Genomic DNA, 144179 nt, shown 5'->3' with positions numbered 1-144179 from the left:
TATTGTGTTACAACATGGAATCAAAATGGGTTTAATTAGGAGTTTTTGCCACTGATCAACACAAAAAAAGTCTATAATGTCAAAGTGAAAAATAAAATCTACAAATCTGTTCTAAATTAATTACAAAACAGAAAATAATTGATTGCATAAGTATTCACCCCCTTGAGTCAATATTTGGTAGAGGCACCTTTGGCAGCAATTACAGCCATGAGTCTATTTGGATAAGTCTCTACCAGCTTTGCACATCTGGACACTGCAATTTTTGCCCATTCTTCTTTGCAAAATTGCTCAAGCTCCGTCAAGTTGGATGGGGACCTTTGGTGAACAGCAAATTTCAACTCTTTCCACATATTCTCAATTGGATTGAGGTCCGGGCTTTGACTGGGCCACTCCAGGACATTGACCTTTTTGTTTTTAAGCTACTCCAGTGTGGCTTTGGCTGTATGTTTGGGGTCATTGTCCTGCTGGAAGATGAATCTTCGCCCAAGTCCCAGGTCTCTTGCAGACTTCAGCAGGTTTTCCTCAAGGATTTCTCTGTACTTTGCTGCATCCATGTTGCCCTCTATCTTCACAAGCTTTCCAGGCCCTGACGCAGAGAAGCATCCCCATAGCACGATGCTGCCACCACCATGCTTCACGGTAGGGATGGTGTTCTCAGGATGATGTGCAGTGTTAGGCTTGCGCCAAAAAGCTCTATTTTGGTCTCATCAGACCATAGAATCTTCTTCCACTTGGTCTCAGAGTCTCCCACATGCCTTCTGGCAAACTCTAGCTGAGATTTGATATGAGTTTTTTTCAACAATGGCTTTCTTTTTGCCACTCTCCCATAAAGGCCAGTTTTGTGAAGCACCCGGGCTATTGTTGCCATATGCACAGTGTCTTCCAGCTCAGCCGTGGAAGACTGTAACTCCTTTAGAGTTGCCATAGGCCTCTTGGTGGCCTCCCTGACTAGTGCCCTTCTCGCCCGGATACTCAGTTTTTGAGGACGGCCTGTTCTAGACAGATTCACAGTTGTGCCATATTCTCTCCATTTCTTAACCCTTTGTGGTCCTATGTCGGACCTGGTCCGACATTGCAATTATTCCTATCCGGTCCAATGTCGGACCCTGTCCGACATCATCAAAAAGACGCAAAAAACGGGTTTCTAGTCGTTTTTTCTCCGGAAAAAGCAGAGAAAACCATCCAATGGCCGAGTGGGAGCGACAGGAGCCGAGACAAGCCGAAAAAAAATTAAGAAAAAGGGCGTATCTCATGAATAGTCATACTTGCCCCTGGCATCAGATAGGGGCGGCCATAAGGAAACAAGCTGGCTGATACTGCATCAGCGCTCAGAGAATATCACAGACATTTGCAAAGCTTTTTTGAGATGTTATAGTAATAAAATAATGATGGACCGGATAGGAATAATTGCAATGTCGAACCAGGTCCGACATAGGACCACAAAGGGATAAAAGGCACTGCATATCAATAGGACACTCAGTACTGCATTTCCAGCCCTGCCCCACTTCCTGTTCACTGTATTTTTCACATATCTCTTCATAGTAGTGCATACTGATAAATCATCTCCTCATCACTCGTTTTATCCCTAAACTCCTCAGTTACTATAACATCTCAAAAAGCTTGGCAAATGTCTGTGATATTCTTTGAGCGCTGGATGCGAAAGCAGCTATCTTGTTTGTTCATGGCCGTGTTATGTCTGTGGTGAAGGGACTATGTGTATTGCTGAGAGGCGCCTCCTTTTTTTTCGGCTTCTCTCGGCTTCTATCGGTCTCATTTGGCCATTGAAACGTTTTCTCTGCTTTTTAAGGAGAACAAACAACTAGAGACCTGTGCTTGATGTTTTTTTGATGATGTCGGACAGGGCCCGACATCAGACCGGAAAGGAATAATTGTAATGTCGGACCTGGTCCAACATAGGACTGCAAAGGGTTAAAGAACCTGTAGCTTCAAATTGACATTTTCCTGCACCCTGCTTTCATGATGCTTGCCATCATTTTGAGTGCTTCATATTGCGATTATTCAAACAGTGTGTTTTTAGTTTTTGATAAGTATGTGTTAAGGTGGTCTGACGACTTCAGGAGCTGCTATTGATTTCTAGTTGCCTGCCAATGTATGTTATATCAGCCAATGTGTCTTTATACGAGTAACCACCAGCGCCATCTAGTGCACAGCAGTGTATTGCCAGCAAAAACTAAAGGAAATGTGTTTGCAAAGTGCCAGATCACTAGATGGTGCTGATTCTTACTTCTATAAAAACCCATTGGCTGATCTAGCGTATGTTACATATAAGGATGGCAGGTGAACAGAAGTGAAGAGCAGCTCTGAACATGGGTGATAGGCTCGTTACATTTGTATTACACCCAGTAATTGTAATAGAAGCAACTTGAATTATCATAAAAATGTTAAGGCAGTAAAAACAAAACACAACAAAACAACTAAGATGTACTATACTTCAAAGGAATAATTAGGATTAGGATGGTATTTCATTTGTTATCACAGTATGATCCCATGATTTTTCACTGTTTCTGCACTCACGGATATTTGACAGTCACCAGCATATTTGACCTTTGGAACTGTCTTTGAGCAAGCCGGAGCAAATTGGAATTTGTGTAATAAGGTCAGTATAAAAATGAACACTAGGATGTGCAGAGTCAACCATTCTTTAGACACAATTGAAGGCATTACACATATGGCCAGTTGTAAGTCTAAGAGAAATATTCAGGAAAAAGATTTTTTACCCTTTAACACGATCATACTGAAGTGGACTTCTAGGACCGCGATCATGTAAACACGATAAAAAAGCTCTTCATTTTGATGACTTACAGGGTCACCGTACTTTGCAGTACAGGCTTGAAACACACATCACTGGATAGGGCAGGGACTGACGTTCACATCCTGATAGTTTTTGTTTTTGGGTGTGATGTCACTGAGAGGGGCCTTTAGGGTCTAAAGGGTGGAGAAAGTTTTGGCAGCACAGAGAGAAAAGACATCACAGCCTGCTTCAGAGAAACTCATAAGAAAGTTAAGAAAGACTTGGAAAAACACTGTAAATCTGATTTATTTGAAATAGTTACAGTTTAATAGAACATTTATTCTATCTCATGCGTTTTAATATATATATTTTTACAACATTTATAAATATCAAGAAACGAGTGGATATAAGCAGATACTATTTCTTAAGTTATCAGGTATGTTTTTTTCTTCCTTATTACTGGTAATAATGGAATGAATAACTATTATTTTATTTATAAATATTTACTTTGAGAAAATAATCGAGAGTCGTGTCCATTATTGCTTATAAAGACCCTGAGAATAAAATTGTATTATGTCATTGCAATCACTCAGGTGAAACAATGTCTTGTAATTTGCCCAAACAGCAATATTTTTCAACAAAACTTTCAGGAAGTATTGTAGGTCCCTTCATTCTACACATTTTCATACATGTATCCCTAAGCAGAATGAAACGGTATGGTTTCTGAAGTACTTTATAATGTTCCCCAGAGTGTTCTGAAAAAAAGGACAAGATGCTACTGTAAAAAATAGATTTTTAGTGATTTTTTATAGGAAAAGAGTCAAATACAGTCAAAAAAACGCCTGGTCCTGGGGGAGCATCTCACTAAAAAATGATCGGTCCTGAAAGGGTTAACTGTCATAAATTGTTATTGACTTGTTATGTAGACTGGAAATAAAAATCATTAATATCAACTCACAGGATACAAGAAGCAGCGGAGAAGGAAATCGTTCCCATGAAGCTTTTCATGAGTGCAAATAATTAACCCATCTTGCCTAAATAATCAATAAACAGAAACACTTAAAAGCCAAGTTTCCTGTCCAAATGAATGCAGCAGATTCATGAGTCAATACAGTAAGAATACAACGAGCAAGCTTCTAAATATTTACCATACTTTGGTAGGTTTCTCTTAACCTGTTTGCAATTCACAAGAAAAATGAATCAGTTCCACAGCTGGATGATATTGAGTTCTGTATTTATTTCTTTTAAATTGTCACTGTAGAAGATAGCTATGCTATCATGTCAACACAAGTAGACAAAACATGTCCACTTTATTTAGTTTTAACCCCAATTATTATACCTCAGAGTTCTCCCCAATTTAGCATGTCCAATCACACTCCATCACCACAGCAACTCTCCACAACAGGTCAGGAGAGCCGAACGTCAGTTTGAGCTCACCAGGCGCTTGGCCAGTAGAGGGCACAGTGACTCAGGGCCTGTCCATTTCGTATCCCTAACCCGCAGGAGCGCCAGAGCCGTTTCCACAGCCTGTGGAAAAACCCAAGACAAGTATCCTAGGACATGCACATGTGCTCCCAGACTGTATGTCTAACCCTGTACACCACATGGTCATCATTTTACCAGCTGAGCCACTCAAGGACCCTTGATATTAGTTTCGTATTGCCTAATTTATGCAGTATGACATAAATAAACAATAGGATAATTCTAATGTGTAAGTATATCTGGCATGGGATACATTTCTGTTATCCCACTCGTGAGATAACATGAGTGGAATAATGTTATTTTTTCCAAAATGTATATTTTATAGATAATTCCAAAGGCTAGGAGGCTGTGTGGTCCAGTGGTTAAAGAAAAGGGCTTGTAATCAGGAGGTCCCCGGTTCAAATCCCACCTCAGATCCCCGGTTCAAATCCCACCTCAGCCACTGACTCATTGTGTGACCCTGAGCAAGTCACTTAACCTCCTTGTGCTCCATCTTTCGGGTGAGACGTAGTCTCTGTAAGTCACCTTGGATAAAGGCGTCTGCTAAATAAACAAATAATAATAATTGTGTAGCCAGTGCTACACAAGCAAATTACCGGGAATAGCTTTCTAGTCTGATGGTTAGCTAAACAACTGCATTAGTAATGAGTTGAAATTGTTAATGTGCACTGACAAATGCATTCCATTTCTACTCTGTGCTTGTACATTAAATCAGTGATATGACAATTTGGTAAAATTGCTGTTAGGCTATGTTGAATGTAAATTGCACAAAAAAAATAATATGTACAAGTCAGATGTACAGTAAAACTATGAAGGAGCAGTGTACACCTGAGCTGTCAAAACTAAAAGCCATTCTGACAACCAACATTCTCTTATAGAGTCAAAAAGTCTCTGTAAGTCGCCTTGGATAAAGGCGTCTGCTAAATAAACAAATAATTAAAAAAAATAAAATAATTAAAAAAATGGCAAACAAACGAAATAATGTGAACCTTACAGACTGAAACCTTAAATAGGTTACTGGAACTAAAAAGACAACTAATCGTGTCCAGAGTGTCTAACCTGGTCTTTGCTGGGGATTCAAGAGGGCTGTTGCATTGGCTCTGGTGACAGGTCAAACAAATGCCCTGTGGTCTGAAAATGAAGAGGATTTGGTGACCACTATAATGAAGCCACCTAATCCTCCCACCCACCACCCATTAATTCCATTCCTGTCTCCGGCTCATCTCATTAACAATTCAGTCCCGGGTCCTGGGTTTGGTTTTGTATCACCTGCATCTCAATGACAATGAATCCAATCGACCTGAATAGTAAAATCAGAAAAAAGTTCATTGAATTGTAATCACTTTCACCCTGACCCCAGAGCCCCACCATACACTGTCCTATCTGCTAACAACCAAGCTCAGTCATAAAATATTGGGACCGCCGTGAGACTTTAAATAGCCAACTACCGTCAGATTTTTTTCAACTCCACAAACATTTTAACTGACCCTGACTGAGTGCTGTTACCGGTTGCTAGGGCAACCACTTCTTCCCATCTTCTGCTAACATCTTATTGGTTGGCCTTTTGTTGTGCATATCTGTACCTTCAGTTTACGCAAAAATAAGATTTCATAGGAAAAGACAAGGCTACCAGACAAAAAAAGAATATATTTACTAGTGTTTCCACCCTTACTGACGAAGACGGACACAAATAGCAAGACTGCGGTGACATGCTATGTTTATAGAGTCCAATTACTGTTGATAGCAGCAGATATTACTTCAGGTATGTATACAGTTTACTCAAATTCAAAGTTGTATCTTGTTTGATATCTTCGTTATACCGTGTAGCTGCTATAAAATATAGCCTAGACCGGTAGCTCGCCAGCATCTGCTCTTCGAAATCCTGGGTGTGAAGAGGCAGTTGATTTGGTCATGGGATTGGAGGACGCCAACAAAACTATATTTCTCTGGAGTTTTTGTACTTACTTAACACCTAGTAAAGAACTTCGCTTTGGGGGGATTGATACAATGATGATTAATGATGGCCCTTATGACATACCTGATGATGTCATACATGAACCTCCCAAGTCGATCACCTTGGCAGGGGCCCGGAGTGGGCAGACCCCAATTAGTACTAATCTTGGACTACTCAATGTTAATTTAGGCAAGGTAATCCAATATAAGAGCTAATCAGGGTCTGTACAATTAGCTGATAGAATGTGGAAAAATGTTATTAGCAGTGTTAACATTAACTCTACCTGTATTTTAAAATTGTTATCTCTGCAACAAAAATCCTGACACCTAAAATATTATGAGAAGTGGTTATGAAGAAAGTTGTAATTGCCGGCGAGTTAATGTGTAGTCATTAGCTTGTGAGATTACAGAGGAGAATTTCATCTAGCTAAAAATATGAAATATATTCAATTATTATGGATCCCATTAACCCTTATGTAAATTAATATAATTGGATTTCATTTTTTGTTTATGTGGAAGGAAGCTAATGAGAACTAAAATTACTTTCAGTGTTGATTTCTCAAAAAGTTTTAGACTTTTTAAAATTATTAAGAAATTAAAAATGATTTAAGAATTTTTTTTTTAAGAAATTAAAAATGCAAAAACGTCTAATGAATGAGTGTATTGTAACGTTCAGCCCATATATTTAATTCAAGTTAATTAATAAATACATTGGTCTTTGTACAAAACCCAAAAGGTATATTACAAATTACATTTCTAATGAGATTAATGTTAATTGTAATTTTATAGGAGTAATTGGATATGCAAATTAGAATAATTAAAATATATTTATATTCAATGCAATGCATTAGGTGAATCATTAAAAGAGGTAGGTCTAGTAAATGGAATTCAGAAACCCTTACCTGAAATCTATTCTACAATTTGCAGTTAAAAAAGTTTTAAACTTGAATTTTCCCCTAATTAGTGACTAATTAGAGCTTACCAGTAGGGTGCAACAGTCGAAATAGGTCTATTTCTTTTGATGTTTTGTACACTGTGAAAAACATGAACTAGATCAAAATGAAACATTATCCAGGACACAATATATTGGACTTTATGCTGGGCTGAATTGAGACTTTCAGGTATCAATATACATTTCTTAATGACCTTTATTAAACCTTATTTAGCTTAATTTAAAGTGATTGTAGCTGACATTTTCCATGTCATGCACATCCATTCACTTTATTGAACTCAAATGTGTAGTTTTGAAAGGAATGTATGTTTTAAAGCATGCTATCTGGAACAACACAGTGCTTTCTGATAGTCTTGCACTTCCGTGGTAATTTCACCTAGACAGTAAAATTTCACCTTTCAACAGCTTCTTTGTTGTTAGTAACCAACCAGCTACACCCCTAATGACTGTTATTCTGTACAGCCATGAAGATGCTTGACCTCAAAAACACTGACAAGAAGTGCAGGTGTAACAGATTCCCTAGCAGGGAAAGCAAGCAAACTGATAACTTTATTTTGCCTTGTGTAGTACCAGAAGTCATTCTTTAAAATGTAAATACCTGACTACAGTATGACATATCTTTCAGTACTGCATATTTCTATTCTATACAGGAACATTATCTACTGTGCACATTGTTTCTAACACACTGTTTCATTTAAAACTGCTGTACCTAAGACAAAACCTGAACATCATTAATCTGCATGAAACATGCTGCAGTCAAGGCAGAGGTGTTGAAGATTGGTAGTCTCTAGTTTTTGCTGCTTGGATCCACATAGAAAAATATATGTTTAAAATAATTTGAGGGTAATTATGAGAGGATGATTATTTTTTTTTAAATACTAAAAGAAACTGGAATTCAATGTTATGATGAGTGCAAAGCAGACACCTGCATGTCAAAGATGTTTTGCTCTAGGATTCTGAGAAGAAGCAAGGAGCTGTTATGCTTTGCAGCGAATATAAGTTCAAATAAACTGAAAACAACAGGGGGATACCAAGATAGAAAAAATCAGGTAGGGAAATTTGAATGAGATTTCCCCTTGAAATTTAAGTTGTAGTTTTGTTACTAAATATGTATTTCTCTTGTTCAAAAAATAAGTTTTTGTATTTTAGGAATGGAGACCAGCAATGGTCTTTCCATATCTTCCCGTACACCCTCATTGATCAATTGTCAAGGTTTAGAGCTTGCCTTGGGAAGACATGGTCTGGTGCTCAATACTGAAGGGATGAGTGCCATCACCTTGGTTAGCTAAAGGACTTTTTATTGAAGCCTGATGTTAATCAATAGCCTCCTCAGGAGTCAGAGGCAGTAAATGTTAGTGAAATGATTGTAGTGTGAATGAGTGTCCCCATCACACACTCAATTTCCCACCCTCCCATCCTAGGTGCCCATCTTATCAGTTTCAAATCCAGCAGGTCAGTATTTGGAATAGGGATTCTTATGACATTCTAAACGCTGAGTACTATCAATCCAACTAATTGTGGAATGTACATTTAGAAATGTCTGCTAATTGAACAATGTTCTGCATAATATCGTAGGGTCCTTCATTTGCGATGTTTATTTTTGAGGAGAGTACAAAGTAACGTTATAAATCATTCACCTTTTAGAGTATGTGTTATTGAACTGCATGGGGTTCTTTATTGACACATTGTGAAACCTGTTCATTGTCAGGTTTCACCATTCAATGTGATAACAGGCAGATATATCCAATAGGAAAGAAAGCGAGCTGGGTGGAACACATCTAGCAACTTTCAAGTTTAACCCATGCGTCTTCTTTTAATGTCATGTAATATTATCTTGCATGTAGAATATTTAAAAAGTTCATAACTTCAGTGTTACAAATACAGACAGACTGTTTTCTTCGGTGTCCCTCAATTCTCCTACATGTAATTCCGGCATGGTGAATGTAAGACACAACTGACTCCCAGCTTGTCTCTGTGTTAGGCTGTGCTTCAGCTGATCACAAACAACAAAGAAACAGTATCAGAAGCAGCAGGTTTTAATGATGTTTCAGGGAAGTCGGCTCAAAATACATATGTTACTCTAAAGGGTGAGTGCTGTATGAAAGGTGAGTGCTGTACTGTATGAAAGGTGAGTTCTGTACTGTATGAAAGGTGAGTGCTGTACTGTATGAAAGGTGAGTGCTGTACTGTATGAAAGGTGAGTGCTGTATTGTATGAAAGGTGAGTGCTGTATTGTATGAAATCTGAGTGCTGTATTGTATGAAAGGTGAGTGCTGTATTGTATGAAAGGTGAGTGCTGTACTGTATGAAAGGTGAGTGCTGTACTGTATGAAAGGTGAGTGGTGTATTGTATGAAAGGTGAGTGCTGTACTGTATGAAAGGTGAGTGCTGTACTGTATGAAAGGTGAGTGCTGTACTGTATGAAAGGTGAGTGCTGTACTGTATGAAATGTGATGCTGTACTGTATGAAAAGTGAGTGCTGTACTGTATGAAAGGTGAGTGCTGTACTGTATGAAAGGTGAGTGCTGTACTGTATGAAAGGTGAGTGCTGAATTGTATGAAAGGTGAGTGCTGTACTGTATGAAAGGTGAGTGCTGTACTGTATGAAAGGTGAGTGTTGTACTGTATGAAAGGTGAGTGCTGTACTGTATGAAAGGTGAGTGCTGTACTATATGAAAGGTGAGTGCTGTACTGTATGAAAGGTGAGTGCTGTACTGTATGAAAGGTGAGTGCTGTACTGTATGAAAGGTGATTGCTGTACTGTATGAAAGGTGAGTGCTGTACTGTATGAAAGGTGATTGCTGTACTGTATGAAAGGTGAGTGCTGTACTGTATGAAAGGTGAGTGCTGTATGGCCATAATATGTGTACTCCTCAAAAGAATTGAAAACAAAGAACCCTAATAATACCCAACACTGTCCATCATCGCTAAAATGTTTGCAATTTAATTCTGATTCTCCAGAGAAAAATTGATAAAAAAAATAGGAGACAGGGTTCGTAGTTCTTTGATTAGGGAATATATTAAATCTGTAGCTCCAAACATAACTCAGATAAAATGTATAAGAAACATATCAGTTAAGGAAGTTCCTAGATTTTAAGGCTGGCTTTTTAACATTTAGGAAGTCTACTTAATATCACAACCTTGACATAATGTGCTACAGACTCTACAAGATGCTGGAACGTCTCTCAAGGGATGTTAACAAACAAATGTGGCGTTCAAGCTCACCCCAAGCATGCTGTAATGGAATGAGAAGGGGAGGGATCATGATGACCATGGAAAATACCTCAAGTATCTGTCTTGCTCCTCAGAGCATTCCTGCACAGTCCTGGCTGCTGGATGAGTGCTTGAACCACTTTTATGCTTGAATGTTTTTCTAATAGCAGAGGTAAGAAACATATTCCTCCTTCACGGCTATCCCAACCAAAGCTAGTGTCAGTAAATTAATAGATTTTAAGATTAACCTTGAGTCTATTAAGTTTATTCACACACAGGCCGTGTGGATGATGGGAGTTTCATGTGTCGTGTTGTCAGGGTCAGCCTGGTTTATTAAGACTGAGACACAAATGCTCTTTCGGTGTCAAGAACGGCCCCCAGATTACAGAGCTCTCTAACTGTACTCTGATAGCTTTTATTGATTCTTGCTGTTTGTTGGGTTTCACCCTGAGCTGATAGTTTCACAGAAATTCAATGGAAATCCTAATGTAGAAAACCCATAGCAACAGGAATGTGCAGCACACTCAATATACTTCAACAGGCTAAAGCAATTGATTGGGCAGTTGTCCTTTGTCTACTGGCAATCACAATTGTAGATTAAAAAAATAATTCCATAAATTGTAAAGCTATGCAAAGTTTCAGGCAGAAAATATGATGATTTGATTGACAGGGAAATGCAACCATCATTCATTGGACTAAGGAGATAACTAAATGCATGTCAACCTTCAATCAGTGTCAGTTTCCAATAGTAATCAAGCCAGGTAAATTACACCTACCTCTGGTACCGTCACTACCGTGTGCTTTGAGTTTACCTCCTCCTACACAACCTCCACCTCATTTTTGGCTTCACCAGGGGGTACCCCAGCAGGGCATAGGCTGATAAATGAACCCTTAGTGGGGTACCAGATATCATTCTTTCAAAATTAAAAATAAATATCTCAGTTTGCATGGTTTACTTTCAGTTAGTTAGTTACAGTTTCACTTCCAGAAATGTGCTGCTGTTCCAGGCATGCTTGCGTTGGCGTCAGCAGGAACAGCTCCTCCTGTGTTTAATCCAGGCTCTGCTGCAGGTGTTGCTATGTGACTCTTCAAGTGCGCAGTAATCTGTCACAGTTGTTCATTTACACAAGAACTCACTTACTAGTTCGGCTGAGGGGCTGTCTCTAATTCCATCAACTAATTTGTGGCTTAAACAATGTACTCTCCGAACCCTATTTGCATTGTCTCGGCCAAGTCCCTTGTGAAAACACACTCTCGAGTGACATTCAGTCCCACTTGCCGTTCTGAGCATTCCAATGTTTAACCCATTTTGTACACACTTGTTTATTTTTCATTCAAGAGAGCTTACTTCTGATTCAAATACAGTAGAATGATGTTATAACATCTTTATTCATAAATGAATTGTAAAACATACATGCCTTCACACAGGTATGAGCTGTGGGCTATTTAGCATTGAGTTTTTGTTTGTTAGAAGCCTATAATTGAGAGCCGCTGGTATGTCATACTGCAGGGCAGTCCCTAGACCGTAATTGTAAAATATGTCTTTTAGTTTACAAATTATCTTGAGTGTCTTCATGCTTTTAATTATTTACAACACAGACATATACAGGTTCTTTATGTTATACTAATAATACACAATTATTTATATTGTAGGGAGTAGCTCCACAGGCAGCAACGATCTACTTTTTTATTATTATTAAGTCAGTCATTGCCTTCAATACAGTGAAAAGCATCTTGAAGAATACTGAAGCCCATTGCTGTTGATATAGTTGCTACCCTACTGTTTCCCATGGTTCTCTTAATGCTGATTCCAGTATTATCCATGTGCTTGCAGCACACACTGTTTTTATACATTGTGAGTTTGTTTCCATAATGGAGGAGGGAACAAAACGTGGAGAACTGAAGATTGTATTGCAAATAGTTCCTCCAGAACGCATGTAAAACCATGCATTTAAAACTCTTACCCACTGCTTAGTAAAAGATCTAGGAGGGTAACCATTTGTGAGGACACATGGGCTTTCCTAGTTTAATATGTATAAATGTTATTTACTCACCACAAGTGAATTCCCACTTCTATTCACGTCAATTAACCTGAACAGGTGGAGTTATATGAACAGACTGTTTTGCTAGAGGTGCTAGATACATACCTAGGGATGTTTGATTTGAATTTGAACACTTATCTACCTTTGCATTTAAACCATTGCTATGTTTATAGCTATCATATATGCAGATCAGTAGCCCATACTCCCTGACTGGGGTATTTGAATCAAGCTATTCCACCACTGCTGTTGACATGTGCACAGAATTGTCATGGGATTCCAGAAATAAGGTCTCTTTGTACTGAAGGTTGATTCTGATAACTATAGCAACCAGTGAGAGGAGAGGAACTGGAGCTGACCACCAGACACATTGGAGTCTGCTGTGAGCTGAACAACCTGATTCACACAGAAAAATATATCCTGTCGGCAGCATTGCATACAAACAGTTACACAACGCTGGATCTCCCAACAGTGAGTTGCACATGTCTTGTGTTAATACTGTTTCATAGCTGCTTTTGCAACACATGCAATTGCATTGAGCTTACCCAGCTTACAGTCAATAAGGAAGCCTTCCGAGAAGCTCAAGAGAAGATAGGCTTCTGAGGCTGCGACTGTACATAAAGAAAAATGAAATGCAGAAACATGCAAGAAGATTTTCATTTAGCGATTATGTTCATTCATGGAGGGACATTGCTATTGTTGGTAGCATTTGAAATGTCTCCTTTGATTGTGTTTCATATTGGTTAAAGATAAGTAGCTTTCTAATTCCATTTTCCCCATAGCTTTGTATGCTGTTTCCAGACATTCTGAGTGGCTCTTATTGCAATTACTCAGATGCTTGATAAGTCTGTGTTAAAGTGCTTTGACTTTTGCTCTTCACTTCTAGTTTCCTGACGTGTGTAGAATTAAGAGCCAGCGCCATCTAGTGTACTGCCACTTGGGACGAAGCTTTAAATAGTTTTGCTGGCAATACACTGCAGTGCTCTAGGTGGTGCTGGTGCTTAGTAATATAAATACACTTTGGCTGCTCTATGGCAGAAGAGCAGCTCCTGAACTCAGTCTTAACACTTGTTGTTCAACACAGTTTTGTTTAATTACAATAAGAACCACTCCGAATGATTGCAAACCTTGTAAGGAAAGTAAATCAGAATGATCTGAAGTTACTTTATAAAAAACGAAATCCAGTTCCAAATGGTAGCAAGTGCACCCCACAGCAGTGTTTCGATACTGGGACACTTCTGTACAGTTCATTTAATGTTGTTCTGCAGGGTTAGCCAATGCAGGGTTAAAGAGCTATGCAACTGAATCAGTTGGCCAGCTGGCATTCCTTCACTGTATTTCTGTCTTTCAAGTTTGAACTGAGACTCCAGTTGGTGCCCATATCCCAGTAAAACCACTGTTATCCAAACAGCCCCCTGGTAACATGTCCTGTTGTGTGCTGTGCTCTTCTGCCCTTCTGTCATAGAAGCTCTCCGTCTCTGGTATTTACTGTGCAGCGCAGTGCTGTTTGTTATATATTTACAGGTAAAGGGATTGAATTTTATCTTTTTACAAGGTTTCTTGAGTTGGAGTGTTTCACAGTTGTAATTCGATTATCCAGAATATTCAACTAACACCCCCTGCTCCCAATGAGTTCTGATAATATAGCTTTTCCTGTATAGTGAAACCCTAATGTAGTGTTCAGTGCAGGTTCACACAGGCGCTTAGTCAAAACGCTCCTGTATGATGGGGTGTTCTTGCTGTTAGGAACCGGTGCGTTATTAGTTCAGAATGCTGTAAATACATTTCTTACTGAATTAAAAATAACAGGGCAGTTGTTTTGTCTTCGGTTTCTCGTGCAGTTAGAATGTCACACAGAAAATAAGCTCTGCTGTACAGTTCTGGAGTTTATAGGCAGGCAGTATAGTTAGCTGAAGCACAATGTGTCCCAGCTGGTGCTGTACTGCTTCCCCCTACAGAAATACCACAGTGCCCCCTGCTGCTAACATTACAAAACACAAGCTAGGATTAAAACTGAATAAGCATGTTTATATGCTTGCCTGGATGTTTACAAAGCTATTTATATCAATTTGCGCTATTGTTAAGTAACACATCACCCTTAATTGTAAATGACTATTTAAACTTAAACAGATTGCTAGAAAATAGGGTTTAGCAAATGACGTTAATGAATGTAATACTATACATGTAAAACCATGCATCTCCCTGCAGACATCAGAATGCAAGAAAAAATGTAATTTGTGCATAAATAGTGGAAGGGAAAAACAATCATCATTGGCTTTATAAATGTGATTTAAATGTGTTTGTTTAAAACACAGACAGTTCTTGGTAATCATCTCAAATAAATACATTTTAATTAGAACGTTTTTAAGTTGTTTGGGATTCTTCTTGCACTATTCATAGACAGGAATTACAGTTTAATTAATTTATGGGAAGGCAAGTTGCTGCCTCTGACTTTCTTTCTTACCAGAACACAACCAATGCCCCTGAATGTTGTTAGTATGGTATATTATAGGGGGCGCTGTACTGCATGAGGAGATGTTAAACCGAGGGTCAGTCTGCTTTGCATCTCAGTGGATCTGTCCTGCCTAAATATCCTCTAACAAGTATTATAAGTCACACTTAAACTTTGCTTTGCCTGACACAGCAAAGAGTGTGCAAGAAATACACTCTCAATATGATTAAACAAAGCCACCAAACACATATAAACATACACAATATGCAACTTGACTGCTATATGTTGTAAGATTTTTAAGTTAAAGAATTTGTGTAGGATATCTGTCATACAACAATCCAGCTTACATACCACAATCCAGCTTACAACATTAAAAAAATAAACAACTGCAATTTCTGACATTTTATTAGCATATCCACAACATAGTTGACTAATATCAAACTAATATCATAGTTTGACTAATAGTATGCCTTGGAGGATATACTAATAAAAACATCCTTACAAGGAGGCGGTTCGAAGCAGTCGCCAGGGGCTCCACAGAGGAAGGCACTCCTGTGGGAGGGCAGTGTTAGTGTTACTCACCACAAGCTTGATTCAAATACCCCAGTCACTGATCTGCATATATGAGAGCTATAAAATTGTGATATTCATGCATATGACAAAATCCAATAAACACAACACAAATGTGAACTATGTTCTTATGTAAAACAGCTGTTGGTTTGCTTGAACTGTATCTACAGTCAAATTGGCAGCAGTGAGTTTCTAACTTAATTGACATGGTATCTGGAACGACGCCTGATTAAAGAAACCTCTGTTTGCAAACTCTGTTTTCAGTTTGTATTGCACTTGCTTGGTCAGATTGTCCCAGCCCCTTCAATGGCTTCTTTCCTGTGATTAACCAACCAGCTGCTTCTCTTATTGATATGCTTCAACCTAGAAGACACTGCTGAGGTAAAATGACCTAGGAAGTGAGAATTTTCCTTAATCTGAAGTATTACCAGGTATGTTTTAAATTGAAAAATGTATGTTTCCTGTAACATGTGTTTCTTTCAAAAATGTAAATTTGAAACATATGTAGCTAATGGAAGTGCAAAACAGTTCAGATGTATGACCTTATTTTGCTGGCTACAAGACTGCAGAGCAACTGGGTACAGCCGCAGTTAGGCTGGAGCCAGATGAGTTTTACGGGTTGGTTTCAAATAAATTCAGACTGGCTCCCATTTGAACCTGCTTTTCCCAGGTCTGCTACCGAAAGCATGCGGAAAAAGCCCATTGAGAAAGATGACCTTAATTGTTGTAAGTTAGGATGGATAAGAATTTCTTTAACTTTCAGTGGGCTGAACAGAATTTTTTTTTTTTTTTAATAAATTTAGTCGCTGCCAATTATTTGTATAATTTTCTCCCAATTTGATATATCCAATTATTTTTAGGCTCAGCTCACCGCTACCACCTCTGTGCTGACTCAGGGAGAGCGAAGACGAACACACGCTGTCCTCCGAAGTGTGTGCTGTCAGCCGACCGCTTGTTTTCACGCAGCAGACTCACCATGCAGCCACCCAAGAGCTACAGCGTCGGAGGACAACAAAGCTCTCAGGCAGCTTACAGGCAAGCCTGCTGGCACCCAGCCAGACTACAGGGGTCGCTGGTGCGCAATGAGCCGAGGACACCCTGGCCGACCTAAACCCTCACCCCCCTGGCGACGCTCGGCCAATTGAGCGCAGCCCCCTGGGAGCTCCCGTCCACGGTAGGCAGTGGAATAGCCTGGATTCAAACTTGAACGTGGAGTGCTTTTACTGGATGTGCCACTCGGGAGCCTCAGAATTTTGGTTGAAATAAACACACACACGCATACACACTGAGACACATAGCCGTACACACACACATAAGAACATAAGAAAGGTTACAAAGAACATAAGAAAGGTTGCTCGTTTGGTTTTTAGTAGCTTATTAATCCCAGAATCTCATCAAGCAGCTCCCACAATTCTCTGTGTAAAAAAGTGCCTCCTATTTTCTGTTCTGAATGCCCCTTTATCTAATCTCCATGTGTGACCCCTGGTCCTTGTTTCTTTTTTCAGGTCAAAAAAGTCCTCTGGGTCGACATTGTCAATACCAATAGAATTTTGAATGCTTGAATCAGATCGCTGCATAGTCTTCTTTGTTCAAGACTGAATAGATTCAATTATTTTAGCCTGTCTATATATGACATGCCTTTTAAACCAGGAATAATTCTGGTCGCTCTTCTTTGCACTCTTTCTAGAGCAGCAATATACTTTTTGTAGCAAGGTGACCAGAACAGAACACAATATTCTAGATGAGGTCTTACTTATGCATTGTAAAGTTTTAACATTACTTCCCTTGATTTAAATTTAATACTTAACTTTATATATCCAAGCATTTTGTTGGCCTTTTTTTATAGCTTCCCCACATTGCCTAAATGAAGACATTTCTGAGTCAACATAAACTCCTAGATCTTTTTCATAGATTTCTTCTTCAATTTCAGTATCTCCCATATGGTATTTATAATGGAAATTTGTATTGCCTGTGTGCAGTACCTTACACTTTTCTATATTAAATGTCATTTTCCATGAGTCTGCCCAGTTCTGAATGCTGTCTAGATCATTTTGAATGACCTCTGCTGGTGCACTGGTTACCTCACTCCATTTTGAGGTTTCTCCTCTAATCAGTACTTTCTGTTTTCTTATTTTCTACATGTTAACCACTCCCTAATCCATGTGCATGCATTTCCTTGAATCTACTGCGTTCAGTTTGAGGATTAATCTTTTATGCGGGACTTTGTCAAAAGCTTTCTGGAAATCTTAATAAGTCATATGCTTTGCAATTATCCATTGTCGATGTTTCATCCTCAAAAAAATCAAGCTGGTTAGTTAGACACGATCTCCCTTTCCTAAAACCATGCTGACTGTCTCCCAGGTTACTGTTACCATATAGGTAATTTTCCATTTTGGATCTCATTATAGTTTCCATAAGTTTCCATATAATAGAAGTCAGGCTTATTGGTCTGTAGTTACCTGGCTCGGTTTTATCTCCCTTTTTTTGGATCGGTATTACGTTTGCAATTCTCCAGTCTGTCGGTACAAACCCTCAAGAGACTGTTGCATAAGCTTAGTTAGCAGTTTGTAAATAACTTCTTTCATTTCTTTGAGTACTATTGGGAGGATCTCACCCGCCCAGGGGATTTATTTATTTTAAGAGCTCCTAGTCCCTTTAACACTTCTGCCTCTGTTATGCTAAAGTTATTTAAAACTGGATAGGAACAGGTCTACATGTGGAGCATGTTGTCTGTATCCTCCTTTGTCAAAACTTGTGAAAAGTAATCATTTAATATATTTGCTATTTTTTTCTCTTCATTTATGATGCATTGACACACACACACACACACACACACACACACACACACACTTTGACCTGTAGATCAACTTTTGTATTGTGGTTTGTGGAACGTGGCCTGTAAACTTTGGAGTGTTTCTATCAGGAGCAGTAACCTGAAGACCACAGACAGGTATATAATGCCCCCCCCCCCCCCCCCCCCAACATGCAGTAGGGACTGCCTAATTTACCTGAAGTCATTTGTACCTCCTAAACTCTTCTATATTACCCTTGTGAACAAAATAAAATACATATTTTCAGTTTAAGTGGTTCAGCTTAATCTGCAGATGAATGTTGAACAGATACAAAAATTCACAGAATTTCTACTTTTGTGTCTGTTTTCCTCTGTGCAAAACTATCCTCAAAAACTATCATTCCACTTGTCTCCCTTTTGCTCTTTTCTTTCTGAAACAAATGATGCTCCCTGGATCCTCTTGCATTGCCTGTAACCCACACTTACCCAGTCAACATCTGCTTGGTAATGACTTCCATATAGCTTACCAAAGTAGGCTCTTTTGAAAAAAGTGCAAGGTTTCATTTGGTTCAGATTTTATACAAACTGCATGCACTTCTTACCCTGAATAAACAGATTAGCCAGCCTTGTTTATTTAACACTAAAACAAATGTGGCCATGCAAACCCTTACATGCTGCGTTCTCTCGCAGTTTCAATCTGAACGGAGGAGTATTCTGTTATCACAATGAGATCAGTTATTTTAATTATAGAACAGTAAGGATTATAGAAGAAAAAAACATCCTGATAAAATTAACGCCGGTGTGTATAATTCAGTTCTTGTCATGCAGATCAGTAAATTTAATCTGATCTTTTCATTTCAAATCGTTAGGTTCATACTTCCATTTTCCTTTCCCATGACGAACAGTTATATTGTTTATGTTTGCTAATTTAAATTAACCACAGTTTATGAAAAAAGCTCCTTAATATACAACAGCGTCACACCTCCACACAGAGGACATTTTAAAAAAAAGTAGGGGGCCATGTAGGAAGCATGGGAGGCTAGGGGCCCCTGGTGGCAGTGCCCTGCTTCCATTATCAGTAGCTCACTCATGGCTGGTATTCCTCTTATATCCTGGAAGCCATGACAATACTACTCCCTTGATCCTCAAGCAATCAATGACCCATTTGAAAGGTTTGGACAATGTCCTTGGAAAGACACCTGCTAAATAAACATAGCAGCCACATGGGCAGCTGTGATTGATGCAGCACTGGTTACTGCTTTAATGGTGTCACGCTGCCTTCGGTGTTTTACTTCATCAGCAGATACTGTCACCTCCAGACTGGAGTGTCCCACAAGACTGTGCTGTGTCCCTGATCATGTACAATGCTCTTGGTTCCCATAGGCCAGATTACCTGTCATGTTGGCCACTGTTTTAATCTCTTCTCTGGTGACCCTTAGCTGTACCTAACAGTAACTACGGTGACATCCTCTCTGGACATGATCATAAGAACATAAGAACATAAGAACATAAGAAAGTTTACAAACGAGAGGAGGCCATTCAGCCCATCTTGCTCGTTTGGTTGTTAGTAGCTTATTGATCCCAGAATCTCATCAAGCAGCTTCTTGAAGGATCCCAGGGTGTCAGCTTCAACAACATTACTGGGGAGTTGGTTCCAGACCCTCACAATTCTCTGTGTAAAAAAGTGCCTCCTATTTTCTGTTCTGAATGCCCCTTTATCTAATCTCCATTTATGACCCCTGGTCCTTTTTTCTTTTTTCAAGTCAAAGAAGTCCCCCGGGTTGACATTGTCTATACCTTTTAGGATTTTGAATGTTTGAATCAGATCGCCGCGTAGTCTTCTTTGTTCAAGACTGAATAGATTCAATTCTTTTAGCCTGTCTGCATACGACATGCCTTTTAAACCTGGGATAATTCTGGTTGCTCTTCTTTGCACTCTTTCTAGAGCAGCAATATCCTTTTTGTAACGAGGTGACCAGAACTGAACACAATATTCTAGGTGAGGTCTTACTAATGCATTGTAGAGTTTTAACATTACTTCCCTTGATTTAAATTCAACACTTCTCACAATATATCCAAGCATCTTGTTAGCCTTTTTTATAGCTTCCCCACATTGTCTAGATGAAGACATTTCTGAGTCAACATAAACTCCTAGGTCTTTTTCATAGTTCCCTTCTTCAATTTCACTATCTCCCATATGATATTTATAATGCACATTTTTATTGCCCGCATGCAATACTTTACACTTTTCTCTATTAAATTTCATTTGCCATGTGTCTGCCCAATTTTGAATGCTGTCTAGATCATTTTGAATGACCTTTGCTGCTTCAACAGTGTCTGCCACTCCTCCTATTTTTGTGTCGTCTGCAAATTTAACGAGTTTGCTTACTATATCAGAGTCTAAATCATTAATGTAGATTAGGAATAGCAGAGGACCTAATACTGATCCCTGTGGTACACCACTGGTTACCTCACTCCATTTCGAGGTTTCTCCTCTAATCAGTACTTTCTGTTTTCTACCTGTTAACCACTCCCTAATCCATGTGCATGCATTTCCTTGAATCCCTACTGCGTTCAGTTTGAGAATTAATCTTTTATGCGGGACTTTGTCAAATGCTTTCTGGAAATCTAAATAAACCATGTCGTATGCTTTGCAGTTATCCATTTTCAATGTTGCATCCTCAAAAAAGTCAAGTAGGTTAGTTAGACATGATCTCCCTTTCCTAAAACCATGCTGGCTGTCTCCCAGGATATTGTTACCATATAAGTAATTTTCCATTTTGGATCTTATTATAGTTTCCATAAGTTTACATATAATAGAAGTCAGGCTTATTGGTCTGTAGTTACCTGGTTCGGTTTTGTCTCCCTTTTTGTGGATTGGTATTACATTTGCTATTTTCCAGTCTGTTGGTACAACCCCTGTGTCAAGAGACTGTTGCATGATCTTGGTTAGCGGTTTGTAAATAACTTCTTTCATTTCTTTGAGTACTATTGGGAGGATCTCATCCGGCCCAGGGGATTTGTTTATTTTAAGAGCTCCTAGTCCCTTTAACACTTCTGCCTCTGTTATGCTAAAGTTATTTAAAACTGGATAGGAACAGGTCGACATGTGGGGCATGTTGTCCGTGTCCTCCTTTGTAAAAACCTGTGAAAAGTAATCATTTAATATATTTGCTATTTTTTTTTCTTCATCTATGATTTTGCCATTTGTGTCTCTTAGAAATTTAACCTCCTCTTTGAATGTTCTCTTGCTGTTATAATATTGGAAAAACATTTTGGAATTGGTTTTAGCCCCCTTAGCAATATTGATTTCTATCTCTCTCTTGGCCTTTCTAACTTCCTTTTTGACTTGTGTTTGCAGTTCCAAGTACTCTTTCTGTGTGCTTTGTTTTTGGTCCCTTTTAAACGCTCTGTAAAGTGCCTTTTTTCGCTGAATATTTTTTTTAATTGATCTATTAAATCATTTTGGCCATTTTGTTTTAGATTTAGATTTGTCTACTTTTGGGATGTAATTGTTTTGTGCCTCTAGTACTACATTTTTAAAAAACAGCCACCCTTTTTCTGTGGATGTTTTCTCTATTTTACTCCAATCTACTTCTGTTAGTCTCTGTTTCATACCTTCGTAGTTTGCTTTTCTAAAATTGTAAACTTTAGCTTTAGTCATTACTTTTGGGGTTTTAAAAAATATTTCAAATGAGACCATGTTGTGGTCTGAGTTTGCCAATGGCTCTCTGACCTCTGTTTTAGTTATTCTGTCTTCATTATTTGAAAAGACTAAGTCAAGGCATGCCTCCCCTCTAGTCGGTGCCTTGACAAATTCCGTTAGGAAGCAGTCATTTGTCATTTCCACCATTTCAATTTCGTCCGTCGTGCCCCCCATTGGGTTTTCCCATTTTATACAGGGGAAGTTGAAATCCCCCATTAGTATGGCTTCTCCTTTTCTACACGCATTTCGAATGTCATTGTATAACAGATTATTTTGCTCAGCGTCTGAATTTGGCGGTCTATAGCATGCTCCTATTATTATGCCCTTTGAATTTGTGTCCATTATTCTGACCCATATTGATTCTGCATTGTTTTCTTTGTCCTGATTTAACACCTGGGCTTCAAGGCTATTTCTTATGTATAGCGCTACCCCTCCGCCTCTTCTGTCCTGCCTGTCTTTCCTATACAGTGTGTACCCACTAATATTATATTCGTCTCCATCACTCTCAGACAACCAAGTTTCTGTAACACCTATCACATCGTAGTTGCTTGTTAGTGCTGTAGCTTCAAGTTCTAACATTTTGTTTCTGAGACTTCTAGCATTAAGATAAATACATTTAATAGTGGTCTTACCTGAGTTGTTGCTCTTGTTTTGATGTAGTCTCCCTTCTGTTTTTTTGTTTTCTCCCCCCTTCCTTTCTAGTTTAAATGCTTCTGTACCGCCTGAAGGACCCTTTCTCCGAGTAGATTGGTTCCCTTTCTGTTTAAGTGCAGTCCGTCCCACCTGTATAGATAGTCCTTGTTGTAGAATGTGCTCCAATATTCAAGAAAGGTGAAGCCTTCCTGTGTGCACCACGATTTCAGCCATGCATTTTGATTTTGAGCCATGTGGTATTTGATACATTCTATGTTTCTTAAAATAGACATATGTCTATTTTTCCCCATACCTTGTTTCTCCCACTGAACACAAATACAACTTTGTGAAGTTTATGTCAGCAAGTGTTTTTTTTTTTTTTTTTTTGCTTCTAAAAAAGCCTCTTTGAATTCTTCTTTATTGGTTGTTTCACACTTCTTGTCATACTTTGGTTGGATTTCCATGTCTTTGTGTATTTTTCTGTAAATTACTGCACTTCCAATGCCTTCAGATAGGAAAGCATTAGGATGTAGGAAGACGTAAACTACTGTAAAGTTGTTGCACGTGCCTATGTATGAACATGAACAATACAAAGATTTGCCATAAAGCATTCCATTGGCATTGTAGCATTAAATACATATCAGTGTTGTAATTGTATTGTGTATTGTAGCTCAATGGAATGTGAAGAGCAGCTTGGTGGTTCTCTGTGAAAGGGTTAATAGTGGACCCCTGGAATGTGAATACACCTGGTTGATAATGGGCAGTCAATCAGTGGTCGTATGAATACAGGTGTATTGTAACAGAGTCTTCTGGAAAACGAAGCCTGTGGAATTATTCGTTTTCTGCTCTTTATAAAAGTTAAAGGCACTTTTTCTGGAGACCGGGTGTTTTGGGACCACTGTTTCCTGGTTTGTAAACAAAGGAACTGTATAGTTTGTTTTGTTCATTTGAAGAGTCAAGTCTGGCAACTTTATGAGGACCTCTACTTAATATTGGGTTGAGCCACAGTTTGCCAAACATGGCATAAACTGCAGGTGCTGAAAGGTGCCCCGAGGGTACACCAGGAGGACATGCCGCACACCAGAGTGATGCCAAATCCACTCAGGTAGAGGGGTTCTAGCAGAGTATAGTTACCAATTCACAGTTTTCTTTTGACTGTGTTCCTTTTTCCCACTTTTACATAAGATAATTTAAAAAATCTAAATAAAAGCACCATGTATCGTTAACATATATTGTCTACAGAGAGGGCAAATTAAGAAAAAAAAAACATTCAAATAAAATGTATACAACATTTAGTTCGGATTTAGCTTGCAGGCAGTTTGATGCAATATATTCAAGGACATTTTACCTTTTAAAATACAGGAATGCATAATGTTTTCAAAATACATAAGCATCCAGTAACGCTTTTTACAAAAGTTCCCTATTTTTAGTGCTTTGGCACATTTACTCATAAATGGAAATGAGGAGTCTTGTGAAGAGATCACTTACCTTGGTGCCTTTATATTAAAAAAACCAGACAATTCTTAAGACAACATCTTGTGATTTATAGCAGCAATAGCACTAATCATCGCTCCAACCCTCTCTCTGTAAAAGAAGAAGCAATAAGCCTTTATAACCTTCCTAGCAGTAATGTTCTCCAATACCAACATACAGACAAAATCACTTAGGCTGGCTCCATCCCAGTGCCATACATCTTGTTGTGTGTCCTTTCCATCCTCAGCATACAGAATGAAGCAAAAGCGTTAAATCTGAATTGCCTTCCTAGAGGTACTGTCTGGCTGAAGTACCGGGCAGTGTATTTATTAGTTTCTAGTCTCCCTGTTTTAAAAAAAAAAACAATTGTTAATACATTTTAACCCCTGTATCTCACTTGCCACTCTGTATATTAAACTGTGTGTTGTTTTTCTGCTGTTTACCTATTCAGCCCACTCGCTGTGTGTTTGTGTGTGTGTGTGTGTGTGTGTGTGTGCACATGTATGTGTGCATGTGTGTGTGTGTGTTAATATGTGCGTGCATGCGTTCTATTACAAGATTTTTGTAAGAGAAAAGTGGGAAAAATTTAATTTAAAATGTTTTGGGGAATAAATGTGATTATATCGTCTATGGACCACTAACAATTTTGTGGCCACTGACTTCACACATTTAGTGAGGAGTAGAGAAAGTGTTCTGCATTTAGAAGTCAAACAACCTAGCAGAAACAAATGGAACTGACTAGCACTCCACCCCCCTCCCCTGAAATCAACAGCCTTTCTACTTCCAAAGACTTTGGAGCTGAAGGCCAGTTTAGAGTGTCAAGGGTATTGATTCTACTCAGCAGAGTGCTATGATAATTGCACGCTTCATTTTGCAGTGGAAGATGTATGATGGCAAGAGGGAGAATTATGAGCAGCAGGTCACTTAATTATGACCTGATGCAAATCCCTGGAGTTACCCAATCATTGCTTCAATTACAGCATTTGAAACACTTGTTCTGCTAGCCCAGCGATGCAAATGCACTTCCACATGACATTGGCCGTCTTTGTGACTAAACAACATGAATTTACAAGTTGTGTATATCAGACCACCCAAGAGACCCGCATTTAATTGACATTAAACCTGCAGAGCCATGACAATCATTGTACAATATAAAATGTATATGTAAGATCACTGGGGGATGTGAAAACGGAAGTGTGCCATCAGTTACATATCATTGTACACATGCACTCCATTCATTGATGGGTTCTTAATTGAAGTTGCAAATTATATCCTTTTAAATTAACCAGGTCAGATTAATCATTATCCTATGGTATACTGTGTGACGGTGGACCTCAAGACACACATACAGGTAGTGAACAAAAAAATGGAAACACCTGGGTAAATGAGGGACCAAGTATATTGAAAGCAAGGGCTTCCACACAGGTGTGGCTCATGCGTTAATTAAGTAAATAACATCCCAGCATGCTTAGGGTCATGTATAAAAATGCTGGACAGGCTTGGTTTGCCTATAATTACGGCTAGCATGGCTGCAAGAGGAGACCTCAGTGACTTTGAAAGAGGGGTGATTGTTGGGGCGCGTTTGGCAGGAGCTTCAGTGACCAAGACAGCTCAACTTGCTGATGTTTCACGAGCAACGGTGTCTAAGGTGATGTTGGCATGGAACTCCGAGGGAAAGACATCATCAGCAAAGGGCAACAGTGGGCAGAAGCGCATACTCCAGGATCGTGATATCTGTGCATTTATTAGAAGTGTAAGGCAAAACAGGCGAGCAACTGCAGATCAATTGACTGCAAATTTCAACCTGGGGCGCGAGCAGCCAGTTTCATCAAAAACGGTCCGCCAAGAACTCCACAGAGCTGGATACCATAGTGGCCCAGCGCCCTATTAAGTGACTTTACATTGGTGTTTCCATTTTTTTGTTCACTACCTGTAAATTGCAAGGTCCACTCATTGTTACTGTGAATAAAGGGCACTTTGAGTCAAAAGCAAGTGTGTGACTTTGATAATAAGGTCCTTCTAAGTTGATTAAATTCTGGGGAGGTGTTTTCTTTTTTGTGGTTTATGGGAATTAAGCAAATATAGAGAAAGAAAATCTGTGTAACTCGTATCCCACACGTGAGGCAGTGTCTGAAGTTTGAAAAACAATTCTCCACAATGTGGGGTGACTTAGACAAAAAACTTATTTTAAGCTGACTTGATGATTATTCTTTATGCAGAAAAATACTGTGCTAAAAATAATAAGTATTAATATTGTTGCTTGTGTATTAATCCTAGTCCTAAAACTTGCCATGATTGCAATGGGTGCTGTATGAACTCAGTACTCAGCACACCCATAAGAAATGGATAGATTATTTAAAATCTTTTGCCTGTTATTTTAAAAGGGGACAATTATTTATTCAGATATAACAAGATATTTTGTAAACATGGGGTTATTTGTCAATCAATGTCCCAGCCCCAGCTGAAAATGATTCCTTGAAAATGGATAACATTGTGGAGTATTGCTGCTCTTTAGAGACATCTTGCTCATGAAAATAATTCTCCCATGTCTGATGTGCGGACGGGGATCTGCTCAGATTAGATATTTAGGGGATGTCACAAGCTTGACCTTCCTCCCCCTTGCTATTGAGTGCAGACACTTAGACTCACACCATGAATAACTAGTTTAGTCAGCTTCACTTAGTCTCACAACATGGATAACTAGTTTAGTCAGCTTCACTTAGACTCACAACATGAATAACTACTTTAGTCAGCTTCACTTAGTCTCACAACATGGATAACTAGTTTAGTCAGCTTCACTTAGACTCACACCATGAATAACTAGTTTAGTCAGCTTCACTTAGTCTCACAACATGGATAACTAGTTTAGTCAGCTTCACTTAGATTCACAACATGGATAACTAGTTTAGTCAGCTTCACTTAGACTCACACCATGAATAACTAGTTTAGTCAGCTTCACTTAGTCTCACAACATGGATAACTAGTTTAGTCAGCTTCACTTAGTCTCACAACATGGATAACTAGTTTAGTCAGCTTCACTTAGATTCACAACATGGATAACTAGTTTAGTCAGCTTCACTTAGACTCACACCATGAATAACTAGTTTAGTCAGCTTCACTTAGTCTCACAACATCGGTAACTAGTTTAGTCAGCTTCACTTAGACTTACACCATGAATAACTAGTTTAGTCAGCTTCACTTAGATTCACAACATGGACAACTAGTTTAGTCAGCTTCACTTAGACTCACACCATGAATAACTAGTTTAGTCAGCTTCACTTAGACTCACACCATGAATAACTAGTTTAGTCAGCTTCACTTAGACTCACAACATGAATAACTAGTTTAGTCAGCTTCACTTAGACTCACAACATGAATAACTAGTTTAGTCAGCTTCACTTAGACTCACAACATGAATAACTAGTTTAGTCAGCTTCACTTAGACTCACAACATGAATAACTAGTTTAGTCAGCTTCACTTAGACTCACAACATGAATAACTAGTTTAGTCAGCTTCACTTAGACTCACAACATGGATAACTACTTTAGTCAGCTTCACTTAGACTCACAACATCGATAACTAGTTTAGTCAGCTTCACTTAGACTCACACCATGAATAACTAGTTTAGTCAGCTTCACTTAGACTCACAACATGGATAACTAGTTTAGTCAGCTTCACTTAGACTCACAACATGGATAACTAGTTTAGTCAGCTTCACTTAGACTCACAACATGGATAACTACTTTAGTCAGCTTCACTTAGACTCACAACATGGATAACTAGTCTAGCCAGCTTCACTTAGACCCAAAACATGGATAACATTTTTATTTTTCAGCTATCTTTAGGCCTTTTTTGCAGAAAAAAATGAATAAGTAACTTTTATACATTGTTGTAATTGTAAATGGTAAAATTGTGTATTTTTACACCTTCTTATCATTGTCTGTCACCATGGTAACACCCCCTCTCCCCTTCCAGTGATGACACAATACTTGAATGTCCCCCTAGTAAGTAGTCTGAGTGGTAGGGGTGTGTGACACAGATCGAATGGTGCTTGGTGTTAGATCTCCCTCTCGACCTGTGAGGGCGCTGTGTAATGGGAACAGAGTACCCTTAACTAAATGGCACGACAATTTATTCCGTATGTTAGGTCGAAGTAGGAAAGGGGCGCAGCTACAGTATCCAAACTCAGTGACCCAGACAGTAAACGGTGTGGCATCCGAGGATTGGAGGAGCGGATGTGCTCTTTAACCTAGGGCTCATGAGTGAGGATATAAATAGGGGACTTAGCGTGCGTGATCTGTTCCTTGGTAAATGGTTAGTGTTGAAAACCTACAAGGAGTCTGTGTGCTGTATCGTGAACCGTGAGTTTTGTCTTGTGTTTGTTAGTGTTTTGTTAACTGTCGTCTGTGTTTTAATAGACTATCATTTGCACGATCCGGAGCTGTAGCGAAAACCTGCATAAACCCGGATGTCACTTTCACCCCTGCATTTCACGGAGAACTGTATACACCACTTGCACGTATTCACTATCACTAAGAACAGTGTTTGTGTTTTGTGTTTAGTATTGGCGTGTAAAACTGGACTTTTGGTTACGGGTCTAACCTGGGGAATTACAAATACCGAGTGATACACGCCGCTGTATCACTCCAACATTTTTATTTACAGGTGTTTGCCATAAGGCTCTGGACATTGTTAATTAAATCAATAAACACCCTTGCACCTGGAAATCATTGTCTGTCTGTTTTGTATCTGCACTGCACTCACCTGTATTCACTTACCACTTTGCCACAGGGTGTCACAGTTCACTGCACGCTATGGTACGCATCACAACATGCAGGTCAGGATACTATAGGTATCACCATACATGTGATGGTCCTGATGGGCTGTATGATGCATAATAGGATCAATCATTTAATAATTAATTATTTTGTTAAAAGACATACCTTAAATGAGAGTATATATTCATACCACCTGTAAAACACACTTATTCATTCAAGAACCACTGGGAACTACAATGAACTACTGTATGTTGTGCTTTTAAACTTGCATCACTATTAGTAGGAACGTTTGGGACAGTTCAGGCTTTTCAACTCACATTGCAGTGCATTCTGGTACATTTTACCTGTCTCAGGTACCTTTCACAGCAGTACTGCTGTTACCAGAATGCATTGGGGTGTGAGCTGAAAAGCCTGAACTGTCTCAAACTGTCCTAGTGTACATGGAGTCATATGGTAACCCTAATGACATTACAAATAATAAGTATCTCTATCACGATACAATATATAATGAAAAGAAAGTATCATGATTCATAAATACACGATTCATAGTGAGTAATGGAGTAAAAACAAACGCTCTGCCCCCAAACAGCAAAAGCCAGCATGGCTGATGCAAAATCTCAGCAGGACTCGGTATACAGATTTCTTCCCATAGTGTTGCCTTTAATAAACTAAACTAGTAGTACTAGAGTTAGTGACATTGCATTGGTTTTGTTTTCAGTATTGATTTATCATACATCACTATTAAACACTTACCAATGCTACATTTAGAAACGATAAGTATTCAATGACAAACATTTTGACTAGAAATCTTTCTCAGTGGCACAATGTCTGTCATTCAATGTATTTCGTTTATTTTAGTATTTCTAAATTCAATATTGATTTAGCATGGCAATACAAATACAAAGACATTCCTGTCTTGCCTGGCCATGCTGCTTCGTTCATTGACCTTTCCTATTTGTTACTCTCGACATGTTTCACATAAACCCTCCTCAGAATAGGAGCTGCTGCTTTCAAACTAGCCTGTTCCAGCGATGGGGCTCCCCTGGCTAATTAGGACTGTATTGTTTCAGTAGAGTAATCCCTCATTACAGGTCCTAATGTCTTCCAGGTGTCCTATTCCCAAGCAGGAAGCTCAAATGGACCTAAAGCACATGCATGACCTTTTCCTTTATAGTCCCCCAAACACTGATTAGAGATTTAAAACAGAGAAGACAGAGGAAGACAAATTACCACCAACTGACTCATATGAATGATTGCACCACTGGTTTGAGACTTCAGACATGTCCCATTGTCGCTACAATCCCCGGATCTCAATCCAGTTCAGCATGTATTCGTCATCGCTAATTATACAGAATGAAGCAACAGGCTATGGCTAGGTTTATAATTTATGTAAGCATATAGCTGAGGCTAACACCTGTTTCTATGGTCTTCTACCATAGATTTCTATCATTTTCTACATATCTGTAAAACTGGCGATACATTTCTTACATTTTCTGCAGATTTCTATAATTATCCATAGAGTTCTTGTTTTTTGTGTAATGTTATCAATATCCACCAGAGGGAGCTAGTGATTCAGCAGCTGATGCATGTTTTCTGATACAATACAGGAAATACAAGCTGCAGGGATTCTTGAATCACAGACAAGTTTTGCACTCGTCCAAAATGATATAGCTTCTTATAGTATACTGTAGTAGTGCTTCTAACGTGACAGAGTTGAAGTTGAGGTAAAAATGGTCGAATATGTTGACTTGTCACCACTTTAAATCCATGTTAATAAATCATGTGTTTGATTATGCCTGGTGCTCTATTGTTTCGTAACGCTGTCTGTGCACTATATTTTAAAACTGTTTATTCATGTTTTCAAATGTAATTTATATATTAATGGATTGAAAATTCAACCCCACCCCCATCTCTCTGAAACTGCACTCCCGTGTCTCTGAAACTGCACTCCCGTGTCTCTGAAACTACACCCCGTCTCTCTGAAACTGCACCCCCGTCTCTCTGAAACTGCACTCCCGTGTCTCTGAAACTGCACTCCCGTCTCTCTGAAATTGCACCCCGTCTCTCTGAAACTGCACTCCTGTGTCTCTGGAACTGCACCCCGTCTCTCTGAAACTGCACCCCCGTCTCTCTGAAACTGCACCCCCGTCTCTGTGGAACTGCACCCCCGTCTCTCTGAAACTGCACTCCCGTGTCTCTGAAACTGCACCCCGTCTCTCTGAAACTGCACTCCCGTGTCTCTGAAACTGCACTCCCGTATCTCTGAAACTGCACCCCGTCTCTCTGAAACTGCACCCCCGTCTCTGTGAAACTGCACCCCGTCTCTCTGAAACTGCACCCCCGTCTCTGTGAAACTGCACCCCCGTCTCTCTGAAACTGCACTCCCGTGTCTCTGAAACTGCACTCCCGTGTCTCTGAAACTGCACCCCCGTCTCTCTGAAACTGCACTCCTGTGTCTCTGAAACTGCACCCCGTCTCTCTGAAACTGCACCCCCGTCTCTGTGAAACTGCACCCCCGTCTCTCTGAAACTGCACCCCCGTCTCTGTGAAACTGCACCCCGTCTCTCTGAAACTGCACCCCCGTCTCTGTGAAACTGCACTCCCGTGCATCTGAAACTGCACCCCCGTCTCTCTGAAACTGCACTCCCGTGTCTCTGAAACTGCACTCCGTCTCTCTGAAACTGCACCCCCGTCTCTGTGAAACTGCACCCCCGTCTCTCTGAAACTGCACTCCCGTGTCTCTGAAACTGCACTCCCGTATCTCTGAAACTGCACCCCCATCTCTCTGAAACTGCACTCCTGTGTCACTGAAACTGCACCCCCGTCTCTCTGAAACTGCACCCCCGTCTCTGTGAAACTGCACCCCGTCTCTCTGAAACTGCACTCCCGTCTCTCTGAAACTGCACTCCCGTGCGTTTGAAACTGCACCCCCGTCTCTCTGAAACTGCACTCCCGTGTCTCTGAAACTGCACTCCGTCTCTCTGAAACTGCACCCCCGTCTCTGTGAAACTGCACCCCCGTCTCTGTGAAACTGCACCCCTGTCTCTGTGAAACTGCACCCCGTCTCTGTGAAACTGCACCCCCGTCTCTGTGAAACTGCACCCCCGTCTCTCTGAAATTGCACTCCCGTCTCTCCGAAACTGCACCCCCGTCTCTCCGAAACTGCACCCCCGTCTCTCTGAAACTGCACTCCCGTGTCTCTGAAACTACACTCCTGTCTCTCTGAAACTGCACCCCCGTCTCTCTGAAACTGCACCCCGTCTCTCTGAAACTGCACCCCGTCTCTCTGAAACTGCACTCCCGTCTCTCTGAAACTGCACCCCCGTATCTCTGAAACGGCACTCTTCACAATCACACACTAGTGTATTTGAGGAAATGATCGTGTTTAGAGATGGCACAATAGTATTTCATTAAAAATGCACTTTGGTGGGGGAGTCCCGAGTGGCGTATCCAGTAAAGGTTACTCTCTATAGTCTGGACGTCCCGAGTTCGTGTCCAGGCTATTCCACAGCCGACTGTGGACGGTAGCCCCCTAGGGGCGGCGCACAATTGGCCGAGCGTCGCCCAGGGGGAGGGAGGGTTAGGTCGACCAGGGTGTCTTCGGCTCACCGCGTACCAGCGACCCCTGTAGTCTGGCCAGGCGCCTGCGGGCTTGCCTGTAAGCTGCCCGAGAGCTGCGTTGTCCTCCACGCTGTAGCTCTTGGGTGGCTGCATGGTGAGTCCGCAGTGTGAAAAAAAGCAGTCGGCTGACGGCACACGCTTTGGAGGACAGTGTGTGTTCGTCTTCGCCCTCCCGAGTCAGCGCAGGGGTGGTAGCGGTGATCTGAGCTTAAAAAAACAATTTGCCATTCTAAATTGGGAGAAAATAATAAAAAATAATTGGCAACGACTAAATTAAAAAAAAAAATGCACTTTGGTTTGGAGTAAGGATTCCACTTGTATATTTCAAATGGATTTCAATGATTCGGTGCGCTTACCTCTTGCCAATCATCCAATAATCCAATTACAATTACAATAATCCACTAGACTGCCAGAATCAATTTTAGTTGTTCTAAACCATGTGTGGATATTTTGTATTCAGGTATCTAACATTACTGGAGTGTATATACCCCAATATAGAACAATGGATATTGACAACTGAAAATCAAAAAGGGTGAAACACTTGACATTGTTCCATATATCTGGACAGCCGCTTCTCCAATGGTAATGAAAACTGGTATCAACATTATTGGGAGTATTCTGGGGATACATAGGGGTCTGTGCATGTCTGTCTGTAGCTGCAGAGCATTGATATCCCTTATACAATAAGAGACACCCTGCACACATGCATTTATATTGGAACCTGTCAAGTGGAATCGATAATACAATTAGAGACTGTTTAGTGAAATGACCAGGACTACCTGAAAGTAATCAAGCGGAGAACGTTCTTTTAAACCCGCACATAGGAGCTCTATAGGGAATGGAAGATTCCAGGAGTTGTTTTGATTGCTGGAACCCTTTTAACATTGACTGAGCGAACGATTGGCCTTCCAAAATGTCACCAGATTTTCTTCAAAGCGGCTATGTTTAGATAAACGTTGCATTCCCCCCCATCTAAATCCTCCAAAGACATTGAAGAGTCATCAAATCTGCTGACAGAGTCTCTAAACTGGCAACATATGAGGAAATACATCAGGAGTACTTGTGTTTGGTTTACTTAGATGGCTACATGTATACCATTAATTATTTTCTGTGTCTAGACAAAAGCAGCTGTGCTTTAAATCTCTGGTTAAAGAAAGAATAAATCCCCCATTAGGACAATGCTGGAATCAAAAACACAAATCGCATGAGTAATGTTGAAGAGTGGGAGCTTTGATGTGGCAGATCGGGAGATAAATATGTACAACTTAAAAGATGATCAAGCCAAATCCCCAGCAAGAATAGTTATGTGGTTTGTAATCTGTTAACAATGTTCTATTGCTGTGTGTCCATCGCTACCAGGAAAAGTGTTCAAAGGCATGTGTTGGAGCAAATTTCTAATGCTAGACAAGCACAGTCATTCTACCAGAATGTTACAGTCTAGGTGGTGGAGACAGAGGGCTGCTTCACCATCCTCTCATGTCTCTGGGCTTGAATGTAGAACAAAAAAAACTTCATAGCCATAGTTCTCATATATCAGCCAAAACAGATTTGAATAACTGTTATAATAATAATTGACAAAGGCTACACAAAGTAGACATTGAGCATGTTTTAATTTTATTTAGAGTGCCAGTTTCTAACAACCTTTTTTGTCCAGTTATGGCACCTCAACATCTCCCCACAACAGCTCAGGAGAACTGAATGTCATGTGGCATCCTCTGATCCCGCCACCAGGTTGACAGCCTCTTCACAGCCAGGAGCGCCACAGTGGATGTTGGCGAGCTACCCACCCCTGAGGGCCAGCCCTGCAGGTGTCCACTTAGCTGTAGCACATTGTGACATTAAAACCTGTGGGAGTGCCAGAGCTAATGCAACGCTCCCTGTGGAATCCCCAGTGAATACCAGCAACCTGGCACAGCCCGCATGTGAACCTGCACTCCCCTGACTGCATGACTCACCTGCACACCACACAGGCATGCCTTTATCAGGTAAGCATTGCTATTGTGTATTCTGTTTTTTCTTTTCTTTTCATTGATTTCTTCACAATGAGTTTACATTTTGTGCACAGGGTCTGTTATTATATGGCAGCGTTGATATCGTTGGCAGCATTGTTATGTAAAACTGGAAACCTGTTGATCCAGTTGGGATGAAACTTTGTATTAACATGATTTACCATAAGTTATGAAGAATGATATATTTACTGTGCATATATGGGAGTGTCTATATGGCCATACATTAGTCTGTCTGTATGTCACACCTTCATGTTTACATGCATATCGAGAAAACACACAGTCAACCCGCATGCTGTAAATCAGTCATTTGAATTTAATTTACCATGGTACCATTTTCTGTCCTCTCTTTTATTTACTTTATTCAATCTGTACATACCATTGATATGTCATGTTCATCAACTGTTTCAGCATATCGATCGCTCTAATTAGGAATATACAGCTGTGACAGGGGGTGAATGTTACCGACATGGTTACTGTTTCAGCATATCGATAGCTCTAATTAGGAATATACAGCTGTGACAGGGGGTGAATGTTACTGACATGTTACTTTTTTCCTTTTGTTTATCAGGTAGGTGGTAGTTGTAGAATAGTACTGCCTTACTAGAGAAGCCAAAATAGAAAACTGGGGGCTGCACAATGCAGCTGAGATGATCTAATGAATACACTGTTTACCAGCGCAAAGATATAACCATTGCAAATACTTTGAGCATGATTCAGTAAGCACAGTGGGGCATGTCTACACGCAGACTGGGTGTTATGCAATTCAATCACTTTGATATATGCGGTGGATCATAGTACTCATAGTATGGGAAAAGGACCAAGTCAGCTCTTCTTCGAATTACACATGCTGTTTCTGTGTCTGTTTAATTCATGCTTTCCTCTCATCTTTAATTTACAAGGAAAACCAGCATTGAATAAACACAAGCAAGAGGAAAGGCATGAGTATGCTGTCTGTCTAAATGTAACGCTCCTGAGACATTGCAGAGGCACGCGTCTGTCTAAATGTAACGCTCCTGAGACACTGCAGAGGCACGCGCCTGTCTAAATGTAACGCTCCTGAGACACTGCAGAGGCACGCGTTTGTCTAAATGTAACGCCCCTGAGACACTGCAGAGGCACGCGTCTGTCTAAATGTAACACTCCTGAGACACTGCAGAGGCACGCGTCTGTCTAAATGTAACGCTCCTGAGACACTGCAGAGGCACGCGCCTGTCTAAATGTAACGCTCCTGAGACACTGCAGAGGCACGCGTCTGTCTAAATGTAACGCTCCTGAGACACTGCAGAGGCACGCGTCTGTCTAAATGTAACGCTCCTGAGACACTGCAGAGGCACGCGTCTGTCTAAATGTAACACTCCTGAGACACTACAGAGGCACGTGCCTGTCTGTCCTTCTGGAAATAGGTCACAACTCCTCACTTTAAAACTCCTCAGGTCAGCGGTCCTGTGACGTCGGCTGACATACACGTGGAATACTGCAACACTACAACAGCAGTTCAGGAACAAATCCATTACAATCTACTGTTCTGTTCTCTCAATGTCTGCTTTTGTGCCAGTTTGATACACATGTATTGTCATGTCATTTTATTATACATGTTGGAGTTTAAGTGTATTGCTCAGCCCTGAGCAATACACAGATGTGCCCCTGGCCAAAGGTTTGTTTGAACATTCTTGCATACATTCATCTATTTTTTTTTAAAATTATTATTATTATATTATCTTAGTTTTTCTAATTTTACATTTAAACTGTTTTTTCTTTAAATTCCAATGTCATTCATGTTTTTGTTTTAGGCTCTTAATTGTTCTGATTTTAAAGCTACATTTTGCATCTATTTTTTTCTGTTTTATCAAATTCTGTAATTGTTTTAAATTTACTGGTTTAATTGTTCATATTGTGTTTGTGTGTCTGTGTGTGTGTGTGAAGTGCTTTGGGATCCTTGTGATGAAAGGCACTGTAGAAATGTGAATTGTTGATGTTGTGGTATCTGAATCTAGATAACAGTGACCTACTTTTCTATGGGTTTGGTGATAATAATACAGCAGCTATATCTTTAGCCAAATCTGGGGACACTTTCATTGGGCATTTGTTACATATTAAATAATATCAGAATAGTGAGCTCTAAGTTTGTGATGGGATGTCAGAACTTCATTGGCTTGGTTTCCATACAGTTTAGAAACTCCAAATTCTCTCCAAAGGTTTTTTTGCACGGAACATGTCCAAAAGCCATAACTTATGTTCCCAGACATCAGCATTGAAGTGACATAACCTCACACAACTTTCTACTAGGACTTATGGCTGTACCAAGCAACTGAGTAGACTTTATATTAATGTGACACAGATGTCTGAAATGTCTTTGTATCAGATTGAATCAGGTGGCTTGTGTCACATATTTTGTATCAGATGGAAACAGACCATTAAGATGAGCTATGCTGTTTAATTATTTTTATTTAACTATCTATCATTCAAATGATAGTATAGACTGCTGTGTACGATGCCTATTCATTTGCTCCCTATTCAAGATCAGCACATCCAGTGGATATCATCCTATATGCTGCAGCACTCTATACAATATCCTATAGCCTTTCAAATTGCATTGTGTGGCAATGTGCTCCGCCCCTGTGTGCGTTTCTGTGTTGTATGTTATGTGTGGTGTGTAAATGTTGGTGTAAAGAGATGGTACACGGGATATAAATGGGTGTGTGCAGCACGAGTTGTTTAAATTGTATATTTGTATTTAGGCACGAGGATGGCACATCACATCACGTGCATTTAAAGTATTAGTATGTGAACATGGGAAAGTGCACTTTAATTAATTCACGTGCAGTTGTACCGAGATTCCAATTGAATGATTGACTAGCAATCGAGTCTCGGTACAACTGCATAAAAGCAGCAGGTTTTCACTCACTCGGGGTTGGGTGTTCGAGAGTGGAGAACGGGTGAGAGAGGAGTAAAAAGTAAGAACGTAAATATAAGTGTTCTTACTCACCGTGTTTGTCTGTTCGTTTGTTTGTTTACTGTTTAGTCTGTTTTGTTTATATATTTATTTTGGCATAAGTGCCGTGTCCTGTGTTTTGTGTTCAAACCTTTTATTTTCTGTTCTGTTTAATTATTAAATGCTGAGCGCAATCACGTGCTCAGCTTCATCAAAACCCCAAGTCTGTGTGTGTTACTTCCTGTTTCTGGTCTGACTTCACCCACTCCGGCCGTCTTTGTGACACGTGGTGTCAGAGTGGGATTTGAACCCACGCCTCCACTCGGAGACCAGAAAAGTACAGTACAGTGAGTACAGTGTGTTTTTTTGAAGAAATGGAGGGAGGAAAGAGCCTAGAGAGGAAGCAACAGCAACACCCATCCTGCAGGCCAGTGACAGAGGAGGTGATCGACTGGCTGCTGGATCGGGAGAAGCAAGGGGGCCCCAGAGTAACATCAGCGCAGCAGTTGCAGGCGGTGTTAAAAAGGTGCCCCGCACCGCTACTAGCAAGGCTGTTGTCCTCTCTAGCGCCCAAAGGGGAGGAGCCAGAACGTCCTACGCCTGAGTGGGAGGAGCCCGAACGTCCTACGCCTGAGTGGGGGGAGCCCGAACGTCCTACGCCTGAGTGGGAGGAACCCGAACGTCCTACGCCTGAGTGGGGGGAGCCCGAATGTCCTACGCCTGAGTGGGAGGAACCCGAACGTCCTACGCCTGAGTGGGGGGAGCCCGAACGTCCTACGCCTGAGTGGGAGGAACCCGAACGTCCTACGCCTGAGTGGGGGGAGCCCGAACGTTCTAAGCCCAAGAGGGGGGAGTCGGTGCGTCCACAGCCCAAGAGGGAGGAGTCGGTGCGTCCACAGCCCAAAAGGGAGGAGTCGGTGCGTCCACAGCCCAAAGAGGGGGGAGTCGGTGCGTCCATAGCCCAAGAGGAGGAAGTCTGTGCTTCCACAGCCCCAGGACCCAAGCTGCCAGCAGAGGGAGAATGCCTCTGCCTCCGCCTCCACCACCACTAGGAGCAGAGGAGCAGGAGCTGCCTCTGCCTCCGCCACTGCCAGGAGCAGAATAGCAGGAGCTGTCTCTGCTTCCCGCACTTCCACTACAGGGAGTACGGTGGCCGGAGCCCCAGAAAGGGGAGCTACCGGCTACAAAGACAGGGGGAGAGGTCAGGAGACCACTTTCCTCAGCAACAGTTTCGCTGCAGGAGTTCTTGTGGCCGGAGCCCCACAGGAGGGAGCTACCGGCTACGAAGAAAGGGGGAGAGGTCAGGAGACCAGCATCCCCCGCAGCAATTTCGCTGCAGGAGTGGACCAGCATGCTGTCAGCCATGCCACTACCGGCAGGGGTGCTGACAGCATTGCCAGCCATAGGCCCACTGAAGCCTCCCTTCCCAGCCCGAGACTTTGTCCTGGACTGCTGGGTTTTTAAGGGGGGAGGTGGCTGTTGAGGCCATGTGTGCTGCGCACAAAGGGGGGGTATATGTGGCAATGTGCTCCGCCCCTGTGTGCGTTTCTATGTTGTATGTTACGTGTTGTGTGTAAATGTTGGTGTATAGAGATGGCTGCACAGGATATAAATGGGTTTGTGCAGCACGAGTTATTTAAATTGTATATTTGTATTTAGGCACGAGGATGTCACATCACATCACGTGCATTTAAAGTATTAGTATGTGAACATGGGAAAGTGCACTTTAATTAATTCACGTGCAGTTGTACCGAGATTCCAATTGAATGATTGACTAGCAATCGAGTCTCGGTACAACTGCATAAAAGCAGCAGGTTTTCACTCACTCGGGGTTGGGTGTTCGAGAGTGGAGAACGGGTGAGAGAGGAGTAAAAAGTAAGAACGTAAATACAAGTGTTCTTACTCACCGTGTTTGTCTGTTCGTTTGTCTGTTTACTGTTTAGTCCATTTTGTTTATATATTTATTTTGGCATAAGTGCCGTGTCCTGTGTTTTGTGTTCAAACCTTTTATTTTCTGTTCTGTTTAATTATTAAATGCTGAGCGCGATCACGCGCACAGCTTCATCAAAACCCCAAGTCTCTGTGTGTTACTTCCTGTTTCTGGTCTGACGCCACCCACTCCGGCCGTCTTTGTGACACATTGCTAGTTAAACAAGCTTATTCACACTCCTGTTAATATCACCACTTTTTATCACCATGTAGAAATGTCCTTATGGACCATGTAGAATTGACAGTATATACCGGGAGTCAATGGGGACACGGTCCTGATAATATCCCTTTGTTTATTATGCCCCTCCAGTTAATAGCTAATATCTGTACAATATTGAAATGTTCAGAATATAAAATACTGTTGCAATGAACGTCATTGTGATCCATGCAAAACAGGCTTATGTGTTATATCAGCACTTGTGTGTTTTAATTCTCATTTTATTGCTAAACTCCTGTGTAACAGACTTTGTATTTTGTCTGGTTACTAATCTCGGTGTTAGTATATTTCACTTTCACTTTGTCTGCATCTGCAATGCTGTGTAGCTGCTCAGCCCAGCACTGAAGAAAGCAGACACTGTAATTGAGTGCAGAACAGAGAGTAAGTGTGGGAGGAAGTTAAGGGGGGAGCCAGGTTCTTATAGAACAGCACTGTATCTCTGTGAAGACAAGGAAATACAGGAGTTAAAGGCACATGAGCCAGCTTGGTTTTTATAGTTGACAATGAAGTTAATAAAGTCTTACTTGTTTTATTCTCCTTTGAAGTCACAGGAAATCACAATCAATGTCCTGACCTTGTCTTACACTACACAAATACACAAGATGCTAGTCCAGGTTCCAGATCATATACTTTATAGTATGTAGCAATGTTTAGAAGTGGGACAAAAAAGAGCAGCTGTATTTAGATAGGCATAATCAACATTAAGTGGTGAATCAGTGAGACTGTGCTCTGTTTTGGAGGGATTTAAAAATGTAAATCAGTTATACATTTTGTGTACATCCCAAAAAAAAAAATACCTCCTATTATACTATATATATATATATATATATATATATATATATATATATATATATATATATATATATATATAGTAGCCTTTTCTTTGCAACATTCAAATTCAATATAAAAGAAGATAAGAAAAGTAGCAGTGCCAGACTTTTAAATCCTGATGTTTCAAACAAATCATTTTAACAATGATGTCATTATCCAAATACCGAAAAGACAAGCGTGCTTGCATACACAAAGTTTTGTGTGATATTAATTATAAAATCACATTCAGCAATAAAATTAGCTTAAGCGGGTTGAAAAGACAGAGAGAGTTTGGCTGCGTAAGCACATCATAACCAGTGAGGGTTGCAGCTGGAGCTTTTTGGCTGACCAGTCGATTTGACAGGCAGTTTGGCTGTGTATTGATTTATACTCATGAATATGCATTTGACTTCTATTAATGTGAAAAAGGATGACATGCATTTTTATTTGCGGCAAAGCAACGTGTAAAAGAGCCCAAATAAATAATTATTAGTATGATTTTAACCGAGGCCCGTGCCTCGGTGCCTCATAGCTGTCTACGGCCTTCATACGATATCCACAGTTGAATTGGAAAAGGAATCAATTTAAAGATGAAAGTATTTAGGAATGCACTGGGACTGAACTGTTCCTGCAGTCACATGGTCATCCATGTATTCATTCAATATCATATAACAGTGCCCAAATAAGGCTTTTAAAAGTGACCTTTGCCTTGTAGTTTTTAATTAGTGCCACACTTTTGCAGGGGGCCATGTGTTTCCCATACAGAACGTCCTTCAATTGAAATCATTTCCTTTACCATTTACCCTGCTCCAGTTTTTCAATGGGTTTTAATGGTCAAGATTGAGACCAGGGACACTAATTATTATAATTAGCTAGGATGGTATTGCTCATTGTAATATTAAGAGCTAGAAAACTGCTTTGTTTATTTTTACTGGTTTTAAAATATATTTTCTTGCTTCTATGTTATTCTTTACTTCATTGTATTATTTAATTTGAGATATGCATATGTCTCAAATACAACACATAGGTGAATAATTGCTTCCTCGTTCTTTAAAATAACTCCATGTGTTCAAACTTCAATAGCATAGAGTAGATCATGTGACCTACAGCACCGGTACTGGGACACACCTGTATTATTCCATTGTTGAAATATTTAAAATGGATTTGACGTAAACATTCTAAGAATTCTAGCACAATTTTAAAAAAAAGAACTATTCTAGCACAATAAAAGGTAATTCTAGCATTATAAAATATAATTCTAGCATAATAAAAGAGAATTCTAAATATAATAGAATTCTAGCATAATAAAAGAGAATTCTAGCATAATAAAAGAGAATTCTAGCATAATAAAAGGGAATTCTAGCATAATAAAAGAGAATTCTAGCAAATAAAAGACAATTCAGCCAGTGACAATATTGTTAACAGTAACAGAACATTGTTAAAATTTTATGACGTGATTTTAAAACCTTTATTGGTAAGTTGTTTTTTTTTTGTTTTGTTTTTTTGATTGATTTTATAGAGGATGTACTGTGTCTTTTTTCATGTGGGAAAAGTTGTTGTTTTTACATAAATGGTCACGTTTATATCAAGACAACCTTTTAACAAAGCACTTTAGAAACAGAAAGTTAATTCTTAAAGAAAAACCCATAATCTACAAAGCATGTATCAGATGGTATCAGGCTGTTTACAATTCTGAACAGATAGAATTCCAATGAGATATTAGCAATGTATTTACATTCCGTCCCCTTCACGACAATTACCCTTTTAAAGCAAAATGATTCTGGTCTATGTGTCCAGGTTTCGTCTGAACGCTCTTAATTGTCAAGTGGTTGTGCTGGTTCACTGAAGGCTGTGCTTTGCGATTCACGTCCAGTTTTTCAAACGCCTCTTCCTTTAAAGGAAAAAATAACATTAAGGATTATGATGACGGGAAACCTTTGAACCCCCTCTGAGTGTGGTGTGAAAAAATGTGAATCAAAAATTCTTTCACTGTCTTATCATTTAATCCCACATGGGTGATGTCACGACTTTCACAGACTGGGTGTTACCAGATAATGAAAAAGAGAGGAAAAAAACAGAAAGGTTCCTATTGGGTGGAACAAGTTTGTATCTGTTTCCGATTGGCTGGCGGAGTTCCGTGAGGAATCCCACCCTCACATTAAAGCGAGCATTCTGAGGTTAGCTACAGCTTGCAAACAAGATATTGACAGTGTAGGGCTGACTAATAAAACTTAAAATAATAATCATAGTAAAACTAAAAGATAAGAGATTTCAAAGAGATACATCTGGAAATATCTGTTATGGATCTCAGCGCTGGAATGCAAAAGGTAAGTTTAATTTTTGTTTCACGAAGTACACCTTGGTTGATCGTTGACACCGACCTTTGTACAGCAATCCTAAATTACATTCGCATGCGTTCATAAATGTTTTTTTTTTTAATTATCAATTTTGTATGGAAGCCCATTTCCGCCACCAATAAAAAAAAAGAAAAAAAGAAATACATTTTAAATTTCCATTATAAGGTTGACATACTGTCTCATTATTTTGATTTAATATCTCGTTATTTCGACTTACTATCTCGTTATTTCGACTTACTAAGTTTCTAACGAGATAGTAATTCGAAATAACGAGATCCTAAGTCAAAATAGTGAGATAGTATGTCACTGTGAGCACAACATAAACTAGCAACCGCTGCAAAGCATATGAACCTTTATAAAAGTGTATCATGAAAGCACAGCGCAGTGAAAGCACGGTGAAGCACAGGTAAGTATTGGAAAGACCAGAGAGCTACGGTAAACCCTACAGAAAACACGGCAAAATATAAAGCTGTGATAAATACACAGTATAGCCATGGGAAAAACTGGAAAATTACCCAAATAATTTCCAGGGAAAGCAGGCGCTTTATTTGTTTAACTATCTTAGCAGCGTGTCTGTCGGAGTCAAATCCCACTGAAGACATCAATATATATATATATATACAGTACAAAAGCAGCCAACAGTATCAAAGGAAGTTTAATTCATTCACTATAAAGCAATGCAAATATGTCTAGTGTACTGGGCAGGCTAGACTGCGCCACGTGACTTAATGTTAATGCATTGTACACAAGTGCCGACAGCAGCACCTTCAAGATTTGAAATAAGCATCATTTATAAATAAGAATATTAAAATAATATGCGTTTTAACACTTGTTACCAACACCGGGGATTTTACATGTAAAAGATAAAGCTTTCGCACAGTCGTTTCGCAATGCAGAGCTCTTGTGCAGGTGTATTGAGTCTGTACCGTGCACATGTATCATGTGTTTCATCTAGTCAAATGTCTTTTCCTGTCTCATAGGAATCCCTGCCTCAGCTGCTAGTGTAGGCTACAGTTAGATTACATAAATAAAACGACTCGTTGTTAATGTAAGTGTTTAATAACTGTTATTGTAGTCCTACTGTATTCAAATATGAAACGTGTTGCCCAGTAGTGCCAACTTAATTAGGCTATTCTAAATGCCCTCGTTATTTTGTAATCCATACAGAACACTCACTAGTGCTACATTTAGAAATACTACAATGATTAATCATTTCAATGACAGGTGTTTCTTCCAGACATTAAGAAAGACGTCTAGTTTAAACATTTGCCATTGAATTTATTTTAATAAAAGATAGTAAAGGTTATTTTGTAAACAACCCTTTGCTACAGTACTGTGTTGAGGATGTATAACTGTATTACTTACAACACAGAAAATGCATTGGTACACTTTGCAAATGGCTAGATCCCAAATTGGCTTGTGGAGCCTATCTGCACAATAGTCCCTTTGTATATGGGGTACGGTACAGCATCTAGAACAGTCACACCATACAGATCAAGTGCCTCCAATTACATGATAATGATGTCTTAATAGTTCAATTGTTTATACACCACTGAGATCTGTTTAGCATATGCCTCTCCTAACATAAACTCTCGTCAGAAGAGCTGTAACACTCTCAAACCCAAACCACATACGCACATTTGATCCAATAGAGCCCTAATTAGGGGTTTTAAATATGAAGCATCGAATTATGGAACCCTTTGATTCTATTCAGAACTCTGGTTTCATATGAAACCCATTAGTGTATATAGAACCCTCTGTTCAGCATATAAGAAGGGTTCTTTATAGGACACACCATGTGGGTTTCTATAGAACACCCAGGAGCTCTTTTTATCTCAGTGTGTGAGGAATGTTATGCAACGTTTTGTACACCTAAAGTTATTAACACCACTTTTAATAACTAACCCTTTATGTTGTACTCGGCTTTTGAAGGTAGATGAAATAATACATGTGCACAGTATATTGATCCTGTAGAGGGACTCAGTTCAGTGACAGCCAGTGCCAGGACTTAACATCTCAACTGATATTACTGTACTGTTTTTGTAATAAAGTAGCCTATGCTAATAAGAAATTAGATGGACTGGAAATCCTGACAGATCCTTAACAGTGACTGCTTGATTCCTCCTAGGAGATTTCGAATTTACATGACAGATATTTCCTCTCTGACAATAGCCCTTCTTATGCCTAAATAACCTTATAGAGCTTTGTCATTGGCTCAGGCACTTGCTTTCTGATTTGTTTTTAATCAAAAGATCAGTAGAAAGATCATCCAGATGCAATATTGTATTTGTCTTACAACACAGCTCATTTTTATACAGTCAACCTTGGTTAACTCGACATCCCACAGGGATGCCATTTAGTTGACTCATCCGAGGTGTCGAGTTAACCACGGGTGAGCCATGGCATTGACATGCATATAAGTAACAGAACTTACACGTTTACAGTATTACAGTATTTACAAGTTTATTTTTAGTTAAATGTCCTTATGAAGACAGTTGAAAAATTAACAGATGTACATTATACATCATTAACATGCAGCCATAATGGCCATGAATAGACATACATTTTGAGGGGCATTGCGGCGATTGAAAAGTTAACAAATGTACATTATACATCATTAACTTGGTCAGCAAAAACAATAGTAAACAACTTAGTTTCACTCAGAAATCAAGCATTGTCGATTGTTTCGCATGCAGAAACACGCTTTGAATAACCTGAGCTTTAAAGTCAATTGAACGAGAACTCATTTTTCCCTTATTGTGCACTGACACTGTAACCAGCTGTACTTGGTCGTTGCGAATGAATGAATGAACGATCCATTTCCAGTCAGAGGTCAGTCACATGAAACAACGGTGTCGAGTTATCCACTAGTCTTTAATAGCCTTTATCCCTTCGGTACCTTTATATAACTGTTGAGTTATGAGTAAAGCGTGGTGTAGAATTAATAAATGAAAAGAAACAGGATGCATATATTTTATATGGAGAAAATCCGGGACCAAGACTGTCTGTCGAATTAAGCGAAGGTGTCAAGTTATCCGCCAGTCAAGTTAACCGAGGTTGTCTAGAGAGAGAGAGAGAGAGAGAGAGAGAGAGAGAGAGAGAGAGAGAGAGAGAGAGAGAGAGAGAGAGAGAGAGAGGTTTTTATAAGGTTATACAGTTTGTAAAACCTTTAGAAAGCAGCTTGGTATGGAGGGAGATTATCAGAACATGTGTTGTTTAGATTCACTTCATATCATTTTCTGTTTCATTCATCACATCCAGTTGACTTTAAGCTGAGAAGTTTATAGCACCCTCTGTGGCCTCAACAGAGCTCTCAGAACCATGTCAAATTACATCTGGTTCCCCACAAGGTGTCAAATTAACCTGCTCTCCTGCTACACTGCATCAGTAAGAAAAAACACAGAGAGCAAATATGGCATTTCTTATATCCACTGCGCCAAATCCAATTGTTGCTACCATATTCAACTGCTTAAAATACAACAACTTGTTAAGACGCTAAAGTGATATTAAAACAGTAACTTATGTTACTAGTCACTTGTTTGTTGCTTCATTCTGTTAGGTAATCTATGCAGTCGATGACTGGAATGAATTTAGCAGAGAATATATATTTGAGATATTTGCAGGTGTTGTGTAGAGAATTGGTGACCACACCTTTGTGTCCATTTTCAATATAGGAAATAGCATGCTGCAGCTTGCATGCTCAGTGTTAGTGGAGTCCGAGAGCATGTAACACAGCCAGCTCTTATGTTTTTACTGTACATGTAACCATTTATTTCAGTAAAAAACAAGTTTCAGTTTCAGTGAGTTGGTTCTGTTAGTTTGATATGAATACACCACAGTAAACACAGTATCATATTGTAGATATTTCCAAACCATTCTTATCACACTCTGAAAGCTAAGTTTAATGAATGGCAGTTTTTCTGCTGCAATCAAGCAACCTGCAGTACATTTAATTTTGATTCTCTAAATGTTTCCTTTGTCTTTTTTTTTTTTCAGACGTTCAATTCCTAATTACAGTCCCAAGTATGGTCAGTTTGAGAAATAAACTCAGTTTTCCCAGCAGCAGCTGACTGCTTTAGTACAAAACTCACATTACATTTACTGTTTTTATTTTGGTAAAATCTTAAATTACCGTGCCTGCTTTCTTTGGCTGAAGTCAAGAGATATTATCAGCTCATCATGTAACTAGCCCAATTAAATCATTCTCCGATTCTTGAAGGCAATGTAACCGAATATATCTGGGATAGATGCATCTGCTAAAGAAGATATAACAAACGATAAAACTCAGAACTTTATGTAGGCACCCTACGATTTGAGTGGCGAAAGACAACATTGGTTTATTGGAGTACACAAAGAAAACATTTTCCAGCTTGATACTGTTTCACTTTTTTAAAATATTTTGGACCTTTTGCTGCCTTTCAGCCCTTCATTATAATTATTTTCTTTATGTTAAGTTTCCACTTAACTGGGGTTATCGTATTCTGCTGGTGTTAATACAGCATCTGGACTGCCAGGCATTTGTGTTTGGTCAGATTGTTATCATCCCTATCGTGCTTAATTTAAAAACGTATGCTGGCTTTGCATATGCAGACCGATGTCGTAGCGCATTCAGAAATATTGACAAGTGTGTGTTTGGAACTGGTGCAACGTAACCACGTAAATCATGTTACTGTTTGGATGCAAACACTTCCTAATACAGGCATGTTGCTGTAGCTGAAAGGGCACTGCAGCCATAATGGCCATGAATAGACATACATTTTAAGGGGCATTGCGGCGATTGATAAGGGCACCCATGGCAATTGCCGCATGGTCACCGTTAATTTCGAGCCCTGCATCTGTTATGGTAACTTTGATAATTTATTCCTGTACTAAGTTACTTCTCAAATCTGCCCGGGTAGGGAGGGCTTAGGTCGGCAGGGGAACCCACGGCTCACCGCGCATCAGCGACCCCTGTGGCCGATAGGGCGCCTGTGGCTCTGCAGCGGAGCCGCCAGATCTGTGTTGTCCTCCGGCACTATAGGTCTGGTGGCATTGCTGTGGATCTGCAGTGCGAAAAATGACGGCTTGGCAGGAGCACGTTTCGGAGGACGCGTATCCCAGCCTCCGTTTCCCGAGTCGGCGGGGGGGTTGCGAGCGGTGAGCCGGGGATACAGATAATAATTGGGCATGCTAAATTGGGGTGAAAACCGGGGTAAAATAATTGGCGACGACTAAATTAAAAAAAAAAAAAAAAAACATTTGCAGCCGCTCCTCCAATCCGCAGCTGCCATATCATTTCCCTTCCGGGTTGATGAGTTAATGCATCGAAGCTCCCCTTTTTTTTTTTTTTTTTTTTTTTTGTTTGTGTCTGTGGCTGGAGCAAGGTGCTAATGGTCAGGGGTTTGAAGATTCATCAAAGGAGAATGAAATGCTTGAGGGAGAAGGGACAAGGGCCTCGCATTGATCAGTACTTCTTACAAAGTCAGTCAAGTCAGTCGAATGAAATCCAACAACAGGAAGCACAAGCCCGGAGTTAAGTGGCCAAGAGCGAGTGAGAAAACTGTGTGGGACACAGTAAACATGGGTCTCTGTTTTTAGTTTGAAAGGTTAAGTGGAACAGTTGAAAAGAAGCTGGATACTCAATCTGTTACAAAGGTGTCATAAAAGATAAGCTTGCAACATTGCGCAGAGGTGAGCGCCTACGTAAATGCTACAAAAAGAGGGAGTGTGCGAGAACTAACTTGAAAAGCAGTGGCAGCAGTGTGGAGTAGTGGGTAGGGCTCTGGACTCTTGACCAGAGGGTCGTGGGTTCAATCCTAGGTGGGGGACACTGCTGCTGTACCCTTGAGAAAGGTACTTTACCTAGATTGCTCCAGTAAAAACCCAACTGTATAAATGGGTAATTGTACGTAAAAATAATGTGAAAAAAAAAAAATAAAATAATAAAAAATAATGTAATTCTATGTAAAAATAATGTGACAGTTATAAGTCGCCCTGGATAAGGGCGTCTGCTAAGAAATAAATAATAATAACTTTTATAAAGACCCATTCAAATTTGTAAAGAAATTATTCATCAGTGAGACAAATGGCACACTTAAAGCATCTACGTCTGAGCTGGAGAGATATTTGGAGGAAACACATACAGATTCAAAAAGGCAGGAGTCTATGTCAATTCCTTCAGACATCCCACCTATCAATCCACCAAAATACCAAATGGAGGACTGTGCACCTAAGTGGAAAGAAGTAGAGCAAGCTGTGAAAAAGCAAGTGTGTCATCATCTCCAGGGCCTAATGGAGTTCCATACAGAGTGTACAAGAGTGCTTCAGGAGTTCTATGAATCCCGTGGAAATTGATGAAAGTGGCATGGGAAAAACAGGTTGTGCCAAGCAGGTGGAGTCTTTATACCAAAAGTAAAAGATTCTACAAGCATCAGTCAGTTTCGCCCTATTTCCCTGTTAATGTGAAAGGCAAGATTTTCTTCAGCATTATTGCTCAGAGATTGTCAACTTTTAAAGAACTGCTTCATTGACACTTCATTACAAAAGGCCGTCATTCCAGGTTTCCCAGGTTGCTTAGAACACATCAGTGTGATCTTGCAGCAAATTCAATCAGCTGAAAAGGAGAGGAAGGAGCTCCATGTGACATTCCTGGATTTGGCTAATGCATATGGTTCAGTGCCACATGAACTTCTTTGGGCAGCATTTGATTTTTTCAATGTACCGATGACAATAACAAATTTAGTGAAAGCCTACTTTGGAGATTTGCTCTCAGACTTGGTCTCAGTTCAGCTCCTCCTACATGGCACAAGGCAGCCCCAGCTCAACGGAGGAAGCTGGTAGTCAACGAGGTGCAAAAGCAGGAGGAGAGGATGAGGTGCATAAAGGCAGTTTCCCAGGCCAAGCAGGGAGAATGGATGAGATGGGAGAGTGTGGAACAATGCAAGATCAGCTGGCAAGACCTATGGACAATGGTACAGAGCAGGATCAGTTTCCTCATCAGGTCAACATATGATGTTCTCCCATCACCACAGAACCTAAACCTCTGGGTAGGAGAGAATCCCTCATGTCCTTTGTGTTCATCACCTGCAACATTAAGGCACATTTTGACGGGATGTAAGGTGGGTCTTAGCCAAGGACAGTTTACTTGGCGCCATGACCAGGTGCTGCGATGTTTGGCCTTAGCATTGGAAGACACGCGTAACATGACCAATAAATTGCCACCAGTTCCATCAAAACATTACACACCATCAGCACGCCTTGTTCACCTGGTAGAGTTAACAGTGCCATGGGAGGATGCTGTAGATGAGGTGTATGAGAGGAAGAAACTGTTGTATGCTCAACTTGCTGCTGAAGTGGAACAGCGAGAATGGAGAGTCCGGGTTTACTCAGTGGAGGTCAGTTGTCGAGGATTTGTGGCACACTCTACAACCCAGTTTCTCAGAGACATCAGATACAGTGGCCAAGAGTTGCGTCGCACAATGAATAACTAATGTGAAGCAGCAGAGAGGAGCAGCAACTGGCTGTGGTTGAGACTGAAAGATTCTGGTTGGGGATCTCAAGCACAATAGAAAGAAAGAAATGCTGATGTATGGGTAAGTAAGCTGGGTTGAGTTGAGTGGGGGACGGAAGGGGGTGATGCTGGGACGCCAGAATCACCGTCGAGTCCTCTTGAGGTGTCGTGGGCTAGTCGACGAAACACAGAGAATGGAAGGTGCCCACTTGAAGACCCCAGAGATATACCCTACTTAGCTCAATCCAGATGGTTGTCATGCTGATGCGCTGGGGAGGCAAAATAAGCTGATCCCTGGAGCCAGCATTACACTTCAGCCTTCAACACCAGGCAGAAGAATATCTACATCCTGGATGGAGACACAGATGAATCACATTAGTTTACTGTAAAGCTACGTCTTAGTTGGTGCTTATCTTGGCGAGAGCTGAGTTCAAATGAAGTTTTAACATCTACTCTCATGTAATGGAAATCTTGAGGGAGGCAGATTTCAGGTCAGAATTGTAGTGCACTCGCTTACAGAGCTGCCGAACCTTTCAAAAAGCTCCCCACAGTAAAAGCACAGCAAAGTGTAAAACATGGCAAACCATGGTATACCATGGTAAATGAACAGTATAAGCATGGGAATGGCATGGAAACTTTCCATGCTAATTTAACATGGTAAACCTATAAGGGTAACTGTAGCCAGTGCCATGTCACCTCTCCTTGAACCCATATTCACAAATTAATTGAAAAGTTGTGAAGTTAAAAACACTCCATTATACTCCACTCCACTTGCTCCTTAGAGGATTTGTGGGTGTGGCTGCTGTGAAACTGAAATGTGTGCTATGGGAGTTCGGTAGGGTCGCCAGGGTAATCACTAGGTGTGACTGACATGCACACAGGTCTGTGTCTGAACTGGGCGAGGACAATGTGAGGGGCACACGGAAAAATCAAATCACCTCATCTAAAATATCCAGGCCGTCTCTTGGGCTTCATCATGAATTCATACATTGTTGCAGAGCAGGGAGATCCCAGCCAAGAATGTGCTGCACTGGGCTGGATTAACAGCAGTTATTCTTCCTGTCATATCGGAGGCTGGAAGCTGGCAAGCGGATCAAAATAGATTCCTGCATTTCAACGCCTCCCTTTCCTCAATAATATACAATACTGTTCTGTATTGGACAGGAAAACAACAAGTCTGCGCACTAAAAGTTCAGATAATGTACACTCTTTTAAAATGTCACAGAAGTTGTATTATGCACACACATGCTATACAGTTCATGGACAACCCATTTTTTATTGCATTATTAAAATAACATATAGGTTAATACATCATTTGCGTACTGTAGTCCGTCTCTCATTGTATAAGAGATATTATCTCGTGCAGTTTGGACGAGAGGAACCCAATGCTAAGCTTATCAAACTGTGCTATAATAAGAGACAACTTACACTGTACACACACAACTTATAATAAATAACAGCGATAAAGACTGAGCTCAAGAACTTCTATTAAACATAAAGAAGTTTTTAACTTTAGAATTGTGCCATGTGTTCTGTGCACTAGAGGACATCTGTACACAAATATAATACAAAGGAGAAAAACGCGCCACCCATACAAGTATCTTATTACAAATTAATGTTTATATATATTTTTTAAATTGCTCATACAAATTGATTCCATTCATTTGTAAAGAAATTGTCAGAAGACTGGCTAAATCCAGTAAACACACGCAGGGTGTGTATTTCTTTGTCGAGGGTCGAGGGATGAGGCTCCAGTACACACAAAGTCAATATGTGTTCAATCTTTAAACTGGTAAAAAGATTCTGAAAGTGTATGAAGCTCCAAGCAAGCTCAACTCATTTTGTAGAGCTGACGGAGTAGTCCGCAACCAGAGAGAATTCTTTTAGAATTATTTGTTTATCCCAGCAGACACCTTTATCCAAGGCAACTTACAGAGACTAGGGTGTGTATGCATCAGGTGCAGAGTCACTTACAACTACCCAAAAGTGACTTGCTCAGAGTCACACAATGAGTCAGTATGGCTGAACTGGGATTTGAACCAGGGACCTTCTGGTTACAAGCCATTTTCTTTAACCACTGGACCACACAGCCTCCTGTTAGGAAGCTATCCTGCCAGATCACACATACCCTAGCGTGGACACAGCTTTCAACCACGTGCTGCAGAACTGACACTGACACCAACCACCATGTGAAGAGAAACAGAACAGTGCCATTTCTAACATGTCTGTGATACTTACCAGGAGAATGTAGGGTTATTGCTTTTTTAGTTCTGGTCATCATACACTTCATACAGTACAAGAACACGGTTTATCTACAGTCTGTGGTGTAAAGATCTTTTCAGTGTCATTGTTTTACATGGTTGAGATCTGTACAGTATAGACTGGGGCTTTAAGTATTTTGAAATGTAACTTCATAATAGTCTCTAAATTTACATTAGGAACTTGTGGCAAAGTGCCCCGCCCCTGTGTGCATTTGTGTGTTCTGTGTATGTATGTATGCGTGCGTATGTTAATGTTGGTGTATAGATTGGTACATGGGATATAAACGGGTCTGTGTTTCACGTGTATTTAAAAAGTGTAGATTTGTATTTAGGCACGAGGAGGGCACAAATCACTTCACGTGCTGGTTAAATGTAATATGTGAGCACGGGGTTGCACAGAATTAATTCACGTGCTGGGATTCAAGTGAATAATTAATTAGTAATTGAATCCCAGCACAACAGTATAAATAGGCAGATTTTTAGTCACTCGTAGTTAGGTGTTCGGTGAGTGGAGAACGGGAGAGAGAGAGAGGAGTTAAAATAAATAAGAACGTAAATATTAGTGTTATCTGCTCACCGTGTTTTGTTCGTCTGTCTGTGCACTGTCTAGTCCGTTTTGTTCGTCTGTTTATTTTGGCGTGTAGTGCCGTGTCCTGTTTTGTATTCCGTTGTTTTCAAACCTTTTATTTGTTAATAAACGCTGAGTGCAGCCATTGCACTCAGCTCATCACAACCACTGTCTGTGTCTGTGTATTCCTTTCTGGTCTGACGCCACCCACTCTGGCCGTCTTTGTGACACGTGGTGTCAGAAGTGGGATAGCCGCGCCTCCAAGCGTCAGACCAGGAGGGGTTTTGTTTAAAAAAAAAAAAAAAAAAAAAAAAGAAAAAATATATATATATAATGGCAGAAGACGCCATCAAAGTGCGGGACTGGATGCTGGAAAATGCTGGGCTGGAGTCCCAGTCTATACCAGTAGTCGTCCGGTTCCTGCAGTTTATGGATAGGGAGCGATGGGAGGCATATGCGAGGGAACAGACCCTAAGCACCTGGGAGGAAGGTGTGGGGTTGGTCCTCAGCTACCTGGAGGCAGTTATAAGTGGAACAACAGCCCAGGTAGCAGGTCCACCAGCAGAGGAAGAATGCCTGCTGGTTTTGCCTCCACAGCCCGAGCGGGAGGAGCCTGAGCGTCCACAGCCCAAATGGGAGGAGCCTGAGCGTCCACAGCCCAAACGGGAGGAGCCTGAGCGTCCACAGCCCAAGCGGAAGGAGCCTGAACGTCCTACGCCTGAGTGGAAGGAGCCCGAACATCCTACGCCTGAGTGGGAGGAGCCCGAACGTCCTACGCCTGAGTGGGAGGAGCCCGAACGTCCTACGCCTGAGTGGGAGGAGCCCGAACGTCCTACGCCTGAGTGGGAGGATCCCGAACGTCCTACGCCTGAGTGGGGGGAGCCCGAACGTCCACAGCCCAAGAGGGGGGAGTCGGTGCGTCCACAGCGCAAAAGGGAGGAGTCGGTGCATCCACAGCCCAAAAGGGAGGAGTCGGTGCGTCCACAGCCCAAAAGGGAGGAGTCGGTGCGTCCACAGCCCAAAGGGAGGCAAGTCGGGGCTTCCACAGCTCTGGGACCCAAGCCACCAGCAGAGGGAAAATGCCTGCTGGTTCAGCCCCAAGAGCCGGAAGGGGAGGAGTTACAGGCCCAACCCCCTGAAAATTTTTTTGGGGGAGAGGGGCAGGAGGCTGGTGTCCCCCAGCAGCCTCTATTCATGCTGCTGAAGGCAGCACGGCGCGCACCAGCCCAGCCGCCACAGCGGAGGGAGCCAGCGCCGCCAGGAGCAGAGGAGCTGCCTCTGCCTCCGCCACCTCCACCGGCAGGAACAGAGCAGCAGGAGCTGCCTCTGTCTCCGCCACCTCCACCGGAAGGAACAGAGCAGCAGGAGCTGCCTCTGTCTCCGCCACCTCCACCGGAAGGAGCAGAGGAGCAGGAGCTGCCACTGCCTCCGCCACCTCCACCGCTTTCTCCAATAGGAGCAGAGGAGCAGGAGCTGCCTCTGCCTCCACCACCACCAGGAGCAGAGGAGCAGGAGCTGCCTCTGCCTCCGCCACCTCCACCGCTTCCTCCACTAGGAGCAGAGGAGCAGGAGCTGCCTCTGCCTCCACCACCACCAGGAGCAGAGGAGCAGGAGCTGCCACTGCCTCCGCCACCTCCACCGCTTTCTCCAATAGGAGCAGAGGAGCAGGAGCTGCCTCTGCCTCCACCACCACCAGGAGCAGAGGAGCAGGAGCTGCCTCTGCCTCCGCCACCTCCACCGCTTCCTCCACTAGGAGCAGAGGAGCTGGAGCTGCCTCTGCTTCCGCCACCGCCCGGAGCAGAGGAGCAGGAGCTGCCTCTGCTGCCCGTACCTCCACAGGGAGTACGGTGGCCGGAGCCCCAGAAAGGGGAGCTGCCGGCCACGAAGAAGGGGGACGAGGTCTGGAGACCACTTTCCCCAGCAGCAGTTTCGCTGCAGGAGTTCTTGTGGCCGGAGCCCCACAGGAGGGAGTTGCCGGCTACGAAGAAGGGGGAGGTTGGGGGACCACCTGCCCCCGCAGCTTTTTCGCTGCAGGACGGGACCAGTATGCTGTCAGCCGTGCCACTACCGGCAGGGGAGCTGACAGCATTTCCAGACATGGGCCCACTGAAGCCTCCCTTCCCAGCCCGAGACTTTGGCCTGGACTGCTGGGTATTTAGGGGGGAGGTGGCCGTTGAGGCCATGTGTGCTGCGCACAAGGGGGGGTATATGTGGCAAAGTGCCCCGCCCCTGTGTGCATTTGTGTGTTCTGTGTATGTATGTATGCGTGCGTATGTTAATGTTGGTGTATAGATTGGTACACGGGATATAAACGGGTCTGTGTTTCACGTGTATTTAAAAAGTGTAGATTTGTATTTAGGCACGAGGAGGGCACAAATCACTTCACGTGCTGGTTAAATGTAATATGTGAGCACGGGGTTGCACAGAATTAATTCACGTACTGGGATTCAAGTGAATAATTAATTAGTAATTGAATCCCAGCACAACAGTATAAATAGGCACATTTTTAGTCACTCGTAGTTAGGTGTTCGGTGAGTGGAGAACGGGAGAGAGAGAGAGGAGTTAAAATAAATAAGAACGTAAATATTAGTGTTATCTGCTCACCGTGTTTTGTTCGTCTGTCTGTGCACTGTCTAGTCCGTTTTGTTCGTCTGTTTATTTTGGCGTGTAGTGCCGTGTCCTGTTTTGTATTCCGTTGTTTTCAAACCTTTTATTTGTTAATAAACGCTGAGTGCAGCCATTGCACTCAGCTCATCACAACCACTGTCTGTGTCTGTGTATTCCTTTCTGGTCTGACGCCACCCACTCTGGCCGTCTTTGTGACAGAACTCAATAGAAAAGATCAACCATCTTAATGAGAACGTCCATTCCTTACCATACTTCACACAGCAATGACATTTATTTCTTACAAATGGCTGGAGCCTGGGACTGGCAAAATGAGAATGAAAACTCCCGAGGGTTTAACCCTTTGCGGTCCATTGTCGGACTGGGTCCGACATTGCAATTATTCCTCACAGGTCCTTTGTCGGACTGGGTCCGACATCATTATAGCAACGCAATAAACGGGTGTTTAGTCGTTTTTTCTCCGGAAAAAGCCGAGAAAACCATTCAATTGCCGAGTGGTAGCGACAGGAGCCGAGACAAGTCGGAAAAAAAAAAAAAAAAAAAAAAAGGCGTATTTCATGAATAGTCATACATGGTATCAGGTATCAGATAATGGGCGTCCATAATAAACAAGCTGGCTAAGTGCGTCAGCGCACTGAGACTATCATGGACATTTGCAGAGCTTTTTTCAGATGTTATAGTAATAAAATAATGACTTGGATCGCATTATTGAGGAGTTTGGTGATAAAACGAGTGATCTGGAGATGACCGATCGGTATGTACGACTATTATTATTATTATTATTTATTTCTTACACAGCTGAACGCTATAGCAAACAAAAGGCTGGGGAGGGGCTGGAGATGCCTAGTGTGTGCTTTGTTGATATGCAGGGCCATTTAAACCCGTTTGACTGTGAAAAAAAATACTTTTAAACAGCGCGTATAAAATTAACTGCGCGTGTGAAAATTAATTAGACCTGGCGTGCCTGACGCGCGATTAATAAATGGACCGCAAAGGGTTAAGAGAACTTGCATTGCCCTGTTCGGTTCCAGTTTTTCACCTTTCAAACATGACTGATGCTTTGAAATCCGCCCTAGTGTGATGAGGTTGAGCTCCCTGCAGCCTGCTGGGGACCCCCACATTCTGTACAGCAGGGCTGCTTGTGATGAGGTTGAGCTCCCTGCAGTCTGCTGGGGACCCTCACATTCTGTACAGCAGGGCTGCTTGTGATGAGGTTGAGCTCCCTGCAGTCTGCTGGGGACCCCCACATTCTGTACAGCAGGGCTGCTTGTGATGAGGTTGAGCTCCCTGCAGTCTGCTGGGGACCCTCACATTCTGTACAGCAGGGCTGCTTGTGATGAGGTTGAGCTCCCTGCAGTCTGCTGGGGACCCTCACATTCTGTACAGCAGGGCTGCTTGTGATGAGGTTGAGCTTCCTGCAGCCTGCTGGGGACCCTCACATTCTGTACAGCAGGGCTGCTTGTGATGAGGTTGAGCTCCCTGCAGTCTGCTGGGGACCCTCACATTCTGTACAGCAGGGCTGCTTGTGATGAGGTTGAGCTCCCTGCAGTCTGCTGGGGACCCTCACATTCTGTACAGCAGGGCTGCTTGTGATGAGGTTGAGCTCCCTGCAGTCTGCTGGGGACCCCCACATTCTGTACAGCAGGGCTGCTTGTGATGAGGTTGAGCTCCCTGCAGTCTGCTGGGGACCCTCACATTCTGTACAGCAGGGCTGCTTGTGATGAGGTTGAGCTTCCTGCAGCCTGCTGGGGACCCTCACATTCTGTACAGCAGGGCTGCTTGTGATGAGGTTGAGCTCCCTGCAGTCTGCTGGGGACCCTCACATTCTGTACAGCAGGGCTGCTTGTGATGAGGTTGAGCTCCCTGCAGTCTGCTGGGGACTCTCACATTCTGTACAGCAGGGCTGCTTGTGATGAGGTTGAGCTCCCTGCAGCCTGCTGGGGACCCCCACATTCTGTACAGCAGGGCTGCTTGTGATGAGGTTGAGCTCCCTGCAGTCTGCTGGGGACCCTCACATTCTGTACAGCAGGGCTGCTTGTGATGAGGTTGAGCTCCCTGCAGTCTGCTGGGGACCCTCACATTCTGTACAGCAGGGCTGCTTGTGATGAGGTTGAGCTCCCTGCAGTCTGCTGGGGACTCTCACATTCTGTACAGCAGGGCTGCTTGTGATTAGGCTGCACTCCCTGCAGCCTGCTGGGGACCCTCACATTCTGCTACTGTCTTTGTGTTCATACTTGTTAACTTTTTTATGGAAAAGCAAAATGGCAGAAACAGAAGTACAGTACATGGAGATGGACACACTGGAAGGCACTAGCTGAAATGTTTGCCTCTTTGACATAGTCTCTAATAGTTTTAGCTTTCCTGTTGAGCGTTTTGAAGTTATGGATGATATTCTGATATATAACAAGGGGTGCATCTCTGCTATTCACTTTCTTAGGGACAAGACAGGTACAGTTTGGATAACAAAGGGGAAGCAGCTTTTTGGTTAATGACAGAAAGTCAGCCATTGAAAGGGTGGGGACACATTCACCTTCCAGCTGAAATGACCAAGCAAGTGTAACACTAACTGAAGGCATAGCTTTCAAATAGAGGTGTCTTTAACCAAGTGTATCACCAATACAGCATGACGTTTTTAAATTAAAATACATGTTTAACCCTTTATGGTCCTATGTCGGACCAGGTCTGACATTACAATTTTTCCTTTCCAGTCCGATGTCATCATCAAAAAAGCGTCATACACAGGTCCCTAGTCGTTTTTTCTCCGGAAAAAGCAGAGAAAAGCTTTCAATGGCCGAGAGATCCCGATAGAAACTGAGAGAAGCTGAAAAAAACAGAGGCGGATCTGAGCAGTACGAATATCCCCTTCACCACAGACATAACACGGACATAAACAAACAAGATAGCTGCTTCCGCATCCAGCGCTCAAAGAAAATCACAGACATTTGCCAAGCTTTTTGAGATAGCAATATTGAGGAGTTTGGTGATAAATCAAGTGATCAGGAGATGATTTATCAGTATGCACTACTATGAAGAGATATGTTATAAATACAGCAAACAAGGAGTGGGGCAGGGCTGGAGATGCAGTACTGAGTGTCCTTTTGATATGAAGTGCCTTTTAAACCTGTTTTACTGTGAATAAAATTACCTTTAAACAGCGTGTGTAAAATAAACAGCTCATGTGAAAATAAATTAGACCTGACGCGCCTGACAGGTGCTGAATAAATGGACCACAAAGGGTTAATATAATGTTTTGTTTTTTTTTTAAACTGTGAGACCAAGAATAGAATGAAATGCACATCAGGTAATATCTTTACAGAAGTGCCATCGAGTGAGCTGCCACTTTGGATCAATTTCCTTGTTGTGTAGTGTTATTCTTTTTTCAGTATTACCATGTGAACATACTGTGCAGTAGTGAAGACAGTTGGTGGATCAGGTTGCGGGGTGGGAATAGTTTCATTTTAGTCTGCACAATAAATCCTGTTGCAAAGCTACTTGTCATCTGTATCTGTCAAGAAAGCACTTGACCATTATCCCCTCGCACTTTAGTTAATCCAGTCATTGCCCTTGTGGAATATAAATGGAACATGCCTTGTTGATGCACAGCATGTTGATGAGTATAGTGGGTGTGCTGGGTAGAGTGGGTATACTGGGTAGACTGGCCTGTAGCGTTATTTCTCTATAAGAGCCACTTACTGTATGATGTGGTTTTACAGTGTTATATAAGCAAGCAATAACACATGAGGGTCTGTGGCAAAGTGGTTGATTGGGTACAGGTGCAGGAGTGATGCAGTGCGTAATTAAGCAGGCAGAGAGGTTTGTAATCCAGTTTGGAAAAAGGTTTATTATATTTCCAGGTCTGGTGACCAAATAATAATCCCCGGCAATACACAACAATGTGTAGAGCACGGAATAAATAACAACGGGGTTGCAGTCCCAAATAATAAACACAAATATCCGCCCCACAATATACTAACACGGTCACCAGTCCTGGGTGCGTGCAGTAGTGCTCGTGGTGGGTGATACAGGTTTATAAGTGACAGTAGTGCAGTGCTGTTCTGGGTTTTGTGCTGGCCCTTGGCGACATCTCCGGAACATGTTAGCGGTCTAATAATAACAAACGACAATTATAGACAAACAAAACACGATACGTTTTATCACTGGGTCTCTCACAGGTCCGCAGCCGCCCCTCCATCCGCGACACATCGTTTCCCTTCCGGGTCGATGAGTTAATGCACCGGAGTTCCGCCCCCTTTCTAGCTGGCCGACTTCCCTTGAACCCTGGGAAAGAACTGTCGGGCCAACCCATCCAAGGTACTCTGTTCTCGCTGCTTAGCGCCCTCACAGGTCGGGAGGGAGATTTTCTACCAAGAATCATTGTATTTCTGTCACAGGGTCCTTCAGTTATTATGGTACAGTTAAACTCTTTTTAAACATGGGGACAATAAGCAGAGTTGACTATCGGGTTCACCAATAACCTGGCAAAAGAAGCATTAAAACACAGAAGAATTGTTGAGACAACAAATCGACTTGTTTTGCTGTGGAACTAGAAATATAGTACTAGATATTGCACTTATTATTCAGTAGTAATTAAGGTAATCTACAATACTGTTCATGTACAACACATTTTAATAATGAAATACTGTAAATATACTGTATGCTGTACTGTGCAGCGTTATACAGTACAACAGCAACTGACTTGCATGTACAATATCTAATCTTATGCTTTTACTTGTGATATTACTTGAGGTTGAAATCAGTTGGATGACTGATAAATATGATTGATATTAATCGTGATAATAGCCAAAGTGATATTATCAGGTCCTCATTGACTCCCATTATACCCCGGGAGAGTCACTATGCAATGAAAGTTGCCCAGCAGATTGACCGGGATTGTTCTGTTCTCACTGAAGCCCCCTTCACAGTGGCATGAGGAATGTGATAAGCCGTCTATTAAGTATAAACACAGTGCGTCGCTGGACGTATCCAGACTGAACTTGTCATCACACAGCACTCATGCTTATCTCGCAGAGCCCTGTACAGAAGTTAGCTTTGAGCTGTACACATGATGGAAGCCCTTCTGTCACGGTCAACCGGCTAGGACGTGTTATTGATATGTTTTGTATTACAGTATTTGTATTGTCCCTGACGTACAATAGACTAGACCTTTAAACACCACAGTAGATGGCTGGCACTTTTATCAGTCGCTGTCAGCACTGCAGTGTATTTATACATCTGGTTTATTTTCAGGCACAGTAGCTGTTAGCTACAGCATCCATGGGGATTTCTGTTTCATCAGTGCAAATTAAGTGGTACGGAATTATCCTCTTATCTGTCTTCAGTTGTTGACTGAAATTCTGGTAACTAACAAATCATACACACCTATAAAGACAGTGATTAAAAAATAAATAAAAAATAAATAAATAATAACGTGTGCCACATTATCATTGAATCCTGCATTGTATGACATTATACGGTTACAACCACAACCGAGCTGTTTTGAAAATGAAAGCCCATTTCCAGCACGGTACCGCTACATTTAAAAGATTAATGCAACATGTTATAGTAACTGTCATTTCCTGTGTCACCATTTTAAAACACTCAAACTGAAGGACTTGTGAATGGGAAGTTTGTTTTTAAAAAAACTTTATCACGGTTCATTGGATAGAAAGAGGGTTACTTGTATTTACTGTCAAAATGAGTTCCAGTATCACAGAAGTGCATCTAGTCTGCTGTACCACCTGCGTGCTAAACGTGCTTTCACTTTGCAAAATACACTTTCTTGCAGTTCTTCTGCTACAGACAACAACAATACAACAGCAAATTAATCGCATCAGTTTCGACAGAGTACTCTTCGAAATTCAGGATCACTGCAAAGCCATGAATCAAGCTAAGTACGATGCTATAACCAACGCTGTTGCAAACTTGATAGCTACCGACTGCAGACTCATTAACATAGTAGCTTTGTTTTATTTCAATAACCACGTATATTTTTAACAGTACTATTTACAGTTATGGAAGATATAACCGTTACTTAGTGAAGCAGCTGGTGATTGGCCAGCATGTGGGCGTGTCCCAGCTGAGCATCTCGCAATAAAAGGGTCCTGCTGACAGGCCATGAATCAAGAACCAAGACCGCCCACGCTACCCGGACAAGACCGCCCACGCTACCCGGACGAGACCTCCCACGCTACCCGGACGAGACCGCCCACGCTACCCGGACGAGACCGCCCACGCTACCCGGACGAGACCGCCCACGCTACCCGGACAATACCGCCCACGCTACCCGGACGAGACCGCCCACGCTACCCGGACGAGACCGCCCACGCTACCCGGACGAGACCGCCCACGCTACCCGGACGAGACCGCCCACGCTACCCGGACAAGATCGCCCACGCTACCCGGACAATACCGCCCACGCTACCCAGACAAGACCGCCCACGCTACCCGGACAATACCGCCCACGCTACCCAGACAAGACCGCCCACGCTACCCAGACAAGACTGCCCACGCTACCCAGACAAGACTGCCCACGCTACCCAGACAAGACCGCCCACGCTGCCCAGACAAGACCGTCCAACTCCTCTAATTACTGTGTGTCTAACCGGGATCAGAACTGTATATTCGCCCATGCTCTGCTATCACTGGTACTGTCACACCTCCTGTGTCTCTCCTGTCTGTCCCCCCTATCACATCTGCATAACTCACATAGAAAGAGACCTCTAGCAGTGTTTTATATGAAGCATCTTCATGAAGCATTAATAGGAGGGGCTTGTAAGGTAAGTGTAATGATTTTTGGCAAGAGCAAAGCAGTATAAAAAGCAGTAGTATTAAAGCAGCAGAAATATGCACATGGCTCACTGGTTAAACTTTAAGAATACCCATTTGAAAGTTCTCTAGTATGCGATAAACCTCACAGATCGTCTCAGCTGGGCGTTCCAGACAGAGTGCTCGCTGTCTTATCATATTCCCCAAACTCCCACTTAACATACTGACGAGTGATGTAAAGTCAAAACTCAATGTGGTTCATGAATGGGGTTTGGTTGGGACATGTCGTGGCGAAACTCAGTCACGCCAAGCAGTTAAAACATTGTGGTTTTGTTTTGTTGACTTAATTGGATGTTTTTCTGATCCCATCCAGGTACACCTCAGTTCCTAAGAATATTATTGAAGGATCTCCTACCCAATGAAAATCCCGTTTCCTTGCTGATTTAAGAGACCTTTCCATGGCCTCGGAACAGGCTCTCTTGATTTCTCCTTTTGTTTCCTTTTTTGGCAACAGTCCACAGCAGCAGGCCCATGGACCACACAAGTCTATGGCACAATTCCTGGTAGACGATACACAGTGCGATCGCCTCGCTGCTGTGCTGCATGTCTCTGAAAGAAGTTCCTTTTTGTTTCATTGTTCCAGATGTCTGTGGCGCCGGAGTCAGCAGGAAGAGGTGTGCCTTGTTTGAGATGTAAAGGGATCTGCACTGGATTCCAGCCACATTCTTGGAGGTAATGTATCCTCCCTGAAAGCGACTCTTATTTTTTTTCTAATGCTTTTCTCATTTAGTCAAACTGAAGCCAGCGGCCCTATTGCTGCCCAGACAGTTTTAACCTTTTCATGGATAAAACTGATGCATAGTGCACAGTTATTAAGTTACATGAGGAGCAACCTGCAATGGAGATCTTAACTTGTTCTTTTTGTTCTTTAGGGTCCTCCTTCAAAACATGGGGACCCCTATGCGCTGACCGTGTTCATCAGTCTGCCGTCTGTATGCCCATCTGTCTGTCACGCGCTACATGGCGATCACAATAACTGCCTCAATCTTCAGCACACTTTTCTCATGCACTCTGAGCCTCCTGCAGACGTTTCAGATTGCATTTCTCTATAATCTGATTTTATACGAATATTTTTAAACATTTCTGGTGCTGTGTGATTATTACGACATTATGAGGACGTGCACTGGTTTACATTCACTTGGTTTCATTTTCTGTTTCCGTCATCACATCCTGGTGACTTTTTTTTAAAACTCAGAATTTTATAGCACCCTCTGTGGCCTCAATAGTGCTGTGCGAATCATGTCTGACAACACACATGTATAGCAGAGTGTCCCCATGCAACACTGCCCCTAGCTGATGTAAGGAATACCAGGTTCTAGCAGTATTTCTTACATCCACTAGGGGCAGAGTGTTGCAGGGGGACAGTTTAATGTTTACTCTGTGGTGTTCCAGATTCATTTAGGAGCTCTAGTCTCTAATTTCCTAGACCTGGTACCTAATCATGTCATGTGTTGTAATTAGATCTCTCTCCAGTGGTCTAGCTGCAATATAACCATCGGAACTACAGCAAAGGTACCAGGATGCAGCAGTTTATCCATAGCTAATACAAGCCAATAATGGGGATTTTAAAGTTTGGGTGAGCACTGTACCTGAATTAACTTTAAAAATAAAAGGTAAGGACCAAAAGATTATCAGCTGAAAAATGAGGGGAGTGATAATGTTAATAAAGCTGTGTCACACTGCGAGTGGTGCATGAGGGGAGTGATAATGTTAATAAAGCTGTGTCACGCTGCAAGTGGTGCATGAGGGGAGTGATAATGTTAATAAAGCTGTGTCACGCTGCAAGTGGTGCATGAGGGGAGTGATAATGTTAATAAAGCTGTGTCACGCTGCGAGTGGTGCATGAGGGGAGTGATAATGTTAATAAAGCTATGTCATGCTACGTACCAACAAATAATAAGGCAACCCTTTACCAGCAATGGTATTGGGTGCAAAACGCGACGGGTTTCGTCCCCAAATAATAATACAAACAATCACAATTGTTCTGTTATTTCCTGTTTGTGCACGGAAAAGCGCTCAGTGTCCTTCTGTGTTTTTATTGGGCTCTGCAGTGCAGTAGTGCTCTGGGTAATAAGGCTGGCTCCGTGGCTGCAGCTCCCTGGTTCTCACTCTTCTGTGAACACACAAATAAAACAAACAAACAAAAGCGCTCGGGTTCAGTTAGTACATCAGCAGTAAGGGGCCGTGCTCACGTAGATGCGTCCTCTTTGTACTACCAGACCAGCCCATCGCCATGGTGACTCCAATCCATGTTTACCTCGCAGCTGATCACAATGGAGTCGCTCAAGGTACTTGCAGCTACGCACTTCCCCCAAGATGGCCGACTTCCGGTCGGTTTGCCCGTCTAGGGGAAAGCTCACCACCAACCTTACAGAGCGCCCTTTCTGGTCGGGAGGAAGATTTGCAGTTCAAATACCTTCTCGCTCTGTCACAAGCTAATAAAGCTTGTCCAGATTCTGTCTGATACAGTGTTAGGTCACAATTGTACAAGCTGTGATCTTTACAGTTCTCCAACTTTCTAAGTGGGTGACATCCAGGAGCTTTCCAAAACATAGAACCAACCCATGCAAAAATGTTCAGAATTTAAAATGTATTACAAAGAGTTACAGTGTGCGTGTATGTATACATACACTCCCCTCCCATAAGGACCCTGAACAGAGAATAATCAGGTTTGTGCAGTGGTGAAGATTCAGTGTGATGCCAGTCCAAGAATGAAGTACAAACCTTCCACCCAGCCACTCTGCATTGCTACTAAATGGACAACAGTGCCACTGTCCTTGTGGGCTGTCTGGCTTATTAAAATATGTTGCTTGTATTTGAAGATTATTTTATTATTATTATTTATTTCTTAGCAGACGCCCTTATCCAGGGCGACTTACAATTGTTACAAGATATCACATTATACATTATTTCACATTATACAGATATCACATTATTTTTACATACAATTACCCATTTATACAGTTGGGTTTTTACTGGAGCAATCTAGGTAAAGTACCTTGCTCAAGGGTACAGCAGCAGTGTCCCCCACTGGGGATTGAACCCACAACCCTCCGGTCAAGAGTCCAGAGCCCTAACCACTACTCCATACTGCTGCATCTAGTCTGAGATTTTAAGATGAGGGTGTAAGAAACCATCCAGCCTATTCACTGACTACTTCAGGTTCCCTGACAAAACAGACTGACTATTATCAATTTACAAATGCTGGAACAAATACCATCACAGAATTCTTGTAGCATTAAACTTAACCTTAACCTTTTCATTGCCAGGCTAAAAAGATATTGTCAAAATGTCATATTGTTGTATTATAATTATGAAGCATTTTGCATCCTCGTACTGCAACATTAAGTTATTGACATGACATTACAGAAATCATGTTTTCATATTGTCTGCTATAACATGTGTTTATTTTAAAACTCCTCATTTGAGACCTATGTAGCTATGGAAAGTGTTAAAGGGCTAAGATTAATGGAATTATTTTGTTAGCTACAGCTAATTTAACAAGGTAGAATAATACATGCGGTGACAAAGGGAATATATTTATGACCTGATATATTAAGACCTCTAACAAGTACAATTAGGTGTAATTAGGAAGAGTGTGATTCACCCGGTCATTTTAATGAATGCAGATACATTCCAAAACGATCTCTGTTGTATAAAGGTCAGTCTCACATCCCTACCCATGTTAAAATAGCAAATGACTAAAGACCTTGTTGTGTGTTGATGCCAGGTGCCCTACAAAAGTCCTTTGGCGTGAGATCCTCTCAGACCCTTGGAGCTGGGCTGCTATAATGCCATGGGCTTTGATGCCATCCTCTCTGTCTGCACACAGGAAGCTATGCCAGGTATGCCGCTGCTGCCCGGGGGATCACGACCTGTACTCAGACGCCGAGGACGATCGGAAAATTGGCCGCTTACTGACGGACTCCAAGAACTCCAGCCTGACGGCGCGGGTGAAGGGCGGGGATGGGGAACGGATTTACAAGAGGAACCGGATGATCATCACAAACCCCATTGTGTCCAGGAAAGATCCCACCTTCGATACCATAACCTACGAGTGGGCCCCCCCAGGACTGACTCAGAAACTGGTAAGAGTCACAGCCTCCAGTTTCAGATGATGAGGAGCGAGTCGCAGATCTTCATTATTGCCTGCTGGGGATGATCGTTAAGAGTTGAGAGCCGTAGGTAATAGTGTGTGTGATTTGTGTTTCGTTTGGTATTGAAAATACAGGGGCTAATGTAATGGGGCAAATGGGACCAAAGCATACCTATACCTTTCCACGGTATACAGGGCCACCTTAAAAAGAGGGAACACCCTCAGTTGTTATCCATTAGCAGATATAGTGGAGGCCGGTGTACCTACATACAGCATTTCATGTTTGCATATAAAGTATCTAGATAACGTCCAGTTGTCACGAATCTTGCTTCTGTCCACCCCACTGTCTGTATGTCATACTTAAATTTTTAAATATAGCTAAAGAACTGCTTATCCAATTATAATGAACTTTTCTGTAGCACAAGTTACCTGGGGGTGTGTGGAGGCACGTTGTATGCCTGTATTTAAACATGATCTTTTTCATGCTACTTATGGCTCTAATTAGAATGTACAGCCGTGGCTGGGGCTGTATGTTTCTGACATGCTGGTACAATCATTGTATACTGCAGTCATAATAAAAGAAAGCTGCACTGGATTATGTCCCATTGTGCCGCGCTTCTGTAGTCGTGCCTGGAGGGGTTAACTGCATTCCTGTGCCACTCAAATGCTTTCGTTCAGTAGGAACACTGACCTTTGTTTGAATGCATGGCCAGCTTCCTTGGCTGTGTCTATTCTTACACCGACAGCTAATCCAGCTGGAATGGGCCTGTAGTTACTGTTTGTTTTTACCAGTCCCGCTGGGGACGCTGGGCAGCGTGTGGTGGGATTAGCGAGAAGCAGAGTCCAAACAACACACCGTTTTATTGCACTTTAAACCCTGCCCGAGATTTATTGCAAGCCCTGTTAGCTTTCTATAGCAGAGAAAGTTGGCTTCCCAAACTTGACTGCCACATACAATAGGCTACTGTAATTGTGTAGAGTCTTTACAGTTTAAGAGAGCACCTACACAATCAGCCTATCATCATACTTCTCCAACATGGTGCCAGTTCACTGGCAAAGCGATCATTAATTAAATCTTTAGATTTCTCTTCAGAAGAAAAAAAAAACTGATAATAACTGCTTGTGAATCCCCTAAAATATATCATAAACCCCTCTGATTGTCTCAGCCAGTCAGATTCCCAGTAGTCATTATGTAAGGACTAACCCACGACAGGGTGGAAGACATATCTATCTAACATGAGACCATAGGCCGACTGCGTTCACCCACCCAAAAGGGCAGCAAGATATGTCTTACTGCACACCCTGTGGGTTGTTGCGCTTATAAAATGTTTATTTTATAAGAAGAAAGCAATAGCATAAGGTAATAGGTAAGATATCTCACTGTACTTCTGGGTGGGTGACAGCAATCAGCCAATGGCCTTGTGCCTCACAACGCACCCAGGCATGTGTAAGATATGTCTCACCGCACACCCTGTCATGGGTTATTGCTTTACTTACTGCCTTCTGTGTAAAAGCTGACAGTAGAATAGTCTAGTCTTCTTAAATAAGGCTAAAGGGAGTGCCGTCATGTTGACACTGCAGGTGCCCAATGGTATAAACACTCATGGGGAAAAAAAGCTTTTAGAAAATTACAAAATCACTAAAAACTGATCCGATGAAAGAATGTAAATTGTGTAAATGTGCAGTGTGTTAGCTGTGAAATGCCCCCTTCAGATTTACATTCCGTATGAAGCCATTCTGTAGCACAAGTTATTGAATTTCTATTTACTTTCTTTTAATTCAAAATTTCCAGTAAAATATTCTGTTAATGGACAGATGTAGAGTAATAGATTATGATTAAGTAGGCCACAGAGGTCTTTTTCGTGTAACCTCTAATGGTGTATTCAGAGCCGTGGTGGGGACGGATCTGCTGTTGGCACGCTTGTTTAGACTGGCCCCACTAACACAGGCTTACACCATTGGAGGCCAAGTTTTAAACAACACCGACCATCTCATTAAATGATTTCTCAGCTTGGCACACACAGTCGCCCCCAACTGAAAACACATGTTTTTCTTCTACAAGGTTTCCTGCATCCCTTTGCCTCTCCACACAAGCTCCACACAGCTCACTTGCCATTAGGAGTAAATGCAGCAATGTAAATTTTATTGGCTCTTAAATCAATGTGGTTACATTATTTGAATGCCTTGAGATTTGTATGGTCCCTTTAAGGGATGCAATAAAGAATGTTGTATGATATTATCTCGGTTCCAGTCTGAATCCGCTTGTCCATGTGGTTAAATAAATACATCTGAACTGGAGCTCTGGAGGAGAGTTCTGGATGTGAAGATGCAGAGAATGGCACAGTGACACGATCACAACCAGAATAAGTACAGAGCGTGTATGTGAAAGTTCTGCTTGACCTCTGGTCAGTAATCAAATGCTGTCTCTTTGGAGATGCTGGTGCCAGACCTGTGGTCACTGAGTCATTTCAAGGTGTTTCAGGAGACTCAATACTTATACAAATACTCAATACTGTCAAACCCTTTTAATATCACTGCAAAGCAATTGAGCTAAAATAGTGACCATAAACAGTGTTGAATTAATCAGGAGTTCACCAATAACTTGTCAATCAAAGCACGTAAGGGTTAATAAAACAAATATACTTTCTTTGCTGTGAAACTCGAAATATCATTTTAGGTATTGCATTAATTATAAAATGGTACGCTTTTATTTCCCAAAGTGCTATTAAGAGAGGTGGAAATCAGCAGTATGTTAATGTGAGTGATATTAACCGGAGTTCCATAATAACTGAAGTGATGTTATCAGGAGCTTGTCCCTATTGACTCCCATTATTTATATATATATGCGTTACATTTCAATGAGGTGATAATAAGCAGAGGGTGACATTCACAGGAGTGATATTAAGCAGGTTTCACTGCAATATAAATAATAAGCTTTGGTGTTTATAGCAAAAATGTTTTACTGTATATAATGCTGACTGTGTTGTGGGTCTTATTCTAAGACGCGGTTCCTCATATAATACAAGATTTCCCTGAATCGCACCGAAGGGATGGTCAGCCAGTGATATAATTATATTGTCCAGTCCACGGCACTTCACCTCTTAGATTGAATTCCTAAATATTTCCAGGGAAAGCTCTGATCTCCACGAGTGATGATAGGAAGGTTAGGGAAGCATACCTTCATCCCAGGCATGTAGTCGTGAAGAATTCTGGCACAGCTTTCCTGAACGAGCGCCTGCCAAACATTTTCATTCGTCATGTAATGGCTGTTAAACAGCTCTTAAAGTTTATATTACGCCAGCCCTGTTCAACAGAATATGTGAAGTAATTTAACAATGAAGCAGTGAAATATCAGGGAGGTTGATGCCTTGTTTTCATTTTTTGATAAGTGGGTTCTGGTGCTTTTTCCTGAGTTCAGGAGGTGCTTCAGTTCTATATTTAAAGAGCAGTTATCTTAATGAATGTATTCTGGTTGTATAGATCCACTGTTTCAGTCATCACATCCTGTGGCCTCAAAACAACTCTTAAACACGTCTTCTCTCCAAGTACAGCAGGCACAGCAGAGTGTAACCATTAACCTGTCTTCTTGCAACCCTCTCCCAGGGTACCAGCTGCACTCGGACAGAAGACATGCTTGAACGCTGCATTGAGGCCACAGAGGTGCTTCAAGTTTTTTTTAGTTTTTTTTAAGACACCAAAATGTAATAACTGAAGCAAAAACGGACATACAAAGTCATTCTGAACAAGAAGAAGAAACTGGGTGGTCTTTCAGTTATTACAATGAAACCATTCCAGTCTCGGCAATTGCAGAAATACCAGATTTCAGTGATTAAATTCTTCTGTTATTTGGTTGATTTCTGTTATTTTCTGGCAGTCTGGTGGATTTAAGATTCTTATTAACATTTCCCAGTCCTGTAAAACGAATGGTTGCTGTAGTTTAACGTGGTTAGCATGAGTAATGTATTGTAGTTTCATTTGGATCAGTAATGAAATGATCGCGGGAAACAGAAACATCTGGGGGGAGAGGCCTGGAGAAGTAACCAGAGTTACTGTCAGCAAACTTAATAGTTTAGCCACTATACTGATCGATCTCACAAACTGCACAGCCCTCTTCGTTTAGGAAAATAATGCATGTGCACTACTGTATGCTTATTAAAATGCAGAAAATATTTGGACTGTGGTTTCTAGCTGAATACAAATTTCTGTTGGTATTTTATTAGAGTGTGAGGCAGTGTGCCCCGCCCCTGTGTGTATTTTATGTTTATATGTTGCGTGTGGTGTGTTAATGTTGGTATATATATAGTGGTGCACGGGACATAATGTGGGATATTTAGCACAAGTGTTGTTAAAATATGTAGTTGTATTTAGGCACAGTGATTGCACAATCACTCCACGTGCAGATAAAGTATGTAATAGTATGTGAGCACGAGGACTGCACCAGTTAGTTCACGTGCTGGGATTCAAGTGAATAATTAAATAGTAATTGAATCCTGGCACAATTTTATATATAGATGCACGTTTCAGAGTGGAGAACTGTAGTCGAGAAAAAGGAGGTAATTAACAACATAGAAAGTAAAATAACACTTGCTATTTCGTGCTGGAAGCATCAGCACAGTACTTGTTTGTTCGGCCGCTGTTTGGTTTCGTTTCGTCTATTTTGTCCAACACACTGTTTGTTTTGTTAAGTGTTTTTCGTTTGTTCAGCAGTTTTATTTGTTCATTTACAATAAACCTGCGCAACAGCGCCATTCACCATTCACCATTCACTTACCATTCACCCTGTGTGTTTCTGTTCCGGGTCTGGCATCACCACACAAGCCACCCTGTGACAGAGTGCCACAGATGTACTTGTTTGTGTGAAATGGTTACATAGCTGTTTTACAGTTTTTTACAATTGCTTTGACACATTTTTTGAAACACAGTTTCATCAAAGTGCAAAACTCTTAACACAAAACCCCAAACTACTCACTCCAGTATGAAAATCCTGTAAACAGTGCAAAATGAAAGTCTTTGAGTGAAATGTGATAAATATATAATGCAAAAGCAATTCATAGCACCAAAACATCAAATAGTTCAAATTTTTCATTTTAATCATTTGAGCATAATAACATAAAATACTGTACATACAATTCCAATATTGTACACTTACCGATTCTCAGTCCGAAATTGAACCGGCAGTAGACCTCTTCAAATTTGGTTGGACAACATGACCAGCTTCTTGCATTGTCAAACCTCTGTTTATGACGTGGTCAATCACTGTTGCTCTAATTTCATTTGCTCTAACGTTGTTGTTGACCACATCCACGTCCACGTCCACGTCCACTTCCCATGTCCATGTCCATGTCCAGCAACTTCATTCAATTGCTCCATTTTGTCACAAACTGCTGCTGTTTTCTCAGTTTTTATGTAGTGATGTAATGATTATCAATTAAGCTTCCTTGCATTCTCACATGGATGAGGTCATTTGCAACAATGAGCACTAATTGTTGCCAGGTGCTCAAATACTAAAATAGTATTTTGCCAGATTATCAATTAGCATTTGAAATAGGTTATTAGGAAAGACAGTAATACTTAAAGACTTGTGTAGGTGATTAAGAGTTTTGCATTTTGTATGTAAACATGGTAAAATGTGTCTTAAGGTCAGAATTTTATAACTCTATTTGGCTTTTTGTGTGAACAGTGTGTATTTAAGAAACAATTGCACAATGTTAAAATTAGTATTTAATAAAAACAGCTATTGTAGTTTAAGAGAAACATAGCCTACTAACCGGCAGGGACTGTGCCCCTCATCGCACTACAGTAAACCCTACTGGCCAGACACGTGGAGAGCCCAGGCAAACATCTGCAGGACTGGCCTTTGTCCTCCAGAGTCCAGTAGCTCACTGACAACTGCTCTTGAGTTCCTGGGTGTAAAGAGGCAGTTGGCTTGGTTGTGGGATTGGAGGATGCCCACTGACCTTCAGTTCTCCTGAGCTGTTGTGGTGAATTGCTGCTGTGAGGGAGAGAAATTTGACATTCTAAATTGGGGAAAAATAATTGAGCACTCTAAATGATTAAAAAATAAATACAATAAATAAATAAACTTGTGAGTTTAAGCTTCGCAACTAGGACCCAATATTTCACACATTGCTACTACTGTATTGTGTGTGTGTTTAGTATTTTATTAATTCAGTTTACTGTTGAATATCTCATTACAGGCTATTCTCTACATGGAGCTCATTCCCAAAGAAATGCAGCCTGTGGCGGGGACAGAGGGGGCATACCACAGACGCAGGCAGCTTCTGAGACAGCTACCTGTGTACGATGTGGACCCCACCCAGTGCCTCAGCCTGTCGGAGGGGGAGGTCGGAGCCATGGAGGAGTTTGTCAAGCTGTATAAACAAGATGCGCTCGGCGTCGGGGAGGTAGCGCTCCCCGGGGAGGCTGGCACTGCCAAAGACGAGGGCAAGCAACCCCCAAAAAATGGCAAGAAGACCCCACAGGAAACCTCCTCTGCACCCAACGGGACTGTCACAGACTGCAACAAGAAAAGTGAATACGTGAGTATACCTGTCGTGAAATAGCTACTTCAGTCACAGAGTACGGCCCATATTCTCAAAGAGTTTACTCCAGCCTTTAATTAACATTGAAAGGAGAAAATCACCTACTGACTTTACAAAACTAGTATCAACCATCAAAGTAATTAAAGGTCTCTTAAGCTGTCAATTTTGTACTGATTAATTAATGTATCTTTCAAAAAGCAGGAGTTAGCTGTCCTCATTCCATTCAAATCACATGCCCCTTTGCACTCAGCCCACTACTCCCTGTGGCATACACACACACGGACACATGCACACACACACACACACACACACACACACAAAGATGTGTGCGTGTACTGTATGTAGCACAGCCCTTACAGTTCACCACAGTCATTTTGCAGTTTGCCCATGCTTGTTCCATGGCTATCTCTGTTTAAGGTGGTCTGAGTTCAGGAGTTGTTCCTCAGTTCTAGTTGCCAGAGATAAGAGTGTTTATATGTTAGTCTCTCTCTCTCTCTCTCTCTCTCTCTCTCTCTCTCTCTCTCTCTCTCTCTCTCTCTCTCTCTGTCTCTCTCTCTGTCTGTCACACACACACAATGAATACACTTTGGTTGATCTAGCCTGTGTATTATATGTATATATTATTTGTTTATTTAGCAGATAAACAAATAATATTTGTTTATTTAGCAGATATAGCTACCAGCTAGGATATTACAGTTTTTCTCGTTCACTTAAACACATTTCCTGAAACAATATCCTTCGTTACCAAATCAGTTAACACACGAATTAAAACGGTCTTGTGTTTTGCAAAACTTCAAAAATCCTTTGCAAAATACACTAATGCTTTCAAATCTCAAAATACAGATCTCAAAATCAAATATCCGCATCAAAATAATACATTTGTCATCAAATGAAAAGCTCACATTATCAACCATTTCACAAAGGTGCAATAGTCAAACTATAAACATCAAAATGTTGAACCCTTGTCATTCATTTTTTCCTCAAACCATTTCTGCCTGTTTACTCTTCTTACTTTATTGGAAATTGTGTAATGTGACCATACATGTTACCTATAAGTGTATATCTTTTTTTTCAGTAGACTTAGCCCCAGATGACACAGACATCACTGAAAACGTGTACATAAAGTCATAGTTTGCAGGAATTACAACAGAAAACAAACTTTTCTCTGGCCATACATCTCGGAAAAAAAACACCTTGCATGGCGGAGTCACCCTGGATGTGCCTCTGCAGTGATGTCATGATGTGCCTCTGCAGTGATGTCATGATGTGCCTCTGCAGTGATGTCTTGACATGCCTCCTCCATGGGCTAGAGAAGTGTTGCCTGCTCATGGGGATTACGGTCATACACTTTCCAGCGCCAGGCGGAAAAAAACTCCTCTATGGGGTTCAGGAAGGGAGAGTAGGGTGGGAGGAACACCATTGAGAAGCGTGCATGAGCTTCAAACCACCCTCGGACAAGCGCAGAGTGGTAGAAGCTGACATTGTCCGATACAAAGTTTGTCAGCGCTGGCCCTTCTTCGGGGGGGGGGGGGGGGGGGGGGGAGACTTTCATACATTGAATCTGTGCTGTGTTATATGGGCCTATGGTGGCATTATGGGAGATTACACCATATCTAGAAATGGCAGCACACATGGTTATATTTCCTCCACGCTGACCCGGGACTCAACGGTGGCACGATGACCAATGAGATTTCGTCCACATCTCCTTCTTTTGGTCACATTGAAACCAGCCTCATCCACAAATACGTATTCATGTGGAGCAACACTGGCATCAAGCTCCAGTATTCTCTGAAAAAAAAAAAGTATATCACAGATTATACAATATCAAGATTACAGTACACTCCATATTGTTAGTCTAACCATGACAGTAGTATATATGTTTATAATACAGTATGTTACAGTAAAGAATGCAGTGCATGACTTACTTGTACATACAGACACCGCATCTCCTTTACCCTATCAGTGTTCCTCTCATATGGCACCCTGTACACTTGTTTAGTTTTAATTTGGTTAATATTTGGAAATGCATCATTGTCCTGAATGATCCTGCTCTGATTGTCTTGTAGACGGATGGCATTGTCTGCAGTGATCAGGTCCACAATTGCAGTCTCCTGTTCTGTGAAGAGTCATCCTCTGCCACCAGAAGGAGGTTTTCTTTCAATTCTAAAAATGGATGGAATGTTGACAGATGGGAGTACAATATGCAATTGAATGAAAGCAAAACTACATCTACAAATATACATTTTCTCGATCGCTTACAGTACAATACACTACAGAGGTGTACACTTTGCAAAGGTCACTTACCTATTCTCATTCCTGAAGATACAAATGACTGAAGCAACCGCTGATCTGATGAGATTGGGTTGCACCCGCTGCCCATCTTCTCTCATGGTCAGTCCTCTTCCTCTTCCTCGTCCTCGTCCTCTTCGCACTCCAGCTTGTCTTCCTTCTCGTACCTAAGTCAATTTCTCTCCCACAACTGAGAGTTCACCTGTGGGCCCTTTTATTCATGATTAAGGTCTGATAGATGATTGAAAATTTGAGCAATTTGCATTTACACATGTGAAGTATAAATGAATGCAATTGGAATTGATTGCTTGCAGTTGCAAACATAAGGATTCAATGTGGAAACAAGAAACTCTCACATGAATTTTGTTCTAAATGTAGAGATTTGTGTTAAGTATTTTGCAAAAGGGTGTTTTAGTTTTGCAATCTTTGTGAAAACAAGTATAAAAACACTAATGGTTTTGCAAATTGTTTCGGTTGTGCAGTTATTGGTTTTGATGTCTTTGACCACAGTTTCATTCGCATTGATTTAGCAATCGAGAAAAACTGTAAACACAGTCATTTAGTTATTGTAATAAGCGCCACTCAGAATAACCACCCAGAATAAAATCCTAAAACTAAGAAGCCATGAAAATGTCATCAAAGCTTTAAGCCTATTTGATTGATGTAAATAGCAGCGGATCTAAATTCCACCATTGTTTAAATCATCAAAATAGGTCCTTCCCTGTCATTCTACAAATTTTTACAGACAAAAATGCACTAAAGATGCATTTCAATAGCCTGGATCCACGCTGTTTGTTTCAAAGCCTTTATGTAAACAATCACTGAAGTCCAGTTTATATAATGTGCAATGATACTTTAATGAAAAAAAACATTGGTTTCTTGTCCAACATTTAAAAAGGAGCCGACTCTTCCTGTTGTAGACGAGAAGCCTTTCATTTCTCAAACTTCCAGCTTTCAGGGCAAGGGCCATCCTTGTTCTGCAAACAAAAGCCAAGTTCCATTAGAGAGTTTGCCTGCTTGAAAACAATGCAAAGTCCACATGTGGAAAGCATAACTGCAAGGTATTTGACAGGATGAAGAGCAGGAGTGTGCAGGGCTGTGCTGATTGCTGGCTTTGTTGATCTTGCATGTCACAGATACAGATACAAAGACCGACCAAATCCAGGTGATCTCTAAGTAGGAGCGCATGCTGCACTACATTTTTGGATGAGCCTATGTGCTCTTCCCAGCCCTCTCTCAACAGATCGAGGATGCTGCGAGCTGTCGGTCGTACAAGAGCTTGAAGAGGAAGAACCCTGTTGAACTCTGCGGCACCTCTCTCACTGCAAAAAGGAGGTAGGGGAGAAGCGTTGCCCAATGTTTTTGCTCTTGGCTCACAAATCGTCTCAGCATCTGCTTTAAGGTCTGATTAAATCGCTCCACCAAACCATCTGTCTGTGGATGATAAACAGATGTCCTGATGGGGCGTATTTTTTTATATTTTATATACTTGCTGTAACCAATTAGACAGGAAGTTAGTTCCATGGTCAGTCAGTATCTCTTTTGGGATCCCTACTCTTGACATAATCTGCACTAGTTAATTGGCTAATGCAGCTGCACTAGTGGACCTCAATGGAACTGCTTCCGGGTATTGCGTTGCATAATCTACCACCACTAATATATGTGATAATCAGAAAGTAGCAAAGGGCCCACTATGTCCATTTCAGTGCGTTCACAGGGAGTGGAAATAATGGGCAGTGGGACCAAAGGGGCGGGGCGCACTCGACCCAGCGCTACTCTCTGGCAGTCTGGGCATGTGACTACATATTTCGACACTTCATTATGCCATAAAATCGAGCCAATATATACGTTCCGTTGTTTTGTCAGCTCCGAGGTGCCCCGCAAAAGGGATATCATGCACCAGCCTCATGACCTTGAGCCGACAAGGTGGGGGAACCATCAATTGTGTCACAGTCTGTCCTGTGGCCGTGGCCATTGCTATATAACAATTGCCCCTTGATAATGAAGTGTGGATATACTAGCGCCCCAACGCCGCCAACATCCTTACCTTCAATAGTCTGGACCTGTTCCCACCTGACCTTGATTTCAATTGTGAGTGTTTGTAGTGATGAGCAGTACAGGGGAAGGGAGAGCGGAAGAGTCAGACCCATTTATTATCACTTAAGGGACTGAATGAACATGTTCATGAATAACCTGGCCAAATATGCACTATAGACATTGTGATACAACAAATATGCCTGTTTTGTGTGGCACTCAAAATACAGATCTCGGTGTGGCATTGCCCCTATAAAGATTTCCCATAGTAAAAGCATTGCAAAGTGTAAAAAACCCCACAATAAACCATAGGTAAGCACTGTAAAACCCAGAGAGGTATGGTAAAGCATATTCAAAACATAAACTGTGATAAATGCTTAGTGTAACCACGGGAAAAGCAATTACTGTGCACATTTACTGTGCTGAACTATTTTAAGGGTGATTTACAGTGTTTATTATAGTAATGCAGTACAGTTTGTTTTTAATCAGTAGTCTTCTATACAAACATCTATATGCAGAACATATTGTAATAATTAAAAACATAAGCTGTAAACAGGCACAGTACAGTGGTCTGTATGCTGTATTGCACAACTTTATATGTTGGAACATTTCAGTACTGGCTAGCAAAGTAAGCTATTTAATCGTGTGCATTGTGACATTAAGTGGGGTTGAAATCAGTTGTATGATAGAGTGCCTGTCCCCATTGACATGGAGCTGGCCCAGGACAATGTAATTGACAATGTGGAGAAGCAGCTGGGGGGTTTACAGGAACAGGGCCTCGGGATGTGGACGTTTTCACTGTCCAGGAGACCATGATAGTGTAAAAATAAAAGCAAGGCTTGCAAACAGATTTCTTTAACCAAATGTAGAACCGCGTATTGGGCCATGTTTTCAAAGCGTTTACTCCAGTCTTTAATTTACTCCTGTTTTTTTTAAATAGGTCAATTTTTACTTTTTACAAAACTAGAACCAAACAACTAAATAATATAACCCTAGTTCTCTTCAGCACGCTCGTTGTGTTTCTTAATCATTTTGTATAATTAACATTGCTTTTTCTCCTTTAAAAAAATAGGACTATCACCCATCACGTTTTAAAATTGAAATAGAAAGAAAGAAATACGTCCCTACACATTTAAGAGCTATATAGTGATGGCGTGGAAAACAGAAGGACTTCTTTTGTAAGCTACAATCACTTTAATGGTGTGCTTGGTCCCACTGACAGTCACCCAGTAGGTTCAATCCTTTTAGACAGCTGAGTTCACAAAGCCTGCCAGCTGTCAGGTGACAGTGAGTGGGATTTAGTGCAACTTCCACTAAGCTTGCTCTAAACTTCCACTGCGCTTTGTCACCTGCACTAAGCCTGGTCTAGCTGTGTCTGCATCAGCCACCCTTTGTGATTTGATGTGGTGTCGGAGAGCGTGAGTCCCAGCTCTAGGGAACCAGTACAGTGTGGGCTCCGTGCCTCGATGTGTCCAAACTGTTTAGTCTGTCAGTTACGTAACTAGGAATATTTTTGATTACTTATTTCAGCAGGATAGCATCAGTAATTAGACTCAGAGGCTGGAAAGCTGCAGTGGAAGAGCTGCTTGCGCACGTTTATAAACCAAATAAACAAAACAAAGAAACACGGCACAGAGTCCAAAATAAAAGGGTCAAACAAAAACAATACATACACTTCAAATGAATGCTTCTGCTTGTCCAGGCTGAGCTGTGCCTTCACTGGACGTTTTCATCCCACTCCTTCCAAACTGCTCCCACAAGCCAAGGATTATCACCCCTTTATATACACTACACTACACACACTGTTTACACTCAGGGCTTTCAGCCTGCTGCATTTAGAAATAAGGGACTGTAAGACGCTGTATAAAATCATACACTCATGTCCACAGGACAGTAGTCATACCGAAAACTCATTTCAAGTATGTTTCTCCAAAAAAAGGAAGCATAACCTCCTGCTGCTGAATGTTTGGTTCACAGAGTCCCATTATTACTACATTAGGGATTGTATGAAAATACAAACCTTTTTGTTCTGTGAGTAAGGTGACAGAACGGATGCTGTAAACACTGTCCTGTGAGTGAGTTGTGTAGGTGACAGGCTGTGCTGCATTGCCCATGCTGTGTTTGAGCACTCTGTTAGACCTGCAGCAGTTGGATATATTTCACTCAGTGTTAGGGTAACATTCAGCCAGCACATGAAAGCGCTGTGCTTGATGAAGGAGTAACTCACACTCAGCAGCTGCAGGAGAAACGCGGCTTACCTCAGCTGGCCTTTGATTAAAGAACTCAACCCAAACCCTGACCTCCAAACCAACAATTATTCAAACATGGGTTAAATCAGTGCAGATCTGCTGTATTGTCTCGAAACTGAAGACGAACTGAGGGGTCATGTTGGATCAAGATCATGTACACTAATCTGTCATTAATTAAATAAAATACCTAGAGGTGCAGTCACAAACTCATTACCTACCGAGTACCAGACAGGTAGTAATCAGGGCTGCTACTAGATTAACATTTAAACTTTAGCCAATCGCTTAGAATTTTTCCTAAATGTTGAACCATTGTGAGAAATATGCAGGCCAAATAAAGGTGTTTGCCTTTGTATTTACAAAGTAGTTTGTGTACAGTGTAATCCAGCTGATTTCATATTCACTATTTCTTCACAGTATTTTCCATGTACAATCATATGGTGTACTGTGATGGGGTACACCTCATCCTTGTATTATTATTTGTATATTTTGTATTATTATTATTGTTGCATTGTGTTTTTATGCAGGCGGACATCGTGTGTTTGTTTCGTTTATTTATTTAAAAACCTCGTGCAGCCGGTGACCATCTCCCGAGTTAATTCATTGATTAATTGTTGCTAATCGGGAGATGGTCACCTGTATAAAACCTGCAGCTTTTCTGCGCTCTGGGAGAGAGAGTTCAGGGAGTAAGGAACGAGAGAGTTAAGGAGAGAAAGAGGTTAAAAAGAAACAACTGCTATTGTGCTGGAACAGCCAGCACAATATTTGTGAGTACAACTGTTTGTGGGTTTGTTTTGTTTGGCCAATGTGCCCTTTTGTTTGATGTAAAGTGTTTTGTTTATTATTTGATTTATTATTAAAACCCGAGCACAAACGCGTCTCGTTTCCCCTACTTACCTTTGCTGCCTTTGTTTTATGTTGCTTCTTCCTGGTCCGTGACATCAGCACTGCAACCACTCTGCCACATGTACACATACAGTCTTATACACAGAAACATGTTGCAGTCATTTATATAAAAAGTTGTGTCAAAAACCTGATCTCAAAATCTAATCTAATCTAATCTATACAGTGCGCCACCTAATTGGGATACTGATGATCAGGATTCCTGCTTAAATGGGATACAACTCTGGGAGACAGTTCTTCCCAATGCTATTTATGTTGTTGTTTAATTGAGACGTTACTTTGTTTAATTGGGATACAGTATTTTTGAACGGAGATCGCTTTTCAGAGCAAGACAGGTTCGTGTAGCACAGTACAGTGAGTATGTGAGTACATGATTACGCTGTGACTTGTGTAAATTGCGTAAACCACATTGAACTCTTGAAGAAGGAGGAGTCTCTTGTGGTTTCTCTGGCTGCTGTTGCAAAGAAAGTTAGGAATAAAAAAGAATGACTCGTATTTTAAATGATGTAGTTAACATTTATTCATAATGTGATTTAATTATGTTTCTTTTCTTTTTAATGCCTCTTGTTTGATTGAGACAGCTGCTTATTCTGGATATTTTTACATCTCCCAAGGCGTCCAGATTAAGCAGCGCCGACTGTATATATAATCTTTTGTTGTTACAATTAATTTCCACTTCATTTTGATTTCCTCTCAAGAGATTGTTACTTCTGTTAGGACTGCATAACACTTTCAAACCAGAACCCTACCATTTGTAAGACACTATGGGCAACTACAAGAAGATCTGGATCTTGTTTTTCAAACATGTACCGCCCTGTGTAGAAACTTCTGTTGAGTGATTACAGGATTGAGTGCTCTACAGTAATGGTTTCCTCTGTCTGCATTTCTAAACATTGACCTCAAAGTTCAATCTACTCAGCACACCCCGGCCTACTGCAGCACGGCAGTGACAGAGCGGAATGTAAATGAGCTGGACGAAGAGCCAGCACTCCTAGTGAAGTGATTAATGAATCTGAAGGGGAAAGGGTCTCCTCCCTTCCCCCTTGACAGCTTTATTACCCTTATTGAACATCACCATGCTCCTCAGAGCTCAGGCGTGAGTGTATGAGTCAAGGCCTTCAGAAAGCTCAAAGAAAGCAAAACTGTACAATAAAGAGACTCTTCTGTTTATAAGCAATGTGGTTTGTCATCTGGGTATAATTATTCATTGCGTATCTGGATGAATCACAATACCTACATGATATATACAATACTATGACACTGAGCTTGTCTAGCAGAACGGATGATCAGAACACTACATAGCTGTCTGTGTTACAGGGCGGAGGCTGTGTGCAAACTAGGGCTGTCAGTTAAGGTTCCCAGGTTCATTTTGAAACTCCAAATTAGCATAAACTGTATACAGTCAGTTTACTTCAATGTGCACTATTTATTTACATGTTGTTTGCCAGGAATACAAGCTTGTCAATCTGCTCTGGATCCAAGGCGACGCGCTTTTTGTTTACATTGAATGTATGACTCTTACCTGTTTTGCCCTTCCATTCGCTATACAGGTCTCAAATATGCAGTTTTGAATGAAGCACATGTTCTATCAAGCCTCATTTACTATGTTTAACCTTGTGGGTGGCTCTCCTCCACAGTACTGTGAGCGCTGCAAGCAGGTGGCTCCACTGGGCAGCCCCGTGGTGTTTGCTGAGAGAGGGGGCTACGCCCGGCTCTGGCACCCCACCTGCTTCGTGTGCTGCAGGTGCAGCGAGGCCCTGGTGGATCTCATCTACTTCTGGAAGGATGAGTCTCTGATGTGCGGACGCCATTACTGTGAGGCTGTGAGACCGCGTTGTGCTGGCTGTGATGAGGTGAGAGATGAGGGGTTTAAACAGAGACGGGCAATCTGAGCAGCATCTCACACTGACAGGGAAAGGCAATGTTAACAGCATCTCACAGTGATTGATTTTATTTTTATTTTTTTGGTTAATCAGGCTTTATTTGTGTGCTCAAACTTCCACCCCATTTTATACAATAAAAGTTTACACCAGTCATTTCTGCATGGTTATACTATGCATTTATTGTGTAGATTTGATATTGGAGGAAGTCATGATACAGAGCACCATCCATTAGCAAGCTTGTACTGGCACTAATCACAGTAAATCAGAATCGCCATAAGTCCTCCAGCATCCCACAATCCTCCCCAGCTCATGAGAAAGGTGATAGGTAAGCGTTAATAAAAGACTTATTAACTCTTTGAAAGTCCCTTATAAAAGTTTACCACTATACTTTTGCCGTTTTCCCATGCTTTTCCCATATACTATTTGCCATAGTTTTCCTTGGTTAGCTCTGTTTTTGAATATGCTTTCTCATTCCTCTCTGGGCTTTACAATACTTACTTATGCTTTATGCATAGCTGTACTCTATCCTATGCTATTAAAATAGTAAACTTTTAAAAGGGAGTACTGTCACTGTTATTGAAATGAAACATCATCGTTCTGAAATTCCTTCTAACAGTGCTGTGACGTTTGAGCATTTCCTCTCAATCAGCTTAAATGCAGCTCAGTTTGGTTCCATTCAATGCATGTTTAGGCAATGCTGTACATGTCTACTGTGACATCATTCTGTCCCAGTGCCTGCTTTCTATGTTCCATTGTTTCTAAAGTCATAGACCACAGCATTTTGATAGGCAGTGAGGATAGATTTGATGCAGTGAGTCATGCAGTCAGGGGAACGCTGGTTCGCATCCTGGCAGTGCGAAGTCGCCACTCTTAGCTGGGGGTTCCAGAGGAGGTGTTCTGATAGTATAGGGGTAATTGTATAGGGGTAATTGGCTTGGTTGTGGAATCAGAGGATGTCCTCTGACCTTCAGTTCTCCTGAACTGTGGGGGAATCACTGTGGTGGAAATTGGGGAGAAAACAAATGGACACACTAAATTATATCCTTTTTTAAAAGCTTTATACAGGAAGAGACTTTTCAAGCACCCTGTTACACTGCTTTCGCTATACTTTCACTGTGCTTTCACTGTGCATTCACTGTGCTTTCACTGCTTTCACTGTGCTTTCACTGAGCTTTCACTCTGCTTTCACTGTGCTTTCACTGAGCTTTCACTCTGCTTCCACTGTGCTTTCACTGAGCTTTCACTCTGCTTTCACTGAGCTTTCACTCTGCTTTCACTCTGCTTTCACTGCGCTTTCACTGTGCTTTCACTCTGCTTTCACTGCATTCACTCTGCTTTCACTGCTCTTTCACTGTGCTTTCACTCTGCTTTCACTCTGCTTTCACTCTGCTTTCACTGAGCTTTCACTCTGCTTCCACTGTGCTTTCACTGAGCTTTCACTCTGCTTTCACTCTGCTTTCACTGAGCTTTCACTCTGCTTTCACTCTGCTTTCACTGAGCTTTCACTCTGCTTTCACTGCGCTTTCACTGAGCTTTCACTCTGCTTTCACTGAGCTTTCACTCTGCTTTCACTGAGCTTTCACTCTGCTTTCACTGAGCTTTCACTCTGCTTTCACTCTGCTTTCACTCTGCTTTCACTGAGCTTTCACTCTGCTTTCACTCTGCTTTCACTGAGCTTTCACTGAGCTTTCACTCTGCTTTCACTCTGCTTTCACTGAGCTTTCACTCTGCTTTCACTCTGCTTTCACTGAGCTTTCACTCTGCTTTCACTCTGCTTTCACTGCTTTCACTGAGCTTTCACTGAGCTTTCACTCTGCTTTCACTCTGCTTTCACTGAGCTTTCACTCTGCTTTCACTCTGCTTTCACTGAGCTTTCACTCTGCTTTCACTCTGCTTTCACTGTGCTTTCACTCTGCTTTCACTCTGCTTTTACTGTGCTTTCACTCTGCTTTCACTCTGCTTTCACTGAGCTTTCACTCTGCTTTCACTGAGCTTTCACTGAGCTTTCACTCTGCTTTCACTGAGCTTTCACTCTGCTTTCACTCTGCTTTCACTGAGCTTTCACTCTGCTTTCACTCTGCTTTCACTCTGCTTTTACTGTGCTTTCACTGTGCTTTCACTCTGCTTTCACTCTGCTTTTACTGTGCTTTCACTCTGCTTTCACTCTGCTTTCACTGAGCTTTCACTCTGCTTTCACTGAGCTTTCACTGAGCTTTCACTCTGCTTTCACTGAGCTTTCACTCTGCTTTCACTCTGCTTTCACTGAGCTTTCACTCTGCTTTCACTCTGCTTTCACTGAGCTTTCACTCTGCTTTCACTCTGCTTTCACTGTGCTTTCACTCTGCTTTCACTCTGCTTTTACTGTGCTTTCACTCTGCTTTCACTCTGCTTTTACTGTGCTTTCACTCTGCTTTCACTGAGCTTTCACTGAGCTTTCACTCTGCTTTCACTGAGCTTTCACTCTGCTTTCACTCTGCTTTCACTGAGCTTTCACTCTGCTTTCACTCTGCTTTCACTCTGCTTTCACTCTGCTTTTACTGTGCTTTCACTCTGCTTTCACTGAGCTTTCACTCTGCTTTCACTCTGCTTTCACTCTGCTTTTACTGTGCTTTCACTCTGCTTTCACTCTGCTTTCACTGAGCTTTCACTCTGCTTTCACTCTGCTTTTACTGTGCTTTCACTCTGCTTTCACTCTGCTTTTACTGTGCTTTCACTCTGCTTTCACTCTGCTTTTACTGTGCTTTCACTCTGCTTTCACTCTGCTTTCACTGAGCTTTCACTCTGCTTTCACTCTGCTTTCACTGAGCTTTCACTGTGCTTTCACTCTGCTTTCACTCTGCTTTCACTGAGCTTTCACTCTGCTTTCACTCTGCTTTCACTCTGCTTTCACTGCGGTTTCACTGTGCTTTCACTCTGCTTTCACTGTGCATTCACTCTGCTTTCACTCTGCTTTCACTCTGCTTTCACTTTCCACTGCATTGCCTTGATTTGACACATCTTTTTTTGGGTGGGGGGGTTATTTCAGATCATTTTCTCTGAAGATTATCAGCAAATGGAGGGCCTCACCTGGCACAGGAATCACTTCAGCTGTGTGGAGTGTGAGCAGCCTCTGACGGCCAAATCCTTCATCCTGGACCAGGCCAAGCTGCTGTGCACTACCTGCAGCAAGAGCAGCAAGCGAGCCTGAAGGACTGCCCTCCTCCTTTCAGCACAACCGCCCGGCCGACAGGCTGACACACATGCGCTGCGGCTTTATTGAAACTGGCATTAACATCATGTAATCAAAGAAACTGCAAAAGGGTATCGCAAAAGTCTACCAGAAGCCATAACAGTAGAATAGTATGTCATGTTTGATTTTAAAATGTCATATTTTCCATTTTTTCTGTTTTTCATGAAGTATATTGAAAACTACAAAGCGGTATGTAATTCAGTATTATTCAGCAGGTTTCATTCAACTTTATGAAGAAAAATGAGTTCATTCTATGGGTGATTTGTACCTTTAGTGGAACTACCAGAGGCTATAACTGCAGAAATTGCCACATTCTTGTATTTTTCATCTTATCAAATCCTATGTGGGCTCACTTGCTCATTTTAAGGTTGTATTCCCTACTCTACATCAATTTTTTTATGTGAGTTGTTGATGTTGCTTAGTATTATGAGATGTGATAAAAACAAAAAAGGCACTTGCATTAAAAAAAAACATATGTAAGGTAGGAAAAAAAATCAGCAAAATGATTTGCTACAAATGGAAAACAAAGACAATAGAAAACTTAATTTCTGCAAATACAGCCTCGGGTAGTTCCATTAACGGTAACACAACTTCCAGATTAATTATTTTGCTTTTGGCCATCTCTTCTTCCCATCTTGTAGAGGCTTGTCCTTTACCACTCAGCCTGTACTAATATGAGATAAGGGACCAGTCACCTGGTCACAGATACCAGCACTGAAACAAGCTCCACAGGTCATTTCTCTACCTTCAACCGGTCCCCAGTGTGTGTGGCTCTCTCTCAGTCTTGCTATGAATAGCTGTGTAGTGAAATGCAGATGAATTTGTAATGTTTGTTTTAAAACACTGTTTGATTCTGTATTCCAGCTGTTTGTCAAAATGCAATCCCTGACGACTTCTGCCTCGTGTAGAGTAGGAGGATACTATATGTTAAACTGCTCTGATAGTTATAACTGAAATGAGCTTTATTGTGTTAGAGGTAGTTGTTTAATCTTGCAAGCTATTGCATAAAACACTGTCATTAAAACCAATGCCCACTGTCAGTGATTTGTTTGCAGGAGGTATTTTAGTGTTTGAAATTGAGGTAGGGTTTATTTGAAGAAAAGCTGTACTTGGAATTTTTCCCACAAGGTTTAGACCAGGACACGTGGCTTAACCTTTGGTACTATGGCAAAAACAAACTGATACTTAAGATGAAAAACATTTCATTTTTTGTTTGTTGTTGTTCTGACTCTTAAAAGTTTTTTCACATAGATTCAGCACAGACAACGTGTCTTGGTAACCTACCCCTAAACTCACCACTTTCTGTGTAAAAAAGTGCCTCCTACCTTCGTCCTAAGTCTGTCCCCACTCAATGTCCCACTGTGTCCTCTGGCCCAGGTTTCTGTGCTCTGCTTGGCGAGGGTTACACTGTGTCCTCTGACCCTGGTTTCTGTGCTCTGCTTGAAACAGTAGCACTGAATTTAACATTTACCTCATTGATTTCTTTGCTTGCAGTCCTGAAGGTTAGTATCATGGTTTATGGTTTCCAGAAACTGTAATTGATATATAATGAAGTATTTAACAGAACTATGATGGAAAGTTGTGAAAAAAAGGTTTAGCTTAATATACTTACAACTGGTTTCAAATAACCCAATTAGCACTAATCTTGGACTACCTAACCTAAGGTAACAATAGGTAGTTCAAGATTTACCAGCCATAAGTGTTTCTTAATGGCACGTTCAGGTTTCAAGTGATGTGAATTCTAGTGTATCTGCCGCAGTGTCAGGGATTGAAATAGCCCATGTGCTACAAACCATGCGTTTTCAATTAGCCAGTTGGATATTCCTATAAGCTATATGTCAAATGCCTGAGGTATACAGTGGTCTAGCAAACTAAAGCCTACTGTGTGAACCTTGACACTGTGCTAAACATTGAGCACATTTTCCAGGGGTTTTGACAGGTCTCGGCCAGCCTTTGCCAGGTTTAGAGGAGTGATTTAGACTGGAGCACTCGGTCCCTTGAGAGCTGCACACATACAGGAATAACCACTGGAACTGTCAAATGTATAAACAAAGATGAAGAGAGGAGAGAGGGTTGAACATTTAAAGTATATATTCCTGCAAATATATTTTATAATCTCTTCTGTTAGAGTTATTATACCTTTTAAAAAGTGCCGTGTATTTTTAGGTGTTGGGTTTTCTTCTAAAGCAGTAGTACTCCTTTGAGGCGTTTTCAATGGAAGCTTGTTCCAACAATGCCCTGTTATTCAATTGAACTGTGTTCAATTGAATCAAAGAGATCATTCAAGAAATGGTCATGGTTCTTCCTCCCAATGTTCACTGTTTGGCACGTGTAAGCACAGACATAAAACTGGCTGCTAAACCACAACTACATTCTCAAGCACAGTGATGGGCAGTCACTGCTCAGTCTTGCGCATTAGCTTGCATTTGTGATTGTGTTTGCTGAATAGGGCCCTTAGACTATCATTATTACATGTAAAAAAATACTCTACAGGTAAATGATTAACGCATTTGTTAGGAATAAATCCAGTAATAACACAAGACATTAGCGGTAGCATCTTGTAAGCTCTAGCCCTGCACCCAATCCTGGGCTTCATAACTTGTTCAGGTATATTATTGAAATGACCAGGAAGGTGCCTGGAGTTTGAACAGTCAGGCACCTGGTAAATCTGCTAATAGGACTTGTTTATGCAGCTATAAGGCAGGATTAATGCATTTAACATAAAACTCCTGGCTCCTGATCATTTGAAAACATACTTTATTGAAGGTAGTTCTAAAACCCTGAACTGCGTGCAGGGCTAGTGGGAGTTTCAAATCCTGCAGTAGTGGTGTGAAGTCTCTCCAGACATCCAGACCTCTAGGCATAACAAACAGTGTGTAATGAAATACATAACAGTGAGCCTCCCAGAATCTGCTGTTAGTTACATCATTAATCAGCAGGGCGAGAGTCTCAAACGTGGCATCAATGGGAATGACTAAGAAAGCCCTGTGCTGAGTGATGAATGATGCATCGTACATTTAGATGATCTCTTGCTCCACTTTGGGGCCTTGGTTGAATCACTGCTTACATCATCACTGCACACAATAACGAATCATTAGTGTGGAAAATGTGTAGTTGTGTGCAATTTCACTGTATTTGAGCTGCTTTCAGGGTTTGTGATACATCTCCCAAGTTCTTGTGGTGCACAAACCCAGCAATCAGGATGTGGAGGAGGTGTCTAAACGTTTGGGGTTATGTAAGCAGGCACTGCCTGTCTATCTTTTAAATATGCATAGATATCACACTTGCATTTTTACCTAATAATAATACATATGTTACTTAATACATCACACAAAGGGCTGCTTGGACAGACTAGCACTAATCTTGGACTTCTCCATGTTAACTAGCCTTTACGTTTTGACTTATGTTTAGAGAACCTCTTGTCCAATTGTGATCAAACTTGATTACAAAATTGTTACCATGAGTTTCAGAATCTGGGGATGCAAAAGGGGATGCCTGTCTGTCTGTCCTGAAGTATGTACTCACACAGCATAACATTTTCACTCATGTGGATGACACCCAGTAACTATCCACGTTGACCTCTACAAGTACTTCTCCAAACTGTCACCTCGTCATGCTTTCTGACCCTAAAGTCAATGCAGGTTACAAGACAAACTCTCTTAATTTATTTTGTTATTTCTTATTAGTATATCATGCCACGCCTTGCACCTATCAAAAGTTTTAAGTCAAACATAGATTGCTTCAATATTTCAAGAGATCCAGAAGTAGATTCAGTTGCAGTTACTGGTAATGTAATTATATGGATAGGACTGAATACATTCTGTGAAAGTTTCATGTAAATCTGAGTTGGTCAAGTGGAGAGGACCACTAGTTGGCATTGACTGACTCAAGTTAAACAGTGATTTATCATGTCTAAACATTGCCAGACCATTCTTAGTGAAACCACAGGCAAAACCCAGGTCCATCGTTCAATCTGAAAGCCCTGCAGAGGTTACTATGAAGCACTGATTGCAGCATGAGCTCATCGGTGGCTTGTAAAGCTGCTTCTCCTCCTTGATTACATCACCAACCCTTCAGTGTCAAAGCCAGGGTAGCCGACGCTTCAAAGGCATACGAGTCATTTCCTGAATCCCACGGTTTTTAACAACATTGATAAAAAGGCGTGGAGTGCATGCGCTTGTGTTTCTTGTGCCAGCTTGCTCTCTCTATTCAGATATCAGCCCTCCAGCAGCCTGCTCCCTTGGCTTTGAAACTGATGAGAGTCTTGAGCAGTAACCCAAGCACTTGTGGTCAGCTGGACTACATGCTGCGAGGCATTAATGGCAGGTAAAGCTTTGTGTGGTTTTAAAAGTTTACTACAGTACATTTACACAGGATATTTGCAATTTTCCTATGGTTTTACTATGTGTGTATCATAGTTTACCATGGTTTGCCATGTTTTAATATGCTTTGTCTCCCTGGGCTTTAGAATGCTTACCTTTGCTTTCCCATGATTTCCCTGTGCTTTATTACACTTAGCAATGCTTTTACTATGTTGAACTTTGTTGGCAAGCTTGGGATGTGACACAAACAACACCACGTACACACAGATTCAAGCAAAGACATGCAGTACCCTACCAAGTGTCTGTGCGTGAGTGTGTGTATAAACAGTATATTATTGTGACTCCCTTGCTGGCTTGTTGCCCATTTTATCCAACCCTTCAGAAAGACTGGGTGGGATATTACCACGCTTACCCCAGAAAAGGAGTTTCTGTTACAGGAACAATCAGCTTGATACCTCTCTGGACAGTCACCATTGCAAAAACATTTTGTGTGTAAAATACAGAACAAATGACCCACACAGATATTCCGCATTGGTAGTAAATTGGTAACATTTGGGGTGCCAGTACACTTAGTAAAGAAGGATCTGATTGAGGTTAAAAGGCAATAACACTCCATTTAACATACCTATAAAATAAATAATATTTTAGGGGTACCATTGCTCTTGTGAGATGGTTTGCTCATTAAAATCTAGTATGTTTTTGAAAACAGTTGGTTTGGCTTGTCGTTTGCCAGTTTGGCCTGGAGTCACTGTGGCCTACAGATTGGAGCCCATTCCTCTAGGAGCGCAGCCAATGCAGTGGGATGGGCAGTCAAGTTCATCTCTCAGATACTCAATTAGAATGAGGTGCAAGGAGTGTGCTGACCTGATCTCCATTACATGAGAGTAGATGTTAAAACGTCATGCTGATTTTAGATTCGGCTCTCGCCAAGATAAGCACCAACTAAGACGTAGCTTTACGGTAAACTAATGTGATCCATCTGTGTGGAGAAATGGTGCATCCTGCCATTATTCCAACTTCTAGGCATTGCCATGTAGTGCTGAATTCTGAAGTTGAAAAACAAAATTGCAAATCTCCAAAGTAGGCTTTCACTAAGTTAGTTATAGTACACTGAAAAAATCAAATGCTGCCCAAAGAAGTTTATGTGGCATTGAACCATATGCATTAGCCAAATCCAGGAATGTCACATGGAGCTCCTTGCTCTCCTTTTTAGCTGACTGAATATGCTGCCAGATCACACTAATGTGTTCTAAGCATCCCGGAAAACCTGGAATGACGGTCTTTTGTAATGAAGTGTCAATGAAGCAGTTCTTTAATAGGTAAGTTGACAATCTCTGCGCAATAATGCTAAAGAAAATCTTGCCTTTCACATTTAACAGGGAAATAGGGCGAAAATGACTGATGCTTGTAGAATCTTTTACTTTTGGTATAAAGACCCCACCTGCTTGGCGCCATGCTCTTGGTACAACATGTTTTTCCCATGCTACTTTCATCAATTTCCACAGGATTCGTAGAACTCCTGAAGCACTTTTGTACACTCTGTACGGAACTCCATTAGGCCCTGGAGATGATGAAGCCCTTGCTTTCTTCACAGCTCGCTCCACTTCTTTCCACTTAGGTGCACAGTCCTCCATTTGGTATTCTGGTGGATTGATAGGTGGGATGTCTGACGGAATCGACATAGGCTCCTGCTTTTTTAAATCTGTGTGTGTTTCCTCAAAATATCTCTCAAGCTCAAACTTAGATGCTTTTAGTGTGCCATTGTTCTCACTGGTAAATAAAAGTTAGTTCTTCTGTAGGCTCTCACCTCTGTGCAATGTTGCTAGCTTATCTTTTATGACCCTGTGTTCTGCTCTTCTCCATTGCTTCCTCAACTGCTTCTCTAAGCGTTCAATCTCCTGCTACCGTCTTTTAGACTCGACTCTCGCCAAGGTAAGCACCAACTAAGACGTAGCTTTACAGTAAGCTAATGTGATCCATCTGCGTTTCCATCCATTTGCGCTTCCTTCCATCTAATGGTGTAGATATCCTTCTGTCAAGTTAGGTGACTAACGTCTGTCTTGAGATTTGAGAAACAATGAGGTACACACAGGATGCTATTCTGCATTCCAGGGTAATATAAGGATCCAGACATGTTTGCATATCCAAGTACACTGAAGCATCCAAATTTGCTGACGCAGTGTTGGGCTGCAGCCAATCAATGAGGTCTGAGTTACAGGACCAACGTAACAGGGTGGAGTCTTACCCACCATGCCAAAGCATCATGTGAGCCTTGTGCTTTTACGTTGCTGAGACATGCACGGATTACAGTACATAAAGCCCATTGTTAACTCGGAAAATATGGAACTGTGATCATGAAGAAAAGGACTACTTAATTGTTTCCAGAAATGAAAAAGAAAGAATATAGTGGCATCTCTTGTTCAGCATAATTTGCTCCTCCATAAATTAGAAGCGCCAATCTACTATAATTTGATTTGTTAAATGTTTAGTAAAATATATATTTCACAAACGCCATCCTCACGCTAAAAATAAAACACATGTGCTCCTTTTTTAAGACAAAGGACTGTATTGCTTCATTTGCTTCACTTGAAAATGTACAAACCTCACCCATCTCAATACGGATAGATACTTTTACATTTAGAATAAAAGGCAAGCTATTCAGACAGTTTCCCTAAGTTTCAATTTCTTCTTAGTTCTATAGCTAAGTTAAATGATACAAAATAAAGTAATTGTAGCCATGACTTGCACTGGTGTATGCTGGTCAGATCTGGTGGTTTGCTGGTTTTCAGCTTGTCTTACTGGTTCAGGAGACTTGGTGGTGGATAAGGCCTGGTTAACCTCCCTTTACAGTACAATTCTAAAGACAACTGCTCACCAAAGTTTATTACAGTGACAGCATTATTATTTTATTATTATTTATTTCTTAGCAGACACCCTTATCCAGGGCGACTTACAATTGTTACAAGATATCACATTATTTTTATATACAGTTACCCATTTAAACAGTTGGGTTTTTACTAGAGCAATCTAGGTAAAGTACCTTGCTCAAGGGTACAGCAGCAGTGTCTCCCACCGGGGATTGAACCCACGACCCTCCGGTCAAGAGTCCAGAGCCCTAACCACTACTCCACACTGCTGCATGGTAAAGCATAGCTAAGCACTGCAAAGCCCAGAGAGGTGTGGTAAAGCATATTAAAACATGGCAAATGATGGTAAATATATAGTATAACCATGGGAAAAGCATGGGAGCAACATTACCATATATATTTACTGTGGTAAACTTTTATAAAACTTACTAAGGACATTCTCTGCATTTCACATTGTTGCAGATTAACAAAGATCCTAGAATTACCAAAAGAAACGTAATAAATGAAATGCCAAATTTTTAGACTTGAAGTCTTTTTCAGTGTCTTCAATGAAATACTAAAAGAAGCGTAATCAATTCAATGATAAACATTTTGATTAGAAGACATTGAGAAAGACTTTTTGAAATGGTGAAATGTTTGCCACTGAATGTAAAGTTTCTTGTAGTATTTCATTGAAGACATTGAAAAAGACTCCTCGTCAAAATGTTTGCCATTGAATTTAGGAAGTTTCTTTTAGTATTTCTAAATTCAGCCCTATTGAGTATTCAATGGTTATGGATTACAAATAGAAACTGCTTATCGTTATAATGAAACTTATAAAAAACATTAACGCAGGTAAGAGTATCCGACTCTGGGGGTACAGGCAGGCATCTGTCTGTCTATCCTACATGTTTCCATCTGCACTGTCTGTCTGTCCTACATGTTTCCATCTGCACTGTCTGTCTGTCCTACATGTTTCCATATGCACTGTCTGTCTGTCCTACATGTTTCCATATGCACTGTCTGTCTGTCCTACATGTTTCCATATGCACTGTCTGTCTGTCCTACATGTTTCCATATGCACTGTCTGTCTGTCCTACATATTTCCATCTGCACTGTCTGTCTATCCTACATTTTTTACATCTGCACACAGTGGATGTAAATCGTGGTGATTTATTTTTTTCTGCTCTAATTTTGAATTTACAGCCATGGCGGAGGAGGAATGTTTTTTCTGTCTCCAAAACCTGTTTTATGCGCATTTCATTAAATACCTGCCCAGCTACAAATATTTTCACAGCCTTTCTTTGTAATTACAGATTTAAGGATGACTGCCCAGGGGCACCAATAAACGACAGGGTTATACAAAGTTGCTAGTGTTTGAGGCACAATAACAAACACTCCACAAACAGGCTTCTCCACAGAGTCTTTTATCCAGGACGTTTCGAGCCATTTGTCCAGTTTATTTGCCTCTGTCACTTTAAATAAACAGGAACTAATCTACACGTTAGTATTAGTGTTGGATGGCTGCTCTCTTTATTGGTCCAATACATCCCTTCAGGGGTCCTGGAGGCAGTTACACAGGGGGCTTCTTGAAAAGAGAGACCCCTGTGTGCCTAACCAGACCCAGGCACACCGCGCCTGGCAAAGAAAGAGCCTTTTTATAAAAGCGTTTATTGATATTCTGCCAGCCTCCCCTCCCTCTGGGAACAACTGTAGCTAATTTCCTTTGATTGACAAAAAAACAACAACTTGGAAGCCCAAGCAGACTAAAATAGAAGCAACATGTGTTTGACTGAAAGGCACAGAAGGGATTGCAATAGATTTTAAACCAACGGAAATAAGATGAGAAGGGCGTCTGCTAAGAAATAAATAAATAATAATATATAGTTTGGGTTTTCAAAATGACAAGGGATATTCAGGAAATATAATTAACTTTAAAATTAAAAAAATAAAATTAATGTTGTTTATTGTTCATGTGATCATTAACAAGGTATTTTACATAATATTCTGACAAGGGACTACAGCTGATGAAATAATTCCATACATTTTCCAAGCCATGTACATCATTAATAAAGGGTTTCAAATGTTGAGTTTAGAAAGAAACACACATTAATGCAAACATGTATTTTCATTTTAAAACATGATATCTGGTACTCTCTAGGTTAAAATTATTTGTTGGCAAGCCTTGCTTCAGCTAGAGTGAAATCGTCTACATCCCATTAGGGCTTTTTTCCCATCAGTAACCAACCAGTGGCTTCCCCTGATGACAGACATGCTTTGCAGCCAGTAAGATGCTTTGACCCCGAAGACACTGCTGAGGTGAAATGACCTTGTAAGTGCAGGAGAATGGTACTGCATGCCAGGTAAGATTTATGGAAGTATTTCAGTGATATCATGGGGCTAGTACAACAGGAAAGAGGCCTTGGTCTTAGCTCGGCTCTCTGAGGCACAAAGCAGCTCCATCTGAAAGGAGGGTCTCAGCTTGGCTCCACGAGAGGCACAAAGCAGCTCCAGCTAAAAGGAGGGTCTCAGTCTGGCTCCCCCGAGAGGCACAAAGCAGGAGGAAGTTGGTAGTCGCACTGAAGTGCAAAAGCATGAGGAGGTGTCCCAGGCTGGCAGGTAGAATAGATGAGGTGGAAGAATGTGGAACAGCATAAGATTGGCTGGAGAGACCTGTGGACAATGGAACAGAGGAGGATCAGCTTCCTAATCAGATCCACATATGATGTTCTTCCATCAGCGTAGAACCTGAATCTGCGGGTAGGAGAGAACCCTGCATGTCCTCATTTTCTACCCTAAAGCACATTCTTACAGGAGGTAAGGTGGCTCGGAGCCAGGGTTGCTTCACTTGGCGTCATGACCAGGTGGTGCGATGCTTGGCATTAGCACTGGAAGAATGGCGTAATAAGATCAACAGCTCACCACCAGTATTAGCAGTAGCTTCACACAGAGAACAACATTCCTTCGTCCAGGAGAGCGACCAACAGGAAAGGTTATTAGAACTAAGATTCGCCTGGGAGAATTGGAGGCTGCTAGAGATTGGAGAATGCAGGCAGATGTTGGTCAGTGTCTTATTTTCCCAACCAAGAACAACCCTTCAACCTGACATAAGAACATAAGAACATAAGAAAGTTTAGAAACGAGAGGAGGCCATTCAGCCCATCTTGCTCGTTTGGTTGTTAGTAGCTTATTGATCCCAGAATCTCATCAAGCAGCTTCTTGAAGGATCCCAGGGTGTCAGCTTCAACAACATTACTGGGGAGTTGGTTCCAGACCCTCGCAATTATCTGTGTAAAAAAGTGCCTCCTATTTTCTGTTCTGAATGCCACTTTATCTAATCTCCATTTATGACCCCTGGTCCTTTTTTCTTTTTTCAAGTCAAAGAAGTCCCCTGGGTTGACATTGTCTATACCTTTTATGATTTTGAATGTTTGAATCAGATCGCTGTGTAGTCTTCTTTGTTCAAGACTGAATAGATTCAATTTTCTTAGCCTGTCTGCATACGACATGCCTTTTAAACCTGGGATAATTCTGGTTGCTCTTCTTTGCACTCTTTCTAAAGCAGCAATATCCTTTTTGTAACGAGGTGACCAGAACTGAACACAATATTCTAGGTGAGGTCTTACTAATGCATTGTAGAGTTTTAACATTACTTCCCTTGATTTAAATTCAACACTTCTCACAATATATCCGAGCATCTTGTTAGCCTTTTTTATAGCTTCCCCACATTGTCTAGATGAAGACATTTCTGAGTCAACATAAACTCCTAGGTCTTTTTCATAGTTCACTTCTTCAATTTCACTATCTCCCATATGATATTTATAATGCACATTTTTATTGCCCGCATGCAATACTTTACACTTTTCTCTATTAAATTTCATTTGCCATGTGTCTGCCCAATTCTGAATGCTGTCTAGATCATTTTGAATGACCTTTGCTGCTTAACAGTGTTTGCCACTCCTCCTATTTTTGTGTCGTCTGCAAATTTAACGAGTTTGCTTACTATACCAGAATCTAAATCATTAATGTAGATTAGGAATAGCAGAGGACCTAATACTGATCCCTGTGGTACACCACTGGTTACCTCACTCCATTTTGAGGTTTCTCCTCTAATCAGTACTTTCTGTTTTCTACCTGTTAACCACTCCCTAATCCATGTGCATGCATTTTCTTGAATCCCTACTGTGTTCAGTTTGAGAATTAATCTTTTATGCGGGACTTTGTCAAAAGCTTTCTGGAAATCTAAATAGACCATGTCGTATGCTTTGCAGTTATCCATTTTCAATGTTGCATCCTCAAAAAGTCAAGTAGGTTAGTTAGACATGATCTCCCTTTCCTAAAACCATGCTGGCTGTCTCCCAGGATATTGTTACCATATAGGTAATTTTCCATAAGTTTACATATAATAGAAGTCAGGCTTACTGGTCTGTAGTTACCTAGTTCGGTTTTGTCTCCCTTTTTGTGGATCGGTATTACGTTTGCTATTTTCCAGTCTGTCGGTACAACCCCTGTGTCAAGAGACTGTTGCATGATCTTGGTTAGCGGTTTGTAAATAACTTCTTTCATTTCTTTGAGTACTATTGGGAGGATCTCATCCGGCCCAGGGGATTTGTTTATTTTAAGAGCTCCTAGTCCCTTTAACACTTCTGCCTCTGTTATGCTAAAGTTATTTAAAATTGGAAAGGAACAGGTCGACATGTGGGGCATGTTGTCCATGTCCTCCTTTGTAAAAACCTGTGAAAAGTAATCATTTAATATATTTGCTATTTTTTTTCTTCATCTATGATTTTGCTTAGACATTTAACCTCCTCTTTGAATGTTCTCTTGCTGTTATAATATTGGAAAAACATTTTGGAATTGGTTTTAGCCCCCTTAGCAATATTGATTTCTATCTCTCTTGGCCTTTCTAACTTCCTTTTTGACTTGTGTTTGCAGTTCCAAGTACTCTTTCTGTGTGCTTTGTTTTTGGTTCCTTTTAAACGCTCTGTAAAGTGCCTTTTTTCGCTGAATATTTTTTTTAATTGATCTATGAAACCATTTTGGCCAAGAAATTCCAATTAAACAATGAAAAGAACTGTGACAGAACTATTCTATCAGGATGCTTGGTGATCCAGTGGTTAAAGAAAGGGGCTGTTACCAGGAGGCTCCTGGTTCAATCTCAGCCACTGACTCACTTAACCTCTTTGTACTCCGTCCTTCGGATGAGATGTAAAAACAAGGTCCTTAAGTGACTCTGCAGCAGCAGCTGTGATGCATATTTTACCCCCTAGTCTTTGTAAGTTGCTTTGGATAAAGGCATCTGCTAAATGACTAATTATTATTAATAATAATAATAATAATAATAATAATAATAATAATAATAATAATAATAATAATAATAATAATAGGAATTTAGGTCATGTAAGTTAAGTTCATATTTACCATGACTATGCACCAACATATTGCCTTGTGTCATACACTACATTCAATATAACAACATTAAATGATATGTAAAAATACCCAAATCCTTCCAGGTCTCATCTACAATGAAAAGTCAGTTTACTGCCTCGTTACACCAGTATGACAGTACAAATGTCAGCTCCCTGGAGGAGAGGAAAATAATCTTCCAATCGGCTTTTAAAACACTTAGCCATTGATAGGTACTCAATTGGAAACGTGAGAGGGGACAGCTTTTCTTGTTTTGAAATCAACACGTTATGGATGGATTTATTGGATACCTGCCGATACATACTTCTTAAAGACAATACAAGTGTGAGTAATGAGTATTCTGCACACCCCTAGTATTGTCCCAAGGGCTCCAATGGTTACCTGTAAGGCTGGCCTTTGTGCTCCAGGGGTCGGAAGATCTCTGACATCCGCTGTCAACTCCTGAGTGTAAAGAGGAGGTTGGTTTGGTGGTTGGACTGGAGGACTCCCAGTGACCTGCAATTCTCCTGAGCTGTTGGGAGGAGCTGCTGCGATGAGGGCAAATTATTGGACATACTAAATTGGCGGTAAAATAGTTGAACACGCTAAGAAAATGTGCAAAGATTTTCTTTTCGTCAAACCAGCATAAGTATGTCTGGTACTGAAACAAATTCATATAATCTAACAGGCTGGCAGATTCATGTTTTCTTTGAGAATTAGAGATTCAAGTCCTGGTAAGTGTATCTTAAAACCATAATTATTAAGACGGAGGTACATTCTGAAGCCAGTCATATAATCTTGAATTAAACACACATGGGAACCCTAAACACATACGACTACATAAAGAAATCCTTGCAGACCAAACAAAACACAGCTCTGTTCTACAAAATTCCTCTTTCATAGCTCCCTGCCTTGCACCTCACTCCTGGAATGAATACATGAATGTAAATACTGTATTGTAGGTTTAAATGTTTCAGCTTGGAAAACAAACTGCTGGCTAAGAAATTCCAATTAAACAATGAAAAGAACATAATTCAGAATGTGTGCAATGGCATGGCAGACAAGGACTTTATTCACACATAAAGTACAGGTGTAAAACTGGAGATTTATACCTGGGAGAGCCTGGCTTCTTTCCAGGGCTTGCTCTTTATTCAAAAGTTGACAGTAAGTACTCAAGCAATTACACAAGCACGGAAGTTAACAATGCTCCCAATGGAAAATCAGGTAGCATAATATGTTTGTCCAATGGCGATGAATGTCCCATTTGTGACATCTAAAAGATTTTCATTTAAAGACCCTAGACACAGTGGGGCTCCTATGTACTCTGGTATCATTAATGCCATTTTAATTGTATTTGTACAATTGAAACGACGCACTGTATTCGTAACATTGCACAAACCAGACTGATTTTCTACTGTGAACTCAGTGCACACCACCATAGCATTGCTTTTTGTAATCTTGGGTACCCCTAGGGTGTAAATCATTTAAACCATCTTCAGAGTTTATGGAGCTTATTTCAGCAGCACATAATTCTCCAGTGAGGTGGAACCTGATGTCAGCTTTATTCACTTTGTGCTCAGGGCTTGGCTCTGCATTGCTATTTTTACTACTTACACTTCCAGCAAGGCATAAAGTGATGGAATTTCGACTGATTCCAGAGTTCTGGAGCCAGGCCTTTGGAAAGCGATAAGATTCTTCAAGCTCCAAACTTGCACTAGGCTTTATTCTTCTATTACAGGCAAGACTCTGGGCTAAATATAACAGAGACATGTTTACATAGACTGAAAAAGTATTCAAAGTATTTGACATATTACATTTTAAATTGATTAGCGCACAGAATTACCAAAGCAAAGCGTTCCAGAATTATTCTAGGAACTCTAGCGCAATGCTGAAACAATGTTTCATTACAATTTCAACAGCGCTCTGCAATCTCATTACTGGACCATCTGTTGTAGCTTTTTTGCTACCTGCCTCAGCTCCATTAACCGCTTGTGAACTTTCTTAAAACAAACACTGTGTTGCTAGATAGGTAGCCCATCTAGAACTTCAAAGACTCAGTCATAAGATCCATAGAAAATCCAGTAATACATAAATATCGCTTCAACGAGAAGTCTTTAGTCTTATACAGTATATGTTATTCAATCAGGCAGGCTACATTAAGCAGTGAATGCAGATTGGTGATTGCAGAGCAGTAATGAGCAAGCATATTCATTATACATACATACAGTAGACTGGCAAATCACAACTAGATAGAACCCTGTGCAGATTAGTGATTTATTAACAAAACTGCAATTTACATAGGATCTTCATGCCGTGGCACCTTTACAAAATAAAAAACTCAATAGTAACAAAAATAACAAGAGTAAATGGCTTCAAGTGCATTTTAATATCTTTCATTTGTTTTAAATTCCCCTTTCCATTGTTTAATATTTGCAATCACCATCCTGGGTAGCTTGGGGTTCTGTTTCTCCAATACAGTTATTATCATTGTTCTCTGAATCCACCTTTACCTGCTTTGAGCTGCTTGGAGCTCGTCTGGAGAATCCTAAGTGCCAGGCACTGAACAGCTTTCTTCATTCCAAGGAAACCGCTTGGGAAGTCTCTTTCCAGACACCTTTATAATTTAACATGTTTACTAAAAATGAATAGATCTGCATGAAACTGTACCTTGGCTTTATATAGACTGAAAAAATCACTTTTGATAAATGTGGTTCACACTGTTAAACTAGAAAATGTTTTTTTTAACGTAAATACCAGTATCACCTAATGAACCTGAATGGGAGGGGTAATAAATCTGTGTGTAGAACCTGCAGCTCCAGCAATGGAACACAGAACTGTTACTAGGAACACCACTGACCTCCAGTGCATTAGTCTGGAATCACACAGGCCTACACAGAGCAGAGTGGCCACTTCGATGACACTGTAGAAGCTCACGAGACCTTGTGATACCATGTGCTTCCACTAACTTTAGGTCCTCCAGAAAACTTGTTTATTTAGCAGACGCCTTTATCCAAGGCAACTTACAGAGACTAGGGTGTGTGAACTATGCATCAGCTGCAGAGTCACTTACAATTACGTCTCACCCGAAAGACGGAGCACAAGGAGGTTAAGTGACTTGCTCAGGGTCACACAATGAGTCAGTGGCTGAGGTGGGATTTGAACCGGGATCTCCTGGTTACAAGCCCTTTTCTTTAACCACTGGACCACACAGCCTCCATGTGTTGAGGCTTGTACCTGTAATAGATCTCCTAGCAGCTGAGGAGTTAATAATACTAACATCAGCATAAGACACGTACTGACCTCTTGACTACAGAGCTTGCTCTTTCATCTGGTTTGCAGTTCCTATCCAGCCCTTTCTATGCCTCTCAATTCAATGGGCTGATGTGGTGCCCAATTGGAAGGAATCCTGACCCCTCTGGTAGAAACAGGTCATTTATTGTCGATATTACTGTATGCGGTTATAAGCTATAGCATGTATGCTGGCTTGCTTGCTCCAGATCCTGGGGCATGGCAAGTGGTCGCGGTCACAACCTGCTTTTGAAACTCCCTCCCTGAGACTAGGAGGACGAGCACTTGTGTTTCCACTTGAGGAGCTTTGATGGGGCAGGGGGAGAATGTAATGAATCTCCTCCTAGCGGCTGAGAAGTTAATAATACTTACCTCTTGACTACAGAGCTGGCTCTTCAGTTGAATGGTAAGACGTTTGTCTTTAAACCATATGGTTTGTGGTTCACGTCCAGCCCCTGCCTATACATCAGTTCAATGGGCTGAGATGCCAATTTACCCCTATGGAAAAAATATATACAAATCATACAAGCTTCTTCTGTGTTATGTATGTATAATAGTATATGTATAAAAGTATACAGTATACTTGCAGCGGTTCAAAGAGACTATGTATTTACTAAACATTTGTTTTAATATGCATCACAAACAACTGCAAACTGGTAGAAAGTCTGCTTTATAGTGAAAACAAAACAAGTACAGTAGAATTTTTGAAATGTTGTGTTTTTTTCGTCCTATCCTATTATTAAAAAATATGAGAATAGTACACAGCTTTATTGTATGCTTGTGTAAATATGGGGGGACACTGGGTGGCGGTGGTTTGGGGAGACGGGTCAGTGGTCACTGTGAGAGGGGGCCGCTCCTCTGTTGTGACCCTCCCTGCTTTTACAGTGTTCAAGCAGACACTCTGCAATAATAAACTGCCTGAGCATTCATTGAGCATGTCAGTCTGTCTTTTCTTTCTCTGCTGTCAATCACATCAGTGTGATTGCTTCTGGGGAATCCTTGTAAGGGCTATCCTTATTATTATTATTATTATTATTATTATTTATTTCTTAGCAGACGCCCTTATCCAGGGCGACTTACAATCGTAGGCAAAAACATTTCAAGCGTTACAATATACCCCTGACTCGTCACAATACTTACATGGTTCACATGAGTTTGCTTGTGTGAGGCACATATGCAAACAGTGCTGTCTTGTATAAGTGAAATGATAAGAAACTGGCCTTATTTGCATTATAGGGCATATATGATTTTTACAAGGTTGCTTATATAAAGTATGTGTTTTTTAAAACGTCATCTCATAAGAAAGTGGCCATAATTGTACCACAATGCTTATATGGTTCATACAACAAAAACTAATATCTACTATAGTACACATACATGAATTATATATATATTTCTTATATATATTACCTCTTACATATACAAAATAAAATTAGCTCAATATCCGAGAATAAAGCATAAAAATGGAGAGCTCCCTTTAACACCCTTTAAGCCTTTAAGCACCTTCAAGCACCAGATATCATGTTTAAAATTGAAAATAAGCTTGTTTCTTTTAAAACCTATATATCTAAAGATTTTCTTTATACAATGACTTTCATTTGAATTAACTTGGTCTTGTAGACGTTGCAAGCTGATTTTTTTTTAGCTCAAGCTTCAGCTTCAGACATTATAGTATTCAAGTTGATTCATTGGCTCTGTGTTGCCAAATGCTTTTTTGTAAACTGCCACCAGTAAGATGATGTTTCCATCTGCAAGATTCAAACATGCTGCAAATAATGAATAGAAAAAGAAACACAGGAAAAACATCAATTATGAGCTCATGTTTCTTGCTGGCCATGTTTGGTCAGTTTATATTAATGCTTTGAGAGAACCCTAACAGCTGCCGCCAGGATTTGATTGGACCTTGAGGGTTGATGTTAGTGATTCTTCTCAGGAGCAGCGTAAAGCAGGTAAAGGCACGGCAGCATGTTATGCAGGGTGAGTTATACTGTTGGGAGTGCAGGGGTCCCCAAGTGTCTCCTCTGGTAAAGGCACGGCCGTGTGTTGTGCAGGGTGAGTTATACAGAGGGGAGAGCATGGGTCCCCGAGGATCTCCTCTGGTAAAGGCATGGCCATGTGGTGTGCAGGTTGAGTCATACAGAGGGGAGAGCAGGGGTCCCCAAGGTCTCCTCTGGTAAAGGCACGGCCATGTGTTGTGCAGGGTGAGTTATACAGAGGGGAGAGCAGGGGTCCCCAAGGGTCTCCTCTGGTAAAGGCATGGCCATGTGTTGTGCAGGGTGAGTTATACAGAGGGGAGAGCATGGGTCCCCGAGGATCTCCTCTGGTAAAGGCATGGCCATGTGGTGTGCAGGTTGAGTCATACAGAGGGGAGAGCAGGGGTCCCCAAGGGTCTCCTCTGGTAAAGGCACGGCCATGTGTTGTGCAGGGTGAGTTATACAGAGGGGAGAGCAGGGGTCCCCAAGGGTCTCCTCTGGTAAAGGCATGGCCATGTGTTGTGCAGGGTGAGTTATACAGAGGGGAGAGCATGGGTCCCCGAGGATCTCCTCTGGTAAAGGCATGGCCATGTGGTGTGCAGGTTGAGTCATACAGAGGGGAGAGCAGGGGTCCCCAAGGGTCTCCTCTGGTAAAGGCACGGCCATGTGTTGTGCAGGGTGAGTTATACAGAGGGGAGAGCAGGGGTCCCCAAGGGTCTCCTCTGGTAAAGGCATGGCCATGTGTTGTGCAGGGTGAGTTATACAGAGGGGAGAGCAGGGGTCCCCAAGGGTCTCTTCTGGTAAAGGCATGGTCATGTGGTGTGCGGGGTCAGTCATAGAGTCAGATGAGTCCAGGGGTCCCTGAGGGTCTCCTCTGGTAAAGGCATGATTGTGTGGTGTGCAGGGTGAGTCATACAGAGAGGAGAGCAGCGGTCCCCAAGGGTCTCCTCTGGTAAAGGCACGGCCGTGTAGTGTGCAGGGTGAGTCATACAGAGGGGAGAGCAGGGGTCTGTTAAAGGCACGGCTGTGTGGTGTGCAGGGTGAGTCATAGAGTCCAATGAGTGCAGGGGTCCCAGAGGGTCTCCCCTGGTAAAGGCACGATTGCGTGGTGTGCAGGGTGAGTCATACAGAGGGGAGAGCATGGGTCCCTGAGGGTCTCCTCTGGTAAAGGCACGGCCGTGTGGTGTGCAGGGTGTCAGAGTCAGGGGAGAGCAGGTTCCTGGTTGCTGATCTTTGCTCGGGATTCCACAGAGAGAGTTGCTCTGGTGTTCTTGTGGGTTAGACAAAACCAGGGCTGCTGTTAGCTCAAAGCAGACCCATGCAGGCCTGGCTTTTGTCCTCCGGGGCATAATTTGGCATTCTAAATTCTAATGTTTCTAGTTCTATTAAGAGGTAACAAAAGGGATTGTAAAGCCCTGGTTAGCATTCATTTAACTACAGACCTTACAAATTCCCTGCAGAAAATATGTTTTCAAACAAGTAAACCACAAACATCTCTGAATGGAAATACAGGGCTCCACATATCTGATTAAATGAAGCAGATAGCGGCACACTTGGCTGACTGAATATAATGTAAATAGTGAGCGTTGTGGAGTGTGAAATCTTTTCATCTTCCACAGACAGATCAAGCTGACTACAACGGCAGCCCAGCGGAAATGTTTCTCCAATCAAATTATTAATGGTCTAGATGAAAAGGAGGGCAGAGGGAAAGGTATGCGCTGACCCTCGCATGAAACACTGCATGCAAAGAAACTTCTTACAGTATTTTGAACATATAGGGGGTGTGGTGCTACAGGGTTCTTATTATTGTTTCCTTATAAAAGTTATGTCTGTCTCTGCCTCTGCCTGTGACTCTGCTATTATTTCTTGTTTTGTATTTGATGCTGTGGTAAAGTGGCGTGCGGTCAGGACTGGCCAGTGGCAGAAAGAGTGGACGCAGAGGCGGAAGACTGCAGTTCAGCGCTTCAGCACACTTTTATTTATTGTCAAAACAAGCAAGGTTTAAAGCCAAACAAATCAAAACCAGCACCCAAGCTGTGCTATCCCGGCGCATGAACAGGGAGCACAACCTGCTGCTCCCAGTCTTCTCCCTAAACTGATCTCTCCCAAACAAAGGAGCTGGCTCTTCTTTTAAAGCATGTGGCTAGGCTTCATTGATCCTCAATTCATCAATTAAGCCCCAGCCACATTCTGCACATTTTAACCCCCTCCTTGCAAAAAATATATGAACTTTATTTATGCAGACAAAACACACCATGCACATGTGCAGGGCTTCTGCCCTATCACAGATGCATTGGTGATTTTGTAACTGTATATATAGATATATTAATGATTTTGTGATATTCTGTTTTTTTCTTAAAACTGGAGAATCAATAAACATCATTTTTAAATGGCCACAGTAAAAGCACAGCACAGTGTAATAAAGCACAATGAAAGCATTTTAAGTATAGGTAAGCATTGTAAAGCATTGTAGATCTATGGTAAATACATAGTATAACCATGGGGACAGCATGGCAAAACTGCGAAATGGACATGCACAATTACCATGGTAAACGTTTAGAAGGATTGTGCCACTTTGTAAATATACAGAGAATACTACAGAGGATGCAGATCTCCACCCCACGGCTTTCCTCACCTTTAGTGGGGTGAAAATCTATTTGGATCTTGCAGTACCCAATAGAATATTTTATATAATGTATACTATATTGTATATAATATTTAGTTAAATAAGAATCATTAAACAGTATGGCTATAGGCTAATCCTAATGTGGTGTCATTTCTATCTGATACAAGCTATCTTACACCAGCTATCATAATCAAGCTATCTGACACCAGCTATCGTAACACTGTAACACAATTTTTGTTCCTGGGTATTAAGTGTTATTTCCTAATTGCTTATGCCTCAAAAGTATAGAAAATGGCTATTATTCCCCACAAACTTTGCTTTTGTGACCAGGACAGTGATATTTTGAAATTTACCTATTTCCAATGAGAAAACGGGCAAATTTGTGTCTTTTCGTTCACATAAAGTCAGAAAAAAACAACATATGAATCCAAATTAACATGTATTTATACTAAAGTAATACAAAAATGACTACAAAAGATTTAGAAGTGAGTAGTTTTTCGAGATTTACGATTATACTGTAAATCACTTTCACGAATCAGCCCCCAAATGTAGTCTCCCATCATGTTCTCGTTATACTGTCCTTGGTAGCGGCATTCAAAGTCCAGTATATCCTGGTGGAAGCACTCGCCTTGCTCCTCCGAGTACGCTCCCATGTTCTCCTTGAATTTATCAAGATGAGTATCAAGGATATGGACTTTGGGACATCCTATAGCCCATTGTGCCGTAGTTCTTCACCAGAGTCTCAACCAGCTCCACATAGTTTTCGGCCTTGTGATTGCCCAGGAAGCCCCGAACCACTGCGACAAAGCTGTCCCAAGCCGCTTTCTCCTTACTAGTGAGCTTCTTGGGGAATTCATTGCACTCCAGGATCTTCTTTATCTGTGGTCCGACGAAGACACCGGCTTTGACCATTGCCTCAGACAGCTTAGGGAAGAAGTCTTGAAGGTACTTGAAGGCTGCCGACTCCTTATCTAGAGCTCTGACAAATTGTTTCATAAGGCCCAATTTGATGTGCAGTGGTGGCATCAGCACCTTCCGGGGGTCCAGCAGTGGCTCCCACTTGACGTTGTTCCTCCCCACAGAGAACGGTCCGCTGTGGCCAGTCCCGTCTGTGGTAGTGCGCCTTGGTGTCCCTGCTGTCCCAAAGGCAAAGATAGCAGGGAAACTTGGTAAAACCGCCTTGGAGACCCATCAGGAATGCCACCATTTTGAATTCTCCTATGACCTCCCAGCCATACTCATCATACTTCAAGGCGTCCAGCAAGGTCTTGATGCTGTTGTAATCCTCTTTGAGGTGCATCGAGTGAGCCAGGGGAAGAGACGGGTACTTGTTACCATTATGGAGCAGCACGGCTTTGAGGCCCCTGGATGAGCTGTCAATGAAGAGGCGCCACTCATTCTGGTTACAGGCGATTCCGATTGCCTCGAACAGACTGGTCACATTGTGGCAGAAGCAGAGCCCATCTTGACGGGCGAAGAAGCTGGAAAAAGGTTGGTGACGCTTCCTCTGATCTGCGACTTGCACACTTTCATCCAACAAGTTCTACTGCTTGAGCCTAGACGTCAAAAGCTCGGCATTGGACTTGGTGAGACCAAGATCTCTAATCAAGTCGTTGAGGTCTTTTTGGTTAGGGTAGTATGGGTTTCTCTCCTCAGACTTGCTGCTCTCTTCTAAAGACGGCTGCTCTCTCTCCGGAGGAGTGGGTACGGGGAGCTCATGGCAGTGTGGCACCGGGGCAATGGATGAAGGAAGGTCCGGATATGTGATAGCAGGTGCATTCTTGCCAGCCCGACGTTTGGAAGGGTCCACCATGCAGAAGTAGCAGTTGTTTGAGTGGTCAGTGGGTTCCCACCAAATTCTTGGGATAGCGAACTTCATGGCTCTCTTTTCCCCTCTGTACCATCCTACAAAAATACATTTATTTCACCCATGACTAATGTGTAAGAGATTCTCACAACATTTTTCATATATGATATATTTTTTCAATAACATTGAAAATTGTAAAACATTTTAAAATTAAAAACTTTTACAATTTTAAAAATTTTAACAAATTTTATAACATAAAATTCCAAGCAACAATTGTCCATCTTACCTTCCAGAGTTTTTTTTTTTTGCAGTGCTCGCAGGTGTAATGAGGTGCCCAGGGTTTGTCTTGATCCCCGACAGGCATGCCGAAATATGCCTTGTAGGCCTCACACATCTTAGCAGATGCTTCCACAGAGTACTTTTTCGCTCTTGTCTTGATAAATTGGCCGCAGACATAGCAAAATGCGTCTGCCGGATCATTGCAGCCTCTTGATGCCATCTCAGAAAAATGCAGATATGTATCCACTTAGGCAGCTGGAACTAAACTGAACTGGTGGGCTTAAGGTCCCTGTGTTTATACTACTATTTATATTACTGCAAAGTTCTAGAAAGTTCTAGAAGTTACTCCAAGTTTACTCAGCACTGAATCTATCTGGAATGTTCTAGAAAATAGGTCAATTTCAAAATATCACTGTCCTGGTCACAAAAGCAGAGTTTGTGGGGAATAATAGCCATTTTCTATACTTTTGAGGCATAAGCAATTAGGAAATAACATTTACTACCCAGGAACAAAAAAAAAAAAAAAAAACATTGTTACACGGTGTAATCAAACTATTTGCCACAAGCTATATTAATCAAACTATCTGACACCAGCTATCATAATCAAACTATCTGACACCAGCTATCATAATCAAACTATCTGACACAAGCTATCTTAATCAAACTATCTGACACCAGCTGTATTAATCAAACTATCTGATACCAGCTATCATAATCAAACTATCTGACACAAGCTATCTTAATCAAACTATCTGACACCAGCTGTATTAATCAAACTATCTGACACCAGCTATCATAATCAAACTATCTGACACAAGCTATCATAATCAAACTATCTGACACAAGCTATCTTAATCAAACTATCTGACACCAGCTGTATTAATCAAACTATCTGACACCAGCTGTATTAATCAAACTATCTGACACAAGCTAACATACAGAGAAATTTCAAATAAAGCTTTTTGTCGCCAGCTAATTTTAAGTGTTGGTTGCAGACCTAGGATAAATATTGATTTTATTTAAATATTTCAAATATTTTTTCTTTTGATATGGTTCTAAATAATTAGATATTTCAAATAATGTTTGTTGTGAATATTTACAAGCATTCAAATATTTGATTTCTGTTTTACAATGACGTGAAACATAACGCATTAAGTTTGAACATCTAGTATTACCACATTAATATTTACACTAAATATTTTCCAGTCTGCAGCATGTATATTTATAGTGTCAAAACAGCGAGAACTTGAATCATAACATGGTTTAACTTCGCTCATTAAAATGTAATCTGCGATGCTCAGTATGGCTTATTGTTTTCCACTGTGTGTTTTAAAGGCCCTCAAGAATGTTTATGTAATTGCGTAACAACCACTTCCCCTGAGATGCACAAGGAGCTTTGAGGTACATTTCACTGAGGTGCCAACTCGTTGTTTACAATATTTCCAAGTGGCTTTGAATTGATCCGAGGCATTGTCTGGTATAATGAAATGCAAAGCGGTCTGGTGTACCAAGTGGAGAGAAGGCTTGTCTGAGCGCTGTATTGAGGCCAGAGGGGTGCTTTACACTGCTGAGTCACCAGCATGTGTTAACTGAAACAGAAAATGATAGAGTGGCACACAGAACCATCTTCAACATGTATAAAGACAAGGGACATGTTACCAGGAGATCTCCTCACTGGAGTGCGTTCCCCCTACAAAAATGTCTTCAATGTGGAGGTCAGAATGTGAGGAATGTCAACGCTGGCCAGACATAGCACAGTGTGTGTGTGTGTGTGTGTGTGTGTGTGTGTGTGTGTGTGTGCTTATCATGAAGATGAACCTTCCGTAGATGCTTCTAGCATTAATTGGCTCTAGATAGTCTTTGTGCGATTCTGGTGGGGTATGTGCACTACATTTGACTGTGTTCTGTGGTGGGGTGTGATTACAGTAAATATTCTTATTCTAGTCTTGTAAGGGGTCTGTTGGACTGTTTTAAACAGATTGAGGTACAGCTATGTGATAGGTCTACAGTGTTTCATTTAATGTTCAGCCCTGTAGGGTTGTAACATTATTACCGTCATATTATTGATAATTTGCTTTGGATTGATTATTTATTGTTGATAATCGCCTTCTCCACATTAATCGTGTTTTTGACAGTTATCTAAAGCTGAAAAGCAGCAGCACCACTGCTATTGGGGTGTTTTGTTCCTCTCTCTTCCTGTAGACAACCGTGGATAAAGAGATGCTGGGATGTGATAGGTGCCATGTAATTAAACTTGACATCACAGAATCACTTCAGTTGAGACCCCCTCTATTATGGGAGAGAACAGGGTCAGGGATTTATTTTAAAAAGTGGAAGAGAATTGTGATTATCGTGCTTTATGTTTGTGTGTCCCCCGACCCCCCATTTACTTTACTCCTGATTTGTCTATTCTTCAATTACGCTCCCTCACCGCAGCAATTCAGTGGGTGTCCTCCAATCCCATGACCAAGCCAATTGTCTCTGTACATCCAGGAGCTTGAGAGCGGATGTCAATGAGCTGCTGGCCTCTGGAGGACAAAGGCCAGCCCTGCAGGTGTCTGCCTGAGCTCACTGGACGCCTGGCCAGTAGGGTTCGCTATAGCGCGTAGAAGAGAAAAAATCCCTGACTCACTGTGGCAAAGTGCCCCCCCCTGTGTATGTTATGTTACGTGTTGTGTGTAAATGTTGGTGTATAGGCATTGGTACACGGGATATAAGCGGTCTGTGTTTCACGTGTGTGTAAATTGTATATTTGTATTTAGGCACAGGGATGGCACATCACATCACGTGCAAGTAAAAAGAAATATGTGAGCACGGGGAATTGCACTTTAATTAATTCACGTGCAGTTGTACCGAGATTACAATTGAATGATTGACTAGCAATCGAATCTCGGTACAACTGCATAAAAGCTGCATGTTTTCACTCACTGGGGGTTGGTGTTCGGTGAGTGGAGAACGGGTTAGGAGACGGAGGGTATTATAAAGTAAAATAATAGTAAAAGAAGCTCACCGTGTTTGTCTGTGTAGTTCGTTTTGTTTGTCTGTTTATTTTGGCTCAAGTGCCGTGTCCTGTTTTGTGTTCTGTTTGTTAAACCTTTTTATTTATTTGTTATTAAACGCTGAGTGCAACCATCGCACTCAGTTTCTCTCATCATCACCGTCTGTCTGTGTGTTTCTCTCTCTGGTCTGAGTTCCTCCCTGCAGCCGTCTTTGTCACACTCACCCTGCACACTACACGGCCGTGCCTTTACCAAGGGAGACCCTAGGGGACCCCTGCGCACCCCTGACTGTATGACTGACCCTGTATACCACATGGTCTTGCCTTTACCAGGTGAGCCATTTATCCTGTTGAGCTAATAACAATTTATCAGTGTGTTTTTAAAATGTGTGCAGCTTTAGGGAGAAAAATACAACAATTTTGAAGTCATACCATTTTGGGGAAAAAAATGTAAGCAAAGTCACAATTCCTGGAGTGACAGAACAAGCAATGATGTTGGGATCTCAGCCATAAAGCTGATCTATTTGCGAAAAAATAATGCATTTATTTTAGGCACTTTCATACATTTTGCCATGGTTAAAAATAACAGCTGACTTGGTTTTTGAATAGGCGGCTGTGACAAAAAGAGAAGGAATCTGAGCTGCAAGTCTACCTCCCAACCAGAAAGGGCGCTATGTCAGGTTGGTGGTACACTTTCCTAGAGACGGCTCGACGGAAGTCAGACATTTTGGAGAAAGCACCTAGTTGCAAGACGGCTAAACAAATCCATTGTGATCAGCTGTGGGGCACGCAACGATTGCATAGAGCGTAGCGCCGGGCTGATCACAGGGAGGAGTTAGGCGGTACAAAGGGGACTGTGACAGAAAACAAAGAATCCTAGTCAAAAATCTCCCTCCCAACCTGTGAGGGCGCTGTATAACAGGAACAATGTTCCTCGTACTGGATCAGTCCAGGGTCAGTCGGAAGCCGGCCATCCAGGAAGGGGGCGGAGTCACAATACCAGAAGTCATCGCCCTAGTACGGTAAGCGATGTGTCAGTCATGGATTGGAGGAGACGTGATTGAACTAGCTATTGGAGGAGGCGTGACTAAATGTATTTCAGGGGATGTGACGATCTGTTCCTTTGTTATGGTTGCAAACAGACCTGTAAAGGACAGACAAAAAGTATAAACCATGAGTGTTTTGTATTTGTGTTTTTGTTACTAACTGTTTATTTATAATTATTAGACAGCTAACAAACCGGGAGCTGTCGCTGTCAAACCAGCATCACACCTGGATTACAAATACTGCACCAGTCGTGATAATTGTGTATTCAACCCCAGCACGGGAGCACCGTGAAAGGACTCGGAGCCGTGCATGTGCATTGCCTTTGTTTATTATTGTGCAAACAAAATAAAAGAACTGTTTGGACTGTGAACTCTATACCACTACACCTGCACACTGCAAACCACGCAGCTATGTGAGTGCAGCCCCTTATGCTGAATGTACTAACGCGCTGGAGCACTGTGTTTGTTTTGTTTTGTTTTGTGTTGCAGAGAACTAAGAAGTTAGGGAGCTGCAGCCACGGAGCCAGCACAAACCCCAGAGCTCTACCTCCACTGCACGGTACATCACAGCACTGCACGGCACAACCCATCATGGAGCCAACACAAACCCCGGAGCACTACCACCACTGCACGGTACATCACAGCACTGCACGGCACAACCCATCATGGAGCCAACACAAACCCCGGAGCACTACCACCACTGCACGGTACATCACAGCACTGCATGGCACAACCCATCATGGAGCCAACACAAACCCCGGAGCACTACCACCACTGCACGGTACATCACAGCACTGCACAGCACAACCCAGCACTACCGTCCCTGGAGCACTTTTCCAGTGCACAAAGGTGGACAACTGGGACTCTGTATTGTTATAATTTAGGACTGAAACCCGCCGTATTTACTTCCCCCATAGCATTGCTAATAGAGGGACGGATTGTTACTGTTTTTCATTTAATAAATACGGACGTCATTTGAGTCAAGTTGAACTGTTTGGACATTGTATTCTTCCCACACCCCTCACATCCTGACAGCAGCACAGAATGATTACATCTAAAATACACATTTTGAGAGCTATTTAATATTTCAAAACTCATGGCTGCTCCACTATCCTTGTTTACTCACCTTATAAATCTTGATAACATGAAGGCCTGGAATGCCTTGGTTTCAAATCCAACTTCACAATACATTTCTGGTGTTTAGTATTTTTTCTCATGGCAACCAGTCAGCCCTGTAGCCAACCGAGACAGTGACTTTATTAAAATTGGACAAACGCAGCACAACACAAGAACTGAATTAACGAAAGAGGTGTTGTTTTGAATCAAAGTCAAGTCCGTCACAGGCTTGGCACAGTGACTTCACCTTCTAAATATCTACTGGCTCTGACTATGCATCCAACTGGTAATACACAACTGTGAACTTGATGAATAGATACCGGTATGTATGCTGTCTTCAGTAAAACTGCTGGTATATCTACCAGTTTGTGATCAGAAGGAAAATTAACTTTTACAATACCCATAAAATAAAATGAAATGAAATAAAGCATGTGGACTCCCTGTTATTGCTCCTAATATTTACTTTTCATTATATGAAATGTTTAACTCCTGAGTTATTTAATATATTTTATTATGTTTAAAATATAGTTTGATATTAATGAATGGGTTGGCCCTGCTGTTGGCTTTTCAACAATCATATAATCACAAGTCAAAGAACAACACACACCTTTGCACAACATCTCTCTCTCTCTCTCTCTCTCTCACTCTCTCTCCAAGTTCAGCAGCTTTAAAAGATACACATTTGGTAGGGAGAGGATCTGGGATCTGTTTAGGAGGTGGTGAGAAGTATTTCTGTGGCAGTGGGGAGAAGAACTATTTCAAAAGGACAAAAGATTAATTTATTTTGTTTAAAAAACCATTAGGGGAAGAATTAGAAAGAGAAAAGTGTATTATGCATCACCAGCATGGTTCCTGACTAGAACCAGTTCCATTGCCCCTGAGCTCTACACTTAGCAGCACCAGCAAAACAACAGGTCCTATTGAACAACAAAAACCTTATGTACAGATTGCACCACCTAGTGGACAAAGTTCAATACTACATTCTCGTGAGCTGCACTGCTATTATTAATATGGAATCCCATCATAATTGTCTAATAGAGGTCTCTATCTTGGTTATGTAATTTACCTCTGAATATCAACTTCTGTTTAAACCCCTGAAAAGGCTGTGAATCTGAAGAGGCTGTGACAGTCTAAATGTGTTAGTTCTGTCAACAGAGGACACAAAATAAAAATAAAACATTACAATCAAGTAGATGTCCCTTTCCTTTTTAGAATTATGTTTTTGTAACTGTTCAGAGGTTGTGGGTTATCATCCTATATTCAGTTTCAATTTCAATGTATTTATTTATATAGCGTCTTACATGCCACAGTATCTCAAAGTGCTTCAAACAGAACAGTCATATGAAGCATCAAGAAGTAATACAAATTATAAAAAAAATATTATAATAGGAATATCAATAATAATAACAATAAAAATCTAAATACAGTCAGCACTTCTGCCATGAAGTAAACCACAGTTCGCAGGATATTGGCATCCCTGTCATAGATGAGAGGAGGACTTGCATAAACACAACTAGTGATGAACCTAATGATCCTTGTGAACCCGGTCAGATGAACCAGCATAAGCGAGAAAAGAACCTCAATGGGCACAAGCCTGGAGTTAAATGGCCAAGAGCTTCTGAGAAAACAGCGTGGGACACAGTAAACATAGATCTCTATTTTGCGTTGGAAAGTTTAGGTGGAACAGTCGAAACGAAGCTGGGTAAATTTGGGGATACCATCTACGCATATGGAAGCGAGAGGTTTGGAGTTGAAAAAAGAAAGGAGAAAGTACAAACTATTCCTGTAAAGTCTAGACGGCAGCAGGAGACTGAGCTCTTAGATAGAGAAAGGAGACAGCTGAGGAAGCAATGGAGAAGAGCAAAACAAAGTCAGAAGGAGGCACTCAATCTCTTACAAAGGGTCATAAAAGATAAGCTTGCAACATTGCACAGAGCTGAGTGGCTATGGAAACGCTGCAAAAAGAAGGAGCGTACGAGAACTTTTATAAAGACCCATTCAAATTTGCAAAGAAGTTATTCACCAAGGAAAAAAATGGCACACTAAAAGCAACTAAGTCTGAGCTGGAGAGATATCTCAAGGAAACGCACACAGATTCAAAAAGGCAGGAGCCAGTGTCAATTCCTTCAGACATTCCACCTATCAATCCACGAGAATACCAAATGGAGGTTTGCGCACCTAAGTGGAAAGAAGTAGAGCAAACTGTGAAAAAAGCAAGGGCTTCATTATCTCCTGGGCCTAATGGAGTTCCGTACAGAATGTACAAGAGTGCTTCAGGAGTTCTACGAATCCTGTGGAAATTGATGAACGTGCTGATGCGCCAGGGAGGTAAAATAGACTGATCCCTGGAGCTAGCATTACACTTCAGCGATCAACACCAGGCATATATATATATATACAGTGCCTTGCGAAAGTATTCCCCTTGAACTTTGCGACCTTTTGCCACATTTCAGGCTTCAAACATAAAGATATGAAACTGTAATTTTTTGTGAAGAATCAACAACAAGTGGGACACAATCATGAAGTGGAACGAAATTTATTGGATATTTCAAACTTTTTTAACAAATAAAAAACTGAAAAATTGGGCGTGCAAAATTATTCAGCCCCCTTAAGTTAATACTTTGTAGCGCCACCTTTTGCTGCGATTACAGCTGTAAGTCGCTTGGGGTATGTCTCTATCAGTTTTGCACATCGAGAGACTGAAATTTTTGCCCATTCCTCCTTGCAAAACAGCTCGAGCTCAGTGAGGTTGGATGGAGAGCATTTGTGAACAGCAGTTTTCAGTTCTTTCCACAGATTCTCGATTGGATTCAGGTCTGGACTTTGACTTGGCCATTCTAACACCTGGATATGTTTATTTGTGAACCATTCCATTGTAGATTTTGCTTTATGTTTTGGATCATTGTCTTGTTGGAAGACAAATCTCCGTCCCAGTCTCAGGTCTTTTGCAGACTCCATCAGGTTTTCTTCCAGAATGGTCCTGTATTTGGCTCCATCCATCTTCCCATCAATTTTAACCATCTTCCCTGTCCCTGCTGAAGAAAAGCAGGCCCAAACCATGATGCTGCCACCACCATGTTTGACAGTGGGGATGGTGTGTTCAGGGTGATGAGCTGTGTTGCTTTTACGCCAAACATAACGTTTTGCATTGTTGCCAAAAAGTTCGATTTTGGTTTCATCTGACCAGAGCACCTTCTTCCACATGTTTGGTGTGTCTCCCAGGTGGCTTGTGGCAAACTGTAAACGACACTTTTTATGGATATCTTTAAGAAATGGCTTTCTTCTTGCCACTCTTCCATAAAGGTCAGATTTGTGCAGTATACGACTGATTGTTGTCCTATGGACAGAGTCTCCCACCTCAGCTGTAGATCTCTGCAGTTCATCCAGAGTGATCATGGGCCTCTTGGCTGCATCTCTGATCAGTCTTCTCCTTGTATGAGCTGAAAGTTTAGAGGGACGGCCAGGTCTTGGTAGATTTGCAGTGGTCTGATACTCCTTCCATTTCAATATTATCGCTTGCACAGTGCTCCTTGGGATGTTTAAAGCTTGGGAAATCTTTTTGTATCCAAATCCGGCTTTAAACTTCTCCACAACAGTATCTCGGACCTGCCTGGTGTGTTCCTTGTTCTTCATGATGCTCTCTGCGCTTTAAACGGACCTCTGAGACTATCACAGTGCAGGTGCATTTATACGGAGACTTGATTACACACAGGTGGATTCTATTTATCATCATTAGTCATTTAGGTCAACATTGGATCATTCAGAGATCCTCACTGAACTTCTGGAGAGAGTTTGCTGCACTGAAAGTAAAGGGCTGAATAATTTTGCACGCCCAATTTTTCAGTTTTTTATTTGTTAAAAAAGTTTGAAATATCCAATAAATTTCGTTCCACTTCATGATTGTGTCCCACTTGTTGTTGATTCTTCACAAAAAATTACAGTTTCATATCTTTATGTTTGAAGCCTGAAATGTGGCAAAAGGTCGCAAAGTTCAAGGGGGCCGAATACTTTCGCAAGGCACTGTATATGTAACAAATTAATGCACTTAAATCTTTTGCTAAATTGCATTGCCATTTTTGTTTTACGCAGTTCTGTGCAAGGGTGACATTTTGATTTCATTTTGCTGTTGGGTTGTTAATGGGGAATTTTACATATTGCTACAATACAATACAGTATCTACCAGATTTTAAAGTATGTACTGTATTACAGTCTAGTCGTCTCTTTTGGCAAGTGATATTTTCAGAATCATATCGTTCTAAATTAAAATACTTGAAAATATAGTCCTGTGCCAACAAAACCAATACAGTACATCTAAATGGAAGCCTACTTATGTTAAAACACAGTCCTTTCAGATATGTATTTTTGACATTGTATCTTTTTTGTGTTCCCTGAAAAACGGGCAAGGGTTGGAACGGGCCAAAATGAAATAATCAGATATGCGTCACACGCGTTTAACTGTCACTGAAGTCAAAATTTTATAGGGTCGGATATGGGAGTGCTGACTGTAAAACAATTGAAGAAAATATGAAAAAATAATATATAAAACACAAAAATCACAAAAATAAGCAAATAAAATAGAATTACATTTGCAAGTCAAGTTAAAAAGTCTAAACTATAAAAGTAAGTATTTTATCTTGACTTGTAAATATTGACAGAAGCAGCAGCGGAAGCCAGTGCAGTGAGGCCAGCACAGGAGTTATATGAGCCAGATTCTTTGTTCTAGTGACACGAATCCTGGCAGCTGCATTCTGAACAAGCTGCAAACAGGATAAGCATAAAAGCATGAATTCACTTCTCAGCATCTGACAAAGAAAAAAGACCTACTTTAAACAATGTTAATTTATAGATGATAAAGAGACACTTTTGTGATTGTTTTTAATATGAGTCTCGAAACTCAAAGCAGAATCAAATATAACCCCCAAATTTCTCACATCAGATTTTACATTAGAGGTCAGGTTGCCCAAATGTTTTAAGGAATTTGCAAGCTCTAGTAGTTGCTGAGAACCTAACAGCAAAACGTCTGTCTTATCAGGGTTTCATGGCAAGAAATCTTGAGACATCTTTTGACATTAGCAATGCATTCCAGTAAGTCTGATAGCAGCAATATGTCACCAGGTTTCACAGAAATATAAAGTTGTGTGTCATCAGCTTAACAAAGTACTGTCTGTTAGTTAGATACAACTTAAACTAGCTTTTAAGATGATCAATTAAAAATGGCATGATCCACTAAGGTCTAAAAGAACCAACACTGATATAGAGTCTGCACTCGTCAGTAAGTCATTCACCACTCTGACAATGGCAGTCTCTGTACTAGGAGCAGAAACATCGAAACTGCGACTGAAACTTTTCAAGGACATTGCTACTATCCAGAAATCTGTTGAGTTGTTTGACTACTACCTGCCCAAGAAGCTTAGCTACAGTGAGAATGGCAAGTTAGAAAATGGAACTGAAATTACTCAAAACAGAATGATCTAGGTTATTTGAGTAGAGGCTTAAGGCAGCTGGAACTATTCCATTTGACAGTGCTCTGTTTATTATAATAATAACATAATTATACAAACAATTTAATAATGTACATCTTTAAGGAATTGGATCTAAGGAACGGTGGCAGATTTAATCTACATCACTAACATATTCAAAACCGTTAGTGTAATCAAAGAAAACGATCCCATAACTGAGCCAATCAGTCTAGTGGGCACATTCAAATAATAACCATCCCCAGGAATTGATTCCTCACAGTAATAATTGTATAGGTGAGAAAATCTTCACACTTATTGGAGAGGCTTCAGTATAGGATGTGTAGTAGAAGATGCAATTACCAATCTATCAATAGTTGAAAAAAGCACTGTAGCGTTTTTTTTTATTAACTCCGAGAAATAGCAAGGTCTGGCTGTCCTTCAGAGCTTCATTGTACTGTAATAGATGTTGTTTCCAAACGTCATAGTTATTGTGAATTAAGTAGCCCTCCGTCTTCATTCTAAGTTACGACATTCTCTTCACTTGGTATAAGGCGCTGTTAGCCCATGGTGCAGTTTGCTTAGAAGAGACCGCTCGAATTTTAACTGAGGCCACAATATCAAAAATACTTGTTAAAAGGCAGTTAAAACTGTCAACTATTTCGGAAAACCTTGTGCGATTGAAAAATGTATTCTGCAGGTTTTAATAGTACACGCCACACTCTTATTGGGTAAAAGACAATATAGCCTCAAAAAGAAATAGTAAGATCTACTGTTGACGAATTATGAACAGCGAAGCCCTGAGAAATGACCACGGTGTGACCACGATTATGAGCAGGTCCTGTAACATGCTAAATAAAATCAAGAGAATCTAAAAGCCTTAAAAATGTCACGGTCTTTGGATCGGATTCACTCTCAACATGCATATAAAATAATCTTATCGTGTTTAACAGATAATATTTAATATAGACTAAAAAGACTGGTTGGGTTTGGACGGGGGTAAATAATTACAAAAGAACAAGTAGTTGACGATTAAACATTGAAGATAAGGATTCAAATGAAGAGTACTCATCATCACTTTCTTGTTTACAATTGTAATCTGTACAAAAAATAGTAGCAAGTCCACTTCCACTCTACAGGGTGTGCTTACTGAAAAAAGGTATTGTAGCGTGCCAGCTTTAAAGGAACAGAGTTCGAAAAGACCAGACAGGAGACTGAAGCTTCTGTCCGAATCAGCAATTCTTTTATAAATACATTACAGTGCTCACAACACTGACGTGCTTCCCCACAATCTGTTTGTTTGTTTTTTTGGAATGCACAACCAAATTTGGGAAGTAACCAGCCAAAACGTAGCCAAATACCAGCCCTTACAGTAAAGACTTAAATATACATTGTATATAGGAGGCTGTGTGGTACAGTGGTTAAAGAAACGGGCTTGTAACAAAGAGGTCCCCGGTTCAAATCCCGCCTCAGTCACTGACTCATTGTGTGACCCAAAGCAAGTCACTTAACCTCCTTGTGCTCCATCTTTCGGGTGAGATGTAATTGTAAGTGACTTTGCAGCTGATGCATAGTTCACACACCCTAGTCTCTGTAATTCTTCTTGGATAAAGACATCAGCTAAATAAACAAATAATAATATAGTCAATTTTCTCAGAAAAAGGATGGCTGTCACAGAAAAAGGATGGCTGTTTTTTAAAAATGTAATACTAGATGCGCAAAACAATCACATCCCAAAAGTAGACAACTCTAAATCTAAAACAAAATGGCCAAAATGGTTTAATAGATCAATTTAAAAAAAAATCAGCGAAAAAAGGCACTTTACAGAGCATTTAAAAGGGACCAAAAACAAAGTACACAGAAAGAGTACTTGGAACTGCAAACACAAGTCAAAAAGGAAGTTAGAAAGGCCAAGAGAGATAGAAATCAATATTGCTAAGGGGGCTAAAACCAATTCCAAAATGTTTTTCCAATATTATAACAGCAAGAGAACATTCAAAGAGGAGGTTAAATGTCTAAGAGACACAAATGGCAAAATCATAGATGAAGAAAAAAAATAGCAAATATATTAAATGATTACTTTTCACAGGTTTTTACAAAGGAGGACATGGACAACATGCCCCACATGTCGACCTGTTCCTTTCCAATTTTAAATAACTTTAGCATAACAGAGACAGAAGTGTTAAAGGGACTAGGAGCTCTTAAAATAAACAAATCCCCTGGGCCGGATGAGATCCTCCCAATAGTACTCAAAGAAATGAAAGAAGTTATTTACAAACCGCTAACCAAGATCATGCAACAGTCTCTTGACACAGGGGTTGTACCGACAGACTGGAAAATAGCAAACGTAATACCGATCCACAAAAAGGGAGACAAAACTGAACCAGGTAACTACAGACCAATAAGCCTGGATTCTATTATATGTAAACTTATGGAAACTATAATAAGATCCAAAATGGAAAATTACCTATATGGTAACAATATCCTGGGAGACAGTCAGCATGGTTTTAGGAAAGGGAGATCATGTCTAACTAACCCACTTGACTTTTTGGAGGATGCAACATTGAAAATGGATAATTGCAAAGCATACAACATTGTTTATTTAGATTTCCAGAAAGCTTTTGACAAAGTCCCGCATAAAAGATTAATTCTCAAACTGAACGTAGTAGGGATTCAAGGAAATGCATGCACATGGATTAGGGAGTGGTTAACATCTAGAAAACAGAAAGTACTGATTAGAGGAGAAACCTCAAAATGGATCGAAGTAACCAGTGGTGAACCACAGGGATCAGCATTAGGTCCTTTTTTACACAGAGAATTGTGAGGGTCTGGAACCAACTCCCCAGTAATGTTGTTGAAGCTGAAACCCTGGGATCCTTCAAGAAGCTGCTTGATGAGATTCTGGGATCAATAAGCTACTAACAACCAAACGAGCAAGATGGGCTGAATGGCCTCCTCTTGTTTGTAAACTTTCTTATGTTCTTCTTATGTTCTTACAAAAGCAAAAATAACTTACATATGTATTTAAAAAAAAAAGGTAAGTAATGTTATAAACCATTTATTTATAAATCTGCTTTGCTTTTTTTTTCTTCAGTTTACAGTACAAGCACCGATGTTTCTTATCTGATGAGATCAAATGTGGTAGGTCCACGGAAAAACAAAAGATGTCACCTGAATGCCCTGTCAAGGGAACACCACTGGTGCAGCGTGACGCACCAATGCTAGCCTATGGGACCTTTCTGTGGCAGCACCTGCAGGCTCTGTCTCGTGCTCCATGCACACAGCCTCACACCCCAAGCTGGACGCGCCGTTACAGTATAATTAGGAGAAGCATCAATCTGATAAATATTATTAGGGGTACCAGATTTCCAGAGTGAGAAACCGGGACCCCCACCCCTTTAATTCACTGAAGCTATAGCAACTCTGAAGCAGTTAAAAAATAAGTATATAATAACACAATCATCATTTTAAAATGAAACATTGTGTGTGTGTGTGTGTGTGTGTGTGTGTGTGTGTGTGTGCGTGTGTGTGTGTGTATAGATAGATAGATTTAAATAAGTTAAATATGTATATATGTGTCTGTGTCTGTGTCTGTGTCTGTGTCTCTGTCTCTGTCTCTGTCTCTGTCTCTGTCTCTGTGTGTGTGTGTGTGTGTGTGTGTGTGTGTGTGTGTGTGTGTGTGTGTGTGTGTGTGTGTGTGTGTGTGTGTGTGTTAGTGTGTTAATTAACTTGCTGAGCACACTGCTCAGTTCTGTACTTATAAAAAAAAAACAAAAAAAAAAACCATGAATACAAAATAGCAAAACCTGGACAATTTAATGACAAATCAAGGCGACTGCTGTATCTTGCGATCTCTCTCTTGGTGGTTGAGGAGGCCCTGTCTAATTAAGCGCGCTATACACCTGTTAAGGTTAGGATGACCAGATTTTCAAAGCTCAAAACCGGGACACATTATCGATAAGACTAATTAAACCATTTAAATGTTGGCTAATGCTTATTTAAATAGACATCCTCTCAGTATTTATTTATTTATTTTTTAAGCAGCTTGTTAATTTCAGTACACTCCCGGCGATAAGTTGGGACTAATTAGTTTAACTTGCCATATTGTTATATACGTATTGCTACTTTTTACATATTTTTAAAATCGAGTTTATTATTATTAATAATAATAATAATAATAATAATAATAATAATAATAATAATAATAATAATAATAAATACATTTGACTCTAAAAGGCGTTATACTTTGTAAGACACATTTGAGCAGTTAAAACAAAAAACAAACAAATATGTTTTACAGTGCCCAAATGTACAAAAAAAAAACACGCGTGAAAATGTGAATAGTATTTTTATTTTCACTCTGTGCAGCAGGTGTGCGCTCGCTAATTAGTTCATTAGTGGTAAGTATCTCGTCTGCATCGTGTTCGTTTCTGCCTTTATAAGCCCATCTCTAAAGACTACGCTAAGCTAAATGGTGGACTGCTTATGCGTTGGCATTTTAGTTGGGTTTTTGCTACCGTTAATTTAGTGAGAGTGCACCTGGCTTCGAGTCAATGATGACACGTCTTGGATTTGGGTAAGTATTTCTCGTTTCTCTTTTTGTGTTTTTATTGATTTATTTTCTTTCTCACTTTCGTTTCTTTGTTTTCTACGCAGACTAATATTGCTGTTAGCGGTGTTAGCCACTGAAGTTTGGACCCAAAACCCGCCCCCAGGTAGGCCTTTTTAACATGGCGTAAATAGACTACTGTTCTCTATTTACTGTCAGTCTTTCAAGATCAATGTGTTTTGCAGGGTTTGTGACAACAGAATGCCTGGGGAACTTGATGATGATTATGTTGGATAAGTCTTTTCTTGTGGGGAAACACTTCCGCATCGATATTATTGGTGAGCCTGGTGACATGCCACTATCACTATTCTGTTTGCAATGTGTGCATTTAATCCGCTGGCAAAGTGATTCATGACTTCTGCTTGTTTTAACCAGTGACATGGTTACTGGCACCATTAAATGCACAAATAAAATGGGGGCTTATTTAGATTGCTTTTGAGTTGTTGGTCACAATACTGACATGGCATTTATGTCTGTAGATGTCAAAGGGACCCCTGTTTCCATATCTCCAAGACTGGCAACACAGTGTGGCTATAGCCTAACCATTGACTTCTTGGGGAATGTCAGGTTCCTTGCTTCTGTGCTGAGCTGCTTTATTCAGAACACAGTAAGCGTTTTAATTTCTGCTCTAAATATATATACAATGTAATTTGAAATATAAGCTAACTCTGTCTTTCATTTTAAGAATGATGAGACCTACCGCCTTGCTGTACTAATCCGTGTTTCTCCCAATGATGATATGTCCTTGGCTTCCTCCTATACGCAAACTATGACTTGTGTTTATTCTCAATGGGCAGCAAGGGAAATTCTATGTGAAAGAAACTACATGGAGGTAATTATTTATTGTAAAGTTGTGCATTGCTCATAACTCTTGGCCTACAATATGATCCCTGAACCCTTTGATAATGAAGTTGGTTATGTTCCTGACGGCCAAAACTTCCCTTTGCTTTACAAACAATAGTTCTGACTTGGATTGTTGGCTTGAACCCATACAATGTGATCCAAGCAATGCCCTGGTGTGTGTGTCTCTACCCTTTGTTTAGGTTTCCGTAAGACGAGGCATACCACTTATTGATTCAAAAGTTTCTCGGGATGAGCCTGACTGGGCCAACATATATCCTGAGGTAATACTAATTTTAAACGCTGCTCCTTCAAGTAATACTCCTGACATCGGACTAATTGCATTGCCTCCTATTGTCTACCCTTCCTCCTAGGCAACTGCTGCTGACAATGCAATCTGGCAAGTAGTGTTTCATCTCGCACAAAATAAAAAGAAAGAGATGACTGTTGCTCAGGCCATGTTGAGTGGTTATGGAATAAACACTACCCCAACCAGAATCATGCTACGAGCTGCCTACAATGCAACAGAAACTCGGCCTCAGCTGGTGAGTGTGGCCATGTCTTGCTTTTTTTATTCTTTTCTCAAACACTTGTAGCCCCATCAGGAACCTTTCTCTCTCCAACAGATCCAAACTGTACCAATGGCAGTCCTAAGGTCAACTACCTTCTATAAGCAAAGATGGATGGTCTTGATGGTGGACACTGCCATTGCATGCCCTACTGGTGAGGCGGCTCGTCTGGGAGACCTCTTGGAATTCTAATCCTATTGCATTATTGTCACACTTTTCTTTTTGCACTTGCCAGATGGTACGTCATTCACAGATGAGATGATTGTATGGAGAGTTCCCCGTGTCATACCTCCCCTTGTTCCTACAACACCACTTACTAGCCTCAATGTTCAAATGGGAATTGATGGGCGCAAGCTTGACCCGACAACAGTTAATAATAGAAGATATGTCCTGGATGTGGGTCCTGAGCTAATCACAATAAAAATTCCAGTGGGCGCAGATGGTGGATATTATAAGGTCTGTACAAATTTAGATTATTCATGAATGTTTTGAATATGCAAGTTCAATCTAAACCTTTTTTTCATCTTTCCAGAGCAATGTCTTGAACAACACCTATGCAATTTCTTATTCTATTGCTCCAATGCTGGAGCATACCTGGCAAGATGTGGATGAGAAGACAAAGCACACGATACTTCATCCAATAACCACTCCTTTGATGCCTAGGCCACCTTTTGTCATAAACAGTGAGTATTTAAAATGTCTTTGCAGAACTGGTGTTCCAAATACATTGGGCTGGCTTACTATCGTTCCACTTCATACTAACGTGCCTTCCAGACACTGTTCCTAAAGACAGAGTGTTCAATGTGACCCTGGGGATATTCCTGCCTGATGTGGATCTTGTAGATGTTACGTTTGGACTTGAGACTTTAACAGTGCCAGAGGCTAATCTAAAAGGGTATAATATCCAGGAGCACGTCTTTCCCAATGGATCAAAGACCTACACGCTCCAGGTGCCATTTGAGGACCCTGATGTAAAGAAAGAGGTAGAGCCTCCTTATTTTTTTATATATATATATAATATATATATATATAATTTATTTTCTCACGTTAACCAGCATGTGTGCCTCCTCCTTAAATAGTTATTGTCTTGCAGGTAACCCCTCCAGACACCAGAACTTATATTCTACCCCTGACCTACTTGCTGAATATTGTGCCAGAGAACAAGCCTTTTACCCATCATGCTGAAGTGCAAGCCTCTGTGCAAGATATCAGTAAGTTGGCAAATCCCCCATGAGGGGAGGCTGTTGAATCTGTCCACTGCTAATCTTGAAGCTAGGGTTGGCCATGCTCTGGAGCTTGCCAGTTTTGAGCTGGTGATTGCTGAGTCACTTGAACGCTCCAGAGCAGGGAGCTGGAGTTGAGGTTCCAGAGCAGCTCTACTATTTCCTGCCTTGCACACTAGTCATTCATAAATTCAGATGCTTGTATATGGAGGTGTCCAAAAGTATCAACTAGAATCATGTATTTTCGATATCTGCAGCCATTCCCTTGTTCTGAAACCCAGTGCAGACGTATAGAGGGTCCTCAATCATGCAGCAAGAGGACAGGGAGTGAAAGAATTATTTATTCTAGTGAAATGCAACCCAACACACGGGCTAGGATTGAATAATGAAAAAAGCTTGGCTGAGATTTTGTATCGATGTAGTGGGTGACACACAGACCATCAAATGAGACTTGTATCGTAATACATATCATGACATACTAGATACTGTACTTTATCGAACACTGATTTCTATCCATGTAACATATTGCTGCTAAACAAACGTGGTATTTGCATGGTCAGGATTCGGACATATATTTCAATGTTGATTTAATTTTTGCTAAACCTTATCCAGTTACGATCTGTAACAAGTTGAAAAATATCCCTGAAAGGCCTGACTTCACTGTTGTGAATTACAAAAAGGCTGTCCTGCTGTAGTTCTAGTTTAATCATGTGCATTTCAGGTAAAAACGTAAAGTAGGCCATGCCTATTTAATAATGCCTGCCATTGTAACATCACGTGTGTAGAAGTCATAATTTTGGCAGCTGGTGTCTTGGATGTAGTTTTAATCTGGACTTTGACAGCCATTTTGTGAACTCTGTCATTTCTGACAGACATTTCTCCCACCCCCCTTCAAATGCATGTAAATATTTGTTTTTGGACACTAGTCCCAGCATTCAGTGGTGTGTGTTTTTGTTTTTATATATTAATCTAACTTTTAAATGCAGTTATCTACACAGTAATTATTGCACCGATTGAAACCATGAACTACCAGACAATTTTAGGGGGGGGGGGGTTTGAATAATTAATCATAATGAATATGTAAGAAATCATTTAAGTAGCTTTTGTACGTAAACCTAGATATTGGAAATGCTGTATGGAAGTTGGATTAATTTTACCACAAGATCTTCACGATGGTGTGGGTTTTTTTTTTTTTTTTCACTACCAGATTTTTCTGTTTTATCAATGATGGTCCTTTCTCCATCCTGCAACTGATTTCTCTTCTGCTTCCAGTTCTACCTACAGTCACTGGCTATTGTGATGTTGCTGGATTCTATGTCCTGGTACAATATGGCAACATGGGTCGCAACTGGATTCCTTATGTGGGCTCAAGAGAACTTGGTGGAAGTTTGCTTGCCCTATACAAGTATAATGTTAACTCAACAAACTTCTGGATAACTATGCCTTACAATGCAATTGATGCCACATATGAAGTAAGTGATCCAACGTGATGGGCTATTTAGCTGTTTCGGTTCACCACAATACTGACCTGATGTCAGTGCTTTAATTTGTAAATCGGGAGGTCCGGGAACATAGTGAGAGAGGGGTTGTTCCGGGGGGCTCTGAGGTACCGGAACGCATGAGAAAGTGACACACAATGTAGCCAGACAATGTAACTAACCTGTGTTAAGGTGTCATCTTTAGCCTTGGCTACAATGCTTACTGCCGCTAAATGGGCCTTGGTTCGGGCATGTTCAAAAACCTTTTTTTGAGGGCTCTTTGTTTTTTTTATGTCGGAGGCAGAGGACGTTACTGTACATTCCACCCACTCTTTTTTGCTAGTTTCATCCCTCCAGTCTTTTCCAGACCCAAGGTCCCTAACTTTTTGCATGTTGTACAGCCCAGCTTTGGATTTTGCATGACAAGCCAGGGGTTATAAGTTTGCTTTTTCTTGAACTGAGCCTCCGTCCAAACTGCACCTGCTCTGGGCACTTCGTCGGTGGATACACTGTCCTCCCTAGTGATGTGTAGTTCGCAAATGAATCTTTCTTTTTGAACGACTCACTAAGGTGAACGATGGGGGGGAAAAATTAATCTTATCTATATAATTAACCATTTTGCACAAATTGATTCATACTTCTAAGTCCTCTTCAGTAAAGTCAGACAAATTACTAAATAATAATAATAATTGAGAGATGCACCTCATTTCCAAAATAAATACAAACATCTACTGGTATTGTAATGTTGTTGTACCCAAGCCTTAATTATATAACTTGTGATAACATATTTGACCTTGAGGAATGAATGTATTTTATACATGACGATTTACAACTACGGTTAAATATTTTATAATTTAATGACGGCGATTCACCTTAGTCCACAAGGTGGCACGTAGTATCAGCTACGATACGGATGACGTTCTTAAACGTCTTATATTTTACACGCGCATTAAATATACATTTTCTAAATGTTATTTTACTGTGTTAAACACAAATACTAAATATATACACGTTTAAACTTGATCGCATGACTAATCCCAAAGGTTTACTGGATAGAAGAGGAATTGGGCAAACAGCGTTTTGCTATGTGCTGAACAAATACCACTCGTTCGGCCTCTCGTTGTAAAAAAACAATCTGACTCGATGTATAGAAAAAAACATGCAAGAAATGCAATTGACTTTTTAAAAAAAAGATTGATACTGATGGCTAAACAATGCTAATGGTTCAAACTGTTATCTCAACGATTCTAAATGTAAAATTTGTCAAACTATTTAATTTAACGTTTATGAATCTAGTCAACCAAATATAGATTCTCCCTAGCGTTTGATGTGCAGTTCGTGAACGACTCAATGCGGTCTACATTGGTTGATTGGTTTTGCGTCATTGAATCAGTGAAGCAAATGAACGAAATGAATCGATTCACTGAATCGCATGAATAGTCACTAAAAATAATCGAACTGCCCATCGCCTAATCCTCCCAGTCTCCCGCCGAGTCAGACTCAGTAGTAGGTTTACTAGCTAGTGGAGGACGTGCCGGTGGTGATGCTGAAGTGGCGGGATTAGCAGCGCAGACAGCGCTGCTAGCTAAGGCGTCGCAATCGGGAGCAGTTTCCGTGACATGATTACGTAGGGACCTCTCGCTAGCTGACCACTGTTTCAAGATCAGTTACTTACCTCGCCGGCCCGCCCCATAACCTCTCTGTACAAATAAGAGCAGGTCTGGAATCGGTGTGACGGGATAGGATGCGCTTTTACGGGGGGGTGGGAGAAATAACGAGGAGGCAGAAGCAACTTTAACTCTGATCGCTTTTATTAGAATGTTTACAGTGCAAACAGTGAAAAATAAATCATGCCGCGAGAGGTATTGGATCCGGGCAGATTAGATGCCGGAACGAAAAAAGTAAAATCTGAGAGGTGCCGGATCCTCTTCTGGCAGGATCCGGCTCAAATTAAGCACTGCCTGATGTATTGTCTCTGCAGGTGATCAAATCTTCGGAGATCAGAAGCAGGCTTGACTTGACCTTGAAGGATATTGAGACCATGTTGGTGCTGACTAGCTTCTCTCTGTCTTGCAGTTTCCCTACGAAGATGATTGGTAACCAACTAATTGTGTATAATCTTCCAACATTGGAGAATTTCTTCTACAGTCTTTGCAAGACTAACTCTTTGATTTTCGCCTCTGTGCACCATTTCATGAAGTTATGCATTGAATTGCTTCAGAATGCTGCCATTTTATTTTTTTGGTGTAACTTGATTTATACTCCTTGCTACTTGTTTTCAGTAACAACTTTACCAATCGGAATTAATCATTTAGTGAACCAACAGCTAGTTCCAACCAATAAACTGTTTACAAGCTGTGTAACCAATTAGTTGAATAGGAATTCACTTTCTTGAAAAACAAGGTTCTATGGGTGTGTGGGTTTTTTTTTTCATTTTTTTATACATTTAATTTCCTGAACGATTCAATTTCTTCTAGCATAATGCTAGCGTTGAACCAATGGACTGAGTGCATATTGCATCATTTAGCAGTAACATACCTTTTTGGCAAGGTTAACTCAGAGTAGTTGCATGAAGATTAGAATCCTCTTTGCATTAATGCAACGGTATGTATGGTACATTTTTAGAGGCAGTCAAGTGGTTAAACCCACAAGTCCTGCAGGCATTGGTCTCTTCTTCCCCACGCCTGTTGCATGCAGAAGTAACAATGGTATAACGGTTGTATTGCCCTACATATCATTGTATTTCAGATTGCTTCTCCAATGGAACTATGGCAGCTCTTGCTGTGAAAGTGGAATCTGTACCTGGATTGCTTCCAAATCAACTAACATTAAGAGACCCTAGCTGCAGACCCCTTCAGTCTGATGCTGTCCGTGCAGTCTTCTACTTCAATGTCAACTCCTGTGGAACAACCAGAAGGGTCAGTAGTTCTAGTTTAGCTCCATTATCTACCCAAGACCTTGCCCTAAAGAATCTGGATCTCTGCCATGTTTACATGTTTTGGATAGGCTGTTTTTGCATGAACGTTTTGTTTACAAAAAAAATGGCTAAAATGTATTCTGTTTGGGCATCTTCAGGTGCTGTGACCCTTTCATGGAATGCTACCAATAAAATTCAATTTTGACTTTCTCTTCCAGTTTGATAACAACCTCCTGACTTATGAGAATGAAGTGCTGTCTACAACATTTGGTCCATCTTACCGGTAAGTATTGCATCAGAAGTAGACTATGATTCTGAAAATGAAACTATTCATGCCATTGTCTGTCTCCTAGGTTAAGCATTGTCTGTCACTATGTGGTCAATGACACCAAGGTAGTACAGTTCTCGTACCAGAATAATCCTGCTCTTGTCATCCAACCTGGCTTGGGAGACCTTGTGGTTGTAATGCGGCTTGCACTAGGTATGCTTTTTAATCCCTTTTGAAATATGCATGCTTTGTATGTGTGCGTCTGCAAATTTATCCCCATTTTCTCTCTGCAGATTCAACCTACAAGGACTTCTATGGAACACAGGACTACCCTGTTGTCAAGTACTTAAGAACACCCTTGTATTTTGAGGTGGAGCTCCTGTACAGCAGGGATCCACAAGCTGAATTGTTTTTGGAGAACTGCTGGGCAACCTATTCTGCTGACAGGGACAGCCTTCCGAAGTGGGATGTTGTTGTAGACAGGTAACCAGCTTGCTCAAGTGGGATTGGTTTTAAATGCATAGTGTGTGCATATAAATGTAAAACATACTTCATCTTTTATATTTAAAGTTGTGAGAACTCTGCTGACACCTACAAGACAGTCTTTCACCCAGTCTCCAGCAACGCAAGAGTGGTGTTCCCCTCTCATCTGAAGAGATTTGAAGTGAAAATGTTCTCCTTCACTAGAGACAGGACTGCACTGAAAGGACAGGTAAGACAGGTGGTCTAAACCATCCTTTGTAATGCTGCGGTACACGGACCCTAACTCTGCATTCTTGATGGGACAAATTTGTTACTTTTTGTACTCCTACCAGTGAACTTTAAATGGCTTCCTTTCCTTGCCCAAAATGTTCCTTTTGTGTTTTTCAGATTTATTTCCACTGCGGTGTTGTGATATGTGATGCCAACAGGCAGTCGGACAGCCTCTGTAGGAGACAGTGCATTCCAGGGAAGCAGAGGCTTGGTAAGGTTATATTTAAGAAATACATTTCTTTTTTATTTATACATTCTTGGTCACTAAACTTCTACTTTTTACTCTAGGACGCAGTGTTGAGGGGAAGGCTGAGGTAGCAGTAAAGGCACTTGTGTCTTCAGGACCAATCCGTTTGGAGCAATATGGATTCTATCCCTCTGAAGTCAAAACGAGTAAGTACAGGAACTTTTTTTTTTTTTGGGGGGGGGGGGGGGGGGCTGTTTTGGAGTATGACTGCCTAAACTTTGCAACTAACTGCCATTTCTTTCTCTCAGCCCAAGCTGTTCTGTGGTCTCCTCTGGTAGCTACCCTTGTGTGTGCAGTGGTCCTATTTATCTCTGGAATTGTAGCTTTTATCCACATACAAAAGCATATATGAAAATAAAAACTTCTTACTTGCAAGTTTGTTTGTTAATTGGTGTGTAATAGTTGAATTTGTTTCTTTCTAACTATCCTGATCAACTTGTGCCTTTACCACTTGTACTCTAATGGGACCTGTGGCTTATATATATATTAAATTTCTTCCATGTTTGGGTACAAGGCACTCCTAGCCAATACAACTGGAGACAATGTGGAAATACTCCTGGTGCTTCAAATGTAGTGGAAGCGGTACTTTGAGCTGTACCAGTCCAGGGTTACCCTGCACATGCAAATTGGCATTTCCTCTAGCTATTTACTAAAATGACCTGATGCTATGCACTGTATTGTGCTGGATCTAAACGTCCCTCTTTCCATTAATTGTTTTATGGTTCCCTGAAATTGTCTGTCTGATTTTTGGAGTTCCATGCAATTGCTATGTTTTTAAAAAGCCCCTACATTCTGTATTACAAGGTTTGCTTTAGAACAATACACTAGTCATGTAATATAGGCAGTATAAATGACTCCTTTTGCCATTCTTGCATCCAACCTCCTGTAAACAATCTACATTGTTCAGTGTAAATATGTAGGTCTTACTTCCACTCCACATGTTGGAGTAAAACGGGAATTTGCTATACCATTTTACTAGTTGGTTCACACTCCAGATTACCAACCATCTAACTTGAAGTCACACTTGGATGGTATGTTTTATTGCTTGGAAGCTTTCCCAATCGGCTTGAATGACCTCTACCTACCCCTTTTTATATGAGGAGTATCAAAAGAATGCCAGTTAACAATACTTTACTGAAATTGGTATGTGTTCTTCAACCAACTAGCCAAAGCACAGCGAGCTTGGGAGACGGCGTCCATCTTGCAATGTTTGTCCCCACAGATAGTTCTTCAAAATATGCTGGATAGCCTAAAAACAAAATTTATACAGTACAAAGTGACTGACTTGGCAGATCTTAGGCTCTGATGGCTGATGAATACTGGTAACCTTGTAAAAACGGATGTATGAAATCCACTATACAGACATTCTGAATTTAATTCTGACTAGCAAGACTGCTGTTAAAAACAGTGCCAACAAAGTAAATAATGCAGTCTGCAAATGTGTCCATGTGTGACTAAAAAGTAAATAAGACTTGCATTTAAATACATAGTCTTTTATACTGTCTTACTGTTTCAGATTTTAGTAAGGTTAGTAATGCTGTTCATGCTAAATCTCCAACTAAGTTACCTAAAGTTGGATCTTATCTGGGCCTCTGAAACCAGTGTTTTGGTCAAATTTAACTTTAGGGTTTTATCTCAAACACTTGGTTTCAGGTTACAGCTCTGCATTTGTAAAGCACAAACATGGGGAGTCAGTGCCCAGGATCAGGTGACAATGCACCACCACACTACAGATAAGCAGTTTGCTTATGGATCCATAAATGCAAAGGGGCACGGTACATAAAATAATAATTTACTCATAGATGTGTTATTCTTGATGACACGTTGCAACAAGATAATGACCAACCACATGCTGCTAGTGAAATGCAAGATTTCTGCCAGCAGAGAAATGTTAACGCAATGGTTTTGACATGTACATTCAATGGGGTTAATGTCACATGAAGCAATCTCAAAACGGCAGGACTGGCACCCACATTACAATAGGAGTCAAGATTTCTGTCAAAGTTGCATTAGTTGTATGAGGCACAGATGTGCTGCAGCATGTGAAGCACAATTTAGATATTCTGTACTCATGACATTAATAATTTTGTATTTGTAGAATCAGTTATACTGAAAAAATGGACTGGTAGTTCATGTGTAATATTTATGATTTGTAATACTTCTGTTTCATTTATGTTTTGTGTGTGGTAAGACAGGATATAATGATGTAGTTTGTTACTTTTAACAAAATAATAAACAATACTGTACTTGGTTTCTTGTCCAAATTCTTTAAGGGTGGATTTATAATCTAATGGTTCTACAGACAGATTATGGTCCATTTAATATCTGAAACATGATGCTTTATAACACTGAACATCATAAACAATATTTCTTAATAGCCAGATGTGTTTAACACAGGCCTTGCCCTCAAAGCATTGAATCCAGTCTTGATTTGCATCCCACATATATTGCATGCGTGCCCTTTCTTTTGCATTATAGCATACAGAATAGCTTTATGGATCTTGGACAAGTTCTGGTATGCTTTAGTTTAAAGGTGTGATTATTATATATTCCCAGCTAATCATGCATGTGCGTTCTAGACTGTAATAGAGAACACCAAGCTAACTTTTGTTTATTGTTTACTGTGCTTATTGGGCATTTTAAAAATAGAGAACTGAAGTGTTTCTTTAACCCTTCTAATTCTTTATTTACTATTATTTTACAATAACCAGCAGCACACAGACTCGCACAATCCAACTGGAAACTTCCAACTGCTTCATTTTCACTTACTGCAAAGCAGGCAAGTATCCAGTTTAGCACCACCTACTGGCCACATTTAGGTATTGTTTCTGCTTACTGAATTGGAACTAAACGATAGTAAACAATTTAAATTCAGTACTTGATACAACAATATATTACAAGAACAAATATATATATATATATATACAGTGCCGTGAAAAAGTATTTGCCCCCTGTCTGATATTCTGCATTTTTGCATATTTTTGACACTGAATGTTATCAGATCTTCAACCAAAACCTAATATTAGATAAAAGGGACCCTGAGTGAACAAATAACACAAAAATTTGAGACATATTTCATGAATTTATTAAAGAAAGTTATGCAACACCCAATGTCCCTGTGTGAAAAAGTAATCGCCCCCTTAGACTCAATAACTGGTTAAGCCACCTTTAGCAGCAATAACTGCACCAAACGCTTCCTGTAGTTATTGATTAGTCTATCACAGCACCGTGGAGGAATTTTGGCCCACTCCTCCATGCAGAACCGCTTCAACTCAGTGACATTTGTGGGTTTTCAAGCATGAACTGCTTGTTTCAGATCCTGCCACAACATCTCAATGGGGTTTAGGTGTGGACTTTGACTAGGCCATTCCAAAACTTTAAATTTCTTGTTCTTCAACCATTCTGATGTAGTCTTGCTTGTGTGTTTCGGATCATTGTCTTGCTGCATGACCCAGCTGCGCTTCAGCTCACTGACGGATGGCCTGACATTCTCCTGTAGAATTCTCTGATACAGATCAGAATTCATGGTTCCTTCAATGATGGCAAGGCGTCCCCAAACCATGAAACTACCACCACCATGCTTGACCGTTGGTATGAGGTTCTTACTGTGGAATGCAGTGTTTGGTTTTTGTTCCACTTTTGACTCATCTGTCCATAGAACATTGTTCCAGAACTCTTGAGGATCATCCAGGTGCTTTTTGGCAAACTTGAGATGAGCATTCATGTTTTTCTTAGTGAGCAATGGTTTCCACCTTGCTACTGTGCCATGAATCCCATTTTTGCCCAGCATCTTTCTGATGGTGGAGTCATGAACACTGACCTTAGCCGAGGCAAGAGAGCCCTGCAGATATCTGGATGTTGGACGATTTTACACCTTGCTCGTGGAGAAATTTTGGCAGGACAGCCACTCCTGGGAAGATTCACTACTGTCCCAAACTTTCTCCATTTGGACAATATGGCTCTGACTGTGGTTTGGTGGAGCCCCAGAGCCTTAGAAATGGCTTTGTAAACCTTTCCAGACAGATAGGCATCAACAACTTTTTTCCGGAGGTCTTCAGGTATTTCTTTTGTTCGTGGCATGATGTGCCTCTAGAACCTGTGTGCTGACAACTTCACTCTGATGGTAAGGGCCAAAGTTAGTCAGATTTATATTGGGCAGGGCAGGCCTGGTTGTTGACCAAAGTACTCAAACAGCTGACCCTAATTACCCCTTTAATTAGGTAGAGTTAACTAGGGGGGCAATAACTTTTTCACACCTGAAGATTGCATGTTTGATTACCTTGCACACCAAACAAATGAAAGAAGCACCAAACTACAACCCACAAAAAAATCTGACCAAATACAATGTGAAAAATTGGCAAAAATGCAGAAAATAAGACAGGGGGCAAATACTTTTTCACGGCACTGTATATATATATACTAAGTTTATAGGAAGTGGTTGTTTACGTTGTTTTGACAAAAGGGACATCTGGTGCCCCTAACTATGCATCAACAACCGGAGCCTCGGTTTTACGTCTCAGGAAAACAACAGTGTTTTGAAAGTTGTAATTGATACCCGTGACTTTTTATTTTATTTTATCATAATGTGGCAATAGTTTCTGTGATTTTTGTCCCCATATTTCACTAACAAGTTCACGCAGTTGCAACAGCTGAAAATGTGAATAGTATTTTTATTTTCACTCTGTGCAGCAGGTGTGCGCTCGCTAATTAGTTCATTAGTGGTAAGTATCTCGTCTGCATCGTGTTCATTTCTGCCTTTATAAGCCCATCTGTAACAGGGGAGATCTGGACTGACTGTCTGGCACATCCGTATTACTGCAGGTAGAGGGCAGCAGTCTCGTGGGATCCGCCTGTCGGCCATGGCGATGACACGGAGAGGTGGGGAAGAGTGTGTGTGTGCTTTCCCTCTCTCTGAGTGGCTGAGGGGCGGCCCTTGGGAGACTGCTCGGCCCATAAGAACTGGCTTGGTTATGCGCTCGGGTGGCCGGGTTGGGGAAAGTACAGTGTCGCTGGCAGAAGAGGCCAGCGTGAAATAAGGAGCAGGCGAGCCCGACTGAGGGGACAGCCTTCTGTAAAAACAATTTACAAAATAAAATAAATAATTACCTACCCGAGGGGACGTGTATAGATATACGGGGAACCCTGGCCAACCCCAGTGTATAATCACAGTGGAGTGTAGGATGGAGACCCGTGCTGACCGGCTTAGCGGCAGTGGGGGCACTGCATAAGCAGCACTTTTGTTTGTAGTTTTATTACTGTGTTTTATTTTCCCTTTTTCTTTCGCCTTCTGTTTTCATTATTACTTTTGAGCACTTGAAGGTGCACGGAGTTGGATACCTGTGTTGGTAACCCCATGGTCCTGGTTTACTGTCGGCAGTATCCAGACCACGGACAACAGCGCCCTCTGCGGGCTAAAGTAAATAAAACAATTAATAAGAAAAATAAATAAATCTGGGCACCTGTGCGGTGTTTCCAAATAAAATCTTCTGTCTCCTGTGTCAGTGAATACCCTCACCCTTCCACACCATCTCTAAAGACTACGCTAAGCTAAATGGTGGACTGCTTATGCGTTGGCATTTTAGTTGGGTTTTTGCCACCGTTAATGTAGTGAGACTGCACCTGGCTTCGAGTCAATGATGACACGTCTTGGATTTGGGTAAGTGTTTCTCGTTTCTCTTATTGTGTTTTTATTGATTTATTTTCTTTCCCACTTTCGTTTCTTTGTTTTCTACGCAGAATATCATTGCTGTTAGCGGTGTTAGCCGCTGAAGTTTGGACCCAAAACCCGCCCCCAGGTAGGCCTTTTTAACATGGCGTAAATAGACTACTGTTCTCTATTTACTGTCAGTCTTTCAAGATCAATGTGTTTTGCAGGGTTTGTGACAACAGAATGCCTGGGAAACTTGATGATGATTATGCTGGATAAGTCTTTTCTTGTGGGGAAACACTTCCGCATCGATATTATTGGTGAGCCTGGTGACATGCCACTATCACTATTCTGTTTGCAATGTGTGCATTTAATCAGCTGGCAAAATGATTCATGACTTCTGCTTTTTTTTCTAATTTTTTAGCCAGTGACATGGTTACTGGCACCATTAAATGCACAAATAAAATGGGGGCTTATTTAGATTGCTTTTGAGTTGTTGGTCACAATACTGACATGACATTTATGTCTATAAGCATTGCCTCCTATTGTCTACCCTTCCTACTAGGCAACTGCTGCTGACAATGCAATCTGGCAAGTAGTGTTTCATCTCGCACAAAATAAAAAGAAAGAGATGACTGTTGCTCAGGCCATGTTGAGTGGTTATGGAATAAACACTACCCCAACCAGAATCATGTTAAGAGCTGCCTACAATGCAACAGAAACTCAGCCTCAACTGGTGAGTGTGGCCATGTCTTGCTTTTTATTCTTTTCTCAAACATTTGTAGCCCCATCAGGAACATTTCTCTCTCCAACAGATCCAAACTGTACCAATGGCAGTCCTAAGGTCAACTACCTTCTATAAGCAAAGATGGATGGTCTTGATGGTGGACACTGCAATTGCATGCCCTACTGGTGAGAAGGCTCGTCTGGGAGACCTCTTGGAATTCTAATCCTATTGCATCATTGTCACACTTTTCTTTTTGCACTTGCCAGATGGTACGTCATTCACAGATTGTATGGAGAGTTCCCCGTGTCATACCTCCCCTTGTTCCTACAACACCACTTACTAGCCTCAATGTTCAAATGGGAATTGATGGGCGCAAGCTTGACCCGCCAACAGTTAATAATAGAAGATATGTCCTGGATGTGGGTCCTGAGCTAATCACAATAAAAATTCCAGTGGGTGCAGATGGTGGATATTATAAGGTCTGTACAAATTTAGATTATTCATGAATGTTTTGAATATGCAAGTTCAATCTAAATTTTCATCTTTCCAGAGCAATGTCTTGAACAACACCTAGGCAATTTCTTATTCTATTGCTCCAATGCTGGAGCATACCTGGCAGGATGTGGATGAGAAGACAAAGCACACGATACTTCATCCAATAACCACTCCTTTGATGCCTAGGCCACCTTTTCTCATAAACGGTGAGTATTTAAAATGTCTTTGCAGAACTGGTGTTCCAAATACATTGGGCTGGCTTACTATCGTTCCACTTTATACTAACGTGCCTTTCAGACACTGTTACTAAAGACCGAGTGTTCAATGTGACCCTGGGGATATTCCTGCCTGATGTGGATCTTGTAGACATTACATTTGGACTTGAGACTTTGACAGTGCCACAGGCTAATCTAAAAGGGTATAATATCCATGAGCACGTCTTTCCCAATGGATCCAAGACCTACACGCTCCAGGTGCCATTTGAGGACCCTGATGTAAAGAAAGAGGTAGAGACTTTATTTTATTTATTTCTCAAGTTAACAGGTGTGTGTGTGTGCCCCCTCCTTACGTAGTTATTGTCTTGCAGGTAACCCCTCCAGACACTAGAATTTATATTCTACCCCTGACCTACTTGCTGAATATTGTGCCAGAGAGCAAGCCTTTTACCCATCATGCTGAAGTGCAAGGCTCTGTGAAAGATATCAGTAAGCTGGCAAATCCCCCATGAGGGGAGGCTGTTGAATCTGTCCACTGCTAATCTTGAAGCTAGGGTTGGCCATGCTCTGGAGCTTGCCAGTTTTGAGCTGGAGCTGGCGATGCAGAGTCAATTGAACGCTCCAGAGCAGGGAGCTGGAGTTGCGGTTCCAGAGCAGCTCTACTATTTCCTGCCTTTCACACTTTAAAATCATTCATAAATTCAGTTGCTTGTATATGGAGTCGTCCAAAAGTATCAACTAGAATCATGTATTTCGATATCTGCAGCCATTCCCTTGTTCTGAAACCCAGTGCAGACGTATAGATGGTCCTCAATCGTGCAGCAAGAGGACAGGGAGTGAAGATGATTATAGTGAAATGCAACCCAACACATACATGGGCGAGGATTGAATAATGAAATAAAAGCTTGGCTGAGATTGGGAACATAATTGCTTTGATTTTGTATCAATCTAGTGGATGACACACAGACCATCAAATGACTTGTATCTTAATACGTATCATGACGTACTAGATACTCTACCTTATCAAACACTGATTTCTATCCATGTAACATATTTTGCTGCTGAATGAACGTGGTATTTGCATGGTCAGGATTCGGACATGTATTTCAATTTTTATTAATTTTTGCTAAACCTTACTGAAACCATGAACTACCAGACAATTCTAGGGGGGTTTAGAATAATTAATCATAATGAATATATGTAAGAAATCATCAAGTAGCTTTTTTGTGTAAACCTACAGATATTGGAAATGCTGTATGGAAGTTGGATTAATTTTACCACAAGATCTTCAAGATGGTGGGGTTGTGTGGTGTGTGTGTTTGTTTTTGCTTGTCCTTTTTTGGCTTTTAAGTTGCCTTTACAAATCTACAGTAATTGGCCATATTCAAAAAGATTGCATTTTGGTGCATGTGGCATACTCTCCTTTTGGGGGGGGGGGGGGGGGGGTGAGGGTTTCCATTGTTCACAAAGCCGGTCTGATCAATGGAGGCGGTTATGCATTGAATTACTTCAGAATGCTGCCATTTTATTTTTTGGGTGTAACTTTTATACTCTTGCTACTTGTTTTCAGTAACAACTTTACCAATCAGAATTAATCATTTAGTGAACCAACAGCTAGTTCCAAGCAATAAACTGTTTACAAGCTGTGTAACCAATTAGTTGAATAGGAATTCACTTTCATGAAAAACAAGGCTCTATGGGTGTGTGGGTCTTTTTCATTTTTTTATACATATTGAATTTCTAATTTCCTGAACGATTCAATTTCTTCTAGCAAAATGCTACCGTTGAACCAATGGACTGAGTGCACTCTGGTGAAACCATTGCATCATTTAACAGTAACATAACTTTTAGCAAGGTTAACTCCGAGTAGTTGTATGAAGATTAGAATCCTCTTTGCATTAATGCAACGGTATGTATGGTATGTTTTTAGAGGCAGTCAAGTGGTTAAACCCACAAGTCCTGCAGGCATTGGTCTTTTCTTCCCCACGCCTGTTGCATGCAGAAGTAACAATGGTATAACTGTTGTATTGGCCTACATATCATTCTTATATGTCAGATTGCTTCTCCAATGGAACTATGGCAGCTCTTGCTGTGAAAGTGGAATCTGTACCTGGATTGCCTTGCCCTTTTCTTTTTTTTTTAATATGGCTTCCTTTCCTTGACCAAAATGTTCCTTTTTTGTTTTTCAGATTTACTTCCACTGTGGTGTTGTGATATGTGATGCAAAGAGGCAGTCGGACAGCCTCTGTAGGAGGCAGTGCATTCCAGGGAAGCAGAGGCTTGGTAAGGTTATATTAAAGATTTTCTTTTTTGTGTGTGTAATTTTATATAAAATCTCACACACATTTCTTGGTCACTAAACCTTTGCTAGGTCGCAGTGCTGAGGTAGCAGTAAAGGCACTTGTGTCTTCAGGACCAATCCATTTGCAGCAATATGGATCCTATCCCTCTGAAGTCAAAACTAGTAAGTACAGGAACTACTTCAGATTTTTGGGGGGCAGGGGTTGAAGAGAAGTGTGGCTTTTTTTTTTTTTTAAACCCCTCCCCAATTCAGAGTGACTGACTAAACTGCAACTAACTGCCATTTCTTTCTCTTTCAGCCCAAGCTGTTCTGTGGTCTCCTCTGGTAGCTACCCTTGTGTGTGCAGTGGTCCTATTTATCTCTGGAATTGTAGCTTTTATCCACATACAAAAGCATTTATGAAAATAAAAACCTAGTAACTTGCAAGTTTTGTTTTTGTAATTATCACTCGGATTACACTGTGTAATGGTCACACATTTTGTTTTCTATCTATATCCTGATCAACTTGTGCCTTTTACTGCTGGTATCGTAACAGGCCACCTTATTATACAAACACATGTCAAATGGTCTCCCATCCATGTTTGAGTACAAGGCATTCACAGCCAATAATTGGAGACAATCTGGAAAGATCCTGCTGGACAGATGCTTCAAAAGTAGTGGAAGCGGTACTTTGAGCTGTGACAGTCCAGGGTTACCCTGCACATGCAAATTGGCATTTCCTCTAGCTTTTTACTAAAATGACCCGATGCTATGCACTGTATTGTGCTGGATCTAAACGTCCCTCTTTCCATTAATAGTTTTATGGTTCACTGAAATTGGTACCTTATTTTGAAGTTGCATGCAATTGCTAAAAAAAAAAAAAAAAAAATCCCTTTCATTCCAAATCAAACCTCGTAATGCAGGCAGTGTAAAAGGCAATTTTGCCTTTCTGCACACCAGAGACTATTGCATCAAACCTCCTGTATACCATCTACATTGTTCAGTGTAAATATGTAGGGCTTATTTCCAATCCACATGTCAGAGTAAAACAGGAATTTGCTACACAATTTTATTGCTTGATTCACACTCGGTTGCCAGCCATCTGTACATTTGAGTAATTTGGACTGTCTGTAAACCCGTGATATTTGGATGGAAATAAAGGCGGATATATAGTATTTATTTCTTAGATGCCCTTACCCAGGGTGATATACAGTTGTTTACAAAAAATACATATCAATTACATTACAATGTAAGAGCAAATTCAAAACAGTACGCTTTGATACTGGGGCAGTTCCAAGAGCAGATAACAGTGTTGATAGTTACATCAGGGTTAGATACGAGTGTAGGTGAAATACAAAATACTAGAGATTGGGTTAATTGCGGGATTAAATACAGTAAAATAGGGAACTGCTAAGTGCATTATTTTATTTCTTGGCAGACGCCCTTATCGAGGGCAGCTTACAATTGTTACAAGATAACACATTATTTTTTTTTTTTATACAATTACCCATTTATACAGTTGGGCAATCTAGGGAAAGTACCTTGCTCAAGGGTACAGCAGCAGTGTACTCCACCAGGGATTGAACCCACAATCCTCCAGTTAAGAGTTCAAAGTCCTAACCACTACTCCATGCATTAAAGGCAGAGTGCTATATTGTCCAGAAGGGAAGAGTTGAGTTTTACAGGTGTTGCCTGAAGGTGTGTCTTGAGGCACCAGAAGGTGGTCAGGGACTGGGCAGTCCTGATCTCCATAAGAAGGTTGTCCACCACTGCGGGGTGAGGGTGGAGAAGGAGAGGTCTCTGGAGGCATGGGAGCGTAGAGGAAGTATAGCCAGCCTTGTAGTGCAGGCTGGGAGGTGAGGGTCTGGAGGTAGTTGGGTGCAGTCTGGTCAAGGCATCAGTAGGTGAGTACAAGAGTCTTGAACTGGATGTGAGCGGTGATCGGGAGCCACTGGATTACCGTCGGAGAAGCGAAGCAGAGAGAACACCAGGCGAGCAGCAGAGTTCTGGATGAGCTGTGGCGGACGCAGGGAGGCCATTCAGAAGGGAGTTGCAGTAGTCTATGCAGGAGAGTACCAGGGCCTGGAGGAGTAGTTTGTGAGGAAGGGTCAGATTCTTCGTATGTTGCTCAGGAAGAATCGGCAGGTACGTGCTAGAGTGGAGATGTGCTGGAAGTAGGAGAGGCAGGGGTCCAGGGTTACTCCGAGGTTCTTTGCAGCTTTCCCAATCAGCTCAAATGACCCATACCTACACCTTTTATACGATGTAAGTGAAAAATAGCAAAAGAATACTGAGTAACTATACTTTGCTGAAATTAGTATGCGTTCTTCAATCAAGTAGCCAAAGCAGAGTGAGGTGGCAATGTTTTTCCCCACAGATGGTTCTTCGAAATATGTTGGATAGCCTAAAAATGAATTTATACAGTACCAAGTGACTGATTTGATGGATCTTGGATAGGATCTGGCGGCTGATGAATACTGGCACAAAAGTGTGCTCTTGTCTTCACCTTGCGGAGAGCCAAGTTTGCCATTAATATGCTAGCTTTGACACACAGTACTGCAGAATTGGAATGAGTTTTTCAGGTAAAAACAGATGTATGAAATCAACTGTACAGATATTATGGATTGAATTCTGACTAGCAAGACTGCTGTTAAACAGCACCAGCTGCAGACCAACAAAGTAAATAATACAGTCTGCAAATGTCCATGTGTAACCATAAGAAGCAAATAAGACACAAAGAAATGTAAGTACATAAAAATAGCCTAATTTATATTTCATATTTTGTTTAAATGAGTGAAAGTATCAGTAAAAACAAACTTGCAAGGTTGGCAATCCTGTTCACACTACATCTCCAACTAAGTTACCTAAAGTTGGATCTTATCAGGGTCTCTGAAACCAGTATTTTTGTCAAATTAAATTTGAATTATAGGGTTTTATCTCAAACACTTGGTTTCAGGTTACAGCTCTGCATTTGTAAAGCACAAACATGGGGAGTCAGTGCCCAGGATCATGTGACAATGCACCACC

The 144179-nt window shown here is 41.1% G+C and overlaps 2 protein-coding genes and 2 long non-coding RNA genes across 6 annotated transcripts; all 4 read left to right on the top strand.

Moving 5' to 3' along the window:
- Nucleotides 1–42500: 42500 nt before the first annotated feature.
- LOC117413794 (LIM and cysteine-rich domains protein 1-like) lies at nucleotides 42501–86748 on the top strand. Of its 3 annotated transcripts, XM_034023120.3 has the most exons (6): nucleotides 42503–42700; nucleotides 63082–63170; nucleotides 66331–66586; nucleotides 72792–73133; nucleotides 82246–82461; nucleotides 85517–86748. In XM_034023120.3, the coding sequence occupies exons 1-6, from the start codon at nucleotides 42674–42676 to the stop codon at nucleotides 85676–85678; spliced, it is 1092 nt and encodes a 363-aa protein (XP_033879011.3). In that variant the 5' UTR covers nucleotides 42503–42673; the 3' UTR covers nucleotides 85679–86748. The 3 variants fall into 3 exon arrangements, with proteins under 3 accessions (XP_058856119.1, XP_033879011.3, XP_033879012.1); XM_059000136.1 differs by lacking the exons at nucleotides 82246–82461; nucleotides 85517–86748 and adding an exon at nucleotides 74212–74645 and having other exon boundaries at nucleotides 42501–42700; XM_034023121.3 differs by lacking the exons at nucleotides 42503–42700; nucleotides 63082–63170; nucleotides 66331–66586 and adding an exon at nucleotides 70203–70254.
- A 36571-nt stretch (nucleotides 86749–123319) lies between these two features.
- LOC117413676 (uncharacterized) lies at nucleotides 123320–132162 on the top strand. The gene is made up of 22 exons (XM_059000273.1): nucleotides 123320–123459; nucleotides 123540–123598; nucleotides 123678–123770; nucleotides 123972–124099; nucleotides 124178–124324; nucleotides 124536–124616; nucleotides 124707–124877; nucleotides 124959–125055; nucleotides 125137–125357; nucleotides 125434–125584; nucleotides 125676–125884; nucleotides 125995–126112; nucleotides 127397–127596; nucleotides 129584–129698; nucleotides 130351–130520; nucleotides 130738–130802; nucleotides 130873–131000; nucleotides 131081–131270; nucleotides 131358–131499; nucleotides 131658–131751; nucleotides 131829–131933; nucleotides 132036–132162. Exons 1-22 carry the CDS (start codon nucleotides 123437–123439, stop codon nucleotides 132137–132139), a joined length of 2811 nt encoding a protein of 936 aa, XP_058856256.1. The 5' UTR covers nucleotides 123320–123436; the 3' UTR covers nucleotides 132140–132162.
- A 5841-nt stretch (nucleotides 132163–138003) lies between these two features.
- LOC131701554 (uncharacterized) lies at nucleotides 138004–139050 on the top strand. Its single transcript, XR_009308871.1, has 5 exons — nucleotides 138004–138170; nucleotides 138250–138346; nucleotides 138428–138640; nucleotides 138712–138862; nucleotides 138954–139050. It is a non-coding gene; the product is annotated as an uncharacterized LOC131701554 (long non-coding RNA).
- A 2015-nt stretch (nucleotides 139051–141065) lies between these two features.
- Nucleotides 141066–141594, top strand: LOC131701596 (uncharacterized). The gene is made up of 3 exons (XR_009308904.1): nucleotides 141066–141154; nucleotides 141243–141335; nucleotides 141472–141594. It is a non-coding gene; the product is annotated as an uncharacterized LOC131701596 (long non-coding RNA).
- The last annotated feature ends 2585 nt before the right edge of the window (nucleotides 141595–144179 follow it).

The sequence above is a fragment of the Acipenser ruthenus genome, chromosome 25 (genome assembly GCF_902713425.1).
Source record: "Acipenser ruthenus chromosome 25, fAciRut3.2 maternal haplotype, whole genome shotgun sequence".
Lineage (NCBI taxonomy): Eukaryota > Metazoa > Chordata > Actinopteri > Acipenseriformes > Acipenseridae > Acipenser > Acipenser ruthenus.
The sequence above is the reverse complement of the archived record's forward strand: the minus strand, read 5'-3'. Positions and strand labels throughout refer to the sequence as shown.

Coding starts and splice junctions, on each gene's coding strand:
- LOC117413676 (XM_059000273.1), top strand. CDS start 123,437: ATGATGACACGTCTTGGATTTGG. Junction 124,878..124,958: donor CAGAAACTCGGCCTCAGCTG/GTGAGTGTGGCC, acceptor TCTCTCCAACAG/ATCCAAACTGTACCAATGGC. Junction 131,752..131,828: donor TCCAGGGAAGCAGAGGCTTG/GTAAGGTTATAT, acceptor TTTTTACTCTAG/GACGCAGTGTTGAGGGGAAG.
- LOC117413794 (XM_034023120.3), top strand. CDS start 42,674: ATGGATCTCAGCGCTGGAATGCAAAAG. Junction 73,134..82,245: donor GCAACAAGAAAAGTGAATAC/GTGAGTATACCT, acceptor TCTCCTCCACAG/TACTGTGAGCGCTGCAAGCA. Junction 82,462..85,516: donor GTTGTGCTGGCTGTGATGAG/GTGAGAGATGAG, acceptor GGGTTATTTCAG/ATCATTTTCTCTGAAGATTA.